Source organism: Cynocephalus volans, chromosome 2 (genome assembly GCF_027409185.1).
Source record: "Cynocephalus volans isolate mCynVol1 chromosome 2, mCynVol1.pri, whole genome shotgun sequence".
Classification (NCBI taxonomy): Eukaryota; Metazoa; Chordata; class Mammalia; order Dermoptera; family Cynocephalidae; genus Cynocephalus; species Cynocephalus volans.
In genome coordinates this window covers 203412517-203555037 of record NC_084461.1, presented here as the reverse complement: position 1 = coordinate 203555037, position 142521 = coordinate 203412517, and the positions used below count along the sequence as shown (strand labels likewise).

The window sequence follows — 142521 nt, the reverse complement described above, 5'->3', positions numbered from 1 at the left end:
GTGTGTTGAGCACCACTGGCATGCCAGGCACTGTGCTAAGCACCTAGCCTGCGTGATTTCATCCTCATAGTAGTCTTATGACATAGTGTTGTTACCCCTATCTTCCAAGTGAGGCCCAGGGGTAAGTAGTTTGCTGAGAGTTACACAGCCTGAGAGTGGCAGCAATGGGATTCAGACCTGGATCGAATGGTTAGAATAGTTGTGTTTAAGGGAAAACTACTTCCAAGGATTGACTTGGGTGGTCTGTGTGACTCTGGGAAAGCTCTCGCCATCTGTGTTCTTCCGTCCATCATCTGCTTCCTTAGACTAGCATTTCTCTGTGGACTCTGAATCAGGGCCTCCTTAGATCCTGGCCCCATTCCAAACTTAGTGAGTTAGAAATTGCTGTGAGTGGGCCCCCCACTGCCTGAGACTTCTGGGAATGAGATGATGTGCCTCACCCTGAGAGAGGGGACAGGAGGCACACTCAGGTCAGGAGAAGAAAGCTGTGTGGTTGCTACAGAACACTGGGGCATCTGAAGGGTGCCCCAGACATATGAAGGCTCCTGTCAGGGAATACATCTGGATTTCCTTGCCACTTCTGTTGGAGCAGTGTAGTCTGTGGGCAGTCGTGGGCCACCCCCTCAGGGTGGTTCTGATGCCATCATCTCCAGACAGCAGGCATATGTGGTTCTGGGACATTGCTGTGCTCCTAGTGGGCGTGCAATAAAGCCATCCTCTGGCTGCGGTTTACTGTTTACCTGGGGTCTGGTGGGGCCATAATTAGAGGAAATGACAGGCGAGCTTGAGGACAGCATGCGGTGAGCACAAGTCCAGGATAATTGCAGTGCATGTCCCAGCCCCTGGCCAAGGCCAAGCTGTTGGCTTATCTTAGCTTTGTGCCAAAGCTATCTCTGTGCCCAAGATGCGCACAATGAAAAGAAGCAAGAATATTGATGAAGTACAAGCGTCTGCCCCACAGCAGCCTCACAGCAGGGCAGTGGGATGGGGAGGAATGGTTCTGGGGGCCAGCCAGACCTGTGCATGAATGCTGGCTCTAGTGGGCCTTGGCTGTGGGGCCTCGGCACATGGCTTCATAGTCTTGTGACTCCGTGGGAGGGTGTGGGTGGATCCTCAGCACCACTGGCCCATGACCAGACATTGTTACTGTTATGTGTCATTATCGATGCTAACAGTAATCATCATTATTGTTCGTGTCTCTCCTAGCTGTGACTGTGAGCAAATTAGGAGTGGTACTTCTGAGCCTGTTTCCTCATTTGCAAAATGGATATCTTTATGTCTACTCAGAGTTTCCATGAGGATCATATAAGAGAATGAAAACTAAGTGCCTAGCACTGGGGAATCAAATCTGAAGCTATCTCCCCTCACCCCACCCCATTCCCAGTCTCTTTTCTTTCCTCTTCCACCCAACAGTGTTTCGACTAGTTGATTATCTTTGCTTTAAGCCTGGAGGACTGAAGTCGAGTGTCTTGAGATAGCCAGTGAGGTTTAAGTCAGTTAGAATGGGGTTAAATGGGAAGCCACACAGCTGGTCAGGCTGGGACCGTACTGGAGACAGAAGTCCTGAGGGGAGGGGCAGTGGTGGCCGAGATCTGCCTTTAGGGCTTTACGTGTCTCTCTTCTGTATCTGTCCTCGTCTTTGTACACAGATTGAGGAGAAGAGAGCCTGGGAGTTGCTGGCGTTGAGCAGAGGGTGGGTGGGAGGCCGCTAACTCGTTCATACCACAAGCAGTTATGGGCACTAGAGTATGCCAGGCCCTATTCCAGGTGCTGGAGGGCAGCAGCTGGACAAACAGACAGAATTCTGCCCTTGTGGAGCCTGTATTCTAGTGGGGGAGGCAGGCACACAGGACAGTAAATCAGCATGTGAGAAATGCTATGGGAAACAGCAGGTTGTACAGGGGGCAGATATGCCTGTGGCTTTGACTTTGACTGAAATATTAAACCAGGTGGTCAAGGCATGCTTGCTGAGAGGGTGAAGGAGTGAGCCACCAGGATGATAAAAGTAACAGCCTCCATTCTTTGAGTGCTAACTATATACTAGGCACCTTCATGTACTGCTACCTCTCAATCCTCAGGAGTTGAGATCCTTGTTTTATAGCTAGGGACAGACTCAGAGAGAAGAAATAACTTTCCAGAGGTCCCCAGCTTATAAGTGGCAGAGCTGGAATTTGAATCCAGTCGTGTGTGACCCCAGAGGGTTGTCCCACTACCCTTGCCTACAAAGAGTCAGCCCTGTCACCTGGTGAAGCTCTGGGGAGCCAGCAGACCTGGTCCCTGGGAGTGGATGGATGGCACTACCTGTGTTCCTGGTGGGGGAGTAGGGCCGGATTGTTCTGTGTTCTGGACAGAGCCTTGCTCACCCGCTGCAGAGCATGCCAGCATCAGAGGATGAGGATGAATCACAGTAAAGAGGGCCAGCTTAGTCAGCACCTCACGCTGGTGTCTGGGCACCCTCTAGAGATGCTCCAGCTGTTCCCCTCTATCCCCTGTCCCTGACCCCCGACTCCAGGCTGCCAAGTGCAATGGTGCAGGTTGTGCCTTGTGCAAGGACACCTGGCTGAAGGGTGAGTTGGAGCTGAAATCTAGCCAACATTCTGCCTGCCAAGTTTTGTGTCTGGCAGGGTGCTGTATGTGTCCAGAGGATTCTGCAGACCATACTTTTTCCTAATGTGTGTGGAGGCACTAGAGCAGGAGGCAGTTGGGTCAAGAGCCCTAGAAGTTTAAACTTGGGTGCAGTCACCTTGCTGAAGGCCAGCTCTTGCCCAGAAGCAGGACCCTGGGCACATGCCTATAGGGATAGGCCTGTGAAGCAGGCAGGAAGTGCTGGCACACCGATGCCACCCCTGGGCAGTGGGGATCTGCCAAGCTATTGTGCAGAGGAGGGGTCTGGGCCTGCTGTGGGGGCTGAAGCTGCAGTCCCTCCTGTGCCTCTTGTGCTGTTTACTTTGGGCAACTTCCCCTCTCCGGGCCTCACTTTCCTCACCTGTAATATGGACCAGCTGACCCCAGGAACATCCTGTTCCTTGTCTGAGCCTCTGTTTTCTGGAACCCGATAATGATGATGGTGATGACAGTTAACATTTCTTGAGGGCCTCCTATAGGCCAGGCTCCATGCTAAGTGTGTACATGGCTGACCTGATTCTCACAGTAACCCTCTGAAGTAGGCACTGTTTTTATCCCTGTTTTCATAGTAGGAAACTGAGGCCAGAAGTGAAATAGTCCCCCAAGGTCACAGAGTAAGTCAGCAGTGGCACCTGGATTTAAACCCTCACATCTGACTCTAGAGCCCAGCTCTTAACCCTTTCCCTGCCTAGCCTCCCAGGCACGTAAACAAGGCATTTGCAGGTTCTGGTGCTCAGTGCTGTTCCTGGGCCAAGTATCCTCCTATCACAGGTGAAATGGGGGTGATGTGACCTGCTTCGATGGTCTAGATGGTCAGGAAGGGGCCTGCCCCAGTAGTGCTCAGTCACCATGGGTCCCCTCCCGAAGGGGGTATGCTGCCTGCATTCTCCTTGGCCTGAGCACTGAGCATGCGTCTGTCACAGGTGGGTAGGGGGCATTATCATGAGCATCTGATCACCAGAAATTAGAACTGGAGAGGTCCTTAGAGATCACCTGGTCCTGCCACATCATACATGGGGAAACTGAGGCCCAGAGAGAGCAAGTGACTGAGCCACAGCCTGACCCAGCAGAGCTGGGACAAGAACTAGAGGTCCTGTTGGCCATCCAGGTTGGACATGCCAGGTAAGGGGTGGGCAGAGGAGGGCATGGGTGGGCAGCTGTGGTCCTCAGCTCACCACAAGGTGAGGACATGAGTGGAACCTTTGGCTGGTTTGCCCCTTGCAAATGTGTGTGTGCACCATAGAGAGGGGGGAAACACAAACACACACACATCCCAGCTCTAAGGGGGCTCATCATTTGGGCCCAAGTGTTGCTGGGCAGGCAGGCAGAGGGGCCTGTGGTCTGGTTTCCTGGTGGGCTGGTGTTTGGGACAGGTAGCTGTGCAGTGTGAACACAGGCTTTCCCACAGATCTGTGCCCCAGGCACCCTGAGACCGGCTCTGCCCTTCCTACACGTGTGACCCGGGGCACCTCATGGCACCTCTCTGAGCCTCAGTTTCCTCATTCATAGGTGGGATTACTATACATACATCTTGGGGTTTGAAGGGACCAGCATGGTCCCAGGGTGTTGTGAGGGATTCATAAAGGAAAGGTGTCATCAGTATGATTTGCTGGGGGACACTTTTGTTAAGTGATTAGGACTGTGTGCTCTAGAGCCTTGCTGCCTGGGTTCTAAGCCCAGCTCGGCTGCTTCCTGCCAGCGTGACCTTGACTAAGTCACTTTACTTCTCGGAACCCCAGTGCCCTCATATGGGAAGGAGTAATAGACCCTACCCCTATTAGAGGGGCAAACCAGTCAAGGTTCCATTCATGTCCTCAGCTTGTGGTGAGCTGAAGGCCACAGCTGCCCACCCAAGCCCTCCTCTGCCCACCCCTCACCTGGCACATGAGAAGTGCTCAGCCATCCTGGATGGCCGATGAGACCCCTAGTTCTAGTCCTAGCTCTGCCAGGTCAGGCTGTGGCTCAGTCACTTGCTCTCTGTGGGCCTCAGTTCCCCCATGTGTGAAGTGGCGGGACCAGATGATCTCTAAGGACATCTCCAGTTCTAATATCCATAGCAGGTTGTCCTGAGGATTCATTGAAATGACGCATATAAAGCTTTTAGCCTAGTACTGGCACACAGTAGGTATTCAGTAAACCACCAACTCTAATATTAGGTGACATTTATTGAGCTCAATGCTGAGCATTATTGGTGTCATTTTTACTATTTGCATTAGCAAACTTCTCTGCACCACTCGCCAGTCAATCAGCCAATCATTCAGACCAGCTGCCTCATATTCCACAGTAAAAGTGGAGGCTTAGAGAGTTGAAGTGACCAGCCCAAGGTCACACAGCCACCTTCTCAGTGCCCTGTGTGATTTGGTCCAGCTAAGTCTGCTGCAGAGCCTTGGTTCCATGTGAGTGTCCCAGAGGGACTCCCCCTCTGCCCCTTCCTTCCCCATTACTCTCCGGAGCCAGCCTTGGAGCTTCAAGCTTCGTGAATGACTTGGTTTAGCACTCGGCCGTTAAACGTTCATCTCTTACAATTTCAATCCAATTCCTATAAGTTTATTGGCAAGACAGGGTGTATTAGAGCTGCCAAATTTAATATATCAAGTGTGCATGTCTGAGACGTGGTTTCTCAGCAGTAATGAGAGAAGAGAGGTTTTATATGTTTTCATTTTGAATGACTGTCTGTTCCTGATCCCATTACAGCCCCTGACTTAATGGCTCCTGTCCCTGTCTGCCACAAGAGTGGCTTTCTCCATCAACCCGCTAGGCTGCTGGAACTATCCAGGAGGCTTCTTTGTCTCTGTGTCTCTCCCCAGCCTCTTCCTCCCGAGGCACATTCCCCAGCCATCTGCTCTGTTGATCAGGTCCCAGCTTCAGCCTTATTTGCCAGGTTCTGGGAGTTTGGGGCTTTAGCTGCTGGGCTGGGCAGCTACCTTATAACCTTGGGGAAGTCATTTCCCTTCCTCCTCTGGGCCTCAGAAACCTGCTCTGTGAAGTGAGGAGTCAGACTGCAGGGCAAAAGGATGGTCGGTGCTCAGCCTTTACAGATCCCACTTGACAGCCCTGAGTGGACCTGTTCCTCCTCTGATCTTGTGGCACCAAACTGGAGGACCCAAGGGCTGGCCATGAGAGTCACAGAATTGCCATTCATCTTGGGCTGCAGATCTCCTGGGTCAGAGGTGGTGGCTGTTGTCACTGTCGCTGAGGGGTCTTTAGACCCTAAAATGTTCTCATCTCCCTCCATGACTGGCTGGGGACCTGTCTCCTTAGAATTTAGTAATCTCCTTGGGAAGCTTCTTTGTCTCTGCATCTCTCTCCAGCCTTTTCTCCCAAGGCACATTCCCCGGCCATTCGTACAAGTTGAGTGTCCCTTACCCAAAATGCTTGGGACCAGAAGTGTTTTGGATTTTAGATTTTTTTGGGATTTTGGAATAGTTGCAGAATAAATACTGGTTGAGCATTCCAAACCCTAAAATCCGAAATTCTCCAATGAGCATTTCCTTTGAGCATCATGTTGGTGCTAAAAAGTTTGGATTTTGAAGCATTTCAGATCTGGGATTTGGGATGCTCAACATGTATTTGCTGCCTGAACCCTCTGCCTTTTCTAAGCCTTGAGCTGGCTATGGAAGAGAAGACACCCAGCCATGTGATTTCGGGGGACTAAGGTTTGTGTTCTGCCTACCAGCTGTATGACCCTGAGCAAATCATGTCCTCCCTCTGAACTCCAGTTGACCCAAAGGGAAAATGGGAATGAATTCATTTATTCATCAAATACTTGATTCCCTACTCTGTACCATGCACCGTTTTAGGTGCCAGGACTCCAGCAATAAGCAACATAAACATATACCTGCCCTCATGGATTTATGTTCTTACTAGGTGAGAAAGACAATAAACACAGCAAGTAACTTGTTACTTCAAAGGCGAAAGTGCTATGAGGAAAAGTAAAGCAGAGAATGGAGAATGCTAAGTGAAAGGTTCTGCAATTTTAAATGAGGTGGTCACGGAGATTACTGAGAAGATAGTATTTGAGCAAAGGTCGAAGGAGTCAAGTGAGCAAGTGTGGCAGGTGTCTGGGGGACAGCTTCCAGGCCAAGGGAACAGCAGGTGCAAGTGGCATGTCCCTGGCATGTACAAGGAGCAGAGAGGAGGCCAGTGTGGCTGGCATGGAGAGAATGTGGAGAGGAGGTCAGAGGTCAGAGGTGTGGAAGGGGACTGGGAGGCTAGCCAGGGGGTAGAAAGTGGTGGTTTTCCAGCCTGGCTACATGTTAGAATTACCTGGGGAGCTTTAAAAAATACCAATGCCCAGGCTTCACCCACTAAGATTCTGCTTTAACTGGCCTGTCTTGGAGGGTGGTCATCGGAATTGTAAAAGATCCCTCTGGAATGAGGCCTGTTAGGCCTTAATCATCAACCTGAGAAGTTCCTGATGAAGTGGGCAGCGGGTGTACGCAAAGCCTTGGCTCAGGTCTGGCCCTCAGGGAGCGCCCAGTCAGGGCAGTGTGCCCAAAGCGTTGGAGTGTGGCGTTTTCTCCAGTGGTCTGACCGAGTGCTTTATGACTTCCCAGGCAGTGGCAGGACCGGGTGTAGGTGGCCATGGGGAAGCGATACTTCTGTGACTACTGTGACCGCTCCTTCCAGGACAACCTCCACAACCGCAAAAAGCATCTGAATGGGCTGCAGCACCTGAAGGCCAAGAAGGTCTGGTATGACATGTTCCGAGGTGGGTGCCTGCTGGCTCAGTGAGCCCTCCTCTTTGATCTTTCTTGTTGTGAGACAAGGAACACCATGGGTCAATGACAGTCTGGGTCTGGGCTCTGTGAGGATCAAAAGAGAGGGAGGCCTGGGCCACTGGCCCCAGGGGCAGAGGGGCAGGCTGGAGCATGAGCTCTTTTCTCTAGTGACTTTGACCAGGACCTCTTTGTCACATGCAGTGCCAGGCTCTGGAGATACTGTGGCCAGGAAAAAGACCTCTCTGAGGAGGTGGTGTTTGAGCCAACAGCTGAAATATGGAGAAAAGCCAGCTACACCATTTTGGGCAGAGGGTGTGCAAAGAAGCAGACAACTGTGAGCAATGCACCAGGTGCTCCCGGAGCAGAAGGGAGGGGTGTGGCCAGACCTAGCAGGCGACGGGGAGAATGGTAGGGGCCGAAGCTGGCTGTGTAGCAGGGATCCTGAAGGCCTGCAGAGGTCACAGTAAGAAGGGAACATTGCCCCAAGGGCAGAGGGCAGCCTTTGGAGGGCTTTAGTCAGCGCTGCCAGGGGATGATCCAGCTATGTGGTGGGCAGCAGGTGCAGTAAGTGCTGTTGAATGACTGACTGGAGGAATGGATGAATAACCAAGCTGCTGGAGGGAAGGCTCTTCTGGGAAAGGCTTTTCAGAGCAGTTGCAACCAGGGTTAATGTGCTGAGGTTGGAAGCACCTAGCACAGAGACTGGTGCCTGGGAGGTGCCCATAGAGGTGTGCTGTGCTGCTGCACAGCTGTCACTAGATGTGCACAGTGAGGAATAGCCAGAGGGGGGACAGAGCGTGGCCAGGCAGGAGCTGGATCAAAAAGAGAGGGAGCTTGGCTGTGGGGTGGGGGTGGACTAGGAGCTCCTGGAATGAGCTGGGGCCAGACCGATGCCCCACAGTTTGGGGAGGAGGATTCCAGAACAGGGTCCAGTGCCTGGAAGGAAAGAACTGAGTTCCAGCAGCCAAGAGGGAGGAGAAGGGGAGAAAGAGAGAGTTCCCTGGTCTGAAACTTGGAATTCACAAGAAGAGAGTGACCGTTTATTGAGTGTCTGCTGCATGCCGGGTACTTTCTACGGTTTGTCATTTGCTTTTTTAGTAACTCTCTAAGACAGATGTTCTCAGCCCTGGCTGTGGGTTAGGATTCCCTGGAGACCTTTAAATAAAAAGCACTGAGCTTCTGACCCCATCCCCATAGGCAGGTTTGGTTGGGGTGGGGACTAGCCATGGCATTTTTAAAGCCCTTGCAGATTCTCCCCATTTCAGATGAGGAAGCTGAGGCTCAGAGGCTCAGATGAGGGAGGGTGGCCAGGCCTCTGGACAAGCCAAACATGGCTGTGGTTGTGAGGGGCTGGAAGTGGAGGCAGGGGGCAATTCAGTGGCAGTGAGATCTTCTAGGTGCCTGAGAGGCCTCTGATCCTGGTGTTATGCAAAGGCTCCCTGTCCCCCAAATCCAGTGGGGGCTGTGATCTGGCATGGAGCTGGGCCAAGACCACCTTGGTGTCTGCTCCTAGTCCAAGACTCTCAGCCAAGAACAGCTGTGTCCTGGGGTCCAGGGCTGATGGGCAGAGGTCCTTGTGTTACCTATAGAAAAGTGAAAGGCAGGTGCCCTGAGCCCCTCCTCAAGGCTCCTGCATTCCCAGTGTCCTCTCATCTGACACCCCCGACCACATTCAGTCCTTAGAACAGCTCTGCAAGGGAGGCTAGGTGGGCTACGGGTCCCTATTTATAAGTGATGACTTTAAAATCCAGAGCAGTGAATTTCCTCACCCTGAGTCCCCAGCTGGTGATGGCCAGGCTAGCATATAATCTCTTTCCACTTCCTCAAGAGGCCTCCTCAGGGCACAGACTTTGGAAGGCAGCTGTGTTAACCATTAGACCACCAATGCCTCGGTTGCACAGACTTTGGAGAGGCACCATGTACCCCAGCCTGGGCTGGGACTCAACATAACACCTGCTCTGCCCTCAGCTTCATGGCCTTAGACAAGTCCCTTGGCACTCAGAGGGGCTGATGATCCATTGGCCATGGTCAGGACAAGGGCAGGCCCTGTAGCTAGGCTGTCAGTCTCAAGGTGTCACCCACTAACAGTGTGGCCCTAATTTTGTCATGTGTAAAACATCCATAACAACAGTACCCACCTCCCAGGGATGTGACAAAGGCTCAGTAATCTCATGATGACTGCATGGCACATAAACGTTTACTAAGTAGGAATGATGCCTATGGGTACTAAAAAGATTGGCCTCAGGCCCTTTGCCCATTCGTTCACTCAATGTTTGGTGATCACTTAGCACGTACTCAGCTCCCTGATAGGCTCTGAAGATAAAACAGGCCCCTCTCCTAAGTGACTTTGCGGCAGTTACAACAGTGTGTTCTGGGCAGAGCCCCTGTGCTATGTAGGCCTCTGTACCCTGCTGGCCTCTCCCCTCTGTGGGCATGCCTTTCCTGCTGTCCTCTCTGCCCCAAGAGAGGTCCCCCCATCTCAGAACTCAACTCAGGCAGCAAATCCTCAGGGATGACCTTCCCAACCCCTGGGCTAGGTCAGGGCATTTGGCTTCATGCTAGATGTTTACCTCGTTTATAACCACATGGATTAGTATGACTGTTGGACTGGAAGGAAAGACTGGCTCTGACTTGTTCTCCACTTAAATCCTCATCCTGGCGCAGTGCCTAATGCACAGGACGTGCTCAGTGAATGTTTGTTAGATGAACATCTAAATGAACGAGCACACAAACATGGGGCACCAGGGGCAGCTGCTAATTTTGGGAGATGAAGCGAGAAGGACCAATAGGGTCAGATCACGAGGAGCCTTGAATGCCAACCAGAGGAGCAGGGCTTTCTTGTGCCCAGGGTTCTCAACCTTGGGTATACTTCAGAGTCACTGAGGAGCTTTTAACAATTCTGATGCCCTTCTCCTCCAACGAATTAAAGCAGAACCTGAGAGGGGTGGGTGCAGTATCCATGTGCTTTGAAAGCTGCCTGGTGATTCTGATGTGTGGCTGGGTTGAGAACCACTGGCCAGATGCTAGACAGCCTGGAACTCTCCTCTCATGCTGAACCACCCAGCCATGCCCCTGTCTAGGACTCGGGCTCAGCTCCTCTGCCAGTCTCAATTGTCCTAGCCTTAGGGAAGTCCTGGGCAATGTCCACATGCCTTCCACCAGCCCACCTGCCCTAGGTAGGGCAGGCAGGGTATGTAGTCATGTCTGTAGCACTAGCTGGGTAGGCTGAGTCTGACAAGCCCAGCGCTGACATATGGACCCCTCCCCACCCCATTGGCCCCACCCATGGCTCGGGCCCTCCCTGGAGTGAGTCCTTTGCTAACCAACTCCCTACTCCACCAGACCACCCCCACCCCCAGCCACCAGCTTCCCTGCCCTGGGCAGGGCAGGAGTCCCTATCAGCATGGGCCTTTACCCAGCCACCGGGAGATCAGCAGCCACACAGGGCTGCTTATCAGAGCATGGGCTTTAGTCTGCCACACACTAGTGTTGAAGACTGGTGCTGACACTTTTGGCAGATCATTTTCCCTGTCTGAACCTCAGTCCGCATCTGCAAAATGGGGATGTTAGCACTGTGCAGCGGGTTTGTGAGGAGGAAATGAAATAAGAACTGGTGCATGTTAGTGTCACCTGGGGAACAGGATGCTGAGGCCTGTCTGGCTCCAGAGGCTGATTTTGTTGTTACTTTCCCGTTTATTCTAATGTGCTGCCAGGGTTGGGAGCCACAGGTCTCCTCTGCCAAGCACACTCAATCCATTATCTTATTAAATTTTCACAGCAGTCCTGCCAGGTGGGAATTTTCCTCCTATACTATATGAGGAGAAACTGAGACTTGGTGAGATTAAGCAGCTTGCATGTAGTCATGTGTAGATGGGATGTGAGCTTAGGTTTCCTGGACTCCGAAGCCCGTGGTCTTTCCTCTACCCCAGTGGCCTCTAGAAAAGTTGTGGATGAGCGTCCAGCCCAGGCCTGGCCTCTCCCCTCCTCCGGGGCCTTTGAATCAAGGCACCGACCTCAGGTGTCTTACTCACAGATTTTGACTGATTGATACCTCACCCACCAAGAAGTACACAGAGCTTAAAACCATAACTATATGATGAAAGTAGAGGTAAGAAAATTCAGAGGAAACCAGGGCTAAGGTTAGTATCCAGAATGATTGACAGAAAGTTGCATCCAGGGCAGGTCTGGCTCTGAGTGCCCTGCAGCTGGTGTAAGGAGGAGAAATGGAGAGCAGGGTTGCAGTCTTGCCCGTGGAGCAATGTCTTGACCCTGGGACAGGCTGGTGGGCTTCCTGGGCACCAGGATTTTTTTTTTTTTTTTTTTTGCTTTTTATTTTAAAATAATTATAGATTCACAGGAAGTTGCAAAGACAGTACAGAGAGGTCCCATGGTACCAGGATTAAAAAAAAAAAAAAAAATTCCCCGAGTGATTCCATTGTGCAGTCAAGGTCTAGAACCTCTGACGTAAAGCCTGGTTCTTGCCTTTGGCTGGTCCTGGGTGGTGGAAGGGGTCAGGTTCACCGGAAGCTTGGTTCCCTCTGCCAGCATCCCCACCTGTGGTTATCCCTTGTTTACACTCCTTCATAAGTGGGGAGCTCTTTTCTCTCCTCACAGCTGTGTCTGGCTGAAGTCCCTGCCCCTGTGGCTTCTACCTCCCACCTCCCTTGGTAGAGCCGTCTGAACCCGGTTCCTCTCTTCTCTTGCAGATGCGGCTGCCGTCTTGCTGGATGAGCAGAACAAGCGGCCCTGCAGGAAGTTTCTACTGACAGGTAAAATGTTCTGATCAGCTTGGGTCCCTTCAGGAACCAGCAGTGCCCAATCTGGCCTGCCTGAACCTCTGCAGAATGTCTCCCTCCACCCTGGCCATCAGCCAAGCCTGCTTTGCAGCCCTGGCTTCAGTCACAGCCTTCCCAGAGTTGTGACAGGGCCTGATTCTCAGCTCTTCAGACCTAGAATGTGATCTTATCAGCTCACCCAGAACAAGCAAGTACTGAGAGATTGCAAGGAAATCCAGGAGACACTGATGGATGTACTAGACCAGCTGGTTAAGTTAGCCTGGGAGCCCGACCTCCTCTATGGCCTCCTTCCCAGCAGCAAGACTGGAGGCAATAACAGGCCCAATGATCTGAGGAAGTTCAGAATCAGAACCCAGGATGGGGCTAGCTGGTTAGCTCGGTTGGTTAGAGTGCAGTCTTATAACACCACGGTCAAGGGTTTGGTTCCCAGTGCAGGCCAGCTTCCCCACCCGCCCAAAAAAGAACCAAAGATGCTAGGTGTTGATTAACTGCTTATGATGCAGCTAATAAAGATGTATATAGCTCAAAGAGAAAAAAACCTCAGTAAGTGAAGGAGCCAAAGGCAGGTGAAAATAAGGGCAGGAAAAATAAGACAAAGCCAGGAGAATAATTAGTCTCTTCCATGCTTGCCCTTGAGGTCCTGTGTACTCTCTAAGGGTTTGGCCCTGAGCTTCCAGGCAGCCAAGGCAAAAAGGGAAACCCTGATTATTCACATGGTTTGTAAGGGAGCTTCACATAGGGGAGAGGTAATGCTGTTGAGCCAGGGAAGCTGGATGAATGGCTATGCTCCCATCAGGAGATGGTGCTGCCCCTAGAATGGGCACCAGGCCTGCAGATCAGGGGCTTCCCTACAGACTTCACCTTGATGGGAATACGTCATTGGCAGGTGATGCTGGCTTAGGACACCTCCAGTCTCCAGTTATTTTGAGACACATTTTGGTCTCCTCAGTTGAAATTGGGAAAGCCACCTAGACCTTGGTAACTCCTTGGCAAAGCTGCCATTGAAGCCTTTCTAAGGAGCAGTCCAGCTGCTTGTGTGAGTCAAGTGGGAAGGTGGGGCACCAGCCTTTGCAATGGCCCAGCATGGGGAGAGAAAGCATGACCCTTGCGGGGACCCATGTGAAGTCCACTGAAGCTAGGGGACACACAGGATAGGAGCAGGAGGGTAGTGACAAGAAACAGCCTGCAGAGGCTTGTGCAGCCCAATCATGACATGTTTCAGCTAGATTTGATCCCCAGCTCCAGGGGCTGCCAGAGAAGGGTCTTGAGCAGGGCATGATAGACCAGACAGGTTGCTGCGACTGCTGGGTTAGGGTGGGGCCACAGAGAGTCCAATTTTTTGTTCCAGACTGGGGTTGCTAATCTTTAGGCGGAAAAGTTCTTCCCCTAAAAGTCTGGGACCCCTCATCCGGGAGCCCCACAGTCAACAGTGGGAACCCTTCCTGAGCAGCAAGTAATTCTGTCTTCCCATTGCAGGCCAGTGTGACTTTGGCTCCAATTGCAGATTCTCTCACATGTCAGAGCGAGACCTGCAGGAGCTGAGTATCCAGGTGGATGGTGCGTCTCAAGGGGTACCCTGGGCTAGGCAGGAGTGGGGTGCTGGGGGTGTGCAGGGCCTGAGACCAGGGAAGCTGCCCTGTGCCTCCCCACCTCTGCCTCATTGGTAGTCGCCATATGGGGTAGGCCAAGTGATGCCCAGGGTAGTGGGGGATCCCTGAGCCCCCTGGTTTGGGGTGGGTGTTGGGAACAGCCTCTAAACTGCCCCTAGGCAAGAGTGGAGAAGGAGCAGGACTGTGTCCCTTGAAGGTGAAGCAGGCGTGGCTTCCTGCCCAGGAGCCCTGAGTGTGCACCTCAGCCCCTCCTGCACCCTGCTGCTACCCTGGCCTGTTCGTGGATGTTCTCCCTCCCTCGCTTATTCAGGCTGATCCCCTAAGACACACTGGGGACAAGGGAAAGAAGAAAGCTCCTTCGCTGCCCTCAGGATTCTTATAGGCTAGTGATTCCAGGGAGGGGCACGTTCAGCTTCCGTGGAAACTGGCGTGTCTGCCTTTGGGAAATTTACTTCCTGCTTCTCCAATTAGAGAACAAGGAAATTCCCACTTCAATGGTCTTTTTCAATCTTCTCCTACAACCCCTCATTGAACAGGTGGAGAAACTGAGGCCAGCGCTTGGGCAGAAGGGCCTCAAGTGAGCCCCCCAGCACGTTAGAAGCTGACTCCGAGTGTCCCAGGGTGCTGCTGCTCACTCCTCTCTGTCTAGGTGGCCATGGGGCTGCCAGCAAGTGTCTGGGCAGCTTGGCCTTGCCCTCGTCCCCCAGTGGGCCTCGCTCCCCTCTCACTACCCAGACTCTGCAGGCCCCGTGCCCTGTCCTGGGGAGCTGATGTTGGTGTGGCTGCAGCCTGGCACCAGTACAGAGTTTCCAGCAGCTTTCCTGGGACCGAAGTAAGGCCTCATGCAGCTAGCCAGAGAGACCTGGCAGCAGCAGTGTCTCCAGCTCTTCACTGACCACAGACTCTCAGGGAACAGTTGGCCTATGGTGGGGTGAGCACAGGCTAGTGGGTCTGGAGCTGGAGATAAAGCATGGGGGAGACAGATTGGGAGAGGCCCAAGGGAGCTGGAAGCAGAGGTGTGGCCCCGCTGGCTTTGCCACATCCCCTGTAACCATGACACATGGCTTAACCTCTTGGAGGCAGTGTCCTGACTGTCAAACGTGACTGCTTGGGGAGATGAAGCAAGATGACGCCTGTGCAGCATCAGCCTAGGGCCTGTCCCCAAATAACCACTGCTCCATGAGTGTGATTATTTCCCTCTGACTCAAGGCCCATCCCAGACCACCCAGAGACTGACTCTGTCACATGTTCACACCCAGTTAGTATGAGCTCCATTCAATGCTTCGTTTTAATTCAGTGAGTAATGGTTTTTGTAGGACGTTTTAGGGGAAGAAAAATCAGGAAAACTGAGGCTCATTACCTCGCCCAGGGTCAGAGACCTGGTATGTGGCAGAGCCAAGATTCAACCTGTTCTATAGCCCTCCCAACACCGCAGAATTGGACCCCTGCTGAGGACCAGGCTCTTTATTTTTTTTATTTTTATTTTAAAAATTTATTTATTATTATTATTTTTTTTTTACATTCTAAGATGTTGTGGAGCAGTTAGGGGGAGGGGAGAGGGGAAAAGGGAAGAGGATACATTCGGAGGAAGAAGGAAGGGGGGCATGGTCAAGGCCTGTGGCACCCCCCTCATTCTGGCAGGGGAGCCCAGGGGGCTTCCGGCAGTGGCTCCATTGTTGCTGGGCTAGATTTAGACTTGTGGGGGGGGGGGGCAGGCTCTTTATACACATTGCCCTGTTGCCAACTCCCCAAGGTTTGGGAGGCAACCAGCATTGTCTCCATTTGATAGGGACACAGAGTGAGGCTGGGGGCACTGGGCTTTGGTACACAGAGGGCCTGGGTGGTGGCAGCATGGTAGGGACAAGCCAGTGGCCCTGCTCCTGGCCTCCCAGCCTGTGTCTCCCCGGGATGTTGCTGCACCATCCCGGGGCTTGTCCAGAGCCTCCCAGTTCCTGCTGCTTCGTGGGAGGGCCAGACAGGCATGAGTGTACCTCTCACTTGCTTTTGTCTCCCTATCCCCTACAGAGGAGAGGCGGGCCAGGGAGTGGCCACTGGACATTGCTGAACTCTCTGAAGGCAATCTGGAGGACTGGCTGGAGAAGAGAGCCAAGCGGTTGAGCTCAGCCCCAAGCAGCAGGTACAGGCCCCAGGGTCCCCTCCTCCTGGGCCCTCTGGAGGCAAGATCCCAGCCAGCCTGCCCTTCCCAGAAGCTGAGGGATCTCCATGAACTGCCCAAGCCTGGGGACCAGACACAGACCCCCTGACACACAGAGCTCCCTGAGAGTTGGGGGCTCTTGGGTAGAGCGTCAGCTAGAGGCCGAGGGGGTATGCCTTTGAAGTTGCCTATTCCTGGGCCTCGTTTCCCTGCTTTTAGTGGCTCGTCCCTTTATTGGAGTCTGTGCTGGCTGCAGGGGAGGCAGGTAGCCAAATGGATTTGACTCCACATCACCAGGTTCACTGCTAGAGGGGGGGCCTGAGCTGTGGGTAACGAGCCCCCAGTGCACTAGGCATTGTGCACCTGCTACCTGCTGTCCTCTCTAGGGCCCTGTAGAAGGGGAAACTGAGGGTCCCAGGAGGAATATGACTTGCCTAAGGGCACATAGCTAGGAAGAGGCAGAGATGGGATCATACAGTAGTGTGACAAGGTCGTTGTCCCACTGCTTCCACTAAGGAAGAGGTTTGGGGGTGGGCCCAGCACTCAGGGTGTTCAGAAGTGGATGGGGAGCCTTCACCTCTTGTACAGTGAGCTTGCTGGGTCAGGGCCCTCAGGGTGTGTATTGTGTGCCATCCCAGGTCTTCCTCTTTGAGGGGAGGGGCTCAGCCCACACTTTACACCAACAAGCTGAGGCACAGGGGCAGGCTGGGGCTTCCAAAGGCCATGCAGCATCACAGCCAAAACCAAAGCCAAGGCTCCTGGGCTTTTCCACCAGGTATGGAAGGAGATTAAGGGGAGGGAAAGGTCTAATGAATGTGCTCCCAAGCTGCGTGTGACTTGGTACAGGTTGTCCGCCCTCGTCCCATGCCTCTCTTGCAGTGGTTCTTTAGACCCCATTATCTCTGCAGTGTGGCTTCATGGGACAGTGGCCTGGTCTGGGCCGGGGGAGCCTGGGCAGACAGTCTGTGGGCTGAGGCCTCCCTCGGGCCTTCACCAGGAGGTGAAGGCCAAGCTTCTTGCCTTCTCCATGCCCCAGTGAAGAGGTTAAGGTATTTTAAAATTAACTTTGTATTTTACCTTTATTTAAAATCTGTGACCAGTTTTTGTCCCCCAACCTTAAAAATATATAGTACAGATGTGACTCACATGCTGGAGTGTGATGTCCTTTCCTCCTGGTCCTGTCAGAAGGGCTTATGACTTTGGTCATGTGGGTGTCCCCCTTGGGGCTGTCCAGGGATCATGTCCTGCACCCAGGCTCCTTCAGCCCAAGTCAGAGGGCTCGGGGCTGTCAAAGGATTTAGTCCCCTGCTGCCAGCACAGACTCCAGTGAGGATATGGGCCACTAAAGCACAGAGCTCTGGGACATCCCCACTATCCTGAGCCCACTTTAGTTCAGTCTCACCCCTTTGCCACTCCGGGGACCTGGCCTCATATGGGTCCCATCCATGCTCTGCTGCTTACTAACTGTGTCGTGCTGGCCATCCACCTCCCTGCTTTGGTTCTGGGAGTCCTCCTCTGGGAGTGAGTGACATAGGCTTGGGTACCTCTTGGAGTACCTCTCAGGGCTGTGATGAGGGTTCAGGGAGACTCTATAGATGGGCTGGAGGAGCGCCCGTGGGTGGGGTGGAGATGGGGTTCCCCAAAGTCCCTGCCTGGGTGCTGATAGATGTGTCCCAGCGCTAACTTGGAATGCTGTGACTATGAAGCTCAGAGGAGTAGGACACAAGATAGGGAAACTGAGGCTGAATGACTGGCCCCGAGTCACAGGTAGAAGTGGTGACCACATGATTATTTGGTTTGTCTGGTGCTTACAGTGTGCCTAGCACTCAGCCCTGGGCATTTAGGGAGATTGGCACCCTCACTTTGCAGCTCAGGAACTTTAACCACCCCAAGAGGGTGTCTGTCCTGGTTACACACCTGCTGCCCTTTGCCATCACTTGAGAGAGAGCTAGGCCCCTGCTCCATGTCTAGACCACAGGCTGCCTCTGTCACCATGTTCAGGGCTAGCAATGGCCCTGTCCAGCCACAGGTCTGAAGTGGCAGTGGCAGCAGCTTGCTGCCAGGATGGCAGTGGCTGTTTCTGGAATGGAATCTGCAATTGGGGCCCATCCTAGTCCCTAGGGGATCTCAGCCCTGCCCCTCAGGCTGCCCTCCCTCAGGCCACCCAACCTGGTCACTTCCGGGGGATATACTGTCTTGACAGCCACACCTGCCTGTCCACCTGCCTGCTAAGGGCTCAGAGCCACAATGAAATACTGTCTGGGCTGAGCAGGACTGTGTAGCCGTGAGAAAAAGAGGTTGTTGGGAGGGAGGTGACCATGTATTCTTCCTTTTGCCATTGCTGTCTTGGGCTTCCACAGCCCTCTTCCTGTAGGGTGTGAAACATGACACCATTCCCTGAGGCCCTGGGCTTTGGGCTCTGCCCCTGCATCCATAGCCTTCGCCCTTCAGGATGGGGAGAGGTGGATTCAAGCCCCCGGCTGTCTCACTCTGTTCCCCCACTCCTCAGTTACACTGGAGGCAGTCCTGTGTGCCCTCTGTGCCCTTCATCCACCCTGGCTCTCCTAGGCGGCCACAGCAGCCCCCTCCCTTGTCGCCCACTCCCCTCTGCTCCTACAGTTCATCTTACAACAGCCCTAACACACCCTAACCCTGGCCCTGCCCTGCCCTGCCCTGCTTAAACCCTCCCTAGGCTTCCTCCAACTCAGGAGCACCTGGACTGCACAGCCTAGCTTGCAGGACCTGGGGGAACCTCTCTGCTGCTTACCTGGCCCATGGGGGTCACCTTCTCACCTCTTTCATCTGGCCTCTGTGTTAGTCGCACTGGATGTTTAGCAGCTTCTTAGATGTGGTGGTCATTTGTCGTTTCAGGCACCTTGTATGTGCTGTTTCCTCTGCCTGAAACTGCCTCCCCACTTTCCCTGGCAAAGTCAGACTCTTGTGGAAGCTTTAGCTAAGACATCACCCTTCCAGCCCCCTCTTGCCCCTCACTTGAACAGGTGTCAGTGGGCCCAGGACATACTGACTGCATGAATGAGCATTTAGGGGAGCAGGGTCCCTGGCCTGGATGACTGTTACCTGGGTGTTAGTGCCGTGGGCCACTTGTGGGGATGGTCTGGGGACCTCAGGCAGTCCCTCTTTCTCTCTGGCTGTCTGTGTCCTCACCCAGGGCACAGATGGCTGCCTGGGGCAACCCAGATCTGAGGGCTCCAGTCCCCCCAGGCTGAGCAGAGCCCCCCAGGTGAGCCAGGCCAGCCCTCTTTGCACATATAGAGAAATGGAGGCTCCAGAAAGCACTGGCCTGGTGGCACTGTGCCCACCCCCTCAGCAGACTGACCCTGAGGATCTGCCAAGAGCAGACAGTGGCAACAGGAGGGAGAGGCTAGCTTCAGACGTGCAGACTAATCCCCGGGAGAAGCTAGTGCTCGGCCCTGCTTCTCATTGTTGGCTCTTCAGATTGTGACTTTATCCCTCTTAATCTCCCCTTTGCACCCCTCTCTGGGCCAGTGCTGCTGTTCCGGCCCATCCACCTCCCTAAGACTCTACTTCCTTCTGATTAGGACCATGGTTGGGGAAATGCAAGAGAGCTGCTCCTGTTCTCTGCACAGGGCAGAGAGGCCACCAAAGAAGCCACAAGAGTCCATGAGCAGAAGTGTGCCACATGCACACCTCACTGTCCCCGTCAACTCTGTGTAGGGCTAAAGGGGTGCACTCCAAGGCTCAGAGGCTCGCATGACTGGGGCCCTGGCAATGTGCCAGTGTCTGTGAGGCGACTTGAGAGACTCCACCCTTCTCCTGTCAGGGGGCTTCAGCGTGGGCAGGGGCACTGGGCTGAGGCAGACTTGGCCAGCAGCTGGGGCAGTCCCTTCTCGCAACTGCGGCGCCTCCCCATTCCCGCCCTTCTCTGGATGGTGGAGTTGCTGAAATCTTCCCAGTGCTATAAATCATGTTGAGAGCTGCTTTCTGTGCTTTCCAGCAGGCAGCAAGCCATTGAGCAGAGGATGTCCCTGTCCTCTCACAACGGGAGGCCATAGAGGCTGCACTTAGGGCTCCGTGAAGTCCTCAACTCTGTGTGGCAGGTCAGGCCCAGAGAGAGGCAGGCTAGGTGGGAAGAGAGAGGCCAACTCCCAGGGCTCCTGACCCCAGCCCCTCACCCTCACCTCTCAAGCCTCTCCAAACCTCTCACAGCTGGCCCAGGCCCTTCTCTTTCTGCCGAGGGCTAGCCACTGGGCCTTGGAGCCTGCCAGGACCTGTCAGGGCCTCCCCTTCACTGAAGGTTGGGGGTGGAAGGCAGGGAGGGGTGGAGTGCAGTGCTGCTGGAGCAGGGGGAGCTGAAGTGGAAGCGGGCAGTGTCTGGAATCGATGTGTGAATTGCATTCCAGCCCCTCATCCCTCATCCCGTGTCACTTGGACATATCACTGACTCCTGGCACCTCAGTTGCCTCATCTGTAAAATGGGCTTCATGTGAGGATTCTTGAGGTTTCTCTAGGTCATGGTGTCTGGCCCAGAATGGTACCTAGTCAGTAAGAGCTCTCAGTATTACTGTGTATCAGTCAGCAGTCACTGGGTGGCTTCCTCATGCCAGGACCGGTTCTGGGCACTGGGGTACAGATAGGCCCTATCTCTCCCTGCTGGTCTCTACCCTCAGAGAGCCCCAGTCCCACAGGGGGGACAGATGAGCTCTCAGGCGAGTTCAAAGTGCTCAGAGGTTCAAGGGCTTTGTAGCCTGAGAAGGGCACTGCAGCCCTGAGGCAGCAGCCCGGGTAAGGCCGGAAGGATCTGAATGTGGAACAGTGGAGGGGTGGAAGGAGGCTGCCTCTGGGCCTCCCTGGACCTTGGTCAGCTCCCTTCGGACAGGGTGCCCCAGGCTAGGCACAGAGGACGTCTTTCCACAGGCAGGCACTTCAAATGGGCCCTGAATTCTGGGGCAGGTGGCTCGGGGGAACGTGGATGCTGAGGAGGAGGAGAGTGAGCAGCATGAGAAATGAAGCTTTTAAAAAAAATTTAGACAATATTTTTTTCTGATTTCAAAGGCTTGTGTGCTTGTAAAACTTTTGAAAAGTATAAAGAAGTAAAAAAACTCACCCACAATTGCACCACTGAGATAGAACCACTTAACATTTTGCTGTCTTTCAGGTTTTTTTAATGTATTTATATATGTTATATATCTTTAAACAAAAATAGTATCATGCTATATACATTATTTTATAAGCTGATTTTCTCCCTATTCACATAGCATGTCCTTCCCCATCAGTGCATATAAGTCTGCCTTAATTTTTCCACAGGCTGCATAGCATTCTCTGCCGTGGACGTGCATATGTACTTAGTCAGTCCCCCATGAGTAGATTCCAAGGTTATTTCCATATCTTGGCCATTCTTGTAGCTCAGTATCTGCCTCCAACCCCGTTATTTCCTTGGGCTCAGTCCTTAGAGATGAGGTTGCTGGCTCAAAAGGTTTGCATGTTTTTGAGGTTCTGTCTTCCAAAAAGGTGGTACAGCTGACTGGTGGCTCACTTGGGAGAGTGTGGTGCTGATAACACCAAGGTTAAGTGTTCTGATCCCCATACTGTCCAGCGACCAAAAAAAAGTAACAATAATAACAAAGAGGTGGTGTAGGCAGCTGACCCTCCCCACAGCCAAGGTGGGGGGTGCCCCAGCCTGGGCCGTGCCTCATTCTTACTCTCTGCCCGTCTCCTTCTCTCTAGGGCTGAACCAATCAGAGCCACCATCTTCCAGTACCCTGTGGGCTGGCCACCAGTCCAGGAGCTGCCTCCATCCCTGCGGGCTCCCCCACCCGGGGGGTGGCCCCTGCAGCCCAGAGTCCAGTGGGGCTGAGCCCTCACCCCTGCCTGACCGCACCTGGTCAGCTCTCTCATCGGTCACAATAAAGACAAGGGCTTGTACAGGTGAGGCTGAGCCCCTTCCTGCTGCACTCAAAGGAGCCTCTCAGACTATCTGCCCAGCCTCACTGAGGCTCAGGCGCAGCCCTGGGCCCGGGTCTGCGCCATGCAGCTCCACCTGCCCACCCTCCCTCATGGAACGTCTTGAGAGGATGGGTGAGGAAACTTTTGGATGTTTATAAAGAAAGTCTGTCACCACATGGTCTGGCTGTGCTTCCCCCTGCCCAGTGCACTGAGCTCCATTCTCGGGGGATGGGCAGGGCTGGAATGAGACGAGATCCTCTCCAGGGTGCTCTGTACTCACTGCCCTTTTCCCTGGGGACCAGTGGGGGCTCTGAACGGCCAGGCAGAGTGTGGGCTGGGGTGGCTGTGCCCATTGCCTGGGTGAGAAGGGGCTCCAGGTCTGAGGAGAGGAACCCACAGACTCCACCTGCCATCCCTGCCTCAGCAGAATTGCAGCCCTATCTGCCCTTGCTGAGCTGGTGCCAAGTGTTCGGAATGGCACAACTGGGGCAGTGACAGGAGCTGGGTCTCTGGCCTTGAGGGTGAAGAGAAGTGGAGGGACCCCGGAGGGCAGGCCCTGGGCTTGGGAGAGCGGCCTGGCCAAGCTTGGCACTGATAATGCTGGGCTGAGCCAGCTCCTCGGCCCAGGGGGCAGCACAGGGCCCCCCCAAGTTTCTGCCCTGGAGGAGCCCCCTAGCCAGTGACCACATAGGCTGCTCAGGCTATTTGGAGCCTGCAGGCCCCAGCTCTGCTCCCTTCCTCAGTTGGACTACAGATCTAAATTCTGAGCTGGGATGGCAGGTGATGTGGCCCTTGGTTGTAGGGGCCCAGGAGGTGAGGGAGCTGTGAAGCTACTTCAGATGCCCCATTCTCCATGAGTTTCTGCGCTCCGGGAAAATCCCTGTGGAAGGGGGAACTGAGGCCAAATATCGGGCTCACTGAGCCTCAGGCTCCTCACCTGTGAAATGGGCTGGCTCTGGCCCCAGCAGGTGCATAGAGAAGGAGGGCTGGGTTTGGATTTAAGGAGTGTCAGAGGAAAGGACCCAGAAGAAGACCAGAGCCTCCTCAGGCCATGCCAGGAGCAGGGCCCAGGAGCCCCCAGCCTTGTGCCCTAGCACAAGAGGAGGCTTTCTGCCCCTCCTCCTCCACCCGGCCCACAGCCCTGGGCAAACCTCAAGGACCAGGGCCAGGGTTGGCCATGTGGCTCTGGGCAGGCAGCTGCCCCCTCTGAGCACAGGGTGCCCCCTCCTGCTTAAGGGACCACAGCAGTGATCAGGTTCTGGGGGTTCCTGTACAAATCCCTCCTTAATTTCCCAGGAGCCCCTGGACAGCAGGAAGCGTTAGTGCTACATACAGGTCAGGGTGGGGGCATGGTCAGGGTGTAGGCAAGGCTGGGGCCATCCTCAGAGCCGCCATCAGGTCCTCCACAGCCAGGCTACGGCTCCATGCAAGGCCCATGGGGCAGGTGGGGTGGGGTCGCCGGACATCCAGGCCCTGAAGTACGCACAGATGGTGGCCTGGAGCCGGATGAGGGAGCGGGCTGTAGGCGGCGGTGGATGTAGAGAGGGCCCCGGGCACCGCATGCACCAGACAGGGCATCCAGGTGGCGCCTATTTCATGCCGCTGCGCAGCACCTGGTTGGCCGCGATGAGCATGACACTGATGATGAAGGCGATGGCAAAGGCGCAGATCAGACTCTTGCGCACGCATGTCTGGCGGATCTGCTGGTTGGAGCAGGCTGTGTCCGCCCGCCGGGAACATCAGGGAGCAGGGAGAAACAGAAGGGGACATCAGAGTGATGGGATCAGGAACTGCCTGCACTTCGGCACATGGACTCGTCCCATGGGGCGCACAGGGACTTGAAGCTTGGACAGGCAAGGAGGTCCCCAGCCCCCCTCTGCAAGCTCCTGGTATGTCCCCCTGCCCAAGCAGTTGAGCCCCCCCGTGGGTTTCCAGGGGCCAGCCACTCACTCTCCACATCCACAGGGCACTCCTCGGCCGTGCCCAGGTGGCTCTCCTCCTCTGTCATGATGATATTCTCTATGTCCTTCATGGACAGGTGCTCACAGAAAGTGTCGTAGAGCAGCCGCTTCAGCTCATCCACTGTCAGCTTCTGCATGTCGCACTTGGGAGAGGGGGGAGACATAGTGCTCTGGCCATCACCACCACCGTCCCCACCCAGCACCCAGCAGCCACACAAGCCCAGTGACAGGCCTCCAGATTCTGGAAGGCTGGAAAACCCCCCACAGAGTCCTTGGCCAACACTGCCTCCCTCAGGGAGCCCATGGCCCTCTGGGAGGCAAGACATCAGTGGACAGAAGCCTGGCATGGTCATCTCCCTACACAGTGTGGACCCAGCCATCCGCTGGCCCCATAACACCCCCCTACAGTGTGCACAGCCCTGGGTCCCAGCCAGCCACGGCATACCTTCCAGAAGACGGTGTCAAAGTCAGTGCCATGGAACTTCTCTGGGATCCCTGAGGTGGAGAGCTTTGGTCCCAGAAGGGTCACAAACTCCTCAAAGTCTACTTGGCCATCACCTAGAGGGGGCACAGATCCAATCAGCAGGTCAGGTTGAAGCCTGGCCCAGGCAGGCAACCCAGGGCCCAGAGGACCTGGGATGGAGTCCTGGCCCAGCTTGGGCCTACTATATAACATGTGCCAGGCTCTGGGCTGATGCCAAAGCCACCAAGTGTGATGAGGCCCCACCGTGGAAGATGGAGGTGAGAGCAACATGTAGGCCCTGAATGGGGCTGGCACTTGGGAAACTCTACCATTTCACTGAGAACCTCCATGGCTTCCCAGCACCCTGTTGCTGTCCTGGGTAGGTGTAGGGCCTGACGCTCTCTACAACAGAGACAGGATATGAAGCTCAGGAGGGACCACCTGCCCGGGCTGTCACCTGCTCTCTGGATGGTGAGGAGGAAGGGGATGAAGAAGAGAGGACTTGGAATTACTGCTCCTTATGAATTTTTCCATAATAAAATGCCAGGTGGAAAGTACACTAAATTAATGATTTTATTTTGGGTGGTAAGAATAGGGGTATTTATTATAATCTTTCTACTTTTCTACACTTAAAATTTCTAAGAATGCAGAGTACAAGGAGCAGTTTCTGACCCCTGTGTGTGACTGGGGCTGTCACGACCTCTCTGGCCTCAATCCTCCTGGCTAAGAAACGGGGCCAGACCTGGCTGCAACCTGCCATGGGCTTTGGAGGGACTGGGAGAAGGGGGAGGGAGAGACCCAGGGTGGGCTCAGCCTCAGTGGCCCAAGCCCCAGACCCTGTCCCACCCCCAAGGCCCAGGAGATGGTTGAGGAGACCGAGACAGGGGCCCGTGCTCACCGTCCATGTCCAGGCGCTGGATGATAACTTCCAGCTCCACCTCATTGGGCATGTAGCCCAGGGAGCGCATGGCTGTGCCCAGCTCCTGCTTGGAGATGAAGCCATTGCCATCACGGTCAAACACCTTGAAGGCCTCACGGATCTCTGTGGGGGGAGCAGAGCAGTCTGGGACCTGACCCCTGTCCCCAGCACCCCCCTTCCCAGACCCCCAGTATCCCCGAACCCATAACCTGTGCAGAGTATTGAGAATCCAAACCAGAGCCTGCAGATCTGGTTAGAGACCATCACTGGGTGGCCCAAGAGTGCACTAGTGGGGCTGTATTCAGGGATCCCAGGGCAGGCTGAGCTGGGCAGTAAAGGTGCACCCAGCCCGAGGCAGTGCCCGCCCTCGGGGTCTTTGCATGCCACATTCACACAGCCTTTCCAGGCATGCTCACGACGACCCCATGTGGTGGGTACCACGTGCTGCGAAGGACACTGGGCGGCAGCTGCGGCAGCTGCCAAAGGCTTCCCTGCTCACCCCCACTCCTTCCACTCCCCTCCCCCATCCCCAGCCCGCTGTGCTTCCTCCTGGGGGCTCAGGCTCGTTAACACTGGCCAACACTCGCTAATGGCAGCCACGCAAGACCGCAGCGGCTCCAGGCTAATGGGCTGACGCTAGCTTGGCACAGACTGCCTCTTGGTTTGGGGGAGGCAGGAGGGGTGGAGGGGCCCCACCAGGCCCAGCCAGGATCAGATGTGGGGGTCACCCTCCCATTGTTTAGAGGGAGAGACTGAGGCCTGAGGACCTGCATGACTCAGAGGTGGGGAGACTGGGAATGAGCAAACCAGTGTTTGACCTGGGGCTGGCCTCAGTCATATCCACAGTGTAATGGGCAAAATGGTGTGGGATGACAATGGTTTTACCAAAGACACTCAGGGACTGTTAAGGGGGCCCTAACCTCTCACCGTGGCTCCACTTCTGTTTCTCTGCCTTTGTCCCTTAACGATCACAGCCCCAGCAGGGCCCTAAAGAGCATTTGCTTTTGGGGTGGGAATCTCAGTCCACTCACTCCCGTGCCCTGGGTTCTCCAGGTTCACTTGCTAGCTTCCTGGCCTTTGCCCAAGCTGTTCCCCTGGGTGGGATTTCAGCAGGCAGAGTTAAGCTCCTTGTGTATGTTTTGGAAGTAGATAGACGAAATGCCCCATACCGCACACCCAGAAACTGAAGCCTAGAGAGGAGAGGTGACCAGCCCGGAGTCACCGTTGTTGCTGCTGGTGAGGCTGGCCCAGGCCTTAGGGGTCTGTAAACCCTGAAACTGCTCTTAGGATCCTCCGCCTTGGAGTCATTCCCTGGTCTCAGGGGCAGCAGGGGAACCAGCTCAGCCTGCTGGCCCTATGACAGACTAGGGGTAATGGCTCAGACAGCGAGGTGGCTTGGGCCAAGTCCTCAACCATCATCAGGCTCTTCCCACCTGGTGTCTGTACCCAAGTCTGGGAGGTCAGACTGGCTCATACGTAGGCCAACACGGACAAACCACAGCTGCACTTGAGCTGCCTGAGCCCCCAGACCTCTGGCTCTGGACTTTCACCCCCCCATCCAGGCAGGGCCTGAGAATCTGGTCTCCTAACCAGTGACCCAGGGCCAGAGAAGCAGCTGGGCTGGGAGGTCTGGGCCAGGCCTGGGGATTTGTGCAAACTTTGGACTCTGGGAACTCCGGGCCAACTCCTAGAGTTTTCCTGGGCCACTGAGTAGGTGGTGTGCCCCCTGTCACTGGAGGTGTATAAGCAGAGGCCTGACGGCCACAGGGACTGCTGAGGGAACTCCAGTCGCCTCGGAGTCGGGACACACACACACACACACACACACACAGGGACACACACACACAGGTTTCTGACCAGCACCACTGCCTTCCTGGCACACACACACACACACACGGACACACACACACGGACACACACACACGGACACACACACACACACACACACAGGTTTCTGACCAGCACCACTGCCTTCCTGGCCCAGCCGCAGGCTCTGCCCACCCCAGGCATCCTGACCTCCAGCCCTAGGGGCCCTCTTGGCCCTAGTGGGCACCAGGACTGCTCCACCTCCAGGCTTTTGAACACACAGCTCCTCTGGCCTGCAGTGCTCTCCCCTCACCATGGCACACTATGATGCAAGCCCACTTCTCTCTTGAATGGCACCATCTCCCTGGCACCCCCCCTGCCCCCTGGCTGACTCTGGCCCTCCTCTGGGACCCCAAAGATCCTGCTCTTCCCCTCCTCATACTGACCACACTGGATTGTGAACTAGGAGGGCCACAAGAGCAGGGAGTGTGTCTGTCTTGCTCACGGCCATATACCGGTCACCTGGAACAGGGCCTGTCATTCACGCATAAATGTTGGCTGAATGAATGCTGACATGAATGAGTGACTGATTTGAGGACCCCACCCACCTGGAGCACTCAAAGAAGTATTTCTGCTTTCTGAGCAGAAGTTCACACACACTCAGCCTGAGGCCATCCCTCAGAGCCCACCGGCAAGCCTAGAAAGAAGATGCACTTGCTTTCCATTCTCCAAGCAGCCAAGATGTGCAAGGGGAGGCTGAGGAGGCTGCTTATCCCCTTGTCCAGTCCCCAAGGGCCTCAACCCCACCTACCATATGGCCACCCATAGAAGAGGGGAATCAAGCTGCAGGTGGGGGTGGGGAACCATCCTGGGACCTCCAGGCCAGGGGCTAGTTGGGGGGGGGGACCCAGGGTCAGGCACTGCACCTCTCTGAGTCTGCTTTCCTTTGCAGAGGCCCATTTGGGAGACCACAGGGTGGGATGGCAAAGTCCTGGACTCCCAGTGGGGCTGCAGTGGGAGCCGCCCCCTCCCCTGCAATGAGCTGAGGTCAGTCTCTCTCTACCAGCCTGGCAGGGGCCGGGCGAGGCTCCCAGAGCCCAGGGCTGCTGCAGCTGAAGCCCTGGAGGAGACACACTGGGCTGGCGGGGAGACGGGAGAGGGCAGATGAATCTTGGGGTATGTGGTCAGGCGACAGGCCCCACGGCCATTTCTCAGGCAAAGCAAACCTCCCAAGACCACTAGGTAAATTCACAGACTGCCACCTCCCCATCCACACATCCCGTCAATTACCCCTCCTCGGCACACCCGGCTCACACCAGTCTTGCTTCCGTGCCTTTGCCTCTGCAGGGAGCCCTGCCCGGCCCCAGCCCCAACTGACTGCCATCCGCCCACGGAGGCCAAGTTCAGGCACCATCTTCTGGGCCAGGGAAGCAGCCTGAAGTTGCACAGACCCAGGTTCCAATCCCAGCTCTCCCCCATCCTGGCTTGGTGACCTTGGGCAGATGTTTGCTCACCTGTACGATGGGGCTGCTGGGATGATTAAGCAGGAAAATCAAGCCCTTAAGTGTTTGGCCAGGCCTGGCTCAGAGATGGACGCTGTAAATCAGAACGTCCCAGATGGCAGAGCCGGAAGAAGAGGCAGGTCTGGGTGAACTTGGGACGCCAGGCCGGCCTTCCCATGGGCTGAGGCCAGGACCGGAGTCTGGGGGTGGGATTCTGACTCTGCCGCTCAGCAGCCGAGTGACCTGTGCAAGGCACTTCCCTCTCTGAGTATCAGGTGCCTCGTCTGTGAAATGGGGATGAGACTCCCGCACCATCGCTATGGCCTGGCCTCTGCTGGGGGCTCCCTGAGTATGGGGGGTGTCATGACTCCCTGTCATCGTTGTGCCGTCTGCACATCATAGCTGGGTGCATTTCCCCGAAAGCCTTGCTCCCTTCCTGCCCTGTGAGGCCAGGGGAAGCCTACATGCTCCATCTTGGCATGGGGACTCCTGGCCCGGGAATGGGCTGGCAGGGACACCAGGTTTCCAGGCCGATGCTCTCCCTTACCTGCTACCTCCAGCCTGACACCCCTCAATCCCCTCCCCAACCTGTGGAACTTCGTCAGGGCTTGAGTCCCCAGCAGGTCCCAAGAGATGCCAGCACACTGTCAGAGCCAGAGTCCAGAGGGGGGGCACCAGCAGGAAGTCACCGGAGGGGGCAGCGTCCATCCTCTGCAGCAGCCGCCACTCTCCGCGGCATTGGCCCTGCGCCCTACCACTCTGGCCTCCCTTAGCTTCTGGCCTGTCCAGACATGGCTGCTGGACTTGCAGGGAAAAGAGGCAGAAAGGGGACTCCCCAGCTTCCCCCTGCTCCCATTTAGCCACTCTCAGTGCAGGTTCCACTGTCCGACTAGGCAGGCCAAGTGTCAACCCAGAACCTTGCCTGTTGGCTGTCTGCCTGTCTCTTTCTTCCTCCTCTTTCTGGTCAGAAAGTGCTTGGACTTGCAGCTACCCCATTTCCACCCATGAGTGCTTGAGTCCCCTGATACCACTGGACCAGCCTCAGTGCCCCAGGAGGACTCTGCTATGCATGTAAGTTGGAGAGGGGATGCGTCCCAGCCATGGTGGGGTGTACAGAAAGAATCTGGGCAAGCTGTGCCTCTCCCTCAAGGAAGCTGGGTGGGCCTCAGGTCAGCTCTGCCCAGCCACATCCCTACCCTGCAGTGCCCTGCACATCCTGAGCCCCTGCCTCAAGGGCCTTGCACGCTCCAGGCTCCTACTCCGCAGGGCCCTCTCCTCAGCCTGCCCTGCTGCTGCATCTGAGTCCCCGATCCCCCACCGCCAGGCCTCATGCTGAGCACTTCCACTGCATCCTCTGTCACCAGCAGCCCTGACACTGCCAACTCCCCTTTTACAGATGGAGAAACTGAGGCTCAGAGAGGCAAGTGATTGCCCAAGGTCACTCCGTGTGCCGAGGGTACAGACACTCGATCCCACCACTGCCTGGCTGGGAAGCCCTCATCTTAGCACTGTGCTCCCCACCTCCCTGCCTGGTCCTCCTCCCTGCTCAGACTGACCGCCCCCTGGATTTCTGCGGCAGGCACATACTGTCTGCAGCATCTCATCCCAGGCTGCCCAGCTCCCTCTTCCTGACATGTGTGGCTCCCCCACTGATGGCGTCCTCCCAGCAAAGGGCCTGGGTCTTACCCAGACTGCCCTAGGACAGGAGCACTAATGAAGAAGTGGAGAGGATGGGAGTTTGGGGGAGGATCTGTGCCAGGGATGGCCACTTTCTCCCAGCCCTGGCATTTAAGGACCACTGCAAGAGGCCTGGGGCATGCAGAAGGCTTTTGGGGTGCCTGCAGCCAAGAAGGGGGTCGGTCATGGAGGACTTCTTGCCTTCATCTGTAGCTGCCCTCCAGCTGGGAGGTGGGATGGGGCCATCCACCACCCCCACCTGCCTGCTCCAGGGAGGGCCCTGCCCTTCAGATGCCCCCTGTGCCAGGGCCCCTCTGCTCCCTATAGTCCAGAAGGGGATGGAAGAGAAGCAGGGAGTACAGTCGTTGTGGCTGGTGACTGACACCGCTGGGTTCCTGCCAGCTTGTTCGTCGGACGGCCCAAGGGGAGCCTGCGGCCTCCTTGCCCCTGCTGTGCCCACCCTGTGCCTCACTCACCCTGGCAGCCCAGCCTCCTTCAGTTTCTCCTGTTCCTTGGGGTGTGTACTCCAGGACTGGGGCATCAGGAGAGGAGGAACCCAGTGAGGCCTGGAGTGGGGGTGCCAGGATCATGGTAGGGGTGCTGGGAGCAAGGGGAGGGAATGAAGTGGAAGCTGCTGGGGTCTGGGAGACATGATGACCCTCGCCCGAATGACCAGGAGGAAGGGATGGACGAGGGCCTCTGGAGGGGGAAACTGGCAGGAGGTTTGGGGTGACCCAGAGCAGGAGAGAATGAAGGTGGGGAAGAGATGGCCTCTGCCCCATCCTCTGCCTTCTTGGCCCGCATCATCCCCCTCCTTTTCCCAGGCCCTGGAGGAGGCTCTGGCTCTTGGGCTCAGCCCAGATAGGATGGCACCTGGGCTTTGGGTGTGAATGGTGAGGTCAAGTTGGAGGATCCAGTACCCATCCCTCCGTCCTGCCTGCATCAGACCCCAGACCCCATCTCCATAGCTCTACTGGTATCTGAAGGTTTGTGAGGGGAGTTGGTGAGGAGCAGTAGCCTTGGTGCAGTGAGCAGGATGGGACCGGCCTCCACTCTCTCCCGATCGTCCCCCTGACCTAGTCTGACTCCCCCAAGACCTAGTCTGCCCCCACCTGGGCTTGGGGATGAGGAAGGACCTCCCTCTATGGCTTCCCCTGAGCTCCCAACCTCATCCCTGACTGCACTGGTCTCTCAGCTGCACCCCCATAGGCCCTGATGAGCTCCCAGATCTCAGAGACCCCTGGCCCCAAGGTACCCAGAGAGAGGCGCATCCTCTGGGTGATCTCAGCCCTGCCCACACCAGCAGACAAGCAGATCCCAGGAGGCGAGACTCCTATCAGCCCAGAGCCCCCCACTCCACTCCATATGGGGCCCCAGAAGGTCTGGGGGGAGGGGAAGCCTGAGCACCTCCCCCCAGCCCAGCAGGGACAGAGCTGGGCAGGCCACAGGGGTCTCACTGCTCCCCAGGATACCCTGTCCAGGGACCCCAGCCCCTGTCCTCTGCTCTGATCTTGCCTCGCCAACTGCCTCCGGTCCCCATTCATGTCTGAGAGGTGGAGGGACTGGAGTGGGGGGCAGGTTTGGGTCCCTGCCTCTCTGCCTTTCCCTTCCAGGCTTGGCTATCGCGACCAAGACGCCCAATCCGGCCACTTGTTGTCGCCACCGCCTGCCGGGCCGCCTTCCCCGCGCTCCAGGCTGGGGGTTCCCGCAGGGCTGCGAGGAAGGGGCTGCGGCTGCAGGAGGGGATGCGGGTGGCCCCGCAGCGGACAAGAGCCGGGCAGTCGCCCTCTCCCCTTCTGCCGCTGCCCAAGCAGATTGGATTTTTAAAGCGACACGAGCGGAATGTCAATGCGAGCGCAGAGCCACGGGCGGGCGCCGCGGAGGGGATCAGGATGCGGGTGCTCCGGCCGCACCGGCGCGGTGGGCGCAGCGCGGACCCTCACTCCAGCCCGCTGCGGTGCCGCACCGTCACCGCGGACTGCGCGGCCCCGTGACCCCGCTGCGGGACCCGGCAAGTTTCCGCAGCGCGGGGTCCACGCGGGCAGGCGCTGGGCCCTCCGCCTCGGCGACCCCCAGCGGGGCGCCCAGGGGTGCGGGCTGGTCGCGCCTCCCCGCGGAGCTGCTCGCTGGAGCGCCCACCTGGCGGCCGGCGCCTGCGGTCAGCCCCCCGCCCCCCAAGCCCGCGCTTCACCTGGGCGCACAGGTAGGAGGCCTGGCGGGCGGGGGTCCCGGCGGGGCACTCACCCTCCAGCTCGTCCTCGGGGATGTCCACGGGGTGCTGCTCCGACAGCAGGTTGGGCACGGTGTAGATGCCCCGGTACATCAACGCCGCCGTCACCGGGTGGAACGGCATCTTGGAGGCTCCGCGCCCGCCCGTCCGCCGCAAACTTTGAGGCCCGGGCTCATGGGCCGCCGGCGGCCCCGGGGGCGGCTGGAGCGGGCGGGGCGCGCGGCGGCGGAGGGCGGCGGCGGCGGCGAGGCGGGGGGCGCCCCTGCGGGGGCCTAGCGCCCCCGGGCCCCCGGCCGCCGGGCCATGCCGCCCCCTCCCTCGTCGCGCTCCGGGCCGGGGCCCCGCAGGGGCGGCGGGGGCGGCGCCGCTCGGGCCTCTGCGCTCCGGCCGCCGCGAGCCGCGCCCGCTCCTCGGTGCCCCGCGCGCTGCGCGCTGCTCGCTGCCCGCTCGTCCGCTCGCCGGCGCGGCCGCCCGGCCCGGCGCTCCGGCTCTCGCCGCCTCTCCTGCTCGCTCGCTCGCTCGCTCTGTGCAGCGCCGGCTGCGCTCCCCGCCTCCCCCGCCCGCCGCCCGCCCGCCCCCTCCGCGCTCCCCACCCCCCGCCGCGCCCCCACCCGCCCCTTCCCGCCACCGGTCCATGAGCGGCCGCCCCGAGCCCGCCGGCCCTCCTTACCCCTTTGGCCCCTGGCGCCCCTTTCCGCCTACGTCTTCCTCATGTCACACGTTTTCCCCCAACCCAAGTCCGCAGCCGTCAGGTCCAGGGTGCGTGTGGGTCGGGGGCGGGGCCCTTCCTTCCTTCCTGACCCTTGGCCCACCTTCCCGCCGGACATCCCCTCGCCAGGAGCTAAAAGCTGGAAACTGAGGACCAGAGACTCAGACAGGTGAGTCGGCCCAGACCCCTGGGTCCTTAAGAAGAATCGCCCTGTTGGTGCCAGGAAAGGCTCCAAGGTGGGGAAACTGAGGCTGACAGAGAAGGACGTTGACCAAGGTCATGGGGCAGCAGCAGCAGGCAGGAGCTGGTACAGGTCTGGGATAGGCTTTTCTGCCCTGCAGCTGCCACTGGAAGCTGATCTTGTTCCCCACAGTGGGGCCCCAGTCCTGGTTCCTTCCCAAGCCTCTACCACTCAGCTTGCAGCTGGGAGCCAGGATGTTTCCAGACCCACTGGGCAGTGAAGGACAGAGACATGGCTGGTGCCTGTGGGGTCTGGTGTCAGGGCCTGTCAGTTCACATGGCCGCAGGTTAGACCTCATGTGTGTGCAGGGCTTCCCCAGGCCCCAGAGCACGTGTGCATGGGGGTGGGGAGCAAGTGTTTGAGGGAGCAGCATGTGTGTCATACATCTGTTATCCCCGAGGAAGTGTATGTGACACTGGGTGTATGTACATGTGTTTTGAGTCCACATGCAAATACATGAGTGTCTAGAGTTTGTGTGGCCACCTGTGTGTGCAAGGTTGTGACGGGCAGGGGAGGTGATGGCAAGATCCTGTGGCAGGTGGGGGGAGGTGTGCAGGCTTTGGGGCTGGGAGTGGCATGGGCACATGTGAACCAATGTGCATGTATGTTTGTGGGGAAGGATGACCTTCTGGCCTGGATGTGGCCCCAGCTTTGGGTCCTGCCCCTGGAGAGCCAGTTGGCACCACCTCCCTGCCCCCTTTGGTCCAATCAGCCAATGATCCCAGCAGGAAAGCTGATTGCCACAGCCCTGCCTGGCCCTGCCCTTCCCGAGCTGATTACATTTTCTGCTTGTTTCTGCTTTTGTCGCTGATTAACCACGGCCCTGTCTCAAGGTCTGGGAAGAGGGAGCTCAGTAAGAGATGCCAGCCCCAGCCAGCATGGTCTGGGCCAGGCCTGGGCCCCAGTACTTTTTGGGCACAGCTGTGGCAGGAGCTCCCAGAAGCATCTAAAACCTGCAGAGGAGCCAGGAGGGACCCCAGCTGTCTGTCTCTATCTTTCCAGGCCTCTATGGGCCAGCCAGCTGCCTATTAGTATCTGGGGATGTGGTGTGAGACGCCCCAGAAAAGCACCCCCCAAAGCTCTCCTGGTCTGCCTGTCCCATCTGCTCTCTGAACTTCCCCTGTTAGAGCTGAATGCTTTGAGCTCCCTCAAAGGTTTTGATGGAACAGAGGAGTGAGGAAGAAAGAACCCAATACTCGAAGCCAAGCAGAGGTGGGACACCTGCATTTATCACATCCTCACTGTGGGACTTTAGTCCTGTCCCTTAACACCCCACGGCCTCAGTTTCCCCCCTGGGAAGTGAGGGTGGCAATGCTGCCTTCCAGGCAGCAGTGAGGATGAACCGCTGTAACATATGAGTGGTGGCTCGCAGCGCCTCCCTGCATCTCTTGGGGGTTTCCCATTAGCATGAAAATCCCCCCCGAGGAATATGAATTAATAGTAATTATAGCTTTGAGTATTGATTGAGAGTGTAAGCTGCAGCAGCTTGCTCCTTTGGTATTTGCTGAGTGTCCAGGCTGTGCTGGCCCAGGCTAGCCAGCTCTCAATCAGGATGACTGGGCTGAGGGAGGGTGGGCTGGAGCCTGTTGAGGGGCTGGCAGGAGACCCAGCTCCCAGCGACTCCCTGGGAGTCTGCTGCAGAGCGTGTTGGCACTGGCTGGGTGGAGGGGCAACTGCTGCATCCCTTAGCTTCTGGCCTTGCTGTCCAGGTGGGGAATTTTCAAAGGAAGGGGAAGAAATGGTCCCAGAATAAATGAAGCAGAAATCAAGCGGGCCTATCTAGCATGGCCGGGCCCTGTGAATCTGTGCTGAGGGAGGACACGTGTGTCCATGGAGATGTGGGCCTCCCCCCCCCGACCTCGGCTTTGACCTGTGGCTGAGGGGTCAGACTATCAACCTTTGTAACCAGGGTGCTCCCTGGGGTAGGCTCCCCCAGGCTGAAGGGGCAGGGTCTGCTGGGGATTATAGCTCCAAGGTCATGGTGCACCCCACTGCTTGGACCATCTCTCTCATCCCAGTACCCTGGTGACTCAGGCCAATCCCTGTTTTCTCCTTTGGTGTAAAACCATGGCTGCAGCACTGGCTGTTGACCCAGGGGCTGCCAGTCAGCACCACACTTCCACATGCCACCAGCTACACCTGCTCCCCCTTCTCGGTCTGCTGAGTGGGTGCATGGGCCACACCTGGGCTGTGCATATGAGCTGCCGGGTCCCCCTAAGCCTCGGAGGGCAATGCGACCTTGCCCCCATTCATAGATGAGGACCACGGACCAGATTATATCATAGAGCCTTAGAAGGCAGAGCTGGGATTGGAGCCCAAGGTGGGGCAGGGGCTCCAGAGGCCAGGCTCTGGGCTATGCTGATCTCTCCCTGCCCTTCTAAGCCTGGCAGGAACCCCACTGCCTCTGGGAACTGCCATCAGCCTCCTTAGCCCTCCACCACTGTGGGCACTGGGAAGCCCCTGGCTGCCAGGATGAGGAGGAGCTGCTCATGTCCAAGGCTCACAGGGCAAGGGACACAGGGCCAGGCAGCATGATCAAAGCTGCAACTCACTCTATCTGCTGAAAGGTTAGGTTGGGGGCAGCTTTTACAGATGGACATGGAGGCAGGACTTGAAAAGTCTCTGGACATGGGGTGGGGGAGGCAATGCCTTGAGCAGCGCCTTTTCTGCATGGAGAAACCAGAGCTTGCTGTGTGACTCTCAAGCCTCAGCTTACTCACCTGTTAAACAGGAACATTTCTAGCCCTTGGAGTGAATGATTAGATCCTGAATGGAAAGTGTGCAGTGTACTTATCACAAGTCAGAGGAACTCCAGGGGGAGGAGCCAGGGTGGGCAAAAGCTCCAAAGTGTGAGCTCTGGAGGGCAGTGTTTGGGCCTGCATCCCCCAGATCTCCAGTGCCTAGCACAGGGCTGGACTGGCCATGGGAAGGTGGACAGGGATGGATGTGAGTATCTGCCAAATGAATGAATGAGAGAATGAATGAATGAACGATCGCCCTCTCACCCACCACCCTTCAGCATTGCAGCCCTGTCCTCTCCTCGACACGTCACGGGGAGCAGATGGCGTGATTGCAGGGTGTGAATTATGTCTGTCGCTCCCCCATCTGGGGAAGGTGCTGCCACCATCACATTGCACTCCCCAGGGTGCCCACAGGCAGACATGTGGGAGTTGGGTCCTCCCAAGACAGATCTCCACGGATCTCACCCGCTAATCCTTGACTCCAGGCTGGAGACACTGGGAGAGGTGACCCACTGCAACCTGTGACTCAGGGAGGTTCCCCAAGTGGCAGGGAGACAAAGGGAGGGAAATGGAAACCACCATGTCTAGAGGCCAGAGTCCTCCTCTCTTAAGACCAGTGTGGTCCCGCCCTCCCTGGCTGTAGACCTCTCCTCCAAGGCCAGCATCCTCTTGCCACCGGTGTTCAGCACCAGGGAGAGCTCCCGGCAGAGCCTAGGGCCCAGCCACGAAGGGTGAAGTTGTGGAGAGACCCGGGAGAGCCTGTCAAGGCAACCAATGAACCCATTGTCCAGAGAAAGAAATCAAAGTGGAAGGAGGGTAAGCACCAAGTTCAAGGTCATTCTGGGACCACTGACCGAAGCCCTGCTGAGCCAAGAGTCCTGCTAGGAGAGAAGGCAAAGGGAAATACTGGTGGTGGGGAGGGGGCATCCAGGGAACGCAGAGGTTTTGGCCTCTGCTCCTTGGCTGGGAAACAATATTGTTCCAGAACCCACTAGGGACAGTGTCTGGAGGTGAATAAAATATTCATTGTCCGGGCAAACTCACACAGTCACTTGATGAATAATGGAATTTATAGACTCGCAGATGCAGACTGGGTCGGGAGTGTGGGCCGGAACCCTGTCTGCTCTGATCCCTGCCCTACTCTGGCCACCCCCACTCTGAATCCTGAGCTGCCCAGCTTCCAAAGGTGACAGGAGTGGACAGGACAGCAGGGAACAAAGTCCATGTGAGGGAAACAGGGCAAAGGTGACAGGCCCTTGAATTTGTTGCTCCTTGAGGAGCAACTTGGTGATAGAAAAAGAGGACTGGACCTGGAGTCTGGTGTGGCTGGATGAAGCCTGACCACTGTTAGCCAGCTCTGTGCCCTAAGCATGGCACCTTTCCTGGCCTCAGTTTCCTCCCCTGTAAAATGGGATTGATGCCACAAAGCCTGCTACATGGATTTGCTGAGATGACGAAGGTGATGGTGCCTGGTGCTGATGTCCCTGAGGCTAGACCTTTTGAGCCTCCCTCTCCAGTTCCCAGACTCCCCTGAGCCCAGGAGTGGTCTCCCCTGGTTGCTCCAGGTCGAGCTGGAAGGCAGGAGACATCGCCATAGGAGGAGAGACACTTCAGGCATTCAGGGCAGGGCTGATTTCAACCACAAACACCTGGTTCACCAGGGACACATTCAGGCACACAGCCCCTCTTCCCCCCAAGAGGTTCTGCACCACTGGTCTGGGCTGGGGCCTGGACAAGGGTACCCTTTAAAAGCTCCCTAGGAGCTTCCATGGTACAGCCAGGGTTACAACCAATGCTCCAGAGGAAAAGGCTTGGCAGGGGAAACTGAGTCTGGGGAGGAGTGGGAGGAGCTTGGGAATGTTCTGCCTAGGCAGTAACAGAGATCCCTGTCCTGGTCCTCTCTGGGAAGTGGAACCTACTCTCAGGGCGTGGCCAGGCTGCTGTTTGTGAGGCTACCCCAAGGATCTGGACCCTGCACAGATGGGATGGGAACCATGGGTTCCACTGGCCTGGCCCTTGCTCCAGGCCCACTTCCTGAGTAACAGCTGTGGCAGCTGGCAGGAGATGAGGCACGAGACAGCTTCTAATTGCTCTGGGCTTCCCAGATCCCTGCCTCAGTCTGTTGCCTCTGATGAGCTGCTCAACTGACCTGCCTGGGAGGCTGGCTGCTCCCCCAGAAAAGGCCCCATCTCCAGTCAGCCTGGGCATCACAGCCTAGGGTCATAGGTGGGGGTAAGTCACCTCTCCTTGTCAGGTCTTGCCACGCCTGGAGCAGGTCGAGGCTGGGACCCTGCGGTCCCCCAGGGCCCTGTCGCTCTCCTCTCCACATCTCTCTGTGTGACATAAAGGGCTTGTGCATGAGATTCCACCTCCACAAGGGGGTGCATGGGGCTGAAACACACAGACCCTGCAAGGGGGCTCTGCAGCCTTACCTGGCACACCCTGTCCCTGCCGGTGGGCATGAGAATATCCTCTAGGGTCAAACCCCCAGGCGAGTTGTTGGACCTCTGAGTCTCAGTACTTCACCTGGGCATAAAGACGCCTATTTCTCAGGGTGAGCACAGGAAGGGTATGGCATGGATGGTGCTGAGCCCAGGGTCCAGGACAAGACAAATGTACGGCAGCGTCCTGTGACGCCATAGACCTGCAGTCTCGGCACACGTCCTTGAGCTGAGCTTGTGGGTTGTTGCTGCCTCTGGACTCCTCCTGCTGCCCGACCCCCTGCCCCTCCGTTTTGTGGAAGCACCTCTAGGGCAAGGGATGGAGATCAGGGACTGAACATTGCAAATTCTTTCTCAGGATGACCAAGTTATTTTTCCAACTTCAGTCCACTCCGACACTTCCCCTTCCCTGTGTGTGAACTGCTGCCTCTGCCTGCCACCATGTGGCCTGGGGGCAGCCTGTGTTTGCACACCTCCAGGGACAGGTAGCTCACCCCTCCAGAGGCAGCGGCCAACACTCGCCTGGCCCTGGGCTCTGCCTTTGTACTCAGAGATCTCCCCTGCTTTGAGACAAAGCACTGAGGGCCCATAAAGGGGCAGCTGCACATCACTGGGAGAGGGGCAGTGCTATCCTGTGGCTGCTCATCAGAGTGACGCCTCCCTCCACGGTGGGGGACATCATGTGAGGTTGGCACCCTGAGCCTGTGGGCAGAAAGAGGGCAGGGGAAGTGGGGCCAGGCTTTCAGATGATCACCCCCCACCCCTCGTGCCAGGTCTTAGCTGCTGAGATTAGCCTGGCACTGAGAGAGTGGGACATGGAATAGGTGACTTGTGTCCCTGGGAAACGTGGAAGAGGCCCAGTCTGGAGGCACTGCCCAGGGAGAGGCTGGGCTTGGGGAGCCCCCCATGCTGCTGCCACCAGTTCTATAGGGAACTGGGCTGTGATCCTTTGGAGTCCCCAATTGTCAGGGGACTGGGCCGGGGCAAGCACAAGGACCCCAGGGGTGGTAGATGGAGGGACTTCCTCCAGGGCTGAGCTAGGCCTACATCCCTGGCCAGCCCCCATCCAAGGGTCGCCTAATGGGCCTCGAGGCCCGTAATGCCCTGGCTATGTTGAGCCTAAGTGATGATAAAATCGACAGCAGTTTAATTGGTAATTTTAATCCTGGACAGAGCAGTAAAGGCGTTACTAATTGGATCGTTAGAGATTTGTGCTTTATGGCTGTGTAATTAGAGGAGCCATTGGGGGCCAGGTGAACTAGGGGGCCATGTGGGGCCAGGAGCAGGGAGCAGCGGGCAGGTCCCCTTTCCCAGGCTACAACTGGGTCACTTCTAGGACCTCCCACTCTCCTGATGCTCGTTCCAAGCCATGGCTCTGAGGCAGTGAAGTGAGGGGGGCACAGCCAGGGGTCTTCATGCCACCCCTGCTAGACCCGGGATCCCATCATATCAGGAGAGCCTTGGAGAGCACTATGCAAAGGGACCCCAAAGCTCATGGCCTAGTTCCCTGTAGCATCTGGGTGGAGGGGCTCCCCAAACTCAGACCCTCCCTGTATCCTCACACTCATGTCCCCTGAGCTCACACAGGCTCATATGACTCTAGACAGTCTTGCCCGTGGGCTTACCATATGCACCAATGTCCTTGCCTGCGCAAGTAGAACCACAGCCCTGTGCCCTCCCCCAGGACCCTGGGTAACCACAAAGTGTCATTTTAGAATAGGAAGCATTCTTAGGTTCTCTCCTCTGATCATTTCTCAGGTGGGGAAACTGAGGTCCAGGAGGGGAGGGACACCCTTGAGTATGCTCCACAGCTGATCTCATACGTGCTTGGGAGGCACATAGGTGCATGCTCACCGCTCCTGCACACCACGTGTGGGTGGGCTGTCATGCACACACATGCGCCTCTCTGCACTCGTGTGAGGGGCACAGGGTTGACCACCCAGAGCGTGGCCGGGGCCCCCACCCCATGCTCAAGGGGCTGATGTTGTGGGGTGCCCTGTGGGGGATAGGCAGGGTGGAGCATTCTTTAGGTTGAGTTCACCAAAGGCTACAAATGTGCCTGGCACTCAATAAATATTTGCTGGACTAATGAATGAAAGAAAGAAAGGAGAAAAGGGGAGGAAGGGAAGGAGAGAAGGAGGACAGGCAGACGTGGACTCAGGGCCTGTCACATGCCCTGCTCAGTGGTCCCCCAGGGCCCTCCCCTTCAACTTCTAGCACCTCCTGTTGGTGCCCTAACCTGCCATCGGTTACTGCCCTAAACTCTGCATGGTCCCCTCCCCACCCTCCAATGGCACCTTCTTCCAAGGAAGAGCCAGTCACCACAGGGGCCTGCAATGCCCCCTCCTCACCTCTCTGCTCTCAGCCCCTCCCATCACCTGCTCCAGCTGCCTCACCTGGGCCCTGCCTGTTCACAGCAGAGTGCCAGGTGCGCTCCTGCCTCAGGGCCTTTGCACTCGCTGTGTCCTCTGCCAGGAACGCTCTCCCCCAGAGACCTTCATGGCTCACTCTTTCAGGCCTTTACTCAAAAGTCACCTTCCCAGTGGGCCTTCTCTGGCCACCCTAGCTTAAAAAAAAGAGACAAACAGTGCCTCATCTCCCGCCCACCCTGCCTTGTGGTCCTGGCTTGCATTTCCCTCATTGTAACACACCACAGACTTGCCTTTCTTGCCTGCTGCTGGATTTTGTTCACTGCTGCATCCCTGATGTGGTGACATGTTAGGTGCTCATGCACAGTGGGTGAATGAATGGAGAACTGGAGGGTCCCTGCAGAAGCCACCCTGGGATGTGAGGGCAGCTTGTGGGGGGATGTGCGGGTTGAGGGGGGCAGAGACAGCCATGGGGCAGGGGTGGTGGCTGAGACACCCTGGCCAAGGGCCCTTTCTCTCTGGCTGACCCACTCCCACCCCCCAGCAGCAGCTCAGTTGGGAGACAGCACCTCAGCGACCTACATCAGCAAATGACTCCGCCAGGTGGGGGCAGGGAGATAAGAATTTCTGTCCTCCTGCCAAATACTGCGGAGCCACACCACCTCAGTCCCCTCCACCTGAACAGCCACCAACACGACCTATGCTCCCCTTCAGCCAGGTAACCCTGTGGCCTTCAACTGCCTCCTTCATGCTCCTTGCGTAAGAAGTGGCTACCTTTGGGGTGGGTTTTAGAGCCCTGAGAAGACCCCCTTCTCTGCTGGCCCCAGGCCGCTGTTCACAAGCAGGTGACAGTGTCTGAAATCCCATCATCAGCAATGAGGTGGGTCATACAAGTGACACCCTCCCACCACCTGGCCCAGCTGCCTCGGCTTGACCAAGTGATGTATGGCCCACTAGCCTGCCAAGAAGTGACAGCAGATGGATGGGCAGTGCCGGGGGCAGGCTCAGAGCCAGGAGCTGTGAACAGGGGGGTTGGGGAGATGCCTGGCTCTGGAGAAAGCCATTCCCGGAACGTCACCTCCCTGACCGAGGGCAGGACAGGCAGAGCAGACTTGTCTTGGGCATGGTTCCCATACTTGGCCCTTATTGTGTGGTGGTGCAGGGAGCTGGAGGGCTCTGGGCCCCTCATGGCATCTCTCCAGGCCTCAGTTTCCTCATCTGTAAAATGGCGATGAAACACCCAGTGGGAGGTGGCAGAGAGGATCAGCCAAGAGAACACACATGAAGCACAGCCCCCAGACTCGGGGTGCTCCAGCCCCAAGCCCTCCAACCCTGTTCAGCCTGTCCCAACACCCTGCTTCCTCCTCCCTGTGTCTCTCCACCTGCCTCTCCCCCACCTTCCCTCTCTTGGCCTTCAGGACAATTGCACAGCCAGACATGGGCAGGACCTTGGAAAGTTTCTAGTTTGACCTCCCTCCCATTTTCCAAATGGGAAAACTGAAGTCTTGAGGAAGGAAGGACCTGCCCAAGATCAGGTGGGGGATCTTGGGAGACCCCTCGTGGTGATTGCTGCAAGAAGACCCCCTCCCCAGTCATGGACACAGGAAGGTGGTGAGTGGCGGCTGCCTCTGCTGGCCAGCAGGTGGGGAAGGACAGGCAGGACAGCGCTGGCACAAGGAAGGGGGCTGGGGGGGCCGGTGCAGCTGCTGCGGCCGAGTCAGGATGCGCCAGACGCCTCTGTGGGCACTGTCTGCGTCCAAGGAGACCGGGACACTGGGCGGACGGACAGCGTGTCCTTGCAGGCTGGAGGAAGGATGGGGAGTGGGGGGGTCATTCTGGGAACCCGGGCTGCCTGCAGGGCCGGGCGGCATCTCCTGCTGTCTTCTCACCTGCCCCGCTCCGCAGAGGAACCTGGACCCCACATGGAGCTCCCAATGGCTGTGGGCATATGACACAGATGTACACAGACAGGTCTGGGTGGACATGGATGCCAGTGCAGAGGTGTGCCCTTGTGACTGGGTGTGGTGCACACGTGTGCTGTGGTCACTGGGTGACTGGGTGTGTGTGCACATGAAGGGTCTGACACCTGGGCCTGAGACCCTAGGACTGAGACAGAGCAGGTCCCTGGGGGGACGGATGTGTGTGGACACACCACACGCATCTTTGTGTGGGTTGCGTTGCACGTGTGTACACACTCAACACCCATCAAGCCCTGCACAAACTCAGCCTCAGTCAAAAGGAACAGAGGCTGCCCCCTGTTGTCAGATGGGGAAACTGAGGGCAGCAGCCTGCCTGAGGCTGCCAAGTTTCTGCCTGGAAATTTATGAGAACGACCCCTGCCCCATCCTCACAAGGTTGGGCTCAGACAAGAAACTGTCCCACCAAGTGGGAGGTAGGTTTGACCCTGAAGACAGATCATGGGTGGGGCCAGTATTCTGGGATGTGAGTCTTGTCTTGGATTTTTTCCTCCCTGTAGGGACAGAGCCAGACCCTGCAACCCCCTCTGGGGTCCCTTGGGACAGCCCCCTGCTCGGGACCAGAGGCCAGGACATTTGCAGAGGGGGGCACCCGACTCGGCCGCAGCAGCTGCACCAGCCCCACCAGTGGAGAAAGGAGCCCTCCACTCCTCCAGGGTCCCTGCTGGGAAATGCTGATGAGGCCCTTCCACGAGAAAGAGGGGTGGGTCCCCAAGGTCATCTCAGGGACGAGGTGGTGGTCCCAGCCACGCCAGGCCATACCCCACACAGGCTCTCCTGCTGGCCACCGGTCTGGGAGGGGAGACGAGCCCAGGGTATGGGGATGTGGGGTCTGAAATGATCCGAGGCAGGGAGGCAGGCCTTCCGGTTCAGTTAGTGAAGGGATTTGTCATTTTAATGATGTGATATTTCTTGCTTGGCTCCTGTCTGTGGCAGCGCAAAGGGGACAGCTGCCTCCCTGAATGAGGGGGTGCCGGTGCTGGTGGGGGGTGTCCTCAGACTCCCAAGCCTCTCCAGGCTGAGGACGAGGGGCCTGGATGCCTGAGTCCGAGGGGCCGTGAGCTCTCATAGAACGTCCCCTCTGGCCCAGCTCTGACTCTCTCTCCCTGCATGGCCTTGGGCAAGTCCTTCATCAGCAAGCCTCAGTTTCCTCGTCTTTAAAATGGGCGAATACCACCACCCCCTGGCTTCTGGCACTGACACTGTTGGCTCCAGCCTTTCACATCCTTCTCTTCTCTGTCTCTTCCAGTCTCATCCTCAAAGAGGCCCTCCAAACTGCTGAATTTCCGCAGACCTTCGGCAGGCCTCCCTCCCCTGGCAGCAGCAGGGTCCTTTGGAAGTGCCAGCCTGGCCTGTCTCCCTCTCTGCCATTCCTCAGCCTCCTCTGGCCCTGACCCCATCCCATCACCACCATCCTGAATCGGCACCTGTGTGTGCACATGCCTTGGCCATTCCCACGTCTGGGCCTCTGTGTAAGCTGCTCCCGCTGCCTCTCAGGCTCCTCACCTGCTTCCTTGAGTCTGCTCAGAGGCCTCCTCCGGCTCTCACGGCCACCCTCTGTTTGCCCCGTGACCACATTTGTCATACTGGAGGGTGATAGCTGGTTTCCTCTTCTGTTTTGCTTACTGCTATGTTCCAGCACATAGTAGGCCCTGGATAAATATGTGTTTGTTGAATGACTGAATGAGTTGCCACAGACCTGCCCTGCTGACCCTGGAGTGCAGCCTTGTGGGTGTGGGTGGTGGCAGCAGCCAGAGTGGCCCAGCGGGTGGCCCATCCATCAGCCTGGCGCTGTGCCTGGCCAGATGGAGCTGAGTCCCTGGGGAGGGGGAGAGAAGGAAAAGATCCATCACCCAACGATCAGGTCGGTGGGCATGTGGGCATATTGCACCTGCTGCCCACAGGATCCTCATCCATCATGCTGTCCCTGGACACTGGGAGGGGGCGAGAAGGTGGCAGCCTCTCTGCCAGGCTCCTCAGGGCAGAACCTCAGAAACCTGCAGCTGTCTAGTGCACAGGGGAAACTGAGGCCTGAAGGGGGACAGCAGAAGCTAAAAACAGGGACTCTGTGGCCAGACCAACTAGGCTTTGAGTGACAGCTCTGGGACTCACTTATGTGATCCCGGGCAAGTCTCTGGGCTTTGGGAGCCCATTTCCTCATCTGTAAAATGGGGACACAGCAGAGTCCCCTAGCCAGGGAGAGGAAGATTCACAGAGACAGGCCGTGTCTGGCACACAGACAGTGCTCAGGACAGATTGGCTTAGGGATGTGGTGCTCCTAGGGCTGGCAGGAGGAGGAGGGGACAGCTTTGAATGGCAGGTCCAGTGGATTCAGGCAGGACTGCCTAATTGTCTGGGCCATCAGGAGGGAGAAGGAGACTTTGATGGAGGCTCCTCCTGGCCAGAGGGGCTGGGGGAGGGGGTAGCTGAGTAATGACCAGGCACTGCGGTGTTTAGAGCTCAGCTGGTCCGACCAGCTGGCCAGGGGGACATTGTGCATTGGACTCTCCCAGCACCCATGCCCATTTGCTGGGAAATCGCCGCCTCCTTCCTCATCCTCAGCATTTAATTGTAAAAACAAGCCCTTTCTGAGCCATCATTTCACCTGAATGGCACAAGGGCCTAGAAAGTGCTCTGAGATCCCTCAGACATTGAGATCCTCTTTCCACAGATGAGCAAACTGAAACGCAGGCATTCACTCAGCAAACATGTCTTGAGCACCTACTGTGTGCTGGGCTGCATGCTGGGCACCTGTTTGCCCCGGGCAGTCTGGAAGTTACAGGTGGATCAGGTCTGAGTTTCACATGGGGCACGGGCCTGCCAGATAAATGAGGATGTTCCGGGTCATCATCCCTTCCGGTGGGTGAGCTCCCCGGCAGCTGTGGGTGCTTGCTTGGTGCCAGGCGCTGTTCACTCACTTTAAGTGCGCCCGTGACCCCATTTTCCAGCTGAGCAAACTGGAGCTCAAAGGAGCGAAGCTCCTCCCAGCTGAGAGGAGGTGGAGCAGGACCTGTGCTTTCCTTCCCTGCTGTGGGGGGCACCGCCCCTCCCAGAATCCAGCCCCTCCTCTGAGCTTGTCCCTTCTGGTGAGCCCCCTCTGAGGGTCACTGGCCATACCCAGACAATGTGAGGGGGCAGGACTCCAGTCCCACCTGCTCTGAGTGGGCGGAGGGAGTCTCCTCTGAGGCTGTTACAAAATGAGCCCAGGCACAGGGGGAGGATGGGCTCAAATCCCAGCTCTTGAGAAATCAGGTGGCCTCCCTGGGCCTCAGTTTCTCCCTCTGTCTCACATGGGAGCAATGGTAACTGCACAGGGCTCTAGTGGGTCCTTCCTGATGCCACCAGGTAAGGACCTAAGTGAAGTGGCTGCCATTCACTGGGGCCTGGTATGTACAATGATGCCTCCTGGGACTGCTGTGAGGGTTAGGGAAAGACCAAGTATTCCAGGGCCAACACAGGTCACTGTTGTTTTTATTTTCATCTTCCTCAGGGCCTGGCCAGAGCAAGTGTTCAGGAGACACTGGGGCCCAGGCCCCGTACACCCAGGGTCAGCGCTGGGATGGGGGACGGGGCCCATCGGGGCCTAATCTCCCGAGCCAGGTATGTGGGGTGGACTGGCCGGGAGGAGCTGGAGGGCTTGGGGAGGGGGCTCTGCTTGGCCTGTGCTGACCTATCTAGTGGAGCTGAGCCAGCTCTAATGAAGTGGGCTAGCCCCAGGCTGCACTGATTTCACGTCTCGGTGGCCACTTCCTAGCTTGTAAATGTCACTGGAGAGAGTAGCTGGCATGGGCCCAGTAGCAGATGGGGGCAGGCAGGCTGCTGGAGGGGCCGGGGATGCCCGTGGAATGTTGACACTGGTCCAGGCGCCCTCACCCCCCAATCCCTGGGGAGGGGCTACAGCTGGCTGGCTGAAGCTGTCACTCACTTGGGGACATTTGCAACCACCAGCCGCTCTCCTGCTGTCCACCCCCAATGGCCTGAGCCTCAGTGCTGGGAAGGTTGCCCCCAGATGGCACATGTGCCCCTTTCTTTATGAGGGGGTAGTTCAGGGTGGTCTGGAAAGAGCCCAGCTGCCCAGGGTCCACACGTCGGAGGTAGAGCTGTGTGAGGGCCCCTCCCAGCCCTCCCTGCCCCAAGCTGTCTCCTTTGATGACTGATTCAGGACAAGCTAATAGTAAATAGCTATAAGCACACAGCAGCAGGCCTCGTTTAATAAACTCTCACTGCGGCAGGCACTGGCTCAGGACATGGTCTTCGTGATCTCATTCAACCCCTGTGATGACCCTGTGGTGGGCTCTGAACTGACTGCCTTGCTCAGGACAGGAATGTGAGGCTGAGGCCAAGCCTTCAACTCTGAGCACAACTGGGGACTGGACCCCCCACCCCCATTCCCCACCCCTGTCTGCCCCAAATCTGCTCTTCCCCATCTTGAAAATCATCAGGAGGCAAGAGGTGGGATGCAGGGTAGTCTTGAGGGGGCTGCTGCTGTCCCATGGCTCATCTCAGCCACCCGGCCAGGGAGCTGGACGGAGGGAGAGGGGCTCTTATCCTTTCCAGGTCTGGACTCAGGGGAGGAGCTGGGCCTCCTGAAAGACTTGTGGGCAAGAGGCAGCCCACCTTGGAGGGGCCAAGGGGAGGTGTTAACTCATCATTGTTCCCCCCCTACCCCAACTTTCCTTCTAGAATCTTGATCTCCAGGTCTGAGACCTGAAAAACCAAGATCTTCCCAACCCACATCCATTCTAGACTCCACATCTCTTGGGCTCATGTGCGCACCCTAAACTGCCTCGATTGGTTCCTGCCTAGACAGGATGTGAGAGTGGCTGATGCCAGTCCTGTCACCGGAGGGTGGGGAGCAGTGGCCTTGGGGCAGGCACACAGCAGCCCCTGAGTCAAGCCCCCCTGTAATGCTGTGACTTCCACAGTCCAGTGGACACCACCCCTGAGTTATCCACAGCTCTGCCCCCCTGAGTTATCCCCCTTTCCCTTCCTTCCCTGCCTGAAGAGCGCCTCAAGGTGCTGGACTTTCCACCCTATGCCCAGCAGAGCTTGGCGAATGCTGTTGGGCAAGGGAAGGGACTCTGGGCAGGGGTTGGGGGCTGCCCTGGAGCCCTGTGTCCTCCTGGAGAGGAGCGCACGAGCCCGCCTTCCCGGGGGAAGACGGCTGCTTCACCTGGGAGCTGCTCCCTGCTCTCCCTTCTTGGCATTTTGGGGACCTTCGTACGTGGAGTGGGGAGCCCTGGCATCCCCAGCCACTCTCCCCCTTCCATGGGAAAAGAGGAGGGAGGGGAGAAAAGCCATATTAATAAAAGAATAGGATACTGCGACTAACTCCACAGCATGTGCAGCTCAGAATAGCAATGTGCTTTCTCAAGGCAAACAGAACTCCCCAGGTGTTAATGCAAATTCACTCCAGTTAAGATGAAAGAGGGTTGTTTCCCCCTTTGCTGGTTAATATGAAGGACTTAATAGATTCAGCCTCAGGAACTCAGGCTGGGGGCAGAAGTCTGGGGGCAGGGGGTGGGGGAAGGATGTGGGCATGGGCAAAGACGATAGGTCCCCAAGGGGTTCAGAGTAGAGCAGCTGTGACAAAAGGCCTGGCCTACCCTGAGGCTCATGCCACCCCCATCCTCCACCAGGGCTGACAGGAGCTGGGCCTTGCTCAGGAGGAGGCAGTGGGAAAGCCCAGCGTGGCCATGCCAACCCCTGCCCTGGCACCCACTGCCCTTTGCATTAACTCGGGGGCTGGCACCACAATTGCCCCTCCTCAAGTTGTGCCAGAGGAGCGTGTGGCTGGGAGGAAGGACCAGGTGAGGTGGGACCCCAAACACAGGCCCAGGCTGGCTGTCCCTGCAGGGCATCAGATCTAGTCTAGTTCATGGCTGTGGCTGTGACCTGCACCTATTGGGTCCTGGGCCAGTCACTCTCCTTTTGGCTCCCTGGAGGGTGAAGCTGGTTTAACAGGGCCTGGGGAGACCAGCCTGTGGAGTTGGAGCTTAAGAGGCCTCAAAGTTCCTCTGGTCCAAAATTGACCTTCTATAGCTGTAGCATGGAAGCCCAGAGGGCAGAAGGGACTTACTCAAGGCCACATAGCTGCAAGCAGAGAGCTGGAGGGGCTGGACGCCTGTGCTGCCCTCTGCTAGGACAGACAGTCCACTTGGTCTGCCAGCCACGGGGCCCTTCCTCCCAGAGTGGAGCTCTTCTGCAGCCCAGGGCCCAGGGCCGAACTGCTTATCCCAGACCACTCAGATTTCTCACACGTATTTCCCTGAGAATTATTCTCTGCTGAAAAATATGCAGGGTCCAAGCTGGGCTGCTGCAGGGGCGAGCGGAGAGATGCTGTGTGTCGCTGGTGTGCACCAGTGGCCCGGGGAAGGTGTACCCTGGGCTCAGCTGGGGATACAGGGAGACTTCAGGGAGATCCACAGGGAGAGTGGGCGGGTGGGCATGAGGCTGGGCTGTCCCCATCAGTCCATTTGGTGCACTTCACTCGTCAGGATTTACCTCCTCTCTCACTCAGGGCAAACGGCACAGCAGGTGCCTGCCACCAGACACCTCCGCACTGTCTTCGCTTTTGTTTACTGACTTAATTCCTTCAGATCAAAGGCTGCCCCTTCCTCCCTGAGCAGGCAGGCAGGGGAATTACATTATTTATATTGCAAATGGGCAAGGCTCCACGGGGACTTCTTCCTTATGCCTGATAAGAGAAAATTAGGTCACTGCTGTGCCTCCTTGGTGTCTGCAGTTGGGTCTTTACAGCCCAGGTACCCAAGAGCTAAGTGCACAGAACTGAGGGTGGCCGACCCGGCATCTCTCCCACCAGAGCCTCCAGTCAATTATTGATCCAAGTGGCAGGTATTAATGTGACAAAACAAGAACATCCTTCCCAGACAGCCCGGTCTGGAGTTATCTATCATTTCCTGGGCTTTGCAGCTGGCACTGGGCAAACACAGGCCAGATGCAGGCTCGTTAAGCTCCAGGAGCAGGTGGAGTGATGGGGGCCCACGTGGGGACCATGGGTGGTTTTGGTCCTTCTGGGCTGTGACATTCTCTGGGTCACCATGGCTCTTTTCTCTGCTTCCTCCTACCCTCTCCCCCAAAGAAAGTATTCGGAAGAAGAGCCACCCCCAAGTGGTGACACGTTATCTAGGCACTGTGCTTATAGCCTGTAGGCATTCTTAATCCTCACAAAACCCTACACAACTCCCATTTTACGGATGAAGACACTGTAGCACCCAAAGGCTGGGCAACTTGCCTAGGCTCATGTGGCTGGTAAGTGGCTGAGCAAGGCTTTGAACCCAGGTTTGTCAGTTCCGAGTCAGGGAGGAATCTGAGCCCCTCAGCTATGCTATTTCCCCAGCTCCCCCTGGGGCTGGTTGTAAAGAAAAGTTTTCGTGTTTCTTCGTGTTAGCTGCCTCTATTATTTATAAATAATGGTAATAATGCTACACATATCCACACCCCCTTTTTCTTAGAAATCTGAGTACTTTTTGCTTCTGTTCTTCCTGTTATCCTGGCAACATCCCTGAGGTCCCAGAGGCTTCATTGTTGACCATCTTTACGGAGGGGGCAGATGTCTCCTGTCCCTGGCCCAGAGCAGGTGCGGCTTAGCAGAGGGCAAGGTGGGCTCTTGCTGCTCCGATTGCGGAGCTCTTCAGGAGATGTCTTGATTTTGACTCAGAGGCAACAGGCCAGGTGCTATTCTGGGGCTACTACCCCAGTGAGATATGGGCATTAAGTGGAAACCGGGAGAGGACACGGCGGGGATTCCTCTCTGAGTCAGCTGATCCTAGTGGTGTTGATAAATGGCCCTGTAATTTTCTCGAGCTGCCCCTGTCACTACTCAGAGGGCTGAAGCTGTCTCCTTGTAAGCCAGCTGCGGACTCCCTACCAGAGCTGGGACTGTGGCCACAGGATCCTGCCGTAATGCAGTAATGACAGGCTGCCAGGGAGCCCCACACAGCCAGGAGGGGAGGCAAGACGAGGCGCCTGGGCTGGGAGGAAGACAGAGAATATGTGGAAGACTCGACTTTGTCTTACCCAGATGGGCAAAAAATTGAATTAGACGCAGTTGCAGCAAGCTGCTCACCAGTCCCTTTCCCCCCAGAGTTTTGCTGCCAACTCTTCATTAGTTGTGGGTAGCTCCTCACAGAGGCTTCTGGGGTAGGCAGCCCTGGGGAACAGCTGCCAGGCATTCCCCACTCAGGCAAGGACCAAAGGCAATGGATGAAATGCTGGCGGGGAGGCCAGGACGATCCACCTGGGGATCTGGTGGGACCAGGCTGCAGAGGCCACAATTAAGCACCAAGGTCTAGCCAGCATCTTTGCATAAAGCATGGTCACGACAACTAAATAAAACGGCAGAGAACGCAACTGATCCCTGCACCAAAATATCAGGCAATATTATTAATTCTAATTCTACTTAATGGGGACCTCAGGATCTCTGTGTGGGAATATTACTCATTTGGGGGATCGGGGTTGTCTTTTTAAAAAAAAGTTAGTAAAAGTATTGCCTGGACAGCTGAAAATGACCAGTATTTACATAGTGCTTTCTCTGGCTTGGACTACATAGAAAATCAATTTTTTTTTTTTTTTTCAAAAAGATGACCGGTAAGGGGATCTTAACCCTTGACTTGGTGTTGTCAGAATCACGCTCTCCCAAGTGAGCCAACCGGCCATCCCTGTATAGGGATCCGAACCCATAGCTTTGGTGTTATCAGCACCACACTCTCCCAAGTGAGCCGCAGGCCAGCCCTGAAAATCAAACTACTTCTAATTACTAAAAATAACAATCTACATTTGAAAAATTAACAAGTGTCACATTATTATTTATCTACCAAAAATAGTCTAAGTAGTAACAAGATACTGCTAAAACTTACAATTATCTAATTTTACAACTTAACAAAATACTGCTAAAACTTTTACAATTCTCTAATTGTAACAAATACTGCTAACAAAATACAGCTAAAACTTTTACAATTCTCTAATTTTACAACTTCAAACATCTTTCCAAAATATATTAAAGACTAGTTATATTTAACATTTTGGGAAAATGTGTATTTTGATAGGCTATTTTTCTTACTGGCTCGTACAATGGAAACCTGGCATGTGTTCTGATGTGTATGGCAGGCAGGTCTGATGTCAGTATTAGAAGTACTGATATGCACATTGTGCCATCTGAATCTTTGCTTTTAGGCTGCAGTGATTTGGGATAGTTATTCAACAGTAGTCTGGGTCTTAAAGAATTTTTGTTGATTTGAAAAATAGAAACAAAACCCCACAGTGCTGCAGTTGTGGTTCCCAACTTCAAGTGCAAGTGCTGTGTGGCCTGCGACAGCAGCTGTGCCTCCTCTGCTTGGCAGACAGTGCCGGGGCCCAGTGGCTCTGCATGCTCCCACCCGCCTGAGCCCGGAACTGGGAACCCTGGAAGCAGAAGTGCCTGGAGGGATAACCCAGTCCAGTGCCCTAGTTTTCAGGTCTGGAATCAGGGATAGGCAGGGACCACAGAGAGGAAATGGAGGCACTGGGACCCCAGGGAGGGACCTTTCCACTCACTACCCCACATGCCCACAGGAAGAGGGAGGGAGTTCCAGGTGAAGGTGTCGTTAGGGGTGCTGATCCTTTTGCTACCAAAGACAAGGGGCTGCACTTGAAGTCCTGGGCAGTCAGGGAGGGCAAAGGGCCGTTTCCCAGCAGAGCCACAGAAGTAGCCCCACCACCTAGCCCCAGTCTTGGCCACTTCAATGGCCTGAGTGACAAGCAAACAAGCAAACTGAGGAAGCCCAAGACAAACTTTTTACAGCTTAGAATTTTTATTAAAACAATCATTTAAATTACAACAATCCCCCAGAATAGAAAATAGCCTTCCAAGGTCTGGCCCTGACAGGAGGAAGCACTCAGGCCTCACAGGCAGAAGTGACTTTTGACATCTTTGAAAACACATGGAGTTTCCCTGGAAGCCCACAGGGGCCGCTCTGGCCCCAGGGCAACCGGGAGAGGCTGTCTCCCGACCGAAGCCGCTCACTCTAGGGGCTACGAGGCCCGAGCTCTGTTAGCGAGGAACACTTAGTCACCATCACTGGTTGTCAGCCTCTGGACTTTTGAGGGAAAAAAACGAGGGAGAGACAGAAACCTGTCCCCAAGATTACAAAATACGGTCACTCAAGAAGTGTTATGCAACGCCACGGGGTGTTTCTTTTTTCTAGGGGGTGGCGGGTACATGAATGATTGCGCAGACACCACCAGTCAGAGCGCCGCTGTGGCTGAGGTGCAGCCTCAGTCAGGAGGACCGAGGTGGTCTGTGCCCAAACAGTTACAGGCCAATAGCTCAGCTGGGCAGTGACTTCATTAATGGTTTCTACCCGAGAGCCATCGAAAGCACCTGTAATGAAATAATCACAGCCAGGGCCCTGCTCTCAATGGACTTCAGAGACTTTCTTAATTGACAAGCTCCCATCCCTAAGAATGTTCACTTAAAAAGAACAGTCACCTCAGCCACAGGCTCAAGCCTCTGAAAACCAAGTACCTCTTTCATGCTTTCTCCTTCTACTGATGCTGAAGACCTTTCTGAGGGCCACCATCCCCTTGGCCTAATTGGCCTGGGGGAGGTGGCCCACTAGCTCTTGGCCCCAAGGACAGCTGAGTGCTCCAGGCTGTGTGAGGCGTTGCCAGCCCTCCCTGGGCCCAAGGGATCCTGCCACAGCTCAGACACCAGCCAACCCCCTTGTGGCCAAGTGTCTTGACATTTCCCAGACTTTAGAAGTACATACAGCAGTTAAATAAGACAACAAAGCCTGACATTGTTTTTATAAACCACCATCATGCTCCTCTGCCCCACAGCCACTGTTAAAGATTAAATTTATAGGTCAGGAGGAAAGTAACTCGTGGTGGAAATTCAAGGATGGGTTTTAGCCTGAGGAGACAGAGCCACAACCCAAGAGCCAGACCTTACTTTACAAAGGCCTGAGGTTCCAGCTCCCAAGGGCTTTCCCAGGCTGGGACAGACCAGGAAGCCACAAGGAGACTCTTTCAGCCACAGCCATTCATGCTTAGGTTCGAGACATGGAGTCCCACCCTGCATGCCCTAAGGGGTTGAGATGGCACACAGAGCTGGCTTCCCTGGGGCAAGGTGGCCTAAGGTAGCTGTGGCCAGCCCAAGTCAGCACAGGACAAGCCACCATTAGGAAAGCCTGACAGTGGGGGAAAAGGCAGGATCTCCATGAGCTTCTGTTTTTCAAAACCAAATAGAACTGCCAGAGACCTGCTCTGCTCTCAGGAAATCTTCAGGCCCTCACATCTTCAGTTAGTAAACATCTTTTCACTGATTAATGAATCACCTGCTCTGCATAACGGCTCAACTGGAAGGATCTGAAGGGCCCTGGTTGGCCACAGCAGCAACACTAGCCATGGAGTTAAAAAAAAAGGGGGGGGGGCAAGAAGATGGCCCAGATCAAGGAGTGAGAGGGACCCGGGGGTGGCTCTGTAACCTGCTGCTGCCTAGCATGGAGGTGGCCAAGCGCCAGCCTGTGCTAGCACTGAGCACCAACTGGGAGTGGACACCTGCCTCAGGCTCCTGCTGGGAGGGGCACAAAAGGACACACTGGGCCCCTGGGGAATATAAAATAAAGGGCCCTAGGGGACAAGGGCAACGGCAAAATGAGGCCCAGGTGCCCGAGCTGGTTAGGAAGGGCCTTGGGCACATGCCCAGGAGGAGAGGGGACTCCAATCAGCCACACAGACTGTGCCAGCGAGAAGTACCTGTAGGGCCTCAGGGCCCATGGAGCCCCCGGTCACGGATGAGTTACTAGGCGCTTACTAGAACATGACCAGGGAGTCCTCAGCCCACCCCAGGTAGGAGAAGCTGAGGCTGAAGGGGACTGAAAGACACATGCAGCTCCTGACTGCCTCTAAGACCCTGCCCTGGGGTGGCCAGAGTGGGGCGTGAGTGCACTGCACCATCAGCTCCCTGCATGACTCTGCTGGCCTCCCAGCCCTTGGCTGACAGCAGCCCTATCTCCCAGCTTCTGTCCCAGGCACAGCTGCCCTGCCTGTTCCCACCAGCTGGCAGCCAGAGAGCGGCCTTGGGGGTGCCTGGCAAGGACCTAGCACTTTGTTGGTCCTGTGCTGTGGGCAAGCTCACCAACCACGTGCAGCGTGTAGGCTGCTCTGGGTCTGGAGTCAGCCCGGTCCTCACCCATGGAAGGGAAGAATGTTGCAGAACCTTGGGTGGGGAGGGGGTGGTAGCACCAGCCTCCTGGCCTCCAGGGGGCTTCTGCACTTCACTCCCTACAACCACTTCTCAGACTAGACTGTGGCAGTCAGCACTGGACAGTAAGATGCACACACCATGGTGCCTTTGATGAAGGAAGTATGGGTTCCCACATTAGACAAAGAAAGACAAATACTTCTTAAAAATTAAAGACTCAGGTCAGGAGAACTAGAACACCATGAGAGAAATCTCTACAGGGTCATAGTTCAAAGGCAATTGCACATGAAGGGGGCTGGGCTCTCCACTCAGCTGGGGAAAGTTCCGGAGCTCCCACAGAAGCCCCTAGTCAGTCCCCTACGGATGGTTCCCACGGTGTCTGGCCCATCTTGCTGGTGCCAGGAACAACAGAAGTGGAAGATCCTGGGGTGGCCGGGTCACCCACTAGAGCTCTTCAAAGAAGGCCACTCGGGACTTGGCGCTCTGCAAAGTAAGCTGTAAGAAAGCAGAGAGGAAGTTGAAAGGGAGACTGGATTTCTGTTCATTCACAATGGGATCCCATCCTGCCTCGTGGACTAACCTCAAAGGTGGTTTGGAATGAAAGGCAAGACTGTTCAAATAGATGTTCAAGAAGCTGGTGGTCAATCCCAAATAAGTTTCCAGATTTGCCCAAGAATTCAAATTAGGTGGAGACAAACGAGGACATGCCAGGAGGGATGGCTGGCGGGCAGAAGCATATCAGCAGGAAAATGTCATCAATGTCACCTTTTCACAGAGGACAGGAGATCCCTGGATATTTTACAAGTCTCTCACATTCCTGTCTACACAAGTGTCTGAGATGCCTCGGTGGTGTGCCATCTGAGGCCTGTGTCACATGAGGAAGAGCTTGTCCCTTCTACTCCTAATTCCCCAGGTGGCCCCAAAGCAGACGTGCCCATGACCCAGCAGATGAGAGGGGGGTTCTCTTCAGGAGCTTTCTAAGTGGGCAGGTTCAGGCAGGGAGGATGCGTGCACATGGGCAGTGCTGTCCAGCAACTGTAAGGCTTCCTCAGGAAGGACGCTAGCTGAGAAGGACAGGGAGGGAGGATCAGGGGCCAAGCTCTTGGCATGGCGAATTTGCAACCTCCTACGTCCTTGACTCTGTGGGCCCATTCCAGCATCTCCCCAAAGGGAATCACCCAGCACAGATGCCCTCCCCTTGCCCTGCTCCCTGCTTTACTCCTGGAATCCACCCCTTTGGGGCAAGACTGTGTGTTCTACATCCAGCTCTGGAATTTCCCAGAGGAGAGTTGTCTGGGGGTGGGAGGGCAGGGAATCCATACTGTTCATTTTCAAATCTCTCAAAACATTTAGCTTAGAGCTCTGTACTGATTAGGAGCTCAAATGATGTTTGTCGAGTGATTAGGAAGTGGGCTATAATGACAACAAAATGGTGAGCTGCATAGGAAAGGCAAACGCTCCACACAGGGTTTAACAGGCCAGGGGACTACCTCTCCTCCAGCACCATCTCACTGTGTGGCCTCAGCAGACAGCCTTGACTTCTGTGAGCCTCTCTTCACTGAAGACAGACCAGGGGGCAGGCTACAGGGTCCGGCCCCTTCTCTCAACCTCTGGTAGTCTCTGAATTTGAAATGTCCTCAGTGCTATCTGCAGCTCCACAAAGGACAAGGGTGGGGGGGACTCCAAACCGACCACTTCACCATCAAAAGACAGGCAGCATTAGTGTGCTCTAAATGAGACGGCCTGAGAGCTGCCTCTAAATCCTGCCAAATCTTTTGGCCTCAAAGTTCCCGAATAACAAGCTGAATGCAGGGAGGCATCTGAGCTGCTTTCTTCAGTGGAACAAGTTTCAGAAGCCCAGTTCTGATGGGAACAGAGAGAGTTTTTTGGCCAAATGGAATTCCCTCTAAAGGGAGCTGCATTTGGATGGGTTTCTCCTTAAATGCAACCAGAGAAGGCCAGGAGTTGTGTGCTCTATGACAATGAGAACAGGATGGTAACTAGGGAAGAAAGAAGAGATTCAGCTGCCAGAGAACTACTGGGAAGGAATCCTCTTGGGGGAGGGCTTAAACCAAAAGGTGTGCAACCCAATGTTTCTGCTCAGGTTTCTCCCCAACTTCTGAGAAGACCTCAGGCCACCTCTTCAGGGGACAGGGCCTTGCCCACAGCCACTTCTAGTCAGACACAAGCGCAGTCAACTGCCTGACCCCAGGCCTGTCTGGGCCACTGACCAGCTGTGTGGCCCTGGGCAGGTCACTTACCCCCTCTGTCCTCAGTTCCCACCTTGAAGCAAGGGTGATGGCAGCCTCTTCCTCAGTGGGGACATGCACAGGAATCGGGAAATGTGTGTCAAGTGTTTGGCACCAAGCTGGTGCATGGTGAGAACTCAGCAGCTGTCATTACTAATAGCAGCATCACGTTTCTTCCTCCCCCCTCTCCACCAGCTCTGGCTCCTCTCTTTCCAGGGGAGCACAGCAGAGTGCTCCTTAGGAAGGGGTGTGGGTGAAAGCAAGGTCGCACGATGCCTCTGAGAGACCTGGCCACTTCCCCAGGCAGGGAGCCTAGGCTGTGGGGGCCTCTGAGAACTTCCTGCGCATTTGTAAAATGTTGGCTCCAAGAATTCCTGGATCCTCTACCCAAGGAGTGTGCTGGCTGTCCCCTTGAGGTGCCAAGGAAGGGTTTTGGCAGCACTAGTGGTGCCAGATTCCAGTCGCTCAAGCATGTGTTTGTTAGGATGCAAAGTGCTCCTTGGGTGGGAAGGATGCTTCCCCGATCCCCACCCTATGCTGCAGGCAGCGGCTCAGCCCAACCTCTTATCTTGCAAGAGCACGGGCTTTAATCAGCCCCAAGGAAAGGAACAGAGAGAAGTCGGATATTCTGACCACACGGAGGTAGGAAAGTACCACAGACATGCAGCCTGGGCAAGGGAGAGGGCCACAGTCTTCCAGAAGAAGGCACTGAGGCTGTTAGAGGGAAAGGAGGAACCACTGGGTGTAGGCAGTTGAGACCTGGCTGCACTGGTCAGTGAAAGCTGCTGGCCGAGGGTGCTGGAAGCCCCCTGCTGTCATGGATCAGGCCCAACAGGCAGACCTGGCTGTCACTGACCCTACCTTCTACCCTAACTGTACAATTCCTGGTGGTTCCAATTCCACTAAGAACCCCATAGCTAGAGGAATTTACTGAACAAGCCTACTCCCTGCTGTTGGAACTTGTCCAGCCACCACTGCAGCCCGTACCTGCTTCTACCTCAGCAGCATCCTTTATCTTAGCCATCAAAATGCCCTCCTCCCAGCAGCAGGGCACCAGCCTGTGCTGTGGAGCAGGTGGGGAAGGCAGGCTGTGAGACGAGGGTCTGCAAGGAGAAGCCTTGGGCTTCTCTCTTTCAGGAAGGAGCTCAGGGGACCCAGGAACCCATGCAAGAGAGGTTTTCTGCAGAGAGCTCAAAAAGCCCTCCCCTCGGGCACTGCAAACAGCTTCTGCCAACTGCGCTCCCTGCCGCACACTGCCTCACCTGTGGGATCTTTCACCACCTGCTGCTTCTAGAACAAGACAGGGCCCACTCTAGAAAGCTCTGACTGTCCCATTTACAGTACAGCCACAGTCAGGAGGTGCTCATGAAAGAGAAGGTAAAGGCTCAGGGGAAATGGCACGAAGCTAGCTTCATAAAATAAACTCTGCCTCACGGCCGGCCCGTGGCTCACTTGGGAGAGCGTAGTACTGATAACACCAAGGCCATAGTTTCAGATCCCTATGAAGGTATGGCTGGTTAGCTCACTTGGGAGAGCATGGTGCTTACAACACCAAGTCAAGGATTAAGACCCCCTAACCGGTCATCTTTTAAAAAATAAAATAAACACTGCCTCTGTGGGTTTTCCTTTTAAACTCAAGGAAATCGGCTAACAAGTTTCCTGGTTTTCCTGTGACCCACTTATACCCTAAGGTGTACAAGCCCATGTCAATGTTTGGTCCGTCTTCCTGCTCGGTGACCTCAGTTGCTGGCCTGACTGTCTCTGGCACAGCAAGCAACACCTCTACTTGCTAGAACCAGAAGGTGCCATGGAGATGATGTGATGAAGGCCCCATGTCACACTGTGAGTTAAGAACTGAAGCCAATCTTGTGAATACCACCCAGTACCCTGAATTCCAAAGGAAAATGTCTGCGCCCCCTTTGGCAACTGACAGCAGCCCTGCCCACCTAGCCCTGCCTGAGTCTCCAGGATGGAGAATTCCTGGAATGCAGGTGTGTGGGCTCTACAAGCACACAGCCGGTGTGCATCTAGAAGGTTATCCAAGAAGAGGGCTCCAAATTTCAGCAGGTACCAAAGAGGAAAAACCTCAGACCTGGATATATAAGGGCCTTGCGGACAGTGGCTGCATCACTCTGGGAAGCACCAAGTCTGGTCCACTTCCTTTGAACCTTCTAAGGAAAAGCAGGCAGAGCTCTGCAGAACGTGACCAGTGGCCAGGTCTGCCATGCACTGTCCTTCAAAACTCATAATGAATCCAGACAAGGACCAACTATGGCAGTCCAGGCAGTCAGGCCTAGCTCCTTCGGGAAGAATGTAAACCACAAGGGCCCTGCTCAAAGTCTCCAACCCAGAGTGCTTTTGCCAGTTCCCTAAAGATGACTAACAGAACATGAAGTCTCCTCACCAGGCACTGGGCTGACCTGCTGCTCTCTTCCAGCTGTCTCTTCACATCTGATTAGAATCAGCCGTGTGAATAATACAGGAGGAATTAAGTTCTCTCTTGACTGAACCGGCTGCTCAATCTGTCACTAATCCAATTCCATTCTGAAGAGACAAACTTCCTTTTCTTTCTCTGCAGAAGATCTATAAGGCTTTGTTTTTATCTTATGGGGCCTCTGATCCACCTGTTGGGGCCTGGCTCCTCCTTCCTGCCCAGCACCGACAGACTCAACCCTGGCAGAGTTGCCTTTCCTCCTGCCCACTTCTCCAGCAAATGGCCCATTGTTTGCGACAGCCACCAGGCTGTAAAGGGGCAGGAGAAGAAGCCACTTGGCAGAGCCAGGCCTCCTTATGCTCCCCAAACTGTATGTGGCTTGACAAAAACGGACACATCCATCCAATCTAAGCAAGTTCAGATTCAGGAGACGTATTTGTCTCATTAAAAAGATAGGAGGTTGGCTGCTCTCCACTCTAGAAAAGGACCTGGGACCCAGCTGGTTCTCCCTAAGCCAGGCATGCAATAAGAGACACAACTGGTTCCTGCTCGCTGCTGTGTGAGGACTTAGATACTCCTGAGAAATGGCCCCATGGTCTGGAGACAGAAAGCCTGGGAGGGACCTTTGACAAGCGCTCTCCTGCCTGTCAGTGGAAGACTTCCAGCTACAGAGCTCCTTCAGCATCATTCCTGAGAGTGCCCCCTGCTGGAAAACCACAGCACGAGGCACACTGCCAACTCTCCTTCCAGCTCTCCTCTAAAAGTCCTTTTTGGGGATCGTTTCCCAAAGTGATGGGAGGGTAACTAAATGTATTCCGGCACGGAGCCTGCAGCAGCAAGGCTGCTTGATTAAGAATGAATTACACTTTCATCAGCACAGAGAGAAAATTGATTCACAAGGCTGCATTGTGATAATCTTGTTCCTAAAGAACAAGGGGGTGGGGGGTGGGCAGGACACAGGGCCACTTTGGTTATCAGTGGCAAGAGAAAGGAAGCTCTACAATTAAGCTGGGAGAACAAAACTAATCAGAACACCAGGATTCCTTCAAATAGTCTCTGGGGGCCTCGCCTCAATCCACTGATCCCAAGGGAAGAGAAAGGAGGGTGGGAGGGGGGCCATCTAATTCATTTTAAACAATAAGACCCACAGCGCTGAACCCATTTTAGATACTAACCTAATAACTCCAAATGCGGAGACTATGCTTGTCCCATAAAAATGCAGTGGAATTGATATGCAAGCCCTAAAATTATGTTATACTTCCTCTTTGCCACTACATATTGAAAATGAAGGAACGGGGGAGGGCACAGACACAAATGGACATGCAGAATCTCTGGCACGCGCATCCACAGGGAGAAGGAAGACTCTGGAGCAGAAAGGTGACAGCCAGATCCAGTAGCAGCAAGTTCCAACATAATCTTTGGTTTGGGATGTGATAAACATTCCCCCTTCCAAACTGGAGCGAGGGGGAAGGACTGGTGAAGGGGGACAGCTGTTGTAAAATGGCCAGATTAAGCTCCTCTGCAGTCTTGCTAGTGACAGCTTGCACCCAAATGCCATCTGGTGATGTGCACAGGAAGAGAGCTATCCACACACTTATCCCTAAACAGAGGTGGGATGAAAGGTCAAGTCCATCCCAATGAACAAATCCAATTTGGTATTAGCTACTTTATCTGCTCTAGAGAGAAATCTGCTAGAGAAAACCTGGGGGCGTGGGGCCCTTTTGTGTATTAATCCCTTAGGGACCTAAAGCAGCAGAAAGATGTCTGGAAACACGTCTGCTATGTCTCGAGCTGCCTGTGTGACGCTGGCAGGGCCCTTGCTACTCCATTCCTCTACCTGACAAATGGACTAATTGGCCTGATTCACCTCGCTGGGCAGGTGGAGGCTAAATGGTATCTACCAAGCACTCCAAGCAAGTGCCTCAGGAAAAAGGTCCAGATAGACTGATGTCATTTCTAAATTGCCAATATCAAAAGAAAAATCATGGCAAGGGTCATGAGAACATAACCTGGAGCTGCAGAATGAGTTTGCAATGCGACTCTTCCCTCCCACTGTTGCAGCAACAAATAAGGTGCCAGAGGAGAGCTGCACTGAAACATAGCTTCAGTGCTGAGGGGCCAAATGGGATGTTTTACTGCATCAAATAAGGCCCAATAATGTCCTCAGGCAGTCCCAAACAGTTGTAAAATATCCTAGGCTGGCACGGCATGTTTGGTAGGCTCATCAACACCTCCCAAAGAGCAACTGCTTGACCGGGTAAAGAATCCCAACCAAAACCAGGATCGGGTCTTAGTCTTTTAGAAAAGAGGCCGGTAGAATCTTCTATCTACAGAGCTACCAGAAACAAGTGAGAAACCTGTAAGTCCTCAACAGTTATGAGACACCTAGAAATTTATAGACTGAGTGTGTGTGTATGTGTGTGGTAGGAGTGGCCTTCAGGGATGAGACCAAGGTGTCACAGCCAGAAGGTGCACTCCTAAGACCAGCCCGCTGCTCCAAACGCCCTCTGTGTGCTTCCACAGAGCCACAGAGGAGCGCCACTGCAGTTCCTTCTATGTGTTCTATGTCCCCATCGGGTGCTGCTACTGCTCCCTGTTAATCCTTGCTCCCCACCCCACTCCGTACTCCTCTTTCTTCCCTCCTCCCTCCCTCCTCTGCTGTGTTCCAGCAACAACAAAGGGAAGGATGTGAAGCTGGGGAGCCAGTGTGCTGCCTTTTATGTCAGGGCTAAGGATGCTCTACCAGACAATGCCGAGTTTCTAAAGCAAGCAGAGCCACTTGGCCCACTGGGGTCAAAAGGAGGGTTGGACATATTAACCACATATTAAATATAAGCTGTTTAGCAGCCATCTTCCAGACAGGTGATGCAGACCAGAGGTCACCAGGGAGGCTCTGGCCATTTGTTTTAATTGCAGGAGATGTCTTTCACGCATATTCACTCTCTCCCTGTGATTTATCACTTCCCCGGGTGTTTTAAGTGTTCTTCTTCACTGCGCCAGCCCTGCATTTCCAAGGGTAGTCCACACAAATTGAAGATGACATTGGACTTTTATGTCTTCCTGATCCAAGAGAGACAGCAAGAGTTTCAGATAAATGCCAAGGCTTCTCTATTCCTGTTCCTCCACCAGTAGAAACCACAGCTGGCCCTTGACGGTTTAAACCATTTACTAATAAAATAAGCTTGCTAAGCTCTACCACCCCCATGAATTCTTATCTGTCAATTTCCTTTGAAATCCTGTGCTCCCTCAGAGACAACAGGCACAAACATAATAGCTTGTTTGCTGGCTCTTGGGATCAGCTCAGGGCCGGACCCTCAAGAGCAGATAAAAGCAATGCCCTGAAGTGTGCATGCTCCAGGACTGCATTTTCACCTCCAAAGTGTGGTGGCACAGCTAAGTGACACCTGGCCACCGCTCTCATCATTGGCATTGTGGCTCTGAGGACAAGAAGCTTAGGCCCAAGGCATCCTGTGTCCCCTGACCCAGCCTCATGCCAGACTCACTCCCATCACTCTGAAGGCTCAGATGCCAGGAACACGTGTCACTCCCTCTGAGAATGAAACAAATCCAGGTTTCCCAGGGCAGCTTTTGATCATTGCTAGTGCTGCTCTGACTCAGATGCAAATGCCAAACCAGTTGCACTGATCATCAATCGGGAAAAATGAAAATGGAGTTAAGATTAGCAAAAGAAGAAAAATATACCCTTACAAGCCCAAGTCAAATATTAGGAAGAACCAGTAAAGTCAATTCTGGCTTTTAAAAAGTTTTCTCCTCCAGCCACATGGCAATTAATACAATTAATGAATATGCTTACCACACGTTGTGTGCATAAATGTGGTAGTATGGCTCGCATGCCTTCCTTGGTCCCTCACTACAGGTTCACAAGCAAATTTGTTTCTTTTTATATTTGTGAGCCCACACGGCACCTTAAGTGTTTCAGGTGCATTCTCTCATTTAATCCTCACAGCAATCCTGGGGGATAAGAACTATTTTTATTCACCTTTTACAGATGAGAACACTGAGCCTTGAGAGAGTAACAATTATAGAAAGAGGAAGTGGCAGAGCGGTGGTAACCTTGGTTAAGCAGACTGGACTGCCTGTCAGCATCCCCAAGGGACTATGGGAACCCCTGACAGACCAAGGGTAAACCCCTCAAATTGGCTTCAGTGTTACACAGTACACTGTGGGTACTGCTGAGACCTCTCAGTGAGGCAGAATAATACTAAAAGTGAGGAGGAGGAATATGCCTGTATTATAGTAGGTAGGAGACCTGTTCTTTTGTTGAAGAAACCTATGATCAAAAAATATTAAAAACAAAAGAAAAATCAATGCAGGCTGGATTGGACCCAGATTAATGAGCTTTTTCACCACCATCCTTTGCATCTCTCATCCCTACACTTTCTGGATGATGAAGCTCTGACTTTGACATCTAGGTACCCATTTCCAAAGCCTGAAGTGGTACTTCTCTTCAGCTAGGCTGGCATCGGCCCAGACTGCAGCAGGCACAACCCCAGAGTGACCCCAGCACAGGCAGGTGGCTAGTTGTTAGTGCTGGTGACTGACCATAGCGACCACGAAAGTCTAGAAAGTGGAACATGTGTCGAACATCATGTGCAGCAAAAACTACCAATATTTAATCAAGTGATGCTGAGAATTCCAGTCATATTACAAACCAAGTCCATACTTTTATTAACCCGATTAACCAGAATTCTTGATTAACTGAAGCCTGGCAGTCTTTGAGAACTAGTTCACATCAAGACATTAAAATGAATGAAAGAATAAACAAACAAGTGAAGGAATGAATGAATGACTGGTTCCATACATGTCCTGGGAACAGTACAAATTTAACTAAAAATGAAACTTCATTTGTCTATAACAGCTCAGTGAGAACTGATGGTCAAAATCAGGACCTTGAAGAATCTAAACATTCCGTATCATTACAGAAAGAAGAAAGATAAAATCATATTCAGGTTGAACAGCACGATCATATGTAGGGAACATGTGACAGCACAGGCTGAAACAAAATGAGATTTTCTGCTTGCCTTGCCTCGGTGTTAACCCCAAAGTTTAGTAAAACACAGTAGGCCCACCCTAGGGTGCTCTGGGCACCACTGCTTGAATAGATGATACACCTGGCCCACCCATGCTGAGGCTAGTCATAAGTGCCCTGCTCAGAGCATGCATCGCTTGGTGATGGGATATCTATACCGATGTGGGGTATGAAAACCAAAGAAATAGAAGCCCACTAAATAAAAGTGCCATACATGGATCAGGGTTTATGCCATGGATTCTTGGAACAACTGACAGCTCAAATCCATCTTATAATAAGATTTATCTGAGATTTTAATAACTAACCTCTCTTGCTGGGATAATGACCACAAATAGTATCTATCTTATGCCAGATCTCTTTTTGGTAGAAAGCTTCCAATGAGCTTATTCCACTCTAGTAGCAAAAACTGTGGTGAGGACTCCAAAAGACACATCCTACACTACTGCTGGATGGTGTTGGGTTCATTGGCATGGGTACTGCTGGGGATTAGGTGAGAAGCAGAGGCAAGATGTCATTCATTACTAGGCATGATGAATTCTCTCCACTATCTAGGCATGTTGGAAGAATAAGAAATTGTTGCAGAAGAAAAGCAGCAATCATTCAATTAATTCACTCAACAACCTCTGATTGCTCATCTCCTGGGTGCCCGCGACTGTACTGTTCCAGTGTGAGTTCACTCTGACCACTCCTCCGCTCCAGACTGTGGAGAAGCTGCAGCAGAGACAGCCGAGCATTGATGGAACAGACAGTCCACTCAGACTGACGTACAAATCAGACCACTGTGCTCTGTGCCTGCTTTACTTGGAAAGGGATGTGTGCAGAAAGGGGAAGCTCTAAAAGAAGAAGAAGGAGCATGGGCAACCCCTTCATTCCATAACCAGAAGCTGACAGGTATGACCACAGGTCTTCAGAGTTATCACCACATGAAAAGTGTTGATCTTGAGTTAAAGACACCAGTCTTAAAAGCACCCAAATTTACCCCATTTCCATGCTAGAGTTATTTATCTAAGAAGTATGCCACCAAGACAAAGGACTTTTAGACAGACCTGACTAGACAAGAAACCATGACCTTTCCCAGCCCAACAATGACACAAGATGTGAAGGACAACCAGTCCTACAGTCCCGTGACATGCTCTTCGGAACGAGGCAGCCTTCCAGGGCCCTGGTGGCTGGTCCGGCCCCACAGGGTGGACGCCTGCTCTCAGACTCAAAGCATGCTATGGCCAGTACCCAGGCACCACCTGCCCTCAGGAAGGCTCAGCGTGGCCCAAGGACAGAGACAGGCAAGCTCATGCATGGGTTAGTATCACAGAGGGCAGTACCATCACCACATACAGAGTACCTGGGAACAACCTACTTTGAGGGCTCAAATGCAGATAGGTCTTCTGCCTTGGGCTTGAGGCTAAACCAGCAAAATAAAATGAAGAAAAAAACACACCCTGTGATATCAACAATGCCACATGTGCCATTTGCAAGATGCTTAGACAGGACTGAAATTGAAACGAGTGACTTCGTTTGTTTTTAATGGCTTAGAAGTGGGTCTCTCCAGCTTTCAGCACTCCAGGTACCTGTGGCTGAGGGCCCAGCTCACTGCAGCAGCAGCAGTAAAGATGGACAGAGTGGGTGTCAGGAAGCTCATTCAGGGGCTGACCAGCTCACTGGCCCACTCATCCTGTTACCTCTCTGCTCAACGGCAGAGGTCGCCCTTTAACTCCCATTTTGCTAGCTGTTTAATAATTTTGTTTTGGAACGGAAACTCAGTAAATTACAAAAGCCAGAGGAAAGAAGAATATAGAATGTGGAAATGCTTTCCTTCCAGGTCACGCTATTAAAAAGAAATCTCCACCAAGTGCCAATTGTAACTGGAGTCAAGAGATAGAAGTTGGGACTCCTTACTGTACCCATCAATGATGGCAGGTAGATACAGATCTCTTGGAGTTTTCAGATACAGCTTAATCACTGAAAACAGAGCTATTCCTTAAACTGGGAATCTTTAAAGAGTAAAAAATTGACTATATTAGTCATTCTGTAAACTCAATGAGCAGTCTTATCTTAACAACACTGATTTTACAGGTGTTAACCTGATCCTGGGCTTTCAGTTAGGAGCTGAGCATCAACTAGCCAGAGAGGGCCTTTCTGCTTTGCCCAAATAAGATAAGTAAGCTCTTGGGCTGACAATTAGTATGGAATTTAACTTCCAAATCTCCAAAATGCTGAAAGCTCAAAATACCAGTGGAGAAAGATATGAAACTGTTAGCAACGTAAATAAAGTCTCACCTTTTAAAACTCTGAGGTTCTCCTAATTATTTCCTTTCTAAGTATGAAAAAAGCTAAAAATTCAGAATTTGGTTTCTAAATTAAGAACAGAATTTTATAGTCCCTGCCACTTAAAAACACAAAAAGAGTAGAGGTGAGTCCATTTGTGACAACCTCCATTTCACTTGCTTTCTCATTAAGTAAGGCAGATCCCTGGGCATAACTCCCCTAAGCTTAAAAGACACAACTGCTGTACTGCTAAATGATGGATCAAAACCCATCCTGTAACAGCAATTCATTTCATCAGTGCTTTTAACACAAGCTCCACTCCCACCAAGCGAACGGGTTCATAGTCATTGGCAGACTAAATTCCCTTTCTGGCACGAGTCAAAAAATTTCCTTAACTAAGTACACATAAAAAATGACAATCTAATGACTTGGCTACTGAGGAAACCAGATGCCAACCTCACATTTCCTTAATGGCTGTCCTGATCAGCAAAAGACAAGATACGCTGAGTACCTTTTTAATGGTATTGTGCTTGCTGCTGCTGCCGCCGCTCCTGTCAGAGTTCTCGTTGTGCAGAATATCCAAAGCCGTCTCCCTCTCTTTTAGTTTCAAGGCCTCGATCTCTGTCTTGAGTTCGTTGAGTTGCTCTTGCAGATGCTTGCTCTTTTCCATATATTCCACCCTGACAGCAGGAGGACATTGTGTATCAGGGGTTGGGCAAACAGTAAGTCGTGGTTGAGATGCTCCTCAACCCACAAGCTACTCAGTGTAGGATCCAGGGTATGAGGCTTGGGGTTCACATCTGTACTTGGCCACTCATGGGCTGTGGGAGCTTGTGCTGCTCACTTAACTGTTATTAATCTGTTTCCTCATCAGTAAAATTAGGATAATGATCACCGAGCTGTTGTCAGGATTAAATAAAAGAAAGTAGGAAGGCCCTCCATAAACTCTCATAGAGTGCTCTCCAAATACCAAATGTCATAGATAGCCTTTAGTTCTGTACACAAGACAACATATGAAACAAGTCTCCTAGCACCCAAAATAATCTCATTGTCTCAACCCTTCTTGGAGCAGTAATTCAAGTGACACTTCTGATAGGCTACATCCACACCCCCACTTGTTCTGAGACTTCATCTCCCAAAGGTGACAGAAGCTCACTTAGCAAACACAAGGGAAAAAACAGATCCCCACCCTCACCTGCAAGTAGATACACAGAGCAACAGTATCTACAATGGTGAAAATCTGGAAACCACCCATGAAGTGTCCAACTACAAGGGCATGGCCAGTAAAGCCATACAACACAAATACAAGAACATTCTGTAGGGATTAGTTGGCTAGTATATGGACTCTGTCAACCTGTGTAAGGGTAAAAAGTGCTATGGTCTGAATGTCTATGTCTCCCCAAAATTCCTATATTGAAACTTATCACCAATGTGACAGTGTTAGGAAGTGAGGCCTTTGGGAGGTGATTAGGTCATAAGGGTGGAGCCCTCGTGAATGAGATTAGTTCCATTATAAAAGAGGCCCCAGAGAGACCTCTTGCCCCTTCCACCATGTGAACACACAGCAAGAAGGCACCATCTATGAAGCAGGAAGAGGGCCCTCACCAGATTCTGAGTTTGCTGGTGCCTTGATCATGGACTTCCCCACCTTCAGAACTGTAAGAAATAAATTTCTGTTGTGTATAAGCTACCCATCCTCTGGTATTTTGTTATAGCAGCCCAAACAGACTAAGACAGTAAGAAAATACAAACTATAAAACAGCAGGATACAGAACAGGATGTTGCCTCACCCTGATCACAACCACAAAAATATGTCTGGACAATAGTAAAAGGAACGCAGACAGCAGATACTACAGCTGGAGGCTCCGGTTCACTGGCAACCTAGCTATCCCTTCAGTATAAGAGCCCAAAGAGAAACATAGCTGGCTCGTGGTTGCCCACGCTGTATTCCACAGAGACATTCTCCCTAGAGGGTTATCCTGAGGATGCTACACATGGTAAAAGCACATAGGCTGTATGGCAGACAGATGAAGGGTTCTGACCCCTGCTATAGCCCTCATCAGCTATGTGATGCTGGGTGAGTTCACTAAACTCTCTGTGCTATTATTTATAAAATGGAACCATTAAAACCTATCTTTGATGTCAGTTTGGTGTTTGTTAGTTAGTAGGAATTATATGAGACAAAAGCCAAAAAACCCTGACACACAGGCTCTCAATATGTGGGAGCTGTTGGGATTGTTCTCTGGCAAGCTGTGGCACATTAACCAGTTTACTGAGAGCTCTGGGAATCAGGGGGACTTTGCTCTGGCTTCCTCTGCAGTGGGAATCCTTTCCATCTCAATCCATTTCCACTGACCATAAAATGAAGGTCATGCCAGGGCTCAGCTCAGTGCTGCCTGATGCAGCAGAGCTGGCTGTAGCTAGCCATTGGCTTCACTCAGCCTCGAGCCTGGGTTTCTTTTTGGTCACCTTTGTTCTGACATGGGAACCACCACAGGTCCCAGCCACTGGAGAACACAAGTAGGAGACAGCAGCAATCTAGTACCAGGTGAAAAGCAGTCAGACTGATTCAAAGACCCTTGACAACCCAGTCCTATACTTTAAGTGAGGTTTGGAGCCACTGTAAACACAAGGTCACCAATCAAGTGTTATTTTTTTCCTGGAAGATTGAACGCTGATCTGTTGTCCTTCAATTCTGATTAGGAACTTCTTCCTCCAGGGCGTGAGAACACAGCAAACCTCTGCAGGAGCTAGTGACAGGCTGCTGTGGTGACCCTCCACTTCCCCAGGCCCAGACCCACCACTCTAGTTCACGGCTGCCCAGAGCAGGGCACAAGGGACTACGTACTTTTCTTTCTCTATCTCCATGGAAAGCCTCTTCATGTCAGTATCCTTGAAGTCAAAAGACAGGCTGTCACCAATGAGGTTGAAGCTTGGTATGTCAGGAGGCAATGGTGCTGGAATTGGGTTCATGGGCTATGAATGAAAAATGTCAGATCAGGAGGTTTGGGTTATACAAGAACTGCTGTGTAACAACAACCCTCCAGCAGCCACAAGGGCAGTGGGCACAATGTTGGCACTGGCTCCCAGCACCACCACGACCTCCCAACACAACTGTGATCCTCGTCTCTTCTCTTCAATCCCTGCAAACTCGCTGCTGCCAGGTGAACACAAACCCTTATTCACTTTTTCATTAGGAAACTCCCAGGCCCTGTGCTAGGAGCTGGAGGGGCAGAGAACAAGACAGCATCCCTGGCTTTGAGCAGCTAAAAGTTTTGTTCAAGGAATTGATGGGTTCACAGATCATCACAGTTAAATAAGGTAAACACTGTGACCAGGGAACGAACAGAGGCTGAGGGGGATGGAAAAGGAATGCCAGAAGAGAAGCTGCTTCCACTGGTATCAGAGAATGTGCCAGAAGGCAGTGGGTGGGGCCTAGTGTTCAGTGAGAGTGCGGGTGACTACAGTGCCAGTGTGAGGAGGTGGGTGGGAGATGTGCCCCAGGCCATGCTCCACTTGCATGCTGAGGGGCTTAGATTTGGGAGCCAGAGCCAGAGCAGAGCTTGAAGCAGAGGGTGGAGTAATTAGATTTGTTTTTAGGATTTTCATCCCAGAACAAAGGATCACCTAAAGTATGGCCCCACTCTACCTCCCTGCTTCTCCCACTATTTGCCCTACTAATAGGTGTTGTTATTATCATACAGTGTTGTTTATTATCCCTTGGACCACTTTGCTTTCCCATCTCTACCATTTCTTCTCCCTAGACTCTATCCCTCTTTCAAGGTCCTTCTCAAATACTATTATCTCTTACCAAAGCCTTTCTAGATCCCTCTCGGACACATGGCAACTCTTTTCTTTTTCTTTGCTTTCTGTCCCCCCTTTTTTTGCTTGTTTTGGTGGCTGGCCAGTACAGGGACTTTGCTTTCCCTTAACATTGTGTTTACAGTTCTGTGATGACACTTCTGTAATTCTACCTGGTAAAAGATTCCCTTTTGTCTGTGTCTTCTCCTTTCTACTGTTTGTAAGTGTCCTGAGGGTGGATCTGCCTCTTTTTCATCTTGGATCTTTTACTGAGTCTAGGACAGTGTCTGGGAAGGACTCAGAATATTCATTTGAGACAATAACAAGATCTGAAGTGAGGATAATAGAAGTGGTGCTGAGGGGAGGCTTCTGGGTATTGGGGACACACTGCTTTCTGATCTGAGTGCTGGGTACATGGGTGTATTTGGTTTGTGAAAATTCATCAAGTGGGGCTGTTGTCATTTGGGCACTTCTCTGTATGTATGCTATACTTCATAACAATTTCCAGAAAAGATAAGTACTAGCTGCTGCACCATTGATGAGAGCATAAACTGGTACGACCTCTTTGGAGAGTATCCAAATTGAACATTTGACCCCACAGTTCTATTTATGAGAATTTATTACAGCAATATAGCCACATGATGTGCAAAGATTTGTGTTCAGGGATGTTCAGTGCAGTTTCATTGAAAATTGCAAAAGAAAACAGATTAAATATCCATCCATCAGGGATGGTTTAGATGAATTACAATCCATCCATACCACAAAATATGATTAAAAAGCTGAGGTGGATGATCTCCTCCAGGATTTATTGCTAAGAGGAAAGAGCAAAGTTAGAACAACATATAAAGTTACTCTAATGTATGTTTTAAAAACACACACATCTCAGGTGTGCAGCCCAGCTGAGCCCTCAGACGACTCAAGTCCCAGCTGCCATCTGACTGCAACCACCTGAGAGATTCCCCATGAGGACTTCTGGCCTGAAGTCTCTGAACCCTCCAAGCCATGAGGGTAATAATAAGTAGTTGTTTTGAGCCACACGGTTGGCTGGCTGGTTGGCTTGGGGTGATTTGTTACACAGTAACAGATAATCAGAACATATGGCAATAGCAAACTGCTCACATTTCCCCCCTGCTTCACACCCTGGGCAGCTTATGCCTCTTGTGCCCTGCATGCATCTGTGTCCTAGCCTGGAACACCCTATCATCTCTTCTCCACCTGGCTAGTTCCTGCTCCTCCTGTAAGAGTCCTGAGCCTCTCCTGCCCCTTTGGGCTGAGCTCCCTTCTCCTCCTCTAGGCACCTTTGCACCCTGTGCACACCTGTCTGTATACAGACTTCTAACTGCATGGTATTATGTGGATGTAATACATAGGTGTGCAAAAAAGTCTGCCAAACTGAATGCACAGAGGAAAGTAAAGGAAGAAGCTTCTATTCATTTTATGACCCCATTTAATGGAAGTCTGCCTCCTTGTCCCAAAACTGAGGTTGGCAGCTAGTTCTTGCACAGCAGTAATTCACTCTAACACACACAGTCAATCTCTTCCCAGAACTATAATTATGGCACATAGCATGTACTGATAGCTGAAGATGACATTCAGCTCAGCATTAAGAGGCTAGAAAGCAAATTCTCTTGAGGATAACTTTGGACTATATTACTTAGAATAACATTTCACAGCTGAAAAAGGCCCTGTTGCCTATTAGGTAGGCAACCAGAGAGGTAACCACCTAGTCCAAGGCCAAATGGCAGACTAGGGGTGTTCTATTCAGTCCCTCCCCACAGGTTCTCTCATTCTGCCATGTGTTTGCTTGAATGGTCACCCTGATGGCACCATCAGATGAAAGGAAGGGCTGGGAAGGAAGGAAAGGTCACCAGGTCTGAGACAGCCACAGGTTGGCGGCCTCCACCCAGGCTCACCGGGTACATGGGCTTGGTGGCGATTTCCAGGAGCTTTTGCTTGGCCCTTCGCTCTGCCTCACGGGCTTCCTGCAGGTCCTGCTTCAACTGATCTGCCTCCTTGGCCCTGCAAGGAAAGGAAGAGGCATCAGCTCCGCAGAAGAGGACAGGTAGAGGGAAGAGACCCCCCACCTCACCCACACCCACCCCAGAGAAGAAGGACCTGGGTTAACCCTTGAGGATGGTTTCTGACAAGGCAGACAAGGACAGTGGGGCAGGGACATTTACATGAAATCAGAACTTACAAAGCAAGGGCAACATTCCTGGGCATAACTATTTGTTTCAACTGCTAAATCTAAACTTGAAGAGCAAGGAAGCCGGTGGGGAAATAAGCCAAACAAGAACCTTTCCAGTGGGCGGAGGGGGTAAAGAGTTGGGGGAGAGGCCGGATGCTTTCTCTGCTTCATTTCTGGGTGACAGTTGGCTGGCCAAAGGAAGAGTATGTGGATCAGAGGTCTTATATTGGATCACAAAGGGAAGACTATGAAAGAACTGTTTCTTCATAGCACCCAAGTAAAGCACTTGCAGGCCGAGCACCAACTTTCTCAGGCAGCGAGACAAGCCAATCACTGAGGGCATCCATGCCTTGGGGCAGATCCTCACCCACAGGACACAGGCTGGGCATGGCATGTGAGACCTAGCACAGGGACTTGGCCTGACAAGCATCACTAACAGAGCATGTGACCCACAAACAGAAAGAAAGGGGCCGGGACAGGGCAGCCAACAAGGAGCCATATTCCCAGAATGACAGGCAAAGAGTGGTGAGGAAAACTGTAGTGAATGTACCTTGGAAGCTAAAAGCCAAATTCAAGTGTTCTAAATCAACAGAGCCAGATGCTGTGGGGAAGGTGCCAGCATTTATCTGAAGGCTGTGGGACCAGAACAATCCAGAGCCTAGAATAGTCTCTGAAAAGTACAGACAACAGTTCCATCCTTCAACCTGGGCATGAGCTGGGGCATCTGGGCCACAAAGAGGATCCTGGTCCTCCTCCCCCATCTGCCAAAGAAGGCTGCAGGAAAGTAGGCACCTAGCTTCCCTTTAAAGGCAAATAACTATCCTCCTGCATCCCCCCAAATAAAAAGAGAAAAGAATCACATTTCTTCTAATGCATTAAGAGCCCCCTCATATTGCCCCAGCTAAAAGCAGTTTGTGGACTCGCTCAATGGTTTTCCTGCAAACAAGGCTCTCAGAAAGACAGGGGCTTATCATAAAAGCATGACCAGAGAGGTCCACTCGGCAAGGGAATGGTGTTCATGTGCCCTTCCAACAGCTCCAGCACCCCCCAACCTGTCAAGGAAGGAGCCTCTCCCCTGCCCCAGGAGATGGAGAAGCAGCCTGAGAACAGTGGCTGGCAAGCTCTGCCTCAGGGCAGGGTTAGGACCAGCAGCCCCTCACTGGGCACCTTGCTGGGTCCAGTGCTCAGGACACGCCTGCCCCCTTACCTCCTCTCTGACTCCTCGGCCATCTTCAGCGCCAGTACCTCAGCCTCCAGCACCTTCTGCTCCATCAGGCGCTTCTCCTCCTCTGTCCGAATGGCTGTGGCCTTGATGCGCTGCATTTCCTGCTCAGCCTCTGCAGCCTTCTGTGCCAGGAGTTTTGCTTCCTCCTCGGTGATCTGGGCCTTTTCAGCCAAGAGGTCGGCTGTCTCCTCAGACCGCATCTGGAGAGAAGCGTGTTCTCAGCTGGAGTGGGGTAATGTGCCTTTTCTGCCCCCAGCCTGGTCTCGGACATTCAGTTAAGCAAGAACCAGAGTCTTGAACTCCTCAGGCCCTCCCATTGAGTTTCCCCCCAGTGACCCTCTGATAACAGATGAGAAGCCGCATTCCCCAACTTTTCATGAGGGTCCTCAGGCTCTACCCATAGGGAGCAATAAGAACAAGCACCTTTTCTGAGCATCCACTTCATCTGAGGCTTATGCTTCATGAGGGAGAAAAACACTCTGTTCTTTCCCTCTAAAACCAGAGGAGGTTTTGCACCCCCAGGTGACAGGTGGCAATGTCTGGAGACATTTTTGACTGTCACAAATGGAGGGTGAGGTGATATTGCTGGCACCTGGTGGGGAGGCCAGGCACACTGCTACCCCTCTTTCAATGCAGAGGACAGCCCCAAATGTCAGTAGTGGCGAGGCTGAGAAGCTCTGCTTCAAAGGCAACCCCGTGGTGAACGTGGAGTTTGGCTACACATGAAAACTTCAATCTGCTCCTGCCAAAATAGGTGGAAAGAATTTTTAAAAGCTGAAATGAAATGTATCAGGGCTGGCTTATTAGCTCAGATGGTTAAAGTGTGGTGGTGTAACACAAAGGTCAAGGGTTCAGATCCCTACACCAGCCAGACACCAAAAAAACTAATAAATAAATAAAATAAGATGAAATAAAGTGTATCAAGCAAATGTTGCTAATTCACAGTCTTCAGGAGGTCTAACTCTTGTAAAGCAAGGAAATCATCACGTAGCCTCCTAGGACTTGGGACCCTGACCCCTGGGAAATCACCAGTGCTTCATTGGCCATCGTTGCTTCTTCTTTCATCTGCAGCAGCCTCCTCTCCAATTCATCCCTTGTGCGTTCAGCCTCCTCCCTCATCTGCTTCTCTCGAGCGAGGCGCTGCCGCTCCATCTGGGAGGGAATAAGAGCAGTCACCGAGTCATAGGGCTCAAGACCTAAGGTGCCACAGGGACTCAAGAATGACCAGTCTCTAGAGTCTCCCTTTTGGGGATCCTTTTCTTCCCTTTACTTCATATAGCCAGGGTCATTCTTGCTGCCCACCACCCCATGTCTTTCCAAACCAGTTGCAGAGGTGAAAGCTGGGCCCCTTGAAAAAAATTCCAGTGGTGAACGAACAAACAAAAAACCAAGCCCAGTCTCCTCCTGGATGAAAAGAGGCATTCTCGCACCTGAAACAGCCACCATGCCAATGCCCCCTTTTGTTGAGAAAACCCACTGTCTCTGTCCTATGGCCGAAGGGACACAATGCAGGTCCTCCCCCCAAGATGGAGCCCCAGAAATAAGCAGGCTCTCTTCTGGGCAGATGAGGCCCTCTCTTCTGCCATCATTTCTAATCCACATGGACACCCTCACATCTCTGATTTCATCAACAATAACTCTACTCTTGCCTTCAACCCACAGAGAAGATGGAAGAGTTCTGTGTGCAGCATCAATAGTTCACACACTATTATTTCACAGGGGGAAGCTGCAGCAGCCACGACACAGATTCAAGCAATCTCATGGGGACACAACTCCTGAGTCAGGCCTATGACAGGAGGGAGCCAGGCAGGGAACACAGCCCTCTGTCCTTAAGGCAACAGTACAAAGCTGCCACCACCTCCCTTGCCTTCTGGATCACTACATTAATTGGGCCACACACTGAGCTTAATAAGGAGAACAAGCATAGGACGATGCTATTCTCTGTGATCCCAGGGTACTAACTGAGTTCAGAAAACAGAAGCCAGAAGTGACCACTGCACTATTTTTGGCCTTAAATAATTAAAGCACGTTTAATTACTTATTTCAAACTGTAGTAACACAAGATTTCTAAGACTTCTGCTTTTTCTAAATACTAAGCCAAAAAAATGCATTCAAATTTGAAAGAATAATGTAAAGACAAGCAATAAAATACTGTTCAGTTTGTCTCCAATTTTCCTCTTGCAGGTCAACGAAAAGCTTGGCAATTTGTTCTCTAATTTCCATCATACTACAATTTCCATAAGGTCAATTACTACATCTCTATTATTCTCCACTTGAAAAAAGCCCAGGTAACCCCTTTTAGTCCACAGCATTGTACGTTCCATGAGACACTCACCATAATAATAAAGGATGTCCCATTTGCAAAGCAGTTTATCACTTACAAAGACTCTCAGGTATAAAGAAGATCCAAGAAAGAGAAGACGTATCACTAACTCCACTTGATAGAAGAGAAAACTGAGGTCTATAAGGTCACTGACTAACACCACATCCTAAGTCTCAGATCTGGCTCCAACGTCATTGTTTGCTTTACTGGGCCATGGAACCTCCTGACGTGCAATTGTACAGATGCCAGGGATGAGCCTCTACTGTTCTACAGGCAATGCAGGTTTGGGGTATGTTTGTGTTGTCCTCTGCCAGGGCCTGGTGGCCTACACAATCCTTGATGTTTTTAGATCTCTCACTTCTAAGCTTTGCTCTGCTGAGAAAGAGGTCAAAAAGAGCTCGTCTTGAAGTTGTCACTGTGACCCATGCTGGCTCAGGAGCATTTCTTTGTCCAACAAAACCCATCCTGCTACATCCAAAGCATCCCAAAGAGCACATCTATGGTCCAGCATCTCAGAAGGCAAAGAGACGGAGAACCAAAAACACACCAGGTCAACCTGGGCATTTCATTCTAAGTCCCAGGGCTGGTGGCCAGCCTCTGTGGTATACCCAAATCAGAGAGCTGCACACAGGCTAATTACTACAACTCTGAGCCTGCAAGTCCTGAGGGCAGCCAACTGTATTTACTGCTACTCTATCTAGTAGTTTGCCCCAAAACACAATTGATATTCTCAACAGCAAGGCCCAAATTAGTTGTGTGGATTTCAGTGAGTAGAAAAGATCTATGTGTAGAAAACAATGATGCAGAGTGTCCGTCCAGTCTGCTAATAGGCACTCCCAGCACTTCCTGCAGTGGAGGGTGGACTGATCTGCAGAGGGGAAGTGTGGCCAAGTCTAATTAGCATTCCAGCAGCAAGCACAGAAATGCCACCATGCATTCTATCACCATCTAATTAGAAAAGGAGAAGGCCAAGCAAAGAAGGTAGACAGGCAAAAGGAAAGAAAGACAGCTAGATGGATGGACAGATGCATGTATGCTTGGCTACTCCATCCCAAACCTGTGTTAATCACACTTTACTTAACTTCACTTAAGTGTAGAAATAATTAGAGATGTTTCTTTTAGATATGCTATTAGAGGTTATTCCTCATTTCCAGAACTGACATCCCACCAGCTGGGCATCAATCAATCAAGACACTACAAGGATAAAATAAGAGTGGACACATCCATGGCCAACAACCATTTCTTACCTCTCAGGCCCACATGGACCAAGCAGCAACACTGTCAGTTAAAACAACATCTTACTCACCTGCTTTCTAGCCTTCTCCTCCCTGGCCTGGGCTTTCATCTGCTGAACTTCCAAAGAATCAGCCTTCCTTCTCCTCATAAATAGGTCATGGTTTCCGATACATAGCTGGAGAATCTGTAGTCCAAAAGCAGGAGACATGTTAATATGCACGAATTACTTCACTGCCTACCAAACCCCAAGTGCTATAGAATCCTTGGCTTTTGTGGGTAGCAGTATACCTGCTGAGGAAAGTGTACAGTAAAATATCAAAGCCCTACTAACGGCCTCTAGTGCTCTCAGCTCTGGAGACATGCAAAATGAAGGTGCCTCAGATATGACAGGAGGTAAAAAAAAAAAAAAAAAAAAAAAAAAAACAAGTGAAGCATTTCTTCTGGATGTCCTTTATTCTCCTAAGTCAAGATGTGGCTCTGCAGATCACGGAGGACAGATAGGAAAGCTCATTCAGTGATTCGGGTTGGGAAAATAGGTTATTCATGAGTAAAAAAATAAGCTGGATCCCTCCCTCACACCATACACAAAAATTGACTCTGGAAGGATTAAAGACTTAAATGCAAAGATCAAGCCCTTGAAACTTTTAGAAGAGAATATAGAAGAATGTCTTTATAATCAAAGGATAAGGAAAGATGACAAGTAAGACACAAAACACACAAATGATTAAGAAAAATTTATATATTTGTCTACATTAAAATTAAGTTTTTTAATTGTCAAAACATTATAAAAACACCAGGGATTGGATTTCTATACCGGCCAGCTGCCAAAAAAAGAAAAAAAGAAAAAGACCAGAAAAGGAGGAAAAGCAAGCCATAAACTGGGTGAAGATATAACCAACAGAAAAAAAACGAACAACCCAGGAGAAAAAAGACCAAAAGATATGAAACAACATTTAACAAAGACCAATAAATACATGAAAAGACGTTCAACTTCATTAGTAATTACAAAAATGCAAATTAATATGACACTGAGGTCCACTTTCTATGCACAAGATTGGAAAAAATTTTAAAGGCTGGTAACACAAGTGCTGAAGATATAAGGCAAAAGGAGGTCTCACCCACTACTGTTGGGTCTGTAAACTGATTCATCTTCTTTGGAAAAAAATGTGTCATAGTTGTGAATTTGAACATACACTAAGCCCTGTACTTCTGTGTATATATTCTAGAGGCTAGAGAAACTGTTACCCATGTGCATCACGAGGCAAATACAAGAATGTTCCTAACAGCCTGTTAAAACAGTACAGAAGTGGAAAGCATTTAATTGTCCATTAATAGGAGAATTAAAAATATATATTTATCCAAGGGCCGGCCCGTGGCTTACTTGGGAGAGTGCGGTGCTGATAACACCAAGGCCATGGGTTCGGATCCTATATAGGGATGGCCGGTCTGCTCACTGGCTGAGCGTGGTGCTGACAACACCAAGCCAAGGGTTAAGATCCCCTTACTGGTCATCTTATAAAAAATTGTGTGTGTGTGTGTGTGTGTGTGTGTGTATTTATTTATTTATCCATATAACAGAGTACTATACAGAAGTGAAAATGAACAGACTATATCTTTAAGCATCAACATAGATAAATCTCAAAAAATAATGCATAAAATGGGCAAGTAAGAGAAGAATAGACACAGTTTAAACTTAGTATCTTTGTTTTGCCATATATAAAATAAAATTCTTTTTTTTTTTTTTAAAAGATGACCGGTAAGGGGATCTTAACCCTTGACTTGGTGCTGTCAGCACCACACTCAGCCAGTGAGCGAACCGGCCATCCGTATATGGGATCCGAACCTGGGGCCTTGGTGTTATCAGCACCGCACTCTCCCGAGTGAGCCACGGGCCGGCCCATAAAATAAAATTCTGATGAAAAGCAAGAAGATAAACACACAGCTCAGAACCATGGTCACCCTTCAGGAAGAAGAAGGAAGAGCTTAGAAAGTTATGGGCCAGGGCCGAGCCCGTGGCGCACTTGGTAGAGTGCTGTGCTGGGAGCGCGGCGACGCTCCCGCTGCGGGTTCGGATCCTATATAGGACTGACCGGTGCACTCACTGGCTGAGTGCCGGTCACGAAAAAACGACAAAAAAAAAAAAAAAAAAGAAAAAAGAAAGTTATGGGCCAGCCCATGGCTCACTCGGGAGAATGTGGTGCTGATAACACCAAGGCCACAGGTTCGGATCCCATATAGGGATGGCCGGTTAGCTCACTGGGTGAGCAGGGCGCTGACAACACCAAGTCAAAGGTTAAGATCCCCTTACCGGTCATCTTTTAAGAAAAAAAAAAAAGAAAGAAAGAAAGAAAGTTGCTAACATGAGCGGTCTCAACAGAATTGGGAGTGTGCTACTTCTTAAAGTTGGGTAGTGAGCACATAGCTATTCATTTTTGTTATTCTTTATACCTTATATTTACATTATACTTATCCTTTTATATGTATGAAGTACTTCAATAAAAATTATTTTTAAAACTTCCTCACCATAAAATTTAGGTTTGATTCTTTAGATTAGGCTAAAGAGAAAGTGTGTAACAAGTAAGCTATCATTCTACACTTCACAAGATGTCACTTTGTTCCTAAAAAAAAAAGCATTCAATTTCTCAGAAAAGCTACAGTTATCAGTAATAAAAACTAGGATCTCAACTTACCAGCTTATTAACACGAAGCTTTGAAGAGTTAAATTTGAAGACATCGATTTTCTTGTCCAGGGGTTTAATAGTAAACTGGAAGAAGGAAGCAGAAAACTGTTTCAGTCTGACAGCCTGGAATGTTAGACTGAATATTCCAATTGGGAAATTCCACAAGAGCAGCAACCACACTGGCCACAGTCCAGCCGAGGCCATGCCTTGTCATGGCTTCCTGGTGGCAAGGCACTAAACCTCAGTGAATTAGGAGTGTTGAGGGCGCCAAGTCACGGGCCGTGGAAGCTCAGGATCCTACAGGTGCACTTTCTGCACCATTTTAGGCATGGGGGCAAGGAAGGGATACCTAGTAACCTGAAATAAGCACTCTTGATGGGCCCACCCTGGAGGCCAACAATGGCAGGGCTACTGAAGTCTAAGGCATGGCCCCTGTCTTCACAAAGCTCACAATCTAATTGGAACTAGATTAACAACAGCCAATTACTCAAGAAATTATATAACTTTTTTTTTTTTTTTGCAGCTGGCCATTGTGGGGATCTGAATCCTTGACCTTGGTGTTATAACACCATGCTCTAACCAACTGAGCTAACGCACCAGCCCAAGAAATAACATAATACATATTAGTGCCTAATCAGGTAGTACAGATCACAAGTGTTCAGGGGTTCAGAGTAGATCCGCCATATGCAGGAGGGGACTGAAGCCAGTCTTTGAAGAAGAGTATGACAGTAGCTACAAGGTAGGGTGGAGGGGCATTTGGGACAGGATAATCAATAGAAATAAGGTAGAGATGGGGAAAGGAGCGCTGTGTGTGTGTTTGACTTTATTGTTTTGGTGGCTCAGATGATAGAATGGGCTTAGACTGGGCAGGAAGCAGGGGTGAGCTTGGGGGTAGGGTAAGAAATAAAAGATAGAGGGGTTTAGATTTGATGTGACAGGATATAGGGAGTTACTACAGGTTTCTGAACATGGGAATAATTTGATAAAAGCTGTTAATAGAAAAAATAAAACATGGGGCCGACCCCGTGGCGCACTCGGGAGAGTGTGGCGCTGGGAGCGCGGCAGTGCTCCCGCCGCGGGTTCGGATCCTATATAAGGATGGCCTGTGCACTCACTGGCTGAGCGTGGTGCTGCCGGTCACAAAAAGACAAAAAAGAAAAAAAAAGAAAAAATAAAACATGAAGAATAATGGACTGCAGTAAAAGAGAAAAACAGTTCTTGAAATCAAAGTGGAGAGAAAGGTGAGTGATAAGGATAGGGTGGTAGCTCAGGAGAATCCAAGGCCAGACCACTGACAAGAAGCATGTCAAGAACAAATGGCAAGAGGCTAGCCAGTTGGCTTAGTTGGTTACAGCACAGCCTTGTAACACCAAGGTCAAGGGTTTGGATCCCCATGTCAGCCAGCCACCAAGAAAAAGGAAGAAAAAAAAAGTGTTCCATTTGTTAATGGCAAATACTGTTCATCCATTCTTTATGAGACCAGACAGATCCCAGATTACAAAGATACATTTAAAAAATGGATATCCGGGCCAGCCCGTGGCTCACTCGGGAGAGTGGTGCTGATAACACCAAGGCCATGGGTTCAGATCCCATATAGGGATGGCCGGTTCGCTCACTGGCTGAGCGTGGTGCTGACAACACCAAGTCAAGGGTTAAGATCCCCTTACCGGTCATTTAAAAAAAAAAAAAAAAATGGATATCCATTCCCAGGAAAGACTTGCTAAGCAGATAAATACGTTTGGGGAGATATATTCTTGGGTATTCCTTTTATGTGTTACATATTGTCCAACAAGGGGTTGGCACAATGAGGACAGAAAATGATCCTTTGTTTAACTTTTGGCCAAGTTAACTTAGAAGTAGTATTGCTCTCGTGTAGGTTGCTATTCATAAATTTCGTGAGCTTATTTTCAGCCTTGCTGTCAAACCCCAGAGCTATCAGTGGGAAACCACAAGCAGTGGGGAAACCACAGGCTCTGTGCCATGCTAGGGCATACACAAAGAATCAATGGATCACTTAAAATAAACTAACATTTTTGTTTTGACAGCACGGCTGTCATGCTTAACTACCAAGACTACTTCCTATTATGTCAAGTCAGCTTGAGGTCCTCTTACTGCATGAGTTATTGACATAATGGAACACGACAGTGCCTTGCCCCCAGAGAGGGTATACTAGAGTACATTGTGTCAGGCCATAGGAGAGGAGACTTTAATCCTTGGGTTCTTTGAAGAACGAGTGTTTGGGGAACCTTTAGTGCATAAACATGTGGATGTGCAGTAAACAAACTTTATGAAATTGGGAGATGAAAAACTACCATACCATGCACACCAACTGCTTTAAGTCATGTGGAGCTTTCAATTTAAGTACCTCAAAAAAGAAATAACTAAATGCTCACCTCCTGGGCTAACTACTTGTAAAAACTTCAAGGTCAGAATGTTTTAAATTAAGAAGCTCTATCTGTTTCATCAAACATGGCTGAGTAGATCTCAACCACATACTGGAAACGAAAGAAGGCCCTGGCATTCCTTTCCTTGAGTTGCTATGAAGAAAGAGAAAACAGGAAATTTGCTCAGGGGTCTCAGGATTCTGCAGGCAACAACATAAGCCACCACTGTTATTCACTCCCCTCTCTGTGTCCTGGCAGTTCACGCACCACTAAGTCACTGAGCACGGTCCAGGCCTACTTCCTTCTGCCTGGTGCCCCTGTGCTCTTAGGGCTTGGCCTCTGGGCCTCCCTGAAAAGCAGGGAATGTGGCATCAGTGACCCTGGCTCCTAGCCCCTTCTACTCCACTCATCAGACACAGGTCACTAGATCCCAGTTGCATTGCTGCTTCCTGATGTGACACACAGATAATGAAAACATGTCCCCTGCCTTTAGAGCAGTTCTTTATAAAGATTAAATCAGAGAGTCAAGGTGAAAGTGCTTGTAAGTGGAGGCACTATATCATCATCATCAGTCCTTTCTACTGCACTTATCTATTACAGCAGTTGAGTCATTACTTGACTTTAACTTCCTTGAAGGCTGAGACTGGATTTTCTACCTCCTTGTTTTCCCTATGAAACCTAACACAGAGCAGATGCTCAATAATTCCTTTAAAATTAATGAAGAGTAGAACATGGGGCTGATAACACCAAGGTCAAAGGTTCGGATCTCCATAACAGCCAGCTGCCAAATTAATAAATACTTAAAATGAATGAAGAATGAATGAATGAGCCAACACAGGATTACAGCATTTGGGAAATGTTAATGAATGAATAAACACAGAATTACAGGATTTGTGAGAAGTCATCATTTTGTATAGAAATATTTGAACTGAATAAATGAATAAACATAAGACTACAGGATTTGGGAAAAGTCACCATCCTGTATAGAAATATTTGAATTCTAAGAGTGTTCATCTGAATTATTCAAACAATTATTCTCAAATTCTTGCATCATGTTAGCCTGATATTATTATTTATATCATTGTTGAGATACACACAACATATTTATGTACATGTGTATATATGTGTATGTATATATATATTTTTCCACCACTTGTACCAAGCATTGAACACAAAGAAGGGGCTCAGTATAGACCACACTTAATATAAAAGAGAATTTCACCAGAAATAGAAAGCCAAGTAATAAAACAAAATGTTACTTTTTTTGTCTGTTAACTGTTCTTTGAGGTTTAGCCCTGATGAGTTGAGCTCTTATTTATCAGTAGTGGGGTTTAGTTATACCCTTTGAAAAAAGGATGCCCATACCATTCTGTAAATACTTAAAAAACAACAAAAATTCCAAAGCCTGGGAATTAAAGGATTTTACTGATAACAAGGCGACAGCCTGGCTGGGGAAGCTCCAGTAAGGAGGAGAGATGGGGAAATACCTTTTGCTGGGCCACTGGGTCACTAGTAGTATCTGCAGCACAGACATGTCCTACCTCCTTGTCGCTGTAGGAGATGTTTCGGATTTCATTCCACGGAAAGGAGATCTTGGGGGTAAGCCTGTTCTCAGGGTCATAGATGTGAAGCCCCAGAGCATCCACTCCAAGTAGCAGCTCTGTGCCCTTTTTATTCTGTAGAGGTCAATAAATAAAAGCCACTGTAAGCTCCAGCTGAGGCTTGAGATTTTATTCAATGTTCCAAGAGCCTGGCACACACTATTACATATAACAAGTTTCAACAGGTCTCAACAGAAGCCACAGCTGTCTTGTAACCCAGGAGGCTTCTAGCTGCCTGAACAGGCAGAAGCAAAATTGTACTATTCTTGTGACTTGTGTGTCCCCCAAAGGGATCACTGGCGGTTTCTGTCACTAGCTCAAGTGGCTAAAGGAAGGGTAATCTAAGTGTTATTACCTCTAATTAAACAACCACGTTGTCACAGATAGAGAATTAAAACCCGTAGGTTTAAACATTTCTTATGTTAAAAGAAAAGGTTGTTGGGCCACTAGAAAGAAAATTTTAAGTGCTGGGACTGGATGGTCTCATTTTATGTTAAAATGTAGTCTCAATGTGATAAAGCAAGTATAGTAAAATGTTAACTGTAAAATCTAGGTAGTGGGTATATATGGGTATTCACTGAAAAATTCTTTCGATTTCCCTGTATGTTTGGACTTTTTAATAATAAAATGTTGGAAAAAAAATATCAAAATGAATTATATGTAAATTATACCTCAATAAAGCTGTTTAAAAAATTAATTGACTATATGTATGCTATACCTCTAACAGCAGTGCTTGTCAACAGTGAGAGTGGATGTTGTGGCAAGTGCTTTGGGCTCCCATGTCACTGATCCAGTTGTAGACCCACTGGCCACATTCTCATGTGCAGGCCCATCTGCCAGCGCTGTGGTCCAGCCCTTGTTTTGTGGTGGAAGGAAACTCCCTGCATGAGGACACTACAGCACCTGACCCCTTGGTGACAACAAGGAAATTGAACCAAGACTCAGGGGCAAGAAAACAGATCTGCAACCTCAGAAGGTGCTTGGTCTGTGATGAGTAGTGGTCTAACAGCAGGCATCAGATGAAGCGTGCTCCAAGATAAATCTTTTTACTCCTAAAACCCTGAAGTCAGGCACTATCATCAAACCATGAGAGATTCTTCTGCTGTGTGCAAAGCTTTCAAAACTGTGTTAGCAGAAGGAGGTCTTATACTTTTAAATCTACAGAACGTTTTGGAAAATAAGGTATTTTATTACTTTTCTGACTATTTTGTTTAAACTAAAAAAAAAAAAAAAAAAGGATTCTGCCCTCTGTCTCCTAACATGATAACAGAGATAGGTGGGGGCTCAAGCAGCCCCTTTTAAATTGTTTTGAGCACAGCACGTAGCTTCCGTAGTTAATGGTGGAATTTCAAGAACTCTAACATGAAAGACACTAAAATAGCCTTTAGCTTTGTCTATTGCTCAATATAAGAAACACACATAAAGGGCCGGCCTGTGGCTCACTTGGGAGAGTGTGGTGCTGATAAAACACCAAGGCCATGGGTTCGAATCCCTATATAGGGATGGCCGGTTAGCACACTTGGGAGAGCGTGGTGCTGACAAGTCAAGGGTTAAGATCCTCTTACCAGTCATCTTTAAAAAAAAAAAACACATAAAAAAATAGTGTTAGTCTGTCTGTTGCAGGAATATTCTCTAATAAGAAACAGCTTTTTGAAGATAATAAAACTCTAGTTTTGTAGAATCTAGGTGGCAGGCATATGGGGCCAGCAGAATCAGGTTGATGAAACCACAAAACTGTGTTTAATAAGTCTGACCTTAAAGAAACCAAAATATTGGGCCGGCCCGTGGCTCACTCGGGAGAGTGCGGTGCTAATAACACCAAGGCCCCGGGTTCGGATCCCATATACGGATGGCCGGTTCGCTCACTGGGTGAGCGTGGTGCTGACCACACCAAGTCAAGGGTTAAGATCCCCTTACCGGTCATCTTTAAAAAAAATAAAAAAAAAAAAAAAAAAAAAAAAGAAACCAAAATATTAGCAAATACAAATTAATAAAACTTTAGAAAACAACCCTCTGTATTATTATGGAACATCTTTTAGGGACTTGCTTACTATATATAGTAATTCTACAGTATATTATATATAGAAATAACATTTCTATACATAGTGCCTTATTTTTTTATGTAAAGTAATCCAAGAAATACCTATTCAGAAAACAAATAAATGAAGTAAAAAGCTATCCTAGACTATTTAAAATGTTTCAATTTACTCAAACTTAATACAAAAGTTGTAGGAACCCAAAAAAGGAAAGTAAAGCATAACTATGAAGACAAAGGGGTACCACTGCGGCTGGCTGTTTTAACATCTACGTATCCGCAGTTTAGAACCAGCGATAAAGTGCTTTGGCAAATCACACGCATTCCTTTGGAAGAAGCTGCCTACACACTGCATTCAGCAACCGACCCAGAGGATAGAGACATTCTAAAGGCCCAGACCTGGGCTGAACACACAGGCAGAAGCAGTGAGCTCCCAGGGGACAGTGGACTGTTAATGGTTTGAACAGAAAACCAATTAGCCTCATAGTGAGAACAAGAGTCCTCACCCAAACAGATCAGTAATCTATAAAAGCAGCTTTACTTTCCTTGTGCCTGGGGGAAGAAAGTATTTACAGGTGATCCTTATAGGCCGAGATCTCAGAGACAGAAATAATCAAATGTTACACTCAGAGCATTCAAACAGGTTTCTGCTGAGAGCAGAACCAGACCCTAGTCCCCCAAGACTCAAGTGACACTTAATTACCTATGATCTAATTGAAGTCCAAAAATAGAAAATGAGGCTCTGAGACCTCTCTCCCCTTCCTCCTTTCTTCTTTACCACTGAACCATAAAAGATTCTATCACTCAGGAATGAAGAAGTAACCCATTTTAGCAGTCTGGCCCTGATTTTGGTCTCTGTTTACTAGACAGGGAACTTGGGAGAGGCTTCAACACACCCGGATTGCAAAGTAGTTCACGCCGTACATCTCCAGGTCCTGAGCTATCTTCAAATATTCCATTTCAGCTTCATCCCTGTGAGGTAAATGGAAGACAGTGTCACTGGAGCTAAGTGAGAAGGGTGGAGAGCAAGCCCAGGCCAAGCTAAGCATTCTGATCCTGCCATTCCTCTCAAGCCATATCGCCGGCAGAAGACATGAGCCAGAGCAGATACCAGCAAAGCTCTTCCCAACCCCAAGTCTATTAAAGACATTGAGGTGAAGCAGAATTTCCCATCCTCATAAAAATAAGAGAACAGATTCATTAGGATGTCTCTTGGCTTCAATTTCACGTTTTGCCCTTGGTAAACAGTGTCAACCATCTCAAATAATTCAAGAACATGAGGCATGTTCTTCTATCCTGAAAAGGATTTGGATGTTCAAATGTTACTTAAGTTGTTGCTCTATCTTTGTGTGCTTTATTTACCTAGAAGGCTTTGGGAACAAAACAACTCTTTCTGCAAGCCACCTGACAGCTACTTTCTTGATTTTACCTCTTTGGGAATTGTTGGAGGTTAGGGCAAGAGCTATCCGGGTTGTAAAAGTAGGTGATCTGGTTTGGGTTTTAAGTTATAAGTCAAATTTAAGGTAAGCTCTTGAAGCAGCAATGACTTGCAGAAAACTCCCAAACAGACATCGTATCAAAATATTTTAACTCAAGTCTCCCTATGACCTTGTCCTTTTCCTTCTCTCTCCCATCTCAAAATGATCTCAAATGAATTTTAAAAATTCAATCTGAGAGAATGCCAAGTGTTGGTGAGCAGGTGGAGCAACCAGAAATTACACACACTGCTCTTGTAAATTGGTACAATTACTTTGGGAAATTGTTTGACTTTTCCAACAGCAAAAACCAGCAGACAACCCAACAAACTAAATGTCTATCAATAACAGAATGGATAATTAATATGTGGCATATTAATACAGTAGAACTCTACACAGCAATGAAAATGAATAAAACTATTGCCACATGCCACAAACCCAAATCTCACAATATGATGCTCAATAAAAGCACAAAAAATAGAAACTGACTAATTGCATTTATATAAATTTTAAAATGGGCAACACTTATGTATGGAGCTAGAAATCAGGAGACTATTGCTCCTTTGCTTAAAGCTTAAAAAAAAAAAAGAAGGAAATCAGAAGACCAGTTACCTTTGAGGAGGAAGGTAGGGGAGTGGGGAGGGGGTATCATGTGCTACTTCTTCCCCTGGTGTTGCATGTAGTTTTCACTTTGTGATAATTGATGGAGCAGTATACGTGTGATTTGTCTACTTTTCAGTAAGCATATTACGCTTTTTTAAAAGTTAAAAAGAAAGCATGTTATCTGTAGGAAGTTGATTTGAAGAAGAGAAAAAATTTTAAAGGCTAATAAAAGATGATAAATTCCTAAAATAACGAGGGGAATGCTAACTGTAACACAGGACACAATTTTCCACCTTTTAGATTACAAAAATTAGATTGATAAAAAGTGCTAAGGATAGAATGGGGTGGGGGAGACACTTTCATAACACTCCTGATGGGCATGCACACATAGTACAACCTTTTTGGAGGGCAATTTGGTGGTACTTGTCAAAATGCAAAATACTCACATCCTTTGACACAGAGCTTCTCCTAAAGAACCTATCCTCAGAACTACTCTTACAATTGTATAGTAATATGACTGCACCACAGAACTTTTTGTAAAAGTGAAAAACCTACAGATTCATACTCCAAATGCCATCAATAAGGGGATGGACATAAAAGCAATGGGATAACCACACAATAGAATTCTTAAAAAATTAAATTAAATTACCAGTGAATGCAGTAGGTCTGTATATACATAGCATACCACACATACTAGAAGGACACAATGAAACTGTGGACTGACATTACTTCCAGCTCTCCCTTTTACTTTCACGTATTTTGGCACTGTATTTTGTTCAACAAGCATGTCCTAGTTTTGTAGTTCTTTAAGAAAAAAAAAAATAGCCCATAAAGAAACATAAACCAATGATGACATGGCCTCACCTGGCTCGGCCTCGGTGCTCTGCATACCAGGCAGTAATTCTCTCCTCCCACATTTCCGGAGTCATTTGATACAGATTTATTACCTACCAAAAAATAGAGCAAAATAAAAAACCTACACACAAAGTAATTTTGAATATTGTTTGCCATTTTTATAATTATGCATCATTGTTACAAAACAGCAAAACTATTTTTAAAAAGGCCAACACAGGGAGATAGTCACATATAGAGGTGGGAGTGTAAACAAGTACCATTCATTGAAGGAGCAACTGGGATAGCTGTGCTGTTGAATAAGGCCTTGGTGTACCCTTGTCTGGCAGTGGTACCCCTTTCTTGCCTGGGCTGTACATTCCAGAGACTGCCTCTGGCAGCAGAGCTCAGCCAGGAGCAATGTCCACTAATCTTGGGACTCCACCTACACAGCAGCCATCCAAGGCCAGGAAAGGCAGTGAAAGGTGAGGAGCAGGACTTTATTACCCAGAGACAGAGGAGTGGGGCCATAAAATCAGAAGCAGCAAAAGGGAGGGGCCTGCTTCTGTGGCTAATGAAATAGATGAACAGCACCAAGGATTGAAAACCACAATGCCCACCCCTACCTCACACCTCCTCTATCCTGCCCTCGCCACTGCGAACAGCTCACTTCCCCAAACCCAAGCCGAACATACACTGCTCCATTCTCCTCCCCTGGGAATCAATGACACTCAACCAGCTTTCAAGAAACAGCTCAACCAGCTTTAAAGAAACGATCACACTAGAGAAACACTTACAGGCCATGCCAGTCCTGGCAACTCCAAACTAACTCCACGAATCTTTGTTTTTTAATATTCTTAACAGATTCTACACTCTACTCAAGATTTATCATAAAAGTTATAAAAATGTCCTTGCCACATACTTCCAATATTCCTTCAAGTCCGACCACAAATCTGCTATGTCCTAAACAGGGAATTTGGTTTCTTACCCTTTTTGGAAGCAACTCCTCTTGGGCCAAAAATCCCCGCTTGTGAACAGAGGGGTCGTAGTCACCATACTGGAAGGAGAAAAGAGAGGGCAATTGGGATTCTGAAGACAACTGCCATTTCTGAACAGGGATCTACTCAGTCTTATTCCCTCCCAGCTCTGGGGAACAATTCAATTCTGATGACAAGTAAAGATTTCAACCTTGCTAGTTTGTTATCCTTGAATAAAAATACAAAGCTGATTATATCTATGAACGGAGTTGCAAAATCCCATAAGGGATGGATGGATGATGTGTTAAAAAGAATGTGACATCTGTAACGGAAATGTAGTCATGTTTTCTAAACCTCAAAGAAAGTAGTCACTTCCAAAACATTAGCTTTTGAATTGAAACAACAAAACACAACTGTGAAAGTTGTGATTAGCAACATGTGATAAGAATCCTGCCTACAAGTGCTTCTAAGTGGCTGGTAATTGGAGTCAATTGCTAGGTGGGAACTGGGAATAATGCAGGCAATATTTTTAATACCTTTCACACAAGGATCTGAAAAATACTTTGGAAAAATCTCATGTCAACACTGTCATTCCTATTGTACAAAGAAACCAGTAAAAGGCTAATTGATTTTCCTAAAGCTGCAGAGAAGTCACTAGTGAGGCTGGAAATAGGCCCTGCATTTTAATTTATTCCTCTGGCGACAACGACTTGGAAATGTATTCCCTGATTTAAAAAACAAACAAACAACAAAAAAAACCCACTTCTTTCCTAGCAAACTTAAGTCTGATCAGGAAATAATCAAAATGAAAAAATGTTTGAAAGAAAATAACCATGAAACATACAGTAGAATATGAAATCAAAGCCTGTCTCTTATCAATCAGCTGTATGTTTAATTACACTAAAATGCCAGCTTTATTGTTTGTGATAAAAAGAACCAAAAACAACCAAGCTTTTATAAATATTTATCCTTTTAGCTATCAACATTGCAAAAACAAAAGAAAGGTCAGACATAAGGCTGGTGGTTCTACATACCACCAAATCGAGTCAGAATGTTGCCCACCCTCTTGTTTCCAAGGAGCCTCAAGTTAGACTTCTGGTATGTTCTTCAAATGAAGTCATCCACCAAACTATACATGTGGTATTGAAAGATGTTCATCATAACTTTAAATGGTGCCTCATTCCCATATCGCCCTGACTGTAAAAGACCCATGAATTATTTCTTATGAATCTCAGAATTATCTTGCAAACAGAATTGTACTGCACTGTTTTTCTGAGTGTTAAATTAGTCAAATTTAAACATTTTAAATATGCCACAGCTTTTATAACACTGTCTAGGCATTTCTTCATTTAAAAAAGTGAAAGGACTTTGTTTTCTCTGTACTTCAGGGAGGCCCAGAGACAGAAGTCGTAACTGTGCTGAGTTTTAACAGCACTCCCTCAGGAGGCAGCTATAACATGCAGGTAGGAGCCTGGTTCTGGGGGCAGGCTCCTTAAGGTTCAATCCCAGCTCTTTCACTTAGTACCTATGTGACACTGGAAATTTTTGTGTCTCAGTTTTCTCACCTGTAAAACGGGGATAATAATAGTATTTATTTTACAGGGCTCTCGTAGGGATTAGATGAAATACCTGCGAAGTTTTAAAAATGCACATGCAACCTGATGTCAAAAGATCTCAGGTCTCTCTGAGACTGTTTTCTTATTTGTCAAACGTGAGCATTGGCCTTAGAGGACCTTGAAGTGGGGGCTCTGGAGTATCCTCTCTCTAAACCTCAGTTTCCTCATCTGTAAGCGAGGGTCATAATAACGCCTGCCTCACATGGGGTGATGAGGATGAAGTAAGACAAATCAGGTAAGCATTTATCATAGGGCCCGGCTCAAGGTGAAAGTTAGGTATGATTATTATTATTATGTTATCCTCTGCATTACTTATGATGATAGTAGTTAATGTTTGCCTCCCCAATTTTTGAAGGCGTAGGAAGCTAAAGAAAGCCCTATTAGTTGTATTTGCAAACCTCTCAACAATGCTGACCAAACTCTTATGCGAAAGTAAGCAGATATGCAAAGTTAAAGTTGTAAATTCAGGTTCCAAAGGCTTGCAAGATTAACCATCTCCATTATTACACCGAGCTCCCAGCTACTTCACTAATCAAATATATTACATCCGAGCAATGCAGAGGTGGCAAAGACCCTCCTGTAAGAACTTCTCCACTGGACTAATTCCACTTCCAACAGTAAAGCCACCTTGATGTATGTGTCTGCTCTTAATGTCTCTTTAGAAAACAAAGGAAGAAAAAAAAAATCCTGAAGTTGTGGCAGATAGTAAATATAAAAGAAAGTCATACCACTGCAGAGATGGAGGTGGCTGTTCCTCATCTTTTTTATATAACAGATGCATTCTGATAATACAACCAGGTGAATTAATTGTGAAGCAAAGGAAGCTTGGGTTTCAGGTCTCTGCACCTGCATGGACTGGCACCTAATTTTATATTCATAATTTGGTATTCTTGCATTAAGGAGAACCTCCTAAATTATATAAACTTCAGACCCCAGAAAGCCTGGGTCTACCCCTGATGTAAACCAAGTGAATTTAAATTCAAGAAGGGAGTTCACCATTTAAAACGACTCTTGGAGTCAATAATTAGGTTAAACAGAGGCTTCTTCTAGATATTAATTTCCTCTATATATATGAAAAATTAGATTGAATGCTCTTAACAGGATTTCACAAAAACATAAAGATTTGATTAGTACATGTCTTGAGTTGAATGTCCCCCCCCAAACTTAATCCCACTGTAACTGCTGAGGGTGAGAAATCCTATCACAGTAATTGAATGGTGGGGCCTTGAAGAGGTGATTAGATTGTGGGACCATGCTGTAATGAGTAGATTAATCATGGTGGTCAGGGACATGGTTTGGAGGGCTTTAAAAGGAGAGTGAATGAGGCGGTTAGGCTCTCTCTGCTCCACCATTTTGACAATGTGATACTCTGCCATCACTGTTGCCACCACCAAGGCTTTCACCAGATGTGCCTCTGGACTTTGAACTTCCTAACCTCAGAAACTGTAAGCAACAAATTTTGTTTTCTTTATAAAATACCCAGTTCCGTGTATTTTGTTATAAGCAACAGAAATGGACTAATATACTACATATATAGAAAAAATAGATCTCTACCACACACATCATTAAATTCCAGATGGTTAAAGAATTAAACCTATAAATGAGAATCCATAAAAATACCAGAACAAAAATGGTTAAAGTCATTCTAATCATCACTTAAAATATAAAAAGAAAATGACTGTCAAGTTTGATGTGTAAAATAGACAAAATGTCAATATATGGAGTACAAATCAATCAAAGAGATAAACAGTATAGTAGAAAAATGGGCTAGTTGTAAACAGTTAATTCACGGAGAAAAGAAATACAAATGGCCAATAAATCTATGAAAAGATGCTCAACCCCAGTGGCAATCAAGGAAATGGGAATTTTTTTAAAAGCTATTTTTCTATCAGATTAGCAAAAATTTAAGACTGATAGTATCTACTGCTGGTGAGGATGTAGAAGAACAGGTATTCTTACACAGTGTTGTTGGAGGTTAAATTAGGATTCTGGAGGACAATTTGGCCAAATCTATTGAAATTTTTTATTGAGATAAAATTTACATACATAAAATTTACCACATTAGGTGTACAATTCAATGGGTTTTAGTATATTCAGAATGTTATGCAACTATCACCACTATCTAATTCCAGAACATTTTTATCAACCCAAAAAGAAATCCTGCACTGACTAGCAGTCACTCCTAATTTCCTCCTCCCTCTATCCCCTGGCAATCACTAACTCTACTTTCTGTCTCTATGGATTTGCCTATTCTGGACATTTCATATAAATGAAATAATACAATATTCAATTTCTTTCACTTATCATTACTTAAATTTTAAATGTTCTTATCCTTCGACCCAGTTATGCCATTTCTTGGTATCTACCATAGAGAAGTTTACATGTCCCCAAAGAGGCACATACAAGGATGTTTACACTGCATCTGTTTAAACAACAGAAACACAATAGAAAGAAAAACAAACGTAAATATCCACCAATAAAGATATATTTAAATAATCCACAGTCCCTCCTTTCTATGAAATTCTATTCAGCAGTTAAAAAGAATGAGAAGGGGTATATCTGTTCTGACAGTTTTAAGTGAAAAGGATGTGCCATGCAGGAGTTCCTCTGTAGTAGCCACCTAGGAATGGAATTTCGGGGAGTCAGGGTGGGATATGTCTCCTCAAGTTGACTGGTCCCCACCACACCTGGTGCTCTGCAGAGGTTCTGCCAATTCATGTTCCCTCTAGCAAGCAGATGAGCACCAACAATGCAGTTATCCAATTTATTAATCCCTGCCAATCTTAGGGGTTTGAAACGTTACTTTACTGTTGCTCTAATTTCTTTTTCCTGATTATTAGGCAAACTGAAGATCTTTTTTGTTTTTACTGACCATTCCCACTTTTTCTTCTAAAATGCGCCTGTTCATATCCTTTGTGTCCATTTTTTTACAATTGGTCTTTTTCTTATAAACTTAAATGTTTTTGGTATTTAGATACGCATCTTTTGTAAATTCTATGCAATTTTACTTCTAGAAATCTATCTTAAGGGGAAAAAACTTTTGCACATGTACACAAGAAATCAAAGGGATTTTCAGTAAAGCACTGAAATCAAAAGGATTTTCAGTAAAGCACTGAAAGGAAAAAGGTGGAAACAATCTACCTCTTCCTCAGAAGAGGGTTTATTTATCAACGGCTACCACAAAGCAGTTAAAAATCAAGGAGCTACATCTACAGATACAACTTCTTTTTTTTTTTTAAGATGACCAGTAAGGGGATCTTAACCCTTGACTTGGTGTCGTCAGCACCACGCTCTCCCAAGTGAGCTAACTGGCCATCCCTATGTAGGGATCCAAACCTGTGGCCTTGGTGTTATCAGCAAGCACCACATTCTCTCAAGTAAGCCATGGGCTGGCCCTTACACAGACAACTTTGATACATTTCAAAATCAATGTTAAGTGAGGAAAAAATGTCAATTTGTAAAAGGATATGCAAAAAAAAAAAAATATATGCAGAGTATCATACCACTTAATCAACTTTTACCTCCTAGATATATTTAAGTAAGTTTCCTCCCATCCAACCAACCACTACCTAAGGTGTGAACTTAGTTTCTCACTGGGATGACAACCACAATCCTATAACAGGTCTCCCTGTTTCCAAACTTTTCTCACTCCCATCTGTCCTTCATATAGCCACGAAAGTCACCATCTAAAATATAAACCCTTCACTGGCTCTGCATCATCCAGAGGATAAAGTTAAGACCCTTTATGATCTGATCCCCTGCAGACCTCTCTAGCCTCAACTCTTGCCACTCTCTACCTATACTTTACCACGTACTCAATTTTTTAACTGAATTGCGTTTTGACACTCTGTCCCTGATTTATATTAAAGAGTACTATGAAATATTAAGCCTCCTCTCCTACCTTTCTTTTCTCTCTTCTGAATGCTAGGAGTCTGCAGGCAGCACCGCAAGATTCATAAATTACATACCATTCTCTCCCAAAGTCATTTTTAATAAGAACACATTTCAAACACCAAATTGTCAATATGAAATCGAACAGGTGGCTTAAACATTGCAAGATGGTTTGGTGTGTCATGTGACTGGACCAAAAAAAGCCTGCCCACACTTTTGATTCAAGCATAACTCAAACTCCAACCAAGCAATATGGTTCTTGTTAACTGAACCATGTGATTAGTATTTGTATTTATACTTCCAGGGTAATTGTTTCTTTATGCTTTGGAATTAACTGTGTCTATATCGTTGGAACAGCTGAAATACTGTAATGAATACATTTGCACATAATTACATTCCATGTGTTAATGAGCTTAATTCACTTTCCCCTCCATACTTTTAAAGTTACTTTCTGTTTCAGAAAGGTTGTGGAAGAAAACAAGCTGAATATAATAGAAGGAAAGAGTACGACATACTGAAAAGCTTGGACTAGTGTGATCACATAAATGAAACTGGAATTCAGAGAAAGGCAGTGCTTGCCATCCAAGACCTCTTTCACACTAGACAGTGAGGGGCAAGAGCTGACTGCTAACTTAGGCAGCCCCGACACCAGGGTTCCCATCCCTGCTCCAATCTCTAGTTCCGTTTGCTTCAAATCCTCTCCATCAAGAAGTTGGTTATAAATTCCATAAAAATATAATTAACATAAACGTATTGTGACTTAAGACAAATCACTAATCCTTTCTGAGCCTTAAATTCCTCATCTGCAAAACAGGCATAATACTCTCAAGCTTTCGCTTCCGGAAAAGACTACACTGAGTATTGCACGAAATATTCATGTTATAACACTTTGTAAAACTGTACAACACTATGGCCATGTAAGATCTTATTAATATTATAATCAGAGATATCCTTTTAATATTAACCAGCAGTCCTAGAAACTGGAAGCATGTTATAGTAAGCCTTAATTTCCCGAATACAGACTTTAAGGCACAGATCACCTTTATTTGTAAGAGCCTTAAAATTTACACCGGAAAAAATAGTTAGAACATCCTCCTCCACATGAAGCACATATGCTGTCTGTGAATCACTTTCATCTCCAAATTAGTAAGATCCAAATTAGTAGGGCTTTCCTACAGTGAAATCTGTTTAAGCAAACATCTGCTGGTTCCCCGAAAAGTGATTTTTTTTCCCACAGGTGGCCTTTGAATTTGTGGCCCAAAACACATGCAAAGAAAATGTAGCCTTTGAGACTGAAGTCCTTCAAAGAGAGGTACTGTCCTTGAGAGCTTAGGTCTTCTCTCAGCTGGGGAGAAAGCATGCTAAAAAGAACTCAACTGCAGGCCAGGAAGTGCTCAGATTTAATGAAAGTGACAATGACTGCTTCATCACTGTCAGGGCGAAACTGATTGAAAGGACATATTTTTCCTGTTACTAATATTCTTCATCAAAGCATAAAAAGGAAGCATATGTTTTAGTTGAATTAGGGCCCATTTTCTGTTTTTTCAATTACTCATTTTTCAGGGAAGTGAAATAGGGGAGGCACGAAATGCAATTCCAAAGCCCTGAATTTTGCCCTTAGTTTTATTCAAGATTGCCCAAATGACCTTGGGCAAATCACTGAGGGCAGATACTTGCTTTAGTGCCTGCACCTGTGACAGAGTCAACAACCCCCAACCCCCAGGGCCCAGTGAATACTCAGCAAATATCAGACGAGTCATCAAATGATAAAATTGACTCTGGTTTTCCTATTGGTTCGACCAGCATGTACATCCTTTTTTTTTTTCTTTCTTTCTTTTTCCTTCCAAATGACAGGCCAGTTACTTCCTGGCTTTGATCTGAAATTGTATTAAGCTACCAAAAAAAGTCAGCTAAGAAGAGTGTCTAATTAATTTTTCTAACATTATAGGGAAATGGCTTTATAGACACCTGTAATTAAAAATGAAAATAAGTAAAAAGATTATGCTTTAAAATCACAAAAGTAATCAAGGTGTCCCAAGGACAGGGACATCTTATGTTTCAGTGAAAAGCAGGAAGCAGGGGGACAAAGAGAAGGTGGCATGTGATTGAAGTGGGAAATCTGAGGGACATGAAGCACCCTGAGCTGACCCTCTAGTTGGTCTTATAAAAACAGAGGGGACAAAAACACAAGACCAGTGGTGTCCCTCTCTCTCCACTCCCAATCGGCAGTGATTTAATGAAAGTGAATGATTTTCAGCTAACCAGACAGCTCTACTGGGCTCAGCAGGCCACAGCACCTGCAGTGCCCAGCCATCGGGGGTGGATGAAGCAAGGCATTCTCTGAGGGCAGTTGGTTCTCAGAAGATAAGTTTGGAGCGAAGACCTAAGCCTTTCTGACCTAAAGACCATGTTTGGCCAAAATTGGAGAACATAAATTCGTATTTCCTGGCTAATAAAGAGAGGCTAAACCATCAATTGTAATGAACCACATGTGCATAATGAGATTATACAGACAATTCATCTTTCTGAATGAATTCACTTAGAATGAATTCAATTCATTAGAACAATACGCTTAGCATTTATACAAGATTACACATACGCCAGGACAGCAACAGTGGTTCCCCCAAGTCTACAACGTCTCACTTTCTGGGGCAAGCCTATCTATAGTCCAGAAAATCCAAAGAAACAGAGGATGGGAGCAATCCCATGACACGAGTTAATGCCCAGGAAGAATGTATTTTTCTTCTTTGAGCCTACCTTGGCCTGGACGGCATAAGAAGCCAGGAGCACAGAAGCCTCAGGAGGGCAGTAGATCTTTTCATCTAAAATCTGCTTCTTTACCTGAAAGGGTCAACAAGGGAGACATGATACCATGTGAGTGGAAGTGAGCCATGCAGGCTGGTCACAGCTGATGACTACAGGGTGTTCTAATGAGGGCTGCCAAAGTAGCCTATTAATGATTTTCTGACAAAAGGAACAATTTTTTTTACTGATGTAGACAGGTTGAGAGTTGAGTCACTGAGGAGTTATTGGTAAGATGGCTATGCGTAAAAACCCTTTATCTCTTCTCTTCATGATCAATGATGAAGAGTAAAAACAATCTTCATGGTTACAACAGAGACTGACATCTGGGCTATGACAGAGAGCTGTGAAAGTGAGAAGTGTCAGGAGCAGCTCTGGGGGTGATTGCAGCCTTGGCCCCTGCTGAGCACATGCAGCACTAGAGGAAATAGAGTCTTGTCGTAAGATAAAAGTCACTAAGGCCGCTGAGTTATGACTGCAGAAAAAACTATCACTTTCAATGTGCTGCTCTAAGGAAAAAGGAAGCAATAAAATTTGATCGATTTAACTTTTAAGCACACGTGAGGTCCAGGAAATATCTTAAGCCATAATGTTGAATTCACATATCTCATTGCACTTAATTTCTTAGAACACTGCAGTGTCTGATGTTCTAAAGAAGCAAGAGAGCTGCATGAAGTGGGGGCACACTGAAATAAACCCAACAAGAAAGCCAACTCCCTGTTCATAGATGTCAACAGTCACCAGATTCATAAAAGTAGTAAATTTTGCCTTGCTCAGTTAGAAAAACACCCTAACATTTCACTATAAAGAAAAACCAAGCCAAAGGCACATGAAGGATAGGTACTGCTTCCAAGTGCTTACAAGAAAGACATTTCTATAATGCTAGGGCATCCTGGGACCTAGGAGATCTTTACGTGGTTTCATTCAAACACAAAAGTTCTTCCCAGGTTTTAAAACTAATTTTACATTCCTACAGAGAACTTGAAACCTGAAGTGTTTCTGAACCAGTACAACTTTCTAATCCCTATGGCAGACAGACTTCTTTTGCAAAAGAAATTACTTAGTGGGTTTTATTGCCTTTAACTTAATATTTACTGAACACAATATACCAAGGTTCAAATTAATTACAGGAGGACTATGTGACAGACCACACATCTACTTCTGGGAAACCATGTAATTAACACCCTTGCTGCAATCTTTTACATTAGTGACAGCGGGCACCTTTGGGCAACACAAGCGGCCCCAGTGCCAATCACTACAACTAGCCATGAAACTGGGGAGGTGCTCTACCCAAGCAATAAGAATGCAAGCAAAACTGACAAGGTTTTCATTCTCAAATTAATCTCCATCCCTGTGCCCCTAGAAGGTCAACCTATAATTATGGATCTCCTAATTTTTCTAATTCTGTTGAGCAATTACTTATGGTATGCCTACTATGCACTCAATGAGCCTTGCCTCTAAGGGGCTTTCAATCTGATGAGGGAGTAAGGGAGAAACAAGACATTTATAGACAAAGAGTAGCATAAAACATGATGTTTGAAGTACCACATGTATGGGATAAACCAAGTGCCACTGGAATTCAGAAGTCCTGTCTTAATGAGAGCAAATTTTAAAGTTTTGGAAAAACTACTGCTTTATAATACTCTCTTTAGACTTCCTTTGCAACACCGAATACTTTTAAGTTAGCCTAGAAGAAAATAGGATCCATCTTCAAAGAGGTTTTAAGTAGCTACTTGTATCCATTTTTTACCATCACACCTTCGAGATTTCATCTGACACCAATTCTCATCACTTAAGTATAGTTCTATTCTGAAGATTTTTTCCATTACAGACCCAAGGGGCTGACTTTTCAGAGGCAGAACATTTTTGCAATGTGAAAGTGTTTGTGGTCAGCCCCGAAGGGTTCATCCAGGTCAACTCTGCAACCATGCCTGGGTGAGTTCTCTCAGAATTGGCGAGTAGCACAGACTGGTGTACCTGCAAGAAGAATAAATGTTGTGTGATCTCCTGAACCAGCTCTTCCTCAGCATTCTCAGGATAAAATTTCGCCAGGAAATGAAAGGTGACTGGTTCTTCCTTTGAAACATCATGATCCAGCACCTGCAGAATTGCAGAGCAAAAGACAAACATGCTATGTTGGCACTTCTTCCTCCTGTGCCACACCCAAGAACCTTTTGCAGGGAGTATATAATATTTTTTTTCCTGCTAAATTCATTATATTTCCCAAAGGTTGTGATTCTATACAATATTCACTTCCCATGGTATTTTTGAATCAAATTAATCAATATCCCCAAGGGGTGAGTGAAGCTAAGATTAAGGCATAAATGTTCTCAAGGCCACAAAAATAGTTAAAAGCTAGAAATTTATAACTCAAAGGTCTTGGACAGGGCTACCTGGTTAGCTCACCTGATTACAGCATGGTGTTATTAAACCAAGGTCAAGGGTTTGGATCCCCTTACCAGCCGGCCACCCCAAAACAAACAAACAAACACTGCCCTTTATGGTAGGATAAAGGTTTTTTAATTTTCTGAAGTAGTGGAATCTTCCTTTATTGTTTTTTCCTTGCTGCCTGCCTCTAACATTTAGGTCCATGTTCGAATAGAAATTAGAAATGATGAACTAGATCTTTGTGAAAGCATCTAAACATTAACTGAGCAATAGAAGTAAAACGTGAGCAATAGAAGTAAAATGTGTTCATCATGCAATGCTTTGTTTCAAGAAACCTTCAGAGATGCCCACAAAATGCTTGAAGCACAGTCAGTAAACCAATGCCTTTAATTTCTAACAATTCCATCCACCTCCTGAAAAGCTTGAACCATCTGCTCTCCAGAGTGAATTTCATTTCAAGACATAAACATGCCATGTAACAGGGTACAGGCTCCATTAACATGTGTCATAATATATTTCCTTGGAACAGCAGGTCCATGGCTTCTGATGCCCCCAATCTAATATCCATTTAGCCAACACTCAGGTATGATTTAAAATTCACTTTGCTGAAAACCATAAAAAGATATGGAAAGTTTTGCTTTCTTTGAACATAACTCTCCATGCTCCTGCCCAAATTCCAGGTGGCAGTACCCAGGAGATTCAAAATAAACCTGATCTAGGACACCCTCCCTAACACTGGCACACGGTGGCACTTTGATGTTCATGATCATCGAGAATTACCATTGAAACTTAAAACCAGCAGGGATTCCAACATGAAGATTTAGATTACTGTGTATGTATGTAAACACAATTTGAACACTTAAGCTTAGAGTCAAAATGGTAAAAGACAGGAGGCTTTCATTGTTTATTATGCCATGCAGTAGATAATAACTACAGATAGGCCACTGCAGGAGATACCATTTAGAGTAAGAATTAGACACTGACTTACTTTGAGATTCAGGTGTCTTTTAGGAGTTACTGACAAAAGCCTATGGCTCTGTTCCCCGAACTGTCTTCATGGTTAGGTAGGCAGGTAAGTAGGTAAGTGTGCCTCTGTGTGAACATAGGAACCCATGTACAGGGCAATTCCCCTAGACAATATCTACTTCCAAGCCACATTAAAATTGCTAGAAGCCCAGACTTTACCATGCCTCAGAAGCTCAGAGAATCCTGAGGACAAAATAAACATTCTTCCTTTGCCACAGGGACAGGGCATTCATTATTGCTTAGGTTGCATGAATGATTAATTCAAATTGGGCCATGGTGTTTCTCAAAAAGACTTTTTAAATTGCCTAAAGAACATGAGCCCCAAGAGAATCTTTCCAAGACATAAGTTGTTTAAAGAAAAAAAAGTATAAGAAGATAATAGCAATTTTTATTCATAAAGCCTAACTAGTGGTTCAATAAACTGAAGGGCATAAAGCCAGAAGCAATCAGGCTGGTGACAACGGGTAAAGAAGCCAGGGCTGGCAACAGTTTAATCCTAGTTAATTCTGCCTGCCTAGGAGAACCTGTGAGGAACAGAAAACCTGCAGCATCTCCAAGACCTGCTTTCCGCATGAGTTAATTCAAGAACTTGCCCCCTTCTTTACTACACAGTCATAAAGCCTCCATGATAAGCAAATAAGTTGGGCGCCTGTTCAGGGAAGAAACGGGAAGCACACACCAGCCCCACTGAGTTCATGGTTCCAGCCTGACCTTCTTGTCCATTTTGAGCCAGGCCACGGTGTCCTTGATTGTGTACTGCAGTCCAAAGAACCAGGTTTCCCGAAGCCCCAGAGTCCGGCACACCAAATCAAATAGGTCCTTCCCCTTCCACTTCATCTGCAACATAACAAACCAACAGGGAAGGGAATTGTGAGCAAAATTCATAAACCACCCACATGAAAACCTTTTCTCAGATCTCTACTCGGACTCCAAAACATGGGATGGCACCAAGATGGCTAATGAGAACTGAATTCCTAAATAATTTTAAAGTTTCCTGCACAAAACCATGAGTGGGAAAATACCAATTAGAGTTTAATGGCTTAATCACTGCAAAGCATACACAACACCTCCCTTGGACAGTTCCTTATAGATCTTAATATCCCCAAAGCTGCTAATTTAGGAAAGCTGGTAAATAAGCATCCTCATTTAGGAGAATCTAGCCTCTTGAGTTAACCCAAAGAGATGGCTAGCTTCTACGGACATTAACTTCCTTGAGATTTTGTTGTTGATTTCTTTTTTTAAAATCATGACTCTATACTTTCATAATAATAAAAGGCTAGTGGGGTTTTGGGGGGCCGGTTTGGGTTTTTTTTTTTTTTTTCTAATTTAAAGACTGATTTTACTATAAGTTTTTTTTTAATATAGGAGAAGAGATTGTAACTGAAGTCATAAATCATGGAGAAAAAGAACCATGAGAGACTAATCACTGGTTTCTACTATCATGGATGTCTAACTCAGGCCAAAAGAGAAGAGACTTGCCCACAGTCACACAGATCAATTTCAAACTCTCAGTATCTAAACCCAGGTGATGAATTGACACCAATATCTATAGTGTTTATTCTATAGCCTCACTTTCACAAGGACCTGAAGCAATGGCTGCTCAACCCTTTTTTCAGCTATTCAGTATCGTAGCTAGAAAAGCAAGTTCGACATCTTAATAGGGGAAGAGAATGCCCCACTGCTTAGTAAATGTTGCCACCTAGTGGCTTTCAAGTTAAGTCACCCAGGATGTTCCCATACTAACCCTTAGCTGCTGCTTGTCACCTCCCTGCCCCAACCACCCCCAAGTATCAGGAGGACATTCAAATGAATACTCTGGGGCTGTCCAGTTAGCTCACTTGGTTAGAGTGCAGTGCTGATAACACTAAGGTCAAGGGTTCGGAACCCCATATTGGCCAGATGGTAAAAAACAAAAGAAAACAAAACAAAAAATACTGATAAATGCACAGTGGGGTATAGTTATAATCACATGAGACACATCACAGAAACAATGGTCACAGTAAGAATAATGTTGCAATTCAAATACAAGGTCAACAGATGGGAAGAATGAGACCACTGTGCCACAGAAGCATCTGTCCTTCTACCCTCAGAAATCTCCACCCAAATCCTGGCACACTAAAGAGGCATAATGAAAAGGAATAGGGGAAAAAAAATAGGGTTTAGAGATTTGTTATAAAAGCAAGAGGGACCAGATAGCTCAATTGGGTAGAGCACAGTGTTATAACACCAAGGTCAAGGGTTCAGATCCCCTTACCAGCCAGCCGCCAGGAAAAAAAGGAGAAAATAAGTTAGACCTCTGATATCTGATTGGTTAAAACCTGATTCTACAGGGGAGTTTTCAAATAGTCCTTCTATTTTTAATATATGTGAATGAACAGTACGTTCTGTACAAAGTACTCAGCAGGAAAACCAATTCTTTCTCTGACTTTGTAGTCAAAGCCGAGCAAAGCAGCAACCGAGATGGAAGGACACCAAGACCGCAGCAGACAAGTGGTTGAGGTACATATTGGCTTTTGTCCTTCACCAGGACCATTTTTCCTTTCTGTCTTTATTTTTTTTTTTTGTCGTTTTTTCGTGACCGGCACTCAGCCAGTGAGTGCACCGGTCAGTCCTATATGGGATCCGAACCCGCGGCGGGAGCGTCGCCACGCTGCCAGCGCAGCACTCTACCAAGTGCGCCACAGGCTTGGCCCTCCTTTCTGTCTTTAAACCTCTACTTTTGTCCCCTCTGGAACACTACAGAGATTGAGGTCTTCAGAGATTATTTTGAATAGAATAAAATAAAATGATGAATTTTATTTTTAAAAGATGATCTCCTTTCTCCTTTTGCAAAGCTGAATAACGGGCACACCCATTTTCCAGTCTGACAATAGGACAAAGGGTTTTTTAATTCACAGCAGGTTTTAATTCCTACAGGCAGACTTCACTGAAGAAATGTTATTTTGGAAAACTAGAAGCTTCAGGATACTGATTATCCTCTTGTCTCTATTTTAAGCCAGCACACAGTATATAAATTATAAATGACTACCTTACTACAAGATAATGTAAAACTAAAGAACAGGCACTTACTTGGAGAAGTTAAACACCCAAGGGCTGGGAAAATCAAGGTAACGATTCCCAATCTGCCATAACTCACAGCCGTGGCTGGGCCAGGCTTCAACACACAGGGGCCTGTCTGCAACTGGAATGTGCAGTGCATCGAAACGAAAGCTGCCAAGGGAATGATAAGTGAACGTCCTGACTTGGGAGTTGATATGCAGTTTTCCTATATTACCTGCTACTTCTTTGTTTTTAAAATGTGAAACTATCTTCGTTGAATGCAAAAGGACAATGTCTTTGCCCCCACGGAGCTTACAATAAAGTGAGAAGAGAAAAAATTCTTACACTGATTCAGCATGCCCCCTTAGATTTTTAACTTTGACTTGAAGAATCGTAGACTGTCAGAGTTGGAAATGACCTTGAGTAATTACCTACTGTAGGCTCATCCCCTTTTTGCACAAATAAAGACACTGAGTCACAGATTCTTTATCAAAGCAGACACTACTGGCCTTCCTCATGGTGATCTAATGTAGGCAAACCCCCAGTCCCTTAAGCACCTCTTTTCCTGCTCTGTAAGCTTCCTTCCTTGCTCTCCACCAGCACTCCCCAGCCACCTTTTCCAGTAAGTAACCAGTGTCTGAAACAAAACCCATTCTCAGAAGAGTCAGATATTGCTCATTTATAACTCAATGTAAATTACAACCTCTGGTACTCATTTATTCTTTCAACGAGTATATTATAGAGCACACCCTGTGTGCCAAACAACATTAGACATTAGACAAAATGGTAGAAGCAGGGTCCCTGCAGAAGAAACAGGCAAGGACCCAGGCCAGATAAGGCTTTAAAGAGCAAGTAAGAGTTAGATGAAGGAAGGAAATAAGTCTTAAAAAAAAAACCTCATGATCTCTGCAGGGAACTACAAGTCATCTGGTAGAACTGAAACAGACAGTCTGGGCTCAGAAGGGGACGTGGTGGGAATAGGGCTCCAAGTGGGACTACGTGGCTCAACTTCAGTCGATAGCCATGGACTCTCTGAAGACACTCGGGCAGAAGAGCGACAGATTCAGCTCTCATTCTGGATGTGCTCTGACAACAGATTGGAGAATGATTTGGAGGAAAGGAGCCTGGGATCAAGAAGGGCAGATGGTTAACTCAGTTGGTTAGAGTGCAACTTTATAACACTAAGGTCACGGGTTCAGATCTCTGTACCAGCCAGCCACCACAAAAAAAAAAAAATAGAAGGGCAGAAAGAAGTCCAACTCCTACCATAAGGAAGGCAGTGGGAAGGAGAAAGGACAGCCTGAGGAGTGAAAAGGATGCAGAGTCACAGAACTGGTGCTTGAAACAGGGGACAGAAGGAAAAAGAATCAAGAGGAACATCTGCATTTCTGACTTGAGCACCAGGCGGTTCCACTAAAGGAGACATGGAATATAGGAGAAGCAGCAAATTTGGAGATATAGAAGAGCAACTAATTTTTAGACAAGATAAGATGCCCTGGGCCGGCCCGTGGCTCACTCGGGAGAGTGCGGTGCTGATAACACCAAGGCCCCGGGTTCGGATCCCATATACGGATGGCTGGTTCGCTCACTGGCTGAGTGTGGTGCTGACAACACCAAGTCAAGGGTTAAGATCCCCTTACCGGTCATCTTTTAAAAAAATAAATAAATAAATTTAAAAAAAAAAAAAAAAGATAAGATGCCCGAAGAAACCAGGTGGAGACATCCTAAATATGGTTGATTTAAAGTCCTAACTTCATTTATAAAAGAGAATGTTCTGTCTATACGTAATCAAGAAGGTCCTCGGTTGGGTAAAATTTAACCTCAGCATGTCATCTATATAAGGTGGTACTTTTCAACAAGCCCTTCCTCAAATGTATGAAGATTGCTCAGTCTTCCTAATTTGGGTTTCCACTTCTTTACAAACAAGAGCCGTTGGTCATAGTTGCTCTGGGTGGTTCTCAGGACACCCAGTGGAAGCAAGGTCTTAGGTTGTGAACAGGACTTCCAGGATGCTGCCACACTTACCAGACCACGCTTGCCTTCAGTTTTATCACTGGTTCACTACACTGTGCTGATGCTATGAAGTGACTTGCTGTCAACTAAACATCTCTCTAGATTGCAGGCACCTCAGAACAAGAACAGTATTAGTCATTTTTCAGTTCCTCTCAGTGCTGGCTGAGTGTGCACCCAAGACACGGCAAACAATGCAAACAACAGAACTGACTTTACTTCAAAAACCCAAAGCTCAAAGAGTTAAAGCAAAATTAACCCCCACTCATCCACTCCTTCCACACAGATTTAGTGAACACATGTTGTGTCCAAGCACCACCCCAGGTGCGGGGGATAAATAGGGAATGAATAAGAGACAAGTCTCCACTCTCACAGGTCTAGGACACGAACCAGCAAGGAAGGTAATGACCTCCCTTACCCAGCACATGAGTGCCACAACAGGGACACCCAGGGGCTGTTGAGAACCCTGTAAAGGGACCTCCTAGCTGGGAGGGGTAGGAAAAGACATCTACACTGACTCATGGTGGGAAGGCAAGTGAAGACTGAGCTTGGGGAAGGAGGAGCAAGCAGGAAAGTATGTTCCAGGCAGAGGGAACAGCATATGTAAAGGTCTAGAGGCAAAAGAATTTAGATGGTCCTAATAGGAAATAAAAGCAGCATAGTTCAATTTGACTGGAGAATACTGCTGTGTTTCCAAAAGGACTAAAACTGCTATCTAAAACCAATTCTTTGTCAACTAACTCCACCTCGCTCATCTGAACTGCAGAACACAGAAAGTTATCTGGTGACTATTTTCTCCATTCTCCCAATGATGGAATATAACTAATACCATTCTTAAAACACAGGGGAGAAGTTAAATCATTACATCCGATGGATGCCTCAGGACATTAGGGCTAATTCTTTCCAGGAAACAGTCCAAAAAGCACAGATAAGTGATGGTTATCTACCATCAGTATGAATCTCAGCTGCTGTCACTGTGTGACCTTGGGCAAGTTATTGAACTTCCTGTGCTTTGCAGTAGGGTTAATAAACAGAACGTGTCTTAGCAGACTGATCTAAGGATTAAGTGCATTTATACATTTAAAAAGCCTAAGGCAGTGCTTAGCCCATAGTAAATAAACACTCAATAAGGGATAGTTATTGTTAGTTCTAACCCTGTCTCCTCTCCTTAGATTCTCAAGTGGCACTGTTTAACGCCTCCCAGCCCTGCTTTACACCACGGATGATGGATGACAGATCAGAAGGTATGCCATCAATTCTCATCAAGCTAACCATATGATCACTCATTTGACAAACATTTATTGAGCACCCAACTACATTCTAGTGATTGTGCTCGGCACAGGAGATAAATGATGAATTGAGGAAAAGACACTGTCCATCTTCATGTCTGACAGGGAAGACAGACAGGTAAATGGATCACAAAACCACAATCTGGTAATAAGTGCTAACAGAACAGGGTGCTATGGGAACACAACTTGGGCCTGGGGCTCCATGGATAAGGGTTTTCCTGAGGAGATGCTATCTCAGCTGGGTGTTGAAAGCCAGGTGGTAGTTGGGACTGTGCTGAAGGGGCTTACAAAAGCGAGGTCACGCCAGCCAGAGGGAACAGCATGCCTGCTGCTTGGGTCCAAGCTGTTGCAAAGTGAAGGAATGTTCTTTGCTCTTTTCTAGAATCTGACAAACAGCATAATTATCCTATCTGCAGTACTGAATGTTCAATGCAGTACTGAATATGCAGCTTCAGCCCAATGTGTGTGACAATTCTGACTCTCCACGGTGATTAGGAACAAGGTTGTTCAGTCACTGGTTTGGAGCAGTGATGCATCCCGCAACAATGCCTGTGGGGCTCTGAGAAGCTAGGACTGGTGGGATGAGTCTTACATTTATTGTCTTGTTGAAATATTTCCTTTTCTGATACCTGATGGCACGTAAGCCTTTCAGGCCCTGTACTCACACTACTTTTAGGCCTTTTTGTTAGGGTTTATAATTATTCCTGAACAGGTTGCTAAAAAATAGAACAGCTGCCATCATGATGTGTGTGGCTGAGTCTGTTCCTCACCATGTCTTTTCACAAGACTTTTAGGATCAAGCAATTCCTGACCAAGAAACAAAAGCAAAATCATCCCATTGCCCAGTGGATTTGGATGAAAACTGGTAATAAAATCAGGTACAACTCTAAGAAGAGACACTGGAGAAGAACCAAGCTGGGTCTCTAAAGAATAACACATACATTTATGCTATATCAGTGTCACTATCATCTTATTGTATCAAGTGGAAAATGTCATCACTATCTGGACAGTTGGAGATGTTTTATTATGAAAATTATTTGTTTATATGCTCTGCACTAATAGATTGGTTCAGTAATAAATATGTGAAACCATTTGTTTGGGGGAAAAAAATAGAACAGCTCCGGGTCCTGATGAAATGATCATTCAAACCCATGTCTTTCCACCCGCCCAGAGTGTTCAAGCTGTTCTACATCCGCCACAGCTCCCTGCCTCATCTCAGCCTCGTGAAGAGGAGGGAGGCTAAGAGGCAGATGCTCATCGTGCAGACAGAAAAAGAGAGGTGGAGGGAGTGAGAAAGGTGGTTTGCAAAAGAAGAAAGGCAGAAAGGAGCACGAATCTGGACTCCGCTGCATGCAAGCTACCCCTCTGCAGGCCTCATCCTCAAGGTGCCCTTCAAGCTTCGGGGCTAATGGGAAGGAGTCTGGAAGTATGATGCTTCTTGCCTTTGTGGCTGTGCTCTCCCACTACCTTAACAGGCTGCGGTGCTATTTCATAGATATATACTTATGCCTGTATCAAAGATAGATGTGCATGAACTTTATAAACAGGACTAAGTGCTGTCAGCTTATTTTTTGTAGGAGCTGAATTTATGAGTTTTACCCAGAGTGAAGTGCTTATAATTTATCAACCTAGGATGTTTTAAGTAAATAGCACTAAGCACTTACCCTCCCCAGCAGTAACGTAGCTGGAATGCAGTGCTGAGTGGGGTCTATTAACTGGGGAAGCATTAAGAATAATATCTACTGACTGCCATCTTACAATTGGCCAGGTTTACACTCAACCCTGAAACTGCTATTATTTTTTTGCTTTGGCAGCCTTCTGCATTTCTTCCAACTTCTTTGGGCCATGCAGCCATCAACAATCAAATCCCTTGTACTTGCTAAACGACGGTGCAAGGTGAGTAGGAAACCAGCCACATGATGGGAAAAGGCCACAACTAGAAGAAAGAGTACCAAACCTGGCTACTATATGTGAAATGCCTAAGAATTAGAACCCACAGAGAAACCTGGGCTTTACAGAGAAGACTTGAATCTGGACAAAGCTAAGAAAGAAGCACTATTCCATTTTGCAGAGGTCTGGGGGGCTGGATTACCAGGCACACAAGGAATGCTACTTGACTGGCTGTCTACTCCCCAGAAGATGAAAAAGAACTGACAAACAGCATTCCCTTATCAGGGTTTCTTCTAATTAGCTCACAACCCACCCTAGTATTTGCCATAAAGACTATTTAAAAGCTATCTCCCTTACAGATAGAGCAACAGAAGGAACACACCTCCCCAGACCCAGGATATGTGCCACATGTTTACCATTATTTCAGAAATGGAAAACTAAGAGGGCTGGCCCGTGGCTCACTTGGGAGAGTGTGGTGCTGATAACACGAAGGCCATGGGTTCGGATCCCTATATATGGATGGCCGGTTATCTCACTTGGGAGAGCCTGGTGCTGACAACACCAAGTCAAGGGTTAAGATTCCCTTACCGGTCATCTTTTAAAAAAAAAAAAAATAGAAAGAAATGGAAAACTAAGGATGACTGATTTCTCCTCTCAATGTTTATCTATAACTGACTTTTGCAGTCATACCTGGTCTATAAGAACGGATTTATAGAAGACTTGAGAATTTAAGATGCTAATATACCAGATCCAAACCTAAAGACAACTTTCATTTGTCTGTTTTGAAAAAATTGATGTCAAATACCTCAATTTACAAGATAAACACAACAGAGTTATAAAAATGATTCTGCTGTGCAGTAAGTGAATAATGAATTCCATTAAAATCTATTCTGACTAATCAAAGAGGATTTTAAAAAGTGCAGTAATGACGGTATAAAACCAACACCCCCCAATTCAGGATGTGGTATTGCCACATCACAAAAGTAGTTCTTGTGTCTCATGAGTTTAAACTGCAAAACCAACATGCCATTTCCTTTCCACAATTAAAGAATACACCACTCCTTCTCAGCCACTATTTCTCAACATGAAGAAAAAAGTGATTCTCCAAACAGAAATAGGATCATAGCAAAAAAGAGATGCATTTCCTCTGCTCCCAATCCCAAATCTTGCATCCCTCATCTAAATATGGACAAGAAAATAATAATAATAATAATAGCAATAATAACAATAATAATAATAATAATAAATCTGGGCAAGATCTCACAAACCTGAAAACTCCTCTTTGCAAAAAATCCCAAATCCAATTTTTTGCCCTATCAGTTTCTGCCATAATCAAGCACAGCAAGTAATTTTCCTCTCCCAGTCCTCCAATTGTCTCTGTGATTTTGCCAAATCTATTTAAATGATTGGTTTCGTGGCTCTCCACCAATTGCTTCCTCCCTCCTTCAACCAATTATCCTGCCTTGTTACAACCGAACCTGTGCCCTCCTCCCAGGTTAGCAAACCTATGTGCTTCCATTTATTCATAACCAGACCTTTCTAAGATTTTCTAAGATCCATTCCTTTATCTCACTGCTGTTCCCCCCACCCAACCCCTATCCAATACCATATACGTGAGTCAGTATGCACTTTACACATATGGAAAAATGAGGTGTCTTTTTCACCAAGTTTCCTGTGTTTCCTACAATTCTACAGATCACAAACTCCTTGAAGGCAAGTGCTAACACACACACACACACACACACACACACACACACTCTCTCTCTCTCTCTCTCTCTCTCTCACACACATGCTTTAAGTTTCCCAGAACCCAAGCAAGTGCTATATAATCTGTGGATACTACATAAATGCTTGTGGTTGGCTGATGATGTTGATGATAATGATGATGATAACTAGATGAGGCTTCTGAGTAGAACAGTCTTCTAAGTAATGATTGCAAAGAAGCAAGAATTTATGACACTCCTTATTAAAATTCTAATTGTATAATTAGGCCTTAAGGTATATATTTCCCCCCTTTGGTGATACATACTGATTTCTTCTCTCTAAAAATACCTTGGCAAGAAAATGTAAATCTCAAAGAACCAAAGAAGATTTTCCACAGAACAAAAGAGACTAGTAAGAAACAAATTGCAGCACCTTGGGAAGCCACAAAATGGAGGTTTTAAACTCTGATAAGTCTTTCAACATAAAAATGAACAGTTTTGTGAGGGAGGGGAAGATCTTATATTTGTAGTTTCTGGCATCTTTCTCACTGAAGTAGAGGGTGGTTATGGGAGCAGTAGTGAATCTAGAGGGGAGATCTATATCCTAGACTCCCTCCATCAACCACAAACAAGTCTATGACTTCAGTGAGCCACAGTTCAATTGGGCCTCAGTTTCTTCATCTGTAAATCTCTTATGTCCCATGTAATCCCCAGATTCCATGATGCCATGAATAAAGAAGATGTGCTTCCAAATCAGCTGACAGATGACAAAGCAAAAAGAAACAATACAATTATGGTGCTAAAAAAGCAATACAGTCCTCCAAAAAGCAAAGAAGACATTCTCTATCTTTGGAATATAGCTCACAACATGAGAGCAATCACAGCCCTGTCAAATAGCTATAAAACACCCAAACCTGCTGTGTCAGGCAAGTCACTTAACCTCTTTGGGTCTCAGCTTCTGCAATCGCTAAGTGGTCTTTCAGGATTATCACCACCCTCTGAGTCTACGAGCTTGAGATGGTTTTGTATAAACCATGTAGTACTTTTTTCACTGCTACAGTAATTTTCTATTAATCCCTTACCATACCATTCTATATTTTAAAATGATTTTCAGGGATGTAAATGACACAACATTTAATTTATGTGTGGTTTCTATATTCTTTGCCCTTACTTGTGTTCTGCTATCATGTTCCTTACTCCTAATAATCAAGAGTTGACTGTATAATGATGAATTCTCTAATGTAATAAAAAAATAGTAATTATAATGCCACTGAAAAACAAGTTTTTAACACCTAGCCTGCTGCTGATATTCAGCAATTATCGATGATTGCAAATGTTTGAAATACTTAGAATAATAATTCTGCAGAGAGCAACAAATAGGAAACAATCATAAATTCAATGCAGATAAGATACAAGCATAAATTTCAAATGCCTAAACATTAGGTAAAACTAGCAGACTATGAAACACAACCCATGACTAAGTATTATCCAACTGATTACTCCTGCCCTAGACATTGTAAAAATTGTAGTTTGTATGTAAAAGACCATTCCTTCAAAAAGCTCCCAGGGCTGGGTTGGTTCACTTGGCTAGAGCATGGCGATAATAACACCAAGGTCTGGGGTTTGATCCCTGTACTGGCCAGCCACAGGAAAAAAAAAAAAAGCTCCCGGCACACAGAGTTAGAACATAATCCATTCATGCAAACCAGCTTACGTAGAACCCAGACCCTAGCCTAAAAAGAAAATTTAAATATTCTGTTTCTGTTCTAGCTTGACCTTTTGATTTAGTTTCATGGTCATCAATCATAATGACACTGACTTGAACAACTCTGGAAGGTATAGGTTTGAATGGGTAGAAATGGTAAAAATTTCTGGAGATAGATAAGAACTACTGTGGGCTGAAGACTTTCCAAACATATTTATGGGAATGATTTAATTTCAAAATCAATATGAGTAGGATAGGAGGTAAATACACTGTCGGTGAATTTAAAATCACAGATCAGTCCAGATAAGTTCAGTAATTACTCTGGGCTTCAGTTTTATCTGAATGTCAAACTGTCAAAACTACTGAAACTAGAAAACTAAAACTGGCAGGGTGAATGGGAAAGTCATAAGCAACATAACTTACTAACATAGAGTTTTTTGTGTATTTTCCAAAGCTATGTCCAAATTTGACCAAGAAGCAAAAAAAAATAGTAGCGAAAAAGTTGGAAGAGGAAAAAGGCCCAGTGTCTTTAGAAATAATGTGCTCTGACGCCACCTAGTGTTATCAGAGTGATTCCTAACTCAGGACAAGCACCTTGAGTCTCAACAAGAGTGACTTAAGGTTTGATTAAGGGCTGCCTGATAAGCTCGGTTGGTTAGAATGCAGTGTTATAACATCAGGTCAAGGGTTCGGATCCCCCTAATGGCCAGCTGCCAAAAAAAAGGGGTGATTAAAGATTTGATTAAAGATTTTTTTCCCTGAAGTCAGCACTAGTTTGATAATAAATTTTTATGTGCTAAAAATGTCCTAAAACGTGTGAACTTAGAATCCAAATTAGACAAAGCACAGACAGTAGGATAGGACACATCATCCTGTAACAAACCAGCAAAGCCTTATCACCAGCTGGCTGAATAGATTAGCAGTTCTGAGAAAACTAAATTCTGGGTTTTTAAAACCACAAATGCTTTAACTTCTGAAATTAAAAATAAACAAGCACCAAAAATGTTCTTGGACAGGAATGAAAAACTAGCATGAATAATTGGAGAAGTCATCAAAAACAAAAAAAAATTTCAAAATGACACATTGAAGACAAAAGAACAGAGAATAATTAAATACAGCAGAAATCAGAAAAGAATCCTGCTATCACAGTGGATATCAAGCTAAACAGAGATCAATTATATAATACATTACAAAAAAGAAGATCCTTAAACAGGAGTATGGCATAAGGTAAGTTCATTACATTTAGGTGAACTATGGAGTTTAGAGGTCTACAATAATAAAGGCATGGATAACCTGAAAAAGGTTCAAAGAAAATTAAGGAGAAAATTCACAGTGCCTCTAGCATGAGACCCTTCCTCTTTGTTCCTATACTCCCAACTCATGACAACATAAGAAGCTGATATTTACCAAATGCTTACTATTGGTCAGGCCCTGGACCAAGTGTCTGTAAAGATCCACCCCACAAATGTCTCAAAACAGCCCTATAAGAAAGATACTATTATTCTTCTTTTACAGATGCAGAAACTGAGGTTTAGAGAATGAAGTGTAAGATCGCTTGGGAAGCAGGTGGCAGTGGCAGAGCTTTTTCAAGCCAACTTACCCCTTCTATCAGGACTCTAGTTCTTATTCCCTGAGCAATTTGCCTTCTGTCCTATAGCAGATTTTCCTCACACCTATGTGATCAAATCCTGAGATGACTTCCTACCTAGCAAGGAAATATGAAAGAGGGAGAGCACAGTGAGCCTCTTCCACCCAGATCACCTAAAACAGTATGTTAAAGCTCAGGGCCATTGAAATCAAGTTCTTCCCCTCATTTTGCAGATGAAGAACTAAGGCCTGGAGGGAAAGCACTGATTCACACAGAGGAGATCCACCTGGAAGCTGGCTGTTCACACACCAGTTTAGGGCTCTCAATGGTTTTACACAAGTAACTCCCTGACTGCACACAGGGACCAGACACAAGAAAGGGCACTGACCTCATCTGACCCAGAACCTCCCTCCTGCCTGGCCAGCCTCAGTGCCTGAGGACAGACTATGGACCTTGGTACCTCCTCAATGTTGAGTTTAGTAGGTCTTCTGTTCATTCTTGGTCATAGAAGATCCCGATCCCTGTATTCACTAGACCCTTAAATACATCTGCCTAGTTTTGTCCTAGTCTGCAGCGAGTCCCACTGTTTTTAAGTTTCAGTGTGAGACCATGCCCAAAGCGTTTGTCTTCTAATTAGGTTCCCTGTTTCCAACTCTCTCCACCAGGATCCCCAAACATTCCAAGTCATTCTATATGCTGATCACTTTAAATCACACTCCTAGTAAAAACCTCAAAGCTCCCCACTACATCTGATGAATCCAAACTCCTTAATCTGGCTTTCATGGGCCTCCAATATCTAGCCTGGACTTATCAATTCAAATACAGCTCTCCCTCTTTTTTAGCACCACGCTCAGCCAGTGAGCAAACCGGCCATCCCTATATAGGATCCGAACCCGTGGCCTTGGTGTTATCAGCACCGCACTCTACCGAGTGAGCCACGGGGCGGCCCTCAGCTCTCCCTCTTTGAATCACAGGGCTTCCATCCATTATTCACCCCACTGAACAGTAACTCTTCTTTCCCACTCAACAGTAATACACCCTTATTTGAGAGATAGAGACAGAGAGAGAGACAGAGAGATCTTTGTTATCTTTTCATATGAGTCCTGTTTCTCTAACTAGACTATGAGCACCTTCCCTCTTACTATCTTTCTGCATGCTCCAATGCCTTAAATATGGGCTGCTCCAGAAATGGACTATGGGGACAGGGAGGATGGAGAAAAGGGTAGACTTTAAAAGAGTTAACGAAAATGAAACAATGTTGTCTGAACAGATAATATGCAACCAGAAAATACTTAACTATAATAAAACAAGCTTCATTGTAGGCCAAAGGCAAGGAATTCCCAGTAGATCATGGATGAGTGAAAAGGATTTACTTATGGAAAATGTCTGTTGATTTAAAAAAGACAAACTAGACACTGATGCAATGTAGCAGGAGTTATTAGTCATGTCACTCATCTGGCAAAAATTTAAGCCCCCTGCAAGTCCACAAAATGGTTTTCAGATAGTATCATACACCAAACGCAATAAAGAAAATAACACTATAGACAAATAGTTGTTAAGTTAGGAAGTCCTTTGAAGGCTCTCTTATTTCTACTTTCTTTTTCCTTTTTACCAAATATTTAGAAACTCTTCAGGTTTCTAAACTTTTTTCTCCTTTTCTCTACTTTGAGCTTCCAATTTGGGTAGCCTAGTGTAGGGGAAAGAGAGCTGGTCTGGAAGAAAGATGACCTGGGTTCAAATCAGCCCCATCATTTAGCAGCTGTGTGGTGACCTTCGACACAAAGAAGAGGAAATTCTTGAGCAGAGCCTAGAAAGGGAATGAGCACATCTATGCCAGGTGACAAGTGAGAAGGGCATCCCAGGCAAAGGGAACAGCTTATGCAAAGGTGTAGCAGTGTGAAAAGAACTTGGCACTTTCAGGAAAGAACAACCAGGACAACAGGCCCAGAGTAAAGAGGGTATGTGAGGAAGAGTAGGAGAGGCTGACAAAGGGAACAAATGAGGGGCCCTGGACTTATTTCAAACTCTTCTGTATCAACCCTTATATGGCAATTACCTTGGGCCAGGTACTATTCTAAGTACTTTACCAATAATAACCCAATTTTAATCCTTGTAACAACCTTAGGCAAGAAGAATTATTACAATCCCCATTTTACAGATGAGGAAACAAAGGCATGTGAGGGGGTTAAGGAACCTCTCTAATGTCACTCAACTGGTTAGAGGCAGAGCCAGGGATCAGGCTCCCAAATCCATGGTCGTAACCTCTAAGCTGTAACCTCAGCAGCCCCAACTTACCCAACTTTCTTGAAAGCCTTGTTGGGAGGTTCAAATAAGCAACTGCAGGCCTTATTGGTCGTTAAAGTCAAATGGTGTGCCCATCTATTCATCCATTACCTACCTGTCCTTGTCCTCCTCTTTCCCTTTCAGAATAGACAGTGGCTCCACTGAGACTTTAACCAGGCTATTTATTCTTTCTGAGCTTACATTTCCCCCTCTGAAAATGAGGCCGATGACAGCACTTACATCCTAACTAGGTCTTGATTGCTGCTAGGTGGTGTTCCCTGCCTGGCCCATGTGGGTATTTATTAAATATCTCTTGAACAAATAAATGAGTCACTGGTATAAGCCTCAAATGCGATAATGTGTTTAAAGCATTTAGCACTGTACCTGGCAGTACAGTAAACTGCTATTCCCTACCCTTCCTCCCACAAAAGAGTAGACACGGAGTCCCATGGGGTCCAGTGGACAGCAGCACTGGCCACCATATACCCTTCTTCCTTCTTCACACAGCTTCCCCAACACGCATGCTTCATCATTCACCCTGTCTGTACACGTTCTAGACCTGAGCAGGAGCACCTACACCATCCACAGGCACTGCTTAAACCCCATGGGAGAGCCCAGCAGTGAACAGGTAGAGGACAGCCTCTCTTCTGAAACAAGAATGAAAGTTTCTCAGTGCATTCAAATATAGGACTATTCCTCTGTATGACTAAGCAACGAAATAACTACACTGCCCTCCCAGAGTTTACATCCTCAAAAGAGATCACTTGCCTAAATCTTAGGGAGTCGAGGATTTAAGATCTTACTGAAAATACTGGAGTTGTTCTTTCTGTTTTTCCCTTTTGAAAGTTCTTTCTATTATGGACAATTTATGTCCACTTGTATGTTGAATTGATCTATAGTGTTTGTATTTAATCCAATCAAATCCTGTTTGGGTATGTGGAAGCATTTATGCTGCCAACCAATAGGAGAAGGAGACTTTGTTTTCATTTTAAGATGGTATTAGAATCTCTCACATCTAAATTTTGAGAAATTTTTCATATTTGGTTCTTCTTACTGGTACGTTGAATTATTAGAGTAAAATTCCAGTCTAGATAAGAAATAACATAATTGTTTAGCCTCCTGGCAAATTACATTCAGCACCTACTTCCTCAAAATGACAAATATCAAATCTTTCAAGTGGAAAAATCTTCCCAAGCATCATGCCAATTGTGCAATGCAGCAAGTAGTGCAAGAAAGAGTTTCTCCCCATCTCTACAGCAAAACCTCTGAACTTATTAGCATAAGGTAACATGACTCATATGTTAACTTCCACTGGTTCTGAAATTCACTCCTTCTTGGAAAGCCACTTACATTTGACCTCAGTAAAGCCAAGAAATCCAGAAGTACCATCTCCCTTCTTTTTTCAAAATGCAACTTCAATCTCCTTGCATCAGCACCTTACTCAGTTAATGTACAATATAAAAATAGGGCAGGAGAGTAAAACTAATAGTTTCTCCAAGCTCTATCAACATAAATCAAACAACTACTACTTTTTTTTTTTTTTTTTTTTTAAAGATGACCGGTAAGGGGATCTTAACCCTTGTCTTGGTGTTGTCAGCACCACGCTCAGCCAGTGAGCGAACCGGCCATCCCTATATGGGATCCAAACCCGGGGCCTTGGTGTTATCAGCACCACACTCTCCCAAGTGAGCCACGGGCCGGCCCAAACTACTATTAGTTTTAACGGAATATTAGATCATTTACAAATAGGAATTTCCACTAGAATTCAAGGTTCAGTGAGATGCAACAGCTTGACAAATCAAACAGGGCAGTGCCCACAGTGATGCAAGCCTCCTATTTTAGGCCAATTATAGTCCCTTCTATTTCTTCCTTTCTGCCAGGCACTATGCATTCCACAAATCCTTATAACAACCCTGCAGGGTCAGTATTATTAGTCCCATTTTACTGATGTGAAAACTGAGGTCCAGAGAGCTTAAATATCTTGACCAAGGTAGAAGTAGTTTAGCTGGAATTCAAGCGCAGATCTGTCTTATTTCAAAGTCCATGTATTCTCTACTACTGCTCTACTATTCAAAGTGTGGTCCCTGGACCAACGGCACTGGCACCAATTGCAAGTTTGTTAGAAATGCAGAATTATCAGTCCCACCCCAGAACTACTAAATCAGAATCAATATTTTACCAAAATCTCCAGGGCATTGATAAAAACCTTAAAGTTTGATAAGCTCTGCACTATACCAAATGCAGAAGCCTCTCTGAATGTCACTCTTAGCCTTTCAATGATTCTCAGTGGGGTGAGAGTAGGGGCGCAGGCGGGGGAAAGGGAGAGAGGAGATGAGAGGGCGTTTCCTCCCAGGGACAGTTGGCAATGTCTGAAGACATTTTTGATCTCAACACCAAGGCAGGGTAGTGGGAAACTGCATCTACTGGGTAGAGGTCAGAAACCCTGCTAAACCTCCTACAATGCACAGGACAACTCCCCACAACAAAGAATTAACCAGCCAAAATGTCAATAATGCCAAGGTTGGGAAACCCTGCCGTAGCTCATAATATTGTTCATCATCTTTGGGTCTGGCATCCGTTTAAAGAAAAAAAAATAATAACAGTTTTTCCTGGCAAAATTACGGCTGAAGAAATGTCATACAATCCGGTCAAGATGGTGGAATAGACAGTCCCCAGCGTCACTCTCTCCCAAAATCAACCAATTCACAACTATAAAAAGCAACAACAGCCAAGCTGGGGCCGCTAGAGCTCGGGGAAGAGGAGGAGAGACCTATGAAGTGCATACAGGTGAGAGAAGCCACAATGAAAGAAAGAAAAAAACACTCAAACCATTTCATGCTGTGGCCATTTTAAGGCTGAAGCTGCTGAGTGCACGGAACGGGAGCCAGCAAAAGCCGCAGCTGTGCCCTTCGGATGAAGTTGCTTGGAGGCAGCAGGGGAGAAGAGGGCCTTGGTGGCCCCCAGGCCAGCAAGACCACTAATAGGGTTCCTGTAGGCCCACATAGGAGCAAGGTGCCACAACAACTGAAAAAAAGGAGCCACTCAGAGGCCAGTGAGTCATCGCAAGGGACCAGCACCCAGCCCATCCCATGGGAAGTGTTTGCAGCATGGGCAGTTTGCAGATGGGCCCACCAGGAGAACACTGGGACACAGCAAGGACAGCTGACTGGCACCCCAATCAGCGAAGGACCACTTAGAGATGACTGATCAGGAATATAGAATTGCATGGGGTGCAGTTTGATGAAAAGACTCAGGCCAAGATCAGAATTTCTATGCAATCCAGGTGCACTGGGTCTCTGGAGAGCTGGAAGTACCTATAAAGTCAACCATTAAAACCTGCACAAAAAGCCTTCCCTAGGGAATCAGCAGCAAAGCAGCAATTTAGCTAAACCACACAGCTCAAGTACTGGTCCCCACAGGAAGTTCCCCCATTTTAAGAAGTAAACAAAGGACAAAAAATTAGTTCCAGCGCATGCACACCACCAGCACCTCAGGGCCCGCCCAGGGACCTGAGACATGGAGCCAGGGACCAGACCCCCCTACACACACACAACCAGGCACACCACCAATGCCAAGGAGCATGCCAAAAACATCACCTCCATGTGGGTGGCCCACCACAGCCACAATAACCACAGCTGCCGCAAAAGCAGCTAGACACCACAACACCACGCAGATGGTCTGCTAGCCACTGGAGTGCCCTGACACAAGGAGAGTCACCAGCAGAGACCAAAGAAAAGAAGAGGATGTCTCTCTCCACAAAGCCCATTCTAGAGTGACAGAATAATCATCTGCTCTACTATAATATTGGGAGACCTGAACACACCTCTCAGCATTGGACAGATCATCTAGGTAACAAATCAACAGAGTAAACATTATTCTTTCAGAAGGAGAGAAGAAATCTAGGGTAATTAGAGGTGGGAGTGGGAGGGAGAGGGGGATGGGGAGAGATTGGACAAGGGGCCCAAAAATAAGTACGATTTGTAACAATATATATGCTAGTAATATTGATTTGATCAACATGTTAACATTGAACCCCAAAAATATGTATAATCAATTACGATTCAATAAAAATTTTTTTAAAAAATAGAAATGTCATACAAAACCTCTTTTCCTAAGGGACAGTCTCTCATACTCTCTCACATTAACTCAGATCAGAGGTCAGCAAACTATGACCCACAGGACAAATCCAACCTGTCACCTGTTCTTATGCAGTCTGAGAGCTAAGAATGATTCTTACATTTTTTTTTTTTTATAAGGATGACCGGTAAGGGGATCTCAACCCTTGGCTTGGTATTGTCAGCACCACGCTCAGCCAGTGAGCTAACCGACCATCCCTATATAGGATCTGAACCCGTGGCCTTGGTGTTATCAGCACCACACTCTCCCGAGTGAGCCACGGGCCGGCCTGATTTTTACATTTTTAAATGGTTAAAATATACATACATGGGGCCGGCCTGTGGCTCACTCGGGAGAGTGCGGTGCTGATAACACCAAGGCCACGGGTTTGGATCCCATATAGGGATGACCGGTTGGCTCACTGGGTGAGTGTGGTGCTGACAACACCAAGTCAAGGGTTAAGATCCCCTTACCGGTCATCTTTAAAAAAAAAAAAAATATATATATATATATATATATATACACACACACACACACACACACACACACACACACACATACATATTTTATCACTTGTGAAAACTATATGAAATTCAAACTCCTGTGTCCATAAAGTTTTACTGAAACACATTCACGCCCATTGTTTACATTTTGTCCAAGGTTGCTTTTTTTAAATAGCTTTATTGAGATATAATTCACATAACTTAAATTCACCCATTTAAGTGTACAATTCAACAGAATTCACCCATTTAAGTGTACAATTCAATGGTTTTTAGCATATCTGCAGAGTTGTACAACCATCACCATAGTCAATTTTAGAACATTTTCATCACTTCAAAAAGAAACCTCGTATACTTTAGCTTTTCACCCCATAGCCCTCACCTGCTTTACCCAGCCCTAAACAACCACTGATCTACTTTGTCTCTACAGATATTCCTATTCTAGACCTGCATATGAATAGAATCACCTGTGTTCTTGTGTGACTGGCTTCTTTCACTCCGCACAATGTTTTCAAGGCCCATCCATGTTGTAGCATGGATTGGTACTTCATTCCGTTTTATTGCCAGATAATATTCCGTAGTATCAATATACCACATTTTGTTTATCCATTCATCAGTGGATCGACAGTTTCCACTTTTGGTTACTGTGAATAATGCTGCTATAAACTTTCACATACAAGTTTCTCTATAAACATATTTTCATTTCTTTTGATTAAATATCTAAGTGTGGAATTGCTGGGTCATATGGTGTATTAGTCCGTTTTGTGTTGCATAACAGAATCCCTGAGACTGGGTGATTTATAAAGAAAAACGAAATTTATTGCTTACAGTTTCTGAGCCTGGGAAGTTCAAAGTCCATCTGGTGGTCGAGACAGGGACCCAGGGGTCTCCCATTGCAAGATGGTGGAAGCAGAGAGAGCAAGAGAGAGAGAGAGACAGACTCTCTTCTTTTAAAGCCCTCAGAACCACTCCCAGGACCACCATATTTAATGCATTCACTACGGCATGGTGCTACAATCCAATCACCTCTTCAAGGCTCCACCTTTCAATTACCGTAATAGGATTTCCCACCCTCTTACCAGACACAGTGGGGGCTAAGTTTCTATTACATAAAACTTGGGGGATACAATTCAAGCTTCAAGGACCGGCCCCTGGCTCACTTGGGAGAGTGTGGTGCTGATAACACCAAGGCCACAGGTTCAGATCCCTATGTAGGGATGGCCGTTTGGCTCACTTGGGGGAGTGTGGTGCTGACAACACCAGGTCAAGGGTTAAGATCCCCTTACCATTCATCTTTTCAAAAAAATTTTTTAAATAAAAAAACAATTCAAGCTTCAGTGAGTTTTGGGGGGACATAATTCAATCCACTACATATGGTAACTCTGTTTAATTGAGGAACTGCCAAACTGTTTTTCAAAGTGGCTGCACCATTTTACATTAATGTAATTACAATAATTACACCAGCAGTGTATTAGGGTTCCAATTTCTCCACATTCTTGCCAACATTACATGAATTTTTAATTCTGGTCATCCTAGCGGATGGCTCTCTTTGTGGTAACATGGTATCTTACTATGTTTTTTATTTGCATATACCTGATGACTGGTGATGTTGAGTATCTTTTCATGTATTTATTGGCTATTTGTATATTTTCCTTGAACAAATATCTATTCAGATCTTTTGCCTGTTTTTATTTATTTTATTTTATTTTTTTGCCCATCTTTAAATTGGTTTATTTGCCTTTTTATTACTGAGTTATAAGAATTCTTTATGTTTTAGATATAAGTCCCTTATCATACATGATTTACTAATTTTTTTTCTTTTCACTTACTTGATGGTATCCTTTGAAGCACAAAAATTTCTAATTTTCGTTGTCTAGTTTATCTATTTTTTGTTTTGTTGCTCATGCCTTTTGTGTCATATCTAAGAATCCCATGCCAAATGCAAGGACATGAAGATTTATCCCTATGTTTTCTTCTAAGAGTTTTATAATTTTAGCTCTTACATTTAGGTCTTTGATCATTTTGAGTTAGTTTTCATATATAGTGTCAGAAACAGGTTTAATTTCATTCTTTTGCATGTGTCTATCAAGTTGTCTCAGCACCATTTTTTGAAAAGACTATTCTTAGTCCCCTAAATGGTCTTGGCACCCTTGTCAAGAATCAGTTGACCATAGATGTAAGGGTTTATTTCTGGGCTTTCAGTTCTATTCCACTGATCTTTATGTCTGTTTTTATGCTAGTACCATACTGTCTTAATTATAGGGGTTTTGTAGCAAGTGTTGAAATCAGGAAGTGCAAGTCATCCTGCTTTGTTCTTTTTCAAGATTGTTTTAGCTATTCTGGGTCCCTTGCAATTTCATATGAATTTTAGAATCACCTTGTCAATTTCCACAAAGAAGTAAGCTGGGATTCTGACAAGAATTGGGTTGAACATGTAGAACAATTTTCAGAATATTGCCAACTTAACAATGTTAATTTAATTCTTATGGTATGAACAAAGACTGTTCTTCCATTTATTTAAATGATCCTTAATTTCTTTTAGAAATGTTTTACAGTTTTCAGAGTGCAAGTTTTGCAATTCTTTTGTTAAATTTGTTTCTAAATATTTTATATTTTGATGTTATTGTAAATGGAATCTTCTTAATTTCATTTTCAGATTGTTCATTGCAAGTGTACAAAATTACAACTGAGCTGGATGGTTGGCTCAGTTGGTTGGAGTGTGGTATTATAACACCAAGGTCAATGATCTGGATCCCCTTACCAGCCAGCGGGGGGAAAAAAAAAAAAAACAACCACCAATTGATTTTTGTATATTGATGTTGTATCCTGCAACTTTGCTGAACTCATTTATTAGTTCTAATAGTTCTTTAGTGGATTCCTCAGGGTCTATATACAGGATCATGTTACCTGCAAACAGAGATAGTTTTACTTCTTCCTTTCCAGTACTGATGCTTTTTATTGTATTTTCTTGCCTAATTGTCCTGGCTCACACTTCCATTATAATGTTGAATAGGAGTGGTAAGAGTGGACATCCTTGTCTTTGTTCCTGATGTTAGGAGTAAACACAGATTCTTTCATCATTAAGTATGATGTTAGCTGTGGGTTTCTTATAGCTGCTGTTTATCAGGTTGAGAAAGTTCCCTTCTATTCCTAATTTGTTCAGTGGGTTTTTTTTTAATTAAAACAATTGGATTTTGTCAAATGCTTTTTCTGTCTATTGAGATGATCATGTGATTTTTGTTTTTTATTCTATTGATATGATGCATTACATTATTTACATTAACCCATTTTCTGAAGTTAAACCAACCTTGCATTCCTCGAGAAAAACCCACTTCTAAATGGTGTATAATTTTTATTTTATTTATTGATTTATTTTTTGGTGGCTGGCCATACAGGGTTATAATACCATGCTCTAGCCAACTAAGCCAACCAGCCAGCCTTTTTTTATATGTTGCTAGATTTGGTTTTCTAGTATTTTTGTTGAGGATTTTTGCTTCTATATTCATAAGAGATATTGGTCTATAGTTTCCTTTTCTTGGGATGTCTTTGTCTGGGTTTTTCTTTTCTTCCCTCCCCCCCCCCCCTTTTTTTTTGGTGGCTAGAGAGTACAGGGATCAAACCCTGGATTTTGATGTTATCAGCACCATACTCTAACAGAGCTAACCAGCCAGCCCTTTGTCTGGTTTTGATATCAGGGTAATGCCAGTCTCATAAATTAATTGGGAAGTGTTCCCTCCTCTTCTATTTTTTTGGAAGAGTTTGTGAAGAATTATATTAATTCTTCTTGAAATGTTTGGTAGGATGCAGTGGTGGAAGCCATCAGGGCCTCTAATGGAGAGAGCCTGGGCTTTTCTTTGTAGGTAGTTTTATTTATTTATTTATTTTTACTATTACTAATTTAAGGTCTTCACTTGTTATAGGTTTATTCAGATGATCTCTCTTCTTGAGTCAATTTTAGTAGGTTATGTCTTTCTAGGAATTTGTCCATTTTATTTATCTAATTATTTGGCATTCAACTTCCCATTTTACTTTTTTTTGTTTTATGTCTTTTCTTGTTCCGCTATTCCTCCTTTACTACTTCTCTTACTTTGAGCATTTTCTAATAAAGCATTTAAATTTCTTTAATGATTATTTCATGATTTTAGTTGTTTGTTTTTTTTTTTTTTTTTTTTTGCTCTAGGGTTTACCATATAATCCTGACTTATCAGAAGCTGCTTCAGATTTATACTAGCTTAATTCCAGGGTTATATAGAAACATAACTATACATAGCTCCCTTCCCCCATTTTTTGTGGTTATTATTGTTATACATATTACATCTATTAAACTTACATACCAACAATACATTGTTATAGTTATGATTTTACCATCTGTAGTCATTTCCTTGGCCCATTACAGCTTTGCTTGCACCCACCTACTTTGTGCTGTTATTGGCAAATATATTATACATATGAGGGTACTTCAAAAAGTTCATGGAAAAACAGAATTAAGAGATAATACAAATCTTTTCATGAACTTTTTGAAGAACCCTCATATATTACATGTCTATCTTATAACCCCACAGTACATTATCTACATATTATTTTATACAATTGTTTCTTAAATCAGTGAAGGAGAAAATATGCATTTATATTCTCTTCTATAATTACATAATTACCTTTACCAGTGTTCTTTGTTGTTTTGTCTGCATTTGAATTATAGTCTGGTGTCACCTGATTTCAGCCTGAAGAATTTCCTTTAGTATTTCTTGTAAGGTGGTCTTCAAGCAATAAATTCTCTCTGTTTCTGTTTAGTTGGGAAAGTCTTCATTTCACCATCATTTAAAAATGTCTACTTTATCTATATCCAGCTTTGCTAGACATAGGATTTTTAGTTGACAGAATTTTTTCTTTGAGCACTTTGAATATGTATCCCACTGCCTCTGGCCTCCACAGTTTCTGTCAAATCAGCTGTTAATCTTATTGGGTCTCTCTTGTAAGTGATGAATCATTTTTCTCTTCAAGCTTTCAAGATTTTCTTCTTGTCTTTGACTTTCAGCGTTTTATTATGATGTGTATCTCTTTACTATTTTTGTGTATCTCTCTGTATTTATCCTACTTGGAGTTCATCGAGCTCTCTGAATATATAGGTTAATGTTTTTCAGTAAATTTAGGAAGTTTCATCCCTTATTTTTTCAAATACTGTTTCTGTTCCTTTTTCTTTCCTCTCCTTCTGGTACTCCCATTATTCACATGTTGGTGTGCTTAACGATCTCCCACATTCCTCTGAGGCTCTGTTCATTTTTCTTCATTCTTTTTTTCTTCTCTATTCTTCAGCTTGCATAATCTCTATTAATTTTCCACTTCACTAATTCTTTCTTCTGCCACTTCAATCTACTATTGAGTCCCTGTTAGTAGACAATCTTTTTACTTCAAAATTTTTGACTCCAGTATTTTCATTTGGTTTCTTTTTTAAAAATTCCTATATACCAATATTTTATATTCAATGCAAGAATGTAATCATTCCTTCCCTTACTTTTTTGTCATCATGCTTTCCATTAGTTCTGTGAGCATATTCATAATGACTAGTTTGAAGCTTTTTTCATTAAATCTGACCTCTGGCTGCCCTCACAGGCAATTTCTGTTGCCAGCTTTTTTCCAGTGCATGGGTCATACTTTCCTGTTCCTTTGCATGTAATTTTTTGTTGGAAACTGGACATTTTAGATTATATATTGTACCAACTCTGGGGACTAGTCCCCCCCCCCCCCCGCCTCCCCACAGTGTTAAAGCCTATGATATTGCTCCTCAGGAAGGTGCAGCTTCAGGTATGTGCACAGTCACCCTGGATGACAGTGCTTTTGGTAGGGCTCTCTTTACTTTCCTTGATCACACCCAGCTGTTGAACTCCACTAATTACAGCTTATTTTTCTATTATTTTCAACAATGCCCTGAGGGCTAACTTGCTCTACAAACTAATCCAATCAAATTATGGCTGTTTTGAGGGAACCATTCCTAAGGTCAATGTTTGACATTCGTTCTAACCCCAGGAGGGCTCCTTGCATTCTTATTCCCCCATTATTTCCAGCAGGCTGTATCTTCTTTTTTTTAAAAGATGATTGGTAAGGGGATCTTATCCCTTGACTTCGTGTTGTCAGCACCATGCTCTCCCAAGTGAGCTAACCAGACATCCCTACATGGGATCCGAACCCGTGGCCTTGGTGTTATCAGCACCACACTCTCCCAAAGTGAGCCACAGGCCGGCCCTGGGCTGTATCTTCATCAAATCTCCCAATTGCCTCTCACCAAAACCTCCACAGTTCTCAAGAGTGCCCTTAGGCATGAATTTCTCCACCCTGTGTTGTAAATGAAGTCAATTCCTTTGGGAAGAGATTAGGAGATATCTGTTTTAAGGCCTGCTTCTCCCCTTAGGCAAAGTCTCTGAGCCAGGACTCTGGAGCTGGGGAAGGGGACCTTAGCAATCTTATGAGTGATATCCCCGCTCCAGAAACTGAGCCTTGGTGGTAGCGGGTAGGAGAGACACACTAGCCTGAGGTCTTAGCTTGCCTCTCTGGCTGTGGAACCACCATCTCACAAGCCCAAGCTAGGGCAAAAGCAATTGGGACCCCAGTAATCACAGTATGTCACACCCAAGGTACAACCCTATTCCACAATTAGGGACTGGGTGGAAGAAGGGAGCCTCATCTTTCAACTGAACTCACTTGGGGCTCGGCCTCAACAAGTAGTTCTAGGCAGGATGAGAAATGCTGAAGTCCTGCTCCTCCTGTGAACAAAGCCCTCTGTCTGAGAGCTGGGGGAGAGGGAGCCCTGTGCTGTGGTTTTAACAGTCTGGAGTGGAATCTCCACTTCACTAAGCTAGGAGTGAGGAAGGAGAGAGTGGTTTTGGTTCAAATACCCCAGCCTCTTCCCTTTCTTACCAAATTTTCATAGATTTTCTTGAATACATGTTTCTTCACTTGCTGTTTGCCCTTAGGACCACTTCCAGAGGATTTAAATAGTGTTTTAAAAAATAATTTTCACCAGTTTTACAGGGGACAGAGTCAGTGGAGCTCTGCTGTTTTGCTGGAAGTCAATCCTGTGTAAGGCTGCTTTTGTGTTACAATGGTAGAGTTGAAGAGTTGAGTAGTTCCAAAAAGGGACCCTATAGCCTACAAAGCTGAAAATATTTACTACGTGGCCCTGTACAGAAAAAGTATGCCAAAAGCTGACTTGGGTTACTACTGCCAATGCTGCTGGTCCACAAACCACACTTTCAATAACAAGAACTTAAAATACTTGAGAAGCAGTACTACACTGGTTAAGAGCTTGGTTCAAAACCTCACTTCACCACTTACTAGATAAATGGTTTGAGGTACCTATCTCATCGGGCTATTACTGTGAAGATTAAATGTGCAAGTGTCCGGCACTTCGAAAGTATCAACAAATGACAGCTTTTATCATCATGCTAGAAACCGTATGGAAAGGAAATATAAGACACCATCTCCTTTCTCAAAGAGCTTTAAGAGTTTTTTCCAGAATATGTAAGCTTTGGAGGAGGAAAACAAGTATAGGCTTTCCAATAAACAAGATGAAACTTTTAATACTGGCCACATAACAGTATTACCTAATAAAATTTAAAACAAAAACAAAAACAAAAACACTCCCTAGAGTTTCAGCTTATGCCTAGCTTAAGCCTGACAGTGAAAACCAGAATTCGCTACTACTGAAGCTTCCAGCCTCTTCCAACAACAATGAATGAAAACAAACCTCAGGAAGCGTTCAACCCAAAAGCCCTACGAAAAATAGCAATTTTCTTTAACATGAGGACTTGGGCCTAGATGGCCGCTTCCGGTTCTGACCGTCTGTATCAGTGCCCAGAAGATGATATAAAAAGAATCCCTCAAGCTTCCACCTCGACTGTCACCGAGGCAAGGGAAGCACTCCCGGGCCCGGCGAGAGGGGAAGACGCCGAGCTCCCTCTCGCCGCAGCCCGTCGGGGCTGCCGGCCGGTTACCTCGCAGTTGAACTCCATCTCGGCGTCCATGGTGACGATCCGCACGGTGAACGTCTTGGGTTGCTTCCTTTTGAGCGAGCTGAAGCTCATGCGGGAAGCGATGGCCCCAGCCATGGTGCGGGGCTCAGGCCCGGGACCCTCACGTCCCGAGGCCTGTGCTCTGGGCCTGTTAGCCCCCCTGGAGGAGCCGCACAGGCCTCAGGGCCACCATGGTGGCCGGCCAGCCGGCCTGGGAGCGGTGTGGGCGGCGAGGGTCCCCAGCGGCCAGCATGGACCGCGAGGACCCTGCCCCGGCAGAGGAAAGGGGAGTTGGGGGGCGGGCCCTGACGGCTGCAGGGAAGGGACGAGAGCCGGGATCGACGGGGCGGACGCGGCCCAGCACTCCGGGACTCAGACCGGAGACGTCGGGGACGCTCCGAGACAAGAATCCTAGACGGCGGCTGCCCAGACCCGGCGCGCCTCTCAGCGGCCGCCGAGAGTCGCGGGGCCGCGCTGCCGCCGGGCGCGCACGCGCGCTCGCGCGTCTGTCACCGTCCTCGCTCCGCGCGCCCGTGGGAAGCGTCCCCTCCCCTCCCTCAGGCCTCCCAGACTACTACACACAGCGTAACGTAGGTCGACGGCTGCCTCCCAGACGCCGCGGTTGGCTGAGAACTCCAAGGGAGGCGGAACTTTCCCGCTCCGTCCCGCCTCCTTCAAGGGCGACTTCACCAATTGGAATTTGCGCTCAAACAGGAGGCGCGGGCCTGGGCTCGGTGTTGAGTGGCTATAGGGGCAGTCACTCCGAACGATTTTGTTCGTAGAGTACGCCTACTCTAGCAAGACTGGTTGAGGCTGCGGAGCTCGGTGTGCTTTTCCCGGGAAACCAAATGGAGGCTGGTCCTGGGGCGCGGGAGTCTGTTCCCTCCCTTGGTTCAGTGAGGGACTGCCCTTCGGACCGAGTGCGCGCCGAGCGTGGCGCCCCAGGGGACCTCGTTTCGGACACCCGGCGGATACTGCTGTTTGGCATTTAATCAATGACGTATACTGACCTCTGTGTTTCTCAGAATTTTAAAAGACTTGTGGAGTACTATTAGAATGTCGGCACTTTCCCACCAGATGCTTCTGCTTCTCTTTAAGGAGAAATGTTACCAAAGAGAGGGTAATGATTGTACTTACCTCACGGGGTTGTTGAGGAATTTAAGTGCGTTTAATTTCATATACAGCTTTGGAATAGTGGCTGGCACATACTATCTTAAATCCTATGAAATTGCTACGCCTGTAGATAAAAAGGGGTAGGAGGCCCGTCTGGTTAGCTCAGGTGGTTAGATCGCGGTGTCATAACACCAAGTAAGGGTTCGGATCCCCATATCGGCCAGCCGCGAAAAAAGGGGGAAAAATGGGAAATGGAAGCATTTTCATTTTGTACTCTGTATGATATACATTTTGAACCATATAGATGTGTTATTTATTTTTTTAATGTCATCAAAAAATTATAATGATGGTGTGGGAACTATACCATTCGGTATTTAAGAAATTAATAAATTCTAGGGCTGGCCGCTTAGCTCATTTGGGAGAGGTAGCGCTGGTAACACCAAGGTCAAAGGTTTTGGCCTTCCCAGCCAAAAAAAAAAGCATCTCTCAATAGGGCCTCCATACCCAAGAAACTAATAAATTCTATTTTTAAATAGTTGAGTGTCAAATAGAGACAATTTCATGTATTTGAACTGAACAATAAGCACTCCATAAGTGTAAGCTATTGTTAGCATCATCCCCACTCTGCAGATGAAGAAACTGAGAGGCTCAATGTGGTAGAGCCACTTGCTAATTACCACCCAGATAGTGAGAGGCAAAGCTAGGAATGTAACCCATGTGTAAGCCACCCAGAGCCTGTGGGCATTACCACTATACTACCCTGTTTACCTGGTTGTGGCTTCCAAATTCTCCCTATTGCAGCCTCAAGAAATGTGAACTACAGTTCTGGAGCACTCAGCAGACACTGTTGCTATAACTATACTAATAGAATAAATCTAGCTCTTCTGCACAGACCCCTGCGGTGCCAGAAATCACCAGCCAGGCCCTAGGAATCATTTGCTGGCACACCCAGTGAGGCTGCTCTAGGGGAACTTTATGTCTGGCATACTGCTAGCAAATTCTCCCCACCAAACTGATTCCACCAAACTGATTGTTCAGGGCAGTATGGGCTTGGCGTGGGACTGTCTTCATTTTCAGTGCTTTCAGTTCTTCCCTGCAGGTGGGAGAACAAGGCTGGATTCTCCTCTGGGCTCCCCACAGGGATAACAAATCAGGCCTTTAACCCAGGGCCAAGGCTGCTGACAGAAAATAAGTCACTCTGGGAACCCACTGAGGCGTAGCAAAAGGACAATTAGACAGCAGGAGCTAAAAAATAACATTGATAACGAGTAATGGCTCATTTTTATTGAAGACTTACTAGGGGGTAGGCACTGGGCTAATTGGCCAAACACGCCAAATTTTACATTCCTGGGAGGACATCCAGTAGATATGTGAGTCTGGATCTCAGAAGGGAGGTCATAGCCAGGAATAAAAATAGATATCATGGAATATTATGCTGCTATTTAAAGTGCCATTCACAAAGAATGAGTAAACACAGATGATAATAGTACCTACCAGATAATGGTTTGGAGAGGAATAATTCAGGTAGAGCTGTGTGGTGGCCGACAGACACCAGTTAATAAATACACGTTGAATGGATAAGTGAAGGACATGAGGAAATGCTTATGGTCTCAACGATATTAATAGCTACCAATATTGATTGCTTATACAAGGCACTTGGCAAAGTGCTTTGCATGCTTTATTTCTTTGATCTTTTCTAAAACCCTATTTAGTAGGTAATATATCATCAGTTTATACATGAAGAAACTGGATAAGGCTGAAATGAGGTCGTTTACCCAAGATCATAATTGGTAGAGCTGATATTTGCATGTAGAACTGGTTTAATCTATATCTCACCTGATTTACGTTTTGTTCCTCCATTCTTCCAGAAGATCTGTGGGTCTCAAAGGGTGGTCCCTGCCCTACAAGGGACATTTGGCAGTATTTGGAGACTTTTTTGGTTGTTGCATGTGGGGGGTGCCCCTGGCCTCTATAAGTAAAGGTTGACGATGCCATTAAACATTCTACAATGTACAGGACAACCCCCTACAACAAAAGAATTATCCAAGTCAAAGTGTCAGTATTGCCAAGATAAAGAAACCCTGCTCTAGAGCAATGATTCTTTCATCTTTTTTAGTCAAAAACACTTCAATGAGAATCTGATGAAACCAGTGGACCTTCTCCTTAAAGGAATGCACACATGCACTAAATTTTGCATATGATCTTAGAATGTTCATGGAAAGACCTATCCAAAGCACATATATGAACCTCAGATTAAATCAACTTGTCCTAGATGCTATAGGTGAATTCTACATTGTGGCCCCTCTGCCAAAAACCGGACCCCTTCATTTTTGGCCATTTGCAGAATTACTTTTACTGCACATTGGCATGAAGCCAGTGAACTGCACTGAGGGTGTTATAAAAAACAGCCCTGAGGAACTCTGGCGGTCTTTACAGCAGAGATTTAGCTGACAAAGGTTCGCACAGCATCCTTTCTATGACAACCCATGGGAGCAATATCTCATGCTCCAGCACCTCTATTATGGGTGACCAATCCGCTTTTTTTAAAAAAATAACTTTTATTGCGTTTTCCCTTATTTTACAAGTAATCCATATGCATTATAAAAAAGAAAATGAGGGCCGACCCCGTGGCGCACTCGGGAGAGTGCAGCGCTGGGAGCGCAGCAGTGCTCCCGCCACGGGTTCGGATCCTACATAAGGATGGCCAGTGCGCTCACTGGCTGAGTGTGGTGCGGCCGGTCACAAAAAGACAAAAAAAAAAAAAAAAAGAAAGAAAATGAAGGGCCAGCTCATGGTTCACTTGGGAGAGTGTGGTGCTGATAACACCAAGGCCACGGGTTCAGATCACCTTACTGGTCATCTTTAAAAAAAAAAAGAAAGAAAGAAAACAAAAGCTACAGATAAGCAGTGTGGTAGGCATAATTCTAAAATGACCCCAAATGATCCACAGCCTTGTATAATCCACCCCCTCGAGTGTGGGCAAGACCTATGGATATGATAAGATATCACTGCTGTGATTATGTTACTTTATATGCCAAAAGGGGTTTTTTCAGAGGTAATGCCCAATCTGCTAGATTAATTAGTGGGAAGATTATCCTGGGTGGGATTGACCTAATCAGGTGAACTTTTTTTATGGCTGGCCAGTTAGGGGCTCCAAACCCTTGACTGTGTTGTTATAACCCAGTACTCTAACCAACTAAGTAACCAGCCAGCCCTGAACAGGTGAAAAAATTTTTTGAAACATAATTGATTATACATATTTGTGGGGTACAGAGTTGAATATCAAATACCTGTGTACAATATGTGGTGATCAAATCAGGATGATTAGTATATTTATTGTGAGAAGTGCCCTCACCTGTCCAATGCCAAAGGATGGACACAGGAGGTGCAGTGAAGCAAGACTTTAATTACAGCCTTATAAGGTTCAGGTGTCGGAAGGTGCAGGCTCATGGAAAAGGGCTGTTGCAAGCAATTTATTCCCTAGTGCGCAAGTCCCTATCCCAACTTCCTCATTGGCTGAATTCTATGGGTTGCACAATCTTCCTGAATGATGGCTAAAATTTATTACCCCCTAGCAAGGAATTCCTTTGTCTGGGGTCTCAGGACAAGCCCGTGAAAAAGGCCTGCTTAAGCCCTGTGAAGGGAGAAACACCAGGGAATGAAGAAAACAATGGGGCTAGTAACTAATTACCACCTCAAGGAGAGCTCCATCTGTTCAGAGACCCTGGGAATGGGCTGGACCAGTCAAACAACTTTTGGACTGGGCCTGAATCAGTTAAAACACCCTCAGATAAGTCATTTCTGAAAATGAATCACTTAGATTATTTTCTTACAAATTCCCTCCTACTTTTCTAAGAACTACTGATTCCATTTTCATTGTATTTCTGGTTCTCTTCAAATTGTCTTAGCATTTGTTGGCTTTCCTCACCATAGTCTGGGTTAGCTCCCATCAGCGTGAGGTTATTTTGTGCATAGGTCATGGGCATTTATTTATTAATTGTGGCTTCTATAAGCCTTTGTGTCAGGCCTCTACCACATGGAGTAATGCAGCACCCTATTACTGTTAAAACTCCAGCTACAATTATAAGGGAATTTAGGACCGAGGCTACCATCCCCTTCCATTTCCCAAACTGTCCTTCTAACCAACCAGTAAATGGATCATTAATGCCTGCATTTTTAGCCAACTCATTTGCCAATGCTGTAAGTCCTTGTAATGCTTTAATAATGGTCCCATCTGGAGTAAAAGTGCAGCATTTCCCTCCCAGCATGACAAACTCCCCCTTGGGACTCCTTTTGAATCTATGTATATATTTGTGTCAACTGACCCCTCTAACGCTCTCCGCTTTCAGGATGGACACTATTATTATCAGCTGTGGGATGAAATGCTAAGGTGAATGGAATTGCCAATTGGACTAAAACACAAGTTCCAGTTCATTTGGGTGTCAACAGACCACGTAGGTTTTTCCTTCCACAGTACCACCAAACATCTCTTGGGGGATGTGGAGGTTGAAATAGTTGTAACTTGACTCACCAGAGATATTTAGGATGCAGGTACGAGTCAACAGATCTCCTACAGGTTTACTGAATTTTCCCCACTGCCTGGAGAGGCAAGAGGAGTGATTCATTGCCTCTATGGAGAAGGAAGGGATCACCCTTGGATCTGACCTTTGTAGTAGAAGGAAATGCAACGACAGGCTTCTGCAAGTTTCATTTCCCCATGCGTCCTTGTCTTGGTATAGAGCCACCATACAGTGCATTCCCGTTGGGTCTGTATCCCAACCAAGAGGAAATGGAATTACCTGCACCTGTGGCCATCCTGCAGCCCATGTGTAGCAATCGCTCTTGTTTAATGCATGCACAGAAAAGTGAACCCATTCTACCCAGGCATTTATATCCCTATTTCCTGTTTCAATCTCCAGAGTCTGTCTCTGATTTTCTAAATTACCACAGGAGAGGACCTGACATTGCTTCAAATTGGATGGTTTGAGGCATCGAAGTCTTTGTTATGTTGATAATTAATTTAGGCAGTTGCCTTGGGTAGTAATTATCTCCTATATGAATCACCTGGAAAGACTGCCCCAAGCATACCCCTGTTAAAATCCATCAGGTTTGGACCCAACCCATAATTTAAGGGACATTTCTTAAAGTTACCCTTAAAGATTCTCCCAGGGGCCCACACATTTCCCACAGATCTTTAGGGGTTTTTTGTGTCTTTTTGTGTGTGTGTGACGTCTCTAGTCCCTAGACCCTGGTATAGTGAGTCTACCCCTTTTTCAGCAGTTCACACAGCAGTCTCAGTAGTGAGCAGCACCTTGTAAGGACCTTCCCAGCTCAGCTGAAGTTTGTCCTCCTCTTAGGTCTTAGTCAGCACCAGGTCACCAGGATGGACAGTGAATTCAAGAGACAGGAACTGAGCAAGAAGCCCTTTTAACCTGAGGGAAGACATAGTAGAGGATATGGCCGGTATATAATTTTTTAAGAAATTGATCTTTGAAGGGCTGGCCCATGGCTCACTTGGGAGAGTGTGGTGCTGATAACACCAAGGCCATGGGTTCGGATTCCTATATAGGGATGGCCGGTTAGCCTACTTGGGAGAGCGTGGTGCACACAACACCAAGTCAAAGGGTTAAGATCCCCTTACCAGGGCTGGCCAGTGGCCACTTGGAGAGAGTGTGGTGCTGATAACACCAAGGCCACGGGTTCGGATCCCATATAGTGATGGCCGATTAACTTACTGGGTGAGCATGGTGCTGACAACACCAAGTCAAAGGTTAAGATCTGCTGACAGGTCATCTTTAAAAAAAAAAAAATGTTGCCTCTTCTTCCTTAGGTTCCACCCTTAAGTTTATCAAGGGTTCCTGGTGGGACCTTACCAAAGGGAACCATTGACCCCCCTGAAAGAAAGTGAGCCAAGATGCTGGGTACCGTTCAAGCTTTATTATTTATTTATTTATTTATTTTTTAGGATCCAAACCTGTGGCGTTGGTGTTATCAGCACCGCACTCTCCTGAGTGAGCCACAGGCCAGCCCCGGTTCAAGCTTTATTAAAGAAAGAAATCTGCCGGGCTGTACTCAAAATGAAGGACAGCCCAGGGCTACCCTGAAAATGAGGGACAGCACCAGGTGTGGAGGTGGTAGAGCTTATACTGGTATGTTGGTGCCAAGAGCTGAGTGATGTAATTTCAGGGTGGGGATTGAGCTAGGTTATGGGAATGGAGAGTTCTGTGCATGCAGAAATGCCAAAACGATGAGGCTTCTTGTAAGAGAGAATGGGGGAGGGGAGGGGAGGAGGTGGACGGCACCATTTTGTACTTGGGCTTGTCTAAGATGGCACTGGTTATGTTGCAGATCTATTACCCCCTAAACCTCATCAAAAGTCATGAGGAGTATCAACTTTTCTTCCTTTTCCCATTTGGGGCAATCTCATTTAAAATGACCAGGTTTCCGGGCCGAGCCCGTGGCGCACTCGGTAGAGTGCTGCGCTGGGAGCGCGACGACGCTCCCGCCGCGGGTTCGGATCCTATATAGGAATGACTGGTGCACTCACTGGCTGAGTGCCGGTCACGAAAAAACGACAAAAAATAAAATAAAATAATTTAAAAAAATAATAATAAAATAAAATAAAATGACCAGGTTTCCCACATTTGTAGCACCTGTTGCTAGCTTGAGGTTTTTCCCCATGAGGGCCCCTTTGGTCTCTTTTTTTTTTTTCAAAAAGATGACCGGTAAGGGGATCTTCACCCTTGGCTTGGTGTTGTCAGCACCACGCTCAGCTAGTGAGCTAACCGGCCATCCCTATATGGGATCCGAACCCAGGGCCTTGGTGTTATCAGCACCGCACTCTCCCGAGTGAGCCACGGGCCGGCCCCCCTTTGGTCTCTTGACTGGAATCTAGGGTTCTTTCATCCCCAATGAGGAGGATTTGATTCCATATTCTTTCTAACTACTTTTTCTACTGTGGACATCATGATCTTTGCTTTTTGTTTCTGTTTCTCATCTTCCCTCCTCACACACACCTTTTGGGCCTCTGTGAGTAGTTCCTGTTGGAGTTTGGATGTGTTGTCCCCTCCAAAACTCGTGTGGAAATTTGATCTCCAATATGGCAGTGTTGGAAACTGATTGAGTCATGGGGGCGGATCCCTCATGAATGGATTAATGCTCTCCCTGGGGGTGGGGGGATTAATGAGTGAGTTCTCGCTCTATTAGTTCCTGCGAGAGCTCATTGCTTAAAAAGACCCTGGCACCTTCTCTCTCTCTCTTGCTTCCTCTCACCATGTGATCTGCTTGTACCCACTGGCTGCCTGCCACTTTCCGCCATGAGTAGAAGCAGACTGAGGTCCGTGCCAGATGCAGCTGTTCCAGAATCGTAAGCCAAATAAACCTCTCTTCTTTCTAAATTACCCAGTCTCAGGTATTTCTGTTATAGCAACACAAAACGGACTAAAACAGTTCCTCAGTTGTTTTTTCATTCCAACCATCTAATTTCTGTAACTTTTTAGAAATATCAGGCCAGCTTTTACTTACAAAATTAACTCAAGAGACCCTGTCCTATTGGGTCTTCCAGGTCTAACCCAGAGTATTTCCTCATTTGGTCTCTGAGCTGCTACAGAAAGGCAGAGGGAGTTTCCTTTTTGTCTTGTTGAATATCAAAGGCCTTGGAAACATTTTGTGACCCTGGGATGGATTCTTTAATTCCTTTGATGATTAACTCTCTGAGGTCTTGCATTTGGGCCCTATCTCTAAGATCATTATTATCCTGTTTGGGAACCAAATTTGGGAACTTTTGTTCCACCCACAGGATCCCCTGTCCAGGAGGGTGTTGTCTCTCCTAGATGGACAGAGCCACCCTCCTAATCATTCCTCTTTCTTCCCCTATAAAGAGGATGCTCATTATAGATATCATTTCATCCCAAGTGTAATAGCTGGGACCTAAGAATTGGTCAAGCAGGTCTGCCAGACCGAGGGGATCCTCTAATAATGATTTAATTTCCTTTTTAAAATTTCTAACTTTGCTATTTGTGAGGTGGACATTCATGAATTTAATCTCTCCTTGCCCCATGGGAACTTGCCTAAGGGGAAACATTTTGGAGGTTTCCTTAGAGGCCCCCGAAGGGAGGGGAAATCTTTAAGGTCTTTCTTACATTGTTCTAATTCCTTCCTTAGGCTAGCGTATGGATTCACAGGGGCGGAGGGTTCAGACTCCACTGGGGAACCAAACATTCAGTCTGCCTAGGGCCCTCTTATCTCCCACTCTGTGGGGCATAAGGAGGTGGAAGGTAGGATGGTGGGTCCCAGGATTCTTTCTTGGGGTTTTCTATCTCAATTTTAAGAGAAAAAGGGCCGGCCCATGGCTCACTTGGGAGAGGGTAGTGCTGATAACACCAAGGCTATTGGTTCATATCCCTATATAGGGATGGCCGGTTAGCTCTCTTGGGAGAGTGTGGTGCTGACAACACCAAGTCAAGGGTTAAGATCCCCTTACCAGGGCCGAGCCTGTGGCGCACTCGGTAGCGTGCTGCGCTGGCAGCGCGGCGACGCTCCCGCCGCGGGTTCGGATCCTATATAGGAATGGCCGGTGCACTCACTGGCTGAGTGCCGGTCACGAAAAAGACAAAAAAAAAAAAAAAAAAAAAAGATCCCCTTACCAGTCATCTTAAAAAAAAAAAGAGGAAACATGGGAGTTGCTCCTGGTAACCAGCATAGATCATAATCCTTTTCCTCCCGGGAGGATGAGGATTTATCATTAATATATGATATCATATTCATATCATTAACATATGAACATAACCGGTGCCAGTTTAGGAAAAGCCAAGCACGAAATGGTCACCAGCCCCTCCCTTTGTAAGAAACCTTATGATTTCTGAGAAACAGAAACCCTTTTGCTTCTGCAAGGGTGCAATTCTCCACCCTGGTCTCATAGCTTCCACATCAGCACAAAACCCCTCCCTGATTACATCAGCCTTCCCTACAGCCCATATAAGCTCTCCCTCCCGAAAGCCTGGGGCTGCCCTCCATTTTGAGTGCAGCCTGGCAGATTCTTTTCCTTTAATAAAACTTGATCAGGGGCCGAGCCCCTAGCGCACTTGGTAGAGTGCTGCGCTGGGAGCGCGGCAACGCTCCCGCCGCAGGTTCGGATCCTATATAGGAATGGCCAGTGCGCTCACTGGCTGAGTGCTGGTCACGAAAAAGACAAAAAAAAAAAAAAAAAACTTGATCGGTACCTGGCATTTCAGCTCACTTTCTTTCACTGTGGTGCCAAAACCCAGGAAGGGTCCTGGCCAAGACCTTCAGACAATCCCCTCTCTTGGGTTGATTGCCCCCCCAGCCGTCCTTCCTGGACCTGCCAAACCGGGAACCTCCGGGACTCTCTCCTCTTGCTGCTCCAAGACCAACACATCCCACGCAGGCCTCAATTCAGGGTGAGTCAGTGGGTCGGTCCTATTTCTATGGGTTCCCCCAACTACTTTCTATGACTACTGTCTACTTCCTGAAGACCAGGTGCCTGGCCAAGGGAACCCTCTTCATGCCCCCCAGCTATTGAAGGACACTCCTCTAGCCTGTCGGTGGCTCCTCTCTTGAAAAGAAGGTGAACACCAATGAGGATGCTCCTTGGTGTTACCCTTCTACTGGGACTGATCACCTCCTTTCTCACCCTCTAAATGGGATCTTCACAATCCAAACCTCCATGCTCTACACCTATGGGCCGTCTCCTGGCCAATTTCCTCACAATCTAAGCCTCTGTGCTCTATGCCTCTAGGCTGTACAACCTCTTGGCCTCCAGGGAGATATTAAACCCAAATGCTTCTTTTTCTACTACAATCAGGTTTGGCCTAAATACATACTAGACAATAGATCCCAGTGGCCAGAAAATGACACTTTCAATTTGCATACTCTCAGAGACCTAGACAACTTTTGTCACCAAAGCAGCAAGCCAGAGAGATTCCTTATGCTCAAGCCTTCTTCTATCTCTGATAGTGTCCTTCTCTCTGTCAAAACTGTCCTACATCTTAAACTCTCCTAGCTCATGCCTGACCTCCCCTTCTGGACTCGGATCAATCTTTTGATCCATCAGACCACTCTGCTCCCTGGCCACCTCCTTATGCTCCAGATCCTCCACCAGCCCCTTCACCTTTTCCCTCTCTCTGTCCTCAGCCACCCAACCCCCTCTCCTTCTTCCCCTTGGTCAGGTGACAACCCTGCCTCAGCTCCAGCTCCTTTATACCCCCTCTGTGAAGTGGCAGGGATGGAGGGAATTGTCTGGGTCCATATCCCCTTTTCTCTTTCTGATCTCTCCCAAATCAAAAAACGACTGGGATCTTTCCAGTCTGACCTGAACACATATCTTAAGGAATTCAGATATCTCACCCAGTCTTATGATCTCACCTGACATGATATTTTTATGATCTTCACTACTACTTTGTCCCCCGAGGACAGGGAGCAGGTCTGGATAATGGCCCAACAACAGGCAGATGAAGTACATGCTCAAAATAATAAGTGGCCTGTGGGAGCCATTGCCATCCCTTGCACGGACCCAAATTGGGACTACCAGACCCACCACAGGGACCAGGATCTCTGGGATAATATGATCACACACCTACTTCATGGCCTCCCAAAGGCTGCCCACAAATTAGTCAATTATGACAAACTCAGGGAGATCACACAAAGGCCCAGTGAAAATCCCAGTGAATTCTTAACTTGCCTCTTGGAGGCTTTACATAAATACACATGTATAGACCCAAACTCCCCTGCAGGCATGGCTCTCTTACACTCTCATTTCATTATTCAATCAGCCCCTGATATCTGAAAAACACTAAAAAACTTGAGGATGGTCCAAATATGACCAACAAGACCTCCTCAACACAACTTTCAAGGTTTTTAACAATAGGGAGGAGGAGGAGAAGAAGGATCAATACAAAAGAGATCAGGCCACGTACCAGCTCCTGGCTAATGCCATCCGTGGTTCACATACTCCAAAGCCGGATGCCTCTAGAGGCAAGCCACCCAGGAACTTCTTCAAATGTGGTCAACTGGGCCACTGGGTATGGGCCTGTCCTAACCCCAGGCCCTCTTCCAGGCCCTGTCCTCACTGCAAACAGCCAGGTCACACGGGGATTGACTGTTCCACT

General features: G+C 48.2%; 4 protein-coding genes across 7 annotated transcripts in view; 2 read left to right on the top strand and 2 right to left on the bottom strand.

Moving 5' to 3' along the window:
* ZMAT5 (zinc finger matrin-type 5) overlaps positions 1–22006 on the top strand; it is a 27084-nt gene extending 5078 nt beyond the window's left edge. The window contains exons 2-7 of one of the 3 annotated variants that reach the window (XM_063086938.1): positions 7182–7336; positions 12053–12115; positions 13619–13699; positions 15778–15889; positions 16546–16682; positions 21614–22006. In XM_063086938.1, the coding sequence (XP_062943008.1) occupies positions 7210–7336; positions 12053–12115; positions 13619–13699; positions 15778–15889; positions 16546–16682; positions 21614–21990 (897 nt within the window). In that variant the 5' untranslated portion in view covers positions 7182–7209 and the 3' untranslated portion in view covers positions 21991–22006. Of the gene's footprint in view, positions 1–7181; positions 7337–12052; positions 12116–13618; positions 13700–15045; positions 15135–15777; positions 15890–16545; positions 16683–21613 lie in introns of those variants that run through there. The other 2 variants (XM_063086940.1, XM_063086939.1) reach the window with 2 other exon arrangements.
* Positions 22007–23421: 1415 nt separating this feature from the next.
* CABP7 (calcium binding protein 7) lies at positions 23422–32513 on the bottom strand. Its single transcript, XM_063087333.1, has 5 exons — positions 32405–32513; positions 25155–25298; positions 24239–24351; positions 23783–23936; positions 23422–23549 (listed from the first exon to the last, which is right to left on the bottom strand). Exons 1-5 carry the CDS (start codon positions 32511–32513, stop codon positions 23422–23424), a joined length of 648 nt encoding a protein of 215 aa, XP_062943403.1.
* Positions 32514–52669: 20156 nt separating this feature from the next.
* NF2 (NF2, moesin-ezrin-radixin like (MERLIN) tumor suppressor) lies at positions 52670–130735 on the bottom strand. Of its 2 annotated transcripts, XM_063085027.1 has the most exons (17): positions 130265–130732; positions 102865–102990; positions 100717–100839; positions 98695–98778; positions 90442–90510; positions 89487–89569; positions 87441–87516; positions 84450–84584; positions 80534–80608; positions 77914–78027; positions 75314–75436; positions 74267–74484; positions 72785–72890; positions 69919–70046; positions 67582–67750; positions 66163–66207; positions 52670–55567 (listed from the first exon to the last, which is right to left on the bottom strand). In XM_063085027.1, the coding sequence occupies exons 1-16, from the start codon at positions 130376–130378 to the stop codon at positions 66172–66174; spliced, it is 1779 nt and encodes a 592-aa protein (XP_062941097.1). In that variant the 5' UTR covers positions 130379–130732; the 3' UTR covers positions 52670–55567; positions 66163–66171. The 2 variants fall into 2 exon arrangements, with proteins under 2 accessions (XP_062941097.1, XP_062941104.1); XM_063085034.1 differs by lacking the exon at positions 52670–55567 and having other exon boundaries at positions 66095–66207; positions 67566–67750; positions 130265–130735.
* LOC134371165 (large ribosomal subunit protein eL39-like) lies at positions 109263–109418 on the top strand. The gene has a single exon (XM_063088186.1). It carries the CDS (start codon positions 109263–109265, stop codon positions 109416–109418), a length of 156 nt encoding a protein of 51 aa, XP_062944256.1.
* Positions 130736–142521: the final 11786 nt, after the last annotated feature.

Excerpts from the sequence above, each read along its gene's own strand:
- CABP7 (XM_063087333.1), bottom strand. The coding sequence starts at position 32,513 with ATGCCGTTCCACCCGGTGACGGCGGCGTTGATGTACCGGGGCATCTAC. Across the intron at positions 25,299-32,404 it reads CCCCGAGGACGAGCTGGAGG|AGATCCGTGAGGCCTTCAAG; the intron begins GTGAGTGCCCCG and ends CTCCCCCCACAG. Across the intron at positions 23,937-24,238 it reads TTGACACCGTCTTCTGGAAG|TGCGACATGCAGAAGCTGAC; the intron begins GTATGCCGTGGC and ends CCCTCTCCCAAG.
- NF2 (XM_063085034.1), bottom strand. The coding sequence starts at position 130,378 with ATGGCTGGGGCCATCGCTTCCCGCATGAGCTTCAGCTCGCTCAAAAGG. Across the intron at positions 78,028-80,533 it reads AGCTTCGTGTTAATAAGCTG|ATTCTCCAGCTATGTATCGG; the intron begins GTAAGTTGAGAT and ends TTTGGACTACAG. Across the intron at positions 75,437-77,913 it reads AGGAGAAGGCTAGAAAGCAG|ATGGAGCGGCAGCGCCTCGC; the intron begins GTGAGTAAGATG and ends ATTCCCTCCCAG.
- LOC134371165 (XM_063088186.1), top strand. The coding sequence starts at position 109,263 with ATGTCTTTTCACAAGACTTTTAGGATCAAGCAATTCCTGACCAAGAAA.